Genomic DNA, 144179 nt, shown 5'->3' on the forward strand with positions numbered 1-144179 from the left:
ACGCACAGGCCCCCTCAAGTACCGATGCAAACCGTGATCGGTTGTTCAAAATAAGACCGCTAATAAATTCCCTGAATAATTTATTTCTGCAACTCTACACCCCTGAGCAGAATGTAAGTGTGGACGAATCCCTCCTCAACTTTCATGGCAGACTTAGCTTTCACCAATATCTACCTTCAAAAAGGGCAAGATATGGCGTTAAGCTCTACAAATTGTGTGAAAGCGGGTCAGGATATACCACCGCCTTCAGAATTTATGAAGGGCGGGACCGCTCAATAAATGTTCCTGGATGCCCCCCTGATCTTTCCACCAGCAGTAAGATCGTGTGGGAGATAATGCAGCCTCTGCTTCACAAGGGGTACCACCTGTACTGTGATAATTTTTATTCGAGTGTGCCCCTGTTTAGGCATTTGCATGCTGCAATGACAGGTGCATGTGGTACAATGCGCAAAAACCAAATTGGTTTTCCGCAGCAATTAGTGGGGAAGCGCATGGTAAAGGGGGACTCCTGTGCTTATGCATCTGAAGAATTGCTGGCGGTCAAGTTCAGGGATCGCAAAGATGTGTATGTGCTAAGCACGATTCATACCGCAGGAACAGTGGCAGTGAGGGAAAGAGGGGCAACATCGGACAAGCAAAAACCAGTGAGCGTGTCCGAATATAACAAGTACATGGGGGGGGGGTGGATTTAAGCGACCAGGTTTTACAGCCCTATTTAGTAAAACGCAAAACTAAAACCTGGTACAAAAAGGTGGCCATTTATTTGTTACAGGTGGCCATCCACAATTCATTTGTGCTCTACAAAAAAAACAGAGGCAGAGACACATACCTGGATTTCCAGGAGAAAATTATTGAAGGCCTCATTTTTGATATTCAGGACACCAGAGAACGCCCCCAGTCTGAGGATGTCACGTGACTGACTGAAAGACACTTCATCACTCGCATTCCCCCAACACCAACTAGAAGCAACCCCCGGAAAAAGTGCCGCGTCTGCAGAAAAGACGGGCACCGCAAAGATTCCCGATATTTCTGTCCATCATGTCCCTCGCAACCAGGCCTGTGCAGTGACCCATGTTTTAAAAAATACCACACTGCTCTGCATTATTAGATTTTAGTTAATTAGTTGAAAATATATTTGCCCTACATTACATTTTTATTTTCCCCCCGATTTTACTCCAAGGGTGAGGGAAGGAATGGGTGGGGGGGGGGGGGGGGGTGGATGTCATGTTTGCATATTTTCTAAAGTTCATCTGCTGGAGAGCACCATTTGCATAAACCTGCAATGTTTTATTTTAGAAAACCCCCACATTTTTTTTACCCCTAGATGAATATTTTGGGATCTCTGCTTCAAGAGCAGATATTTTGGAAGTGTTATAGAAACTCTGTTGAGTTTTGTAAAACCAGCTTTCAAAAAAGGCGATTTCTTGAAACCACTTGTCAGAGTCGGAGGGTCTGTTCATTTCCATTTATGTCGAATAACTGTTTTAGCAGCCTGAAGGAGATGTCTAGTTAGGGACCGTTCATATGTGGATAGCGGCATAGGGAACATAAATAATAGGGTTGCCTCAGGAGAATCGGGGATTGTAACCATGGCCGGCCTTAGGTACGTGCGACCAGTGCAGTCCTAGCAAACCATACATCCCTGGTCTAGTACTGAGCTGTGCCAATGTCGTGCTGTGCTGCATCCACGTCTGACCTGCTCCACCTCGCCTGACGTCCGCCTGCTACCTAGTCCCAGCTGAGCCTGCCCTGCTGCTGTCTAAGCTGCCACAGGTACCTAGAGACCTATAGACATTCACCTGCTCCCTGTTTGCCAGCTGCCTTACCGCCAAGGCTGTACGGCCCAGTGGGTCCACAGACCCTTCGTGACAGTCTGCAGGTAACACTACATTATCTGTACTCAGAGAGTTATCACTGTGTTATCTGTGGTGTTACATAGGACTGCAGGTGTGTGTGTATTTGTGGGTCTAAGTGCCTAGATATGTATCTGTATGTGTATATATTTTTGTGTGTGCATATACTACATTATCTGTACTCAGTTATCACTGTGTTATCTATGCTGTTACATAGGACTGCAGGTAACGTCTACTACATTATCTGTACTCAGTTATCACTGTTATATGTGGTATTACATAGGACTGCAAGTAACATCTACTGCATTATCTGTACTCAGAGAGTTATCACTGTGTTATCTGTGGTGTTACATAGGACTGCAGGTAACGTCTACTACATTATCTGTACTCAGTTATCACTGTTATATGTGGTGTTACATAGAACTGCAGGTAACATCTACTGCATTATCTGTACTCAGATAGTTATCACTGTGTTATCTGTGGTGTTACATAGGACTGCAGGTAACATCTACTACATTATCTGTACTCAGAGAGCTATCACTGTCTTATCTGTGGTGTTACATAGGACTGCAGGTTCTGTGTATATATGTGCCTGCGTGGGTATATTTGGGCCTGTATGTCCATATATTTACCTACATGTATCTGTATATGACCCATCATGTGTGTATACATGCCGTGTGTGTGTGTGTGTGTGTGTGTGTGTGTGTGTGTATATATATATATATATATATATATATATAAAATGTATGTATATTTGTCTGTATGTCTAAATATGTGCCTCTATGTATGTATATATAGTATATATGTTCCGGTATGTGTGTGTGTCTATATATATATATATATATATATATATATATATATATATATATATGTGGTTAATTTTTTTGGTTTGTGTAGGGCAGCAATAGAGAATCCCGCACAGGGCGCCATCCAACCTAAAGCCGGCCCTGATTGTAATCCCAGTGACCTCTGATATAATTTTAAGTACGGCATTCCAATAGTTCCACAGGGAGGGACAGCTCCATCAAATATGGGGCATGGATGCATTTACTTTTATATTTTAATGATTATAACCTGTCCCTCAAAGGTCAGAAAAGACCTTTAGGGCACTCTATTTTTTTTTCTGCTTTTACACCTTGTTTTTCCACTGTAACTGGGGCTGCAGTTACAGGGGAAATCATCTCTGTAACGGCTTGTCCACACATAATGGAATTGCTGAAAAGAATTGCAGTAGGCATTGACATGCTGCGGCACGAAATATATGCACCGCAGGTCAATTTCTGGTCGGAAATTTTACGCAACATATGGATGAGATTTGTTAAATCTCACCCACTTTGCTGCTACTATTTTTTGCTGCCTATTTTCCGTCCGCAATTCCGGAAGGAAAATATGCAGCAATTTCGCTACGTGTGGACAAGCCCTTAGGCCGGCTTCCCACGTAGCATAAACGCTGCAGAATTTCTGCAGCATTTACAGTATCAGCAAAGTGGGTGAGATTTAATAAATCTCATGCCCACGCTACAGAAAAAAATTCCAGTGTAAACGTTAATAAATTGACCTGCGGTGCGGAATTTAATTCCGCAGAATGTCAATTTATGCTGTGTTTTTGTTGATTTCCATTGTGGGTTTTCAATGGGGATGCAAAAACCGCAACAGAAAGCAAAGCGTTGCGACTTTTGTGGCATAATCATAGCGATTACGCCACAAAAATCGCAACTCCGGAAAAATAATCATACTTACCCAGAACGCCATCATTCTTCCCGCTGTCCATCCTCCTGGGATGACGTTTTATCCCATGTGGCCAATCACAGGCTGCAGTGTTACATGGCCTGCAACGTCATCGTAGGAGGCCGGAGCGGACGTCAAAGGAGGGAGGGGGTAAGTATAAGCGTTTTTTTTATGCAACGAAAACTCTGTCCAAAAAAAACGCACCAAAGTGTGGTGCAATTTTTCGGACGGAAGGAGTTGCGGGTTCCAGGTTGGATACGCTGCCTGGTTTTTACGCAGCGTATCTGACCCGTGGCAACCCGGCCTTAGGGTACCACACAAAGTGGTGAATTTGTTGCAGATTTTTACAAAGCAAACCCACAGCAAAATCCATGTGTTATGTGCGGATTTTGGTCTGCAGATTCACTACATTGAAAAGGGTGAACTCTGCTGTCAACATAGTTAGGGTATGTGCACACGATATTGACAATTACGGCTGAAATTACGGAGCTGATTTCAGGAGAAAACAGCTCCTGCATTTCAGACGTAATTGCTCGTACTCGCGTTTTGCGAGGTGTCAATTACGGCCGTAATTTGGAGCTGTTCTTCATTGAAGTCAATGAAAAGCGGCTCAAATTACGTCCCAAGAAGTGTCCTGCACTTCTTTGACGATGCTGTTATTTTACGCGCCGCCTTTTGACAGCGAAGCGTAAAACTACAGGTCGTCGGCACAGTACGTCGGCAAACCCATTGAAATGAATGGGCAGATGTTTGCCGACGTATTGGAGCTGTGTTTTCAGGCGTAATTCGAGGCGTAAAACGCCTAGTTTACGCCTGAAAATAGGTCGTGTGAACCCAGCCTTACTGTATTGACGGGGTAGGGAGACAGACAGGTGAGCCCTAATCTACCCGCCACTCAGTCCCTGCCTACTTGCATGGCCCATCCTAGGCGACGGCGTACAACTCGGCGACGGTCCCTACGCTCAATATGTGTACAACAGACAAACAGACAAGGGTACACAGAAGCTAAGGGAAATGGGGCAGTTGCCCACGGCAACACCGTGAGCAACAGGAGTAGTGAACGAGCCGAGTCAAACTAGGAGTGTACGAGGTACCAAACGCAGAGCAGGAGCGTAGTCAGTAAAGCCAGGGTCAAAATGAAGCAAGGTCAATAATAATAGCAGGAGCAGCAGAGCCAGGAAACAGGAAAGAATCACAGGCAAAGACAAGCAGAAAATGAAGGTATAAATAGGCCGAGGGCGGGAGCTAGAACCGTCTGGCCAGGCTGTGATAGATTCCCCCACTCCTGAGCCTACCAGCCTGAGTGGTAGCAGATCGAGTCACTCTATCAGACCTAGGAGCAGATGCAGACTGATTAACCACGGGCGTCGAGACAGAAGCTGTGTCTGGCAGATCCTTTACAGTTACATAGTTACATAGTTTGTACGGTTGAAAAAAGACACATGTCCATCAAGTTCAACCAAGGGACGGGAAAGGGGAATTAAAAAATGTCTACACATAGGAGCTAATATTTTTTTGTTCTAGGAAATGATCTGAGCCTTTTTTAAAGCCATCTACTGTCCCTGCTGTGACCAACTCATGCGGTGACTATTCCACAGAGTCACAGTTCTCACAGTAAAGAAGGCTTGTCGCCTCTGCAGGTTGAACCTTTCTTTTTCCAGACGGACGGAGTGCCCCCTTGTTTTTTGAGGGGGTTTTACATGGAACAGGATTTCACCATATTTTTTGTATGTGCCATTAATATATTTATATAAGTTAATCGTCTCTTTTCAAGGCTAAATAGGTTGAATTCCTTAAAATCTTTCCTCATAACTTAGATTCTCCATGCCCCATATTGGCTTAGTTGCTCTTCTTTGTATTTTTTCTAACTCCAGGGCATCCTTTCTATGAACCGGATACCAGAACTGAACTGCATATTCTAGATGAGGCCTCACTAATGCTTTGTAAAGTGGTAATATTACATCCCTGTCCCGCGAGTCCATGCCTCTTTTAATACACGACAATATCTTGCTGGCCTTTGAAGCAGCTGATTGACACTGCATGCTGTTATTTAGTATATGATTTACAAGTACACCCAGATCCTTCTCAACAATTGACTCCCCCAGTGTAGCTCCCCCTAGGACATATGATGCATGCAGGTTGTTCGTACCCACGTGCATAACTTTACATTTATCTACATTAAACTTCATCTGCCAAGTGGACGCCCAAACACTTAGTGTGTCCAAATCAGCTTGTAATTTATGAACATCTTCCATAGACTGAACATTACTACATAGCTTGGGGTCATCTGCAAAAATAGAAATAGTGCTATTAATCCCATCCTCTATATCATTAATAAATAAGTTGAATAATAGTGGTCCCAGCACGGAACCCTGGGGTACACCATTTATAAACGGGGACCATTCAGATTAGGAATCATTGACCACAACTCTCTGGATACGGTCCTTGAGCCAATTCCCAATCCAATTACAAACTATACTTTCTAAACCTATAGTCCTTAATTTACCCATTAGATGTCTATGAGGGACAGTGTCAAATGCCTTTGCAAAGTCCAAAAACACTATATCCACAGCGGCCCCTCTGTCTAGGCTTCTGCTCACCTCTTCATAAAAACAGATTAGGTTAGTTTGACAACTTCTGTCCTTAGTAAAACCGTGCTGGCTGTCACTTATAATACTATTTTTTGTCACATAATCCTGTATATAGCCCCTCAATAGCCCCTCAAACATTTTCCCCACAATGGATGTTAAGCTTACTGGTCTATAATTACCCGGGGAGGACCTAGAGCCCTTTTTGAAAATATGTATGGGAAGGCAAGGAAAAATGCAGTCTAATCACGGGCATCAGCGACAGGCTCAAAAAGATCAGGAACAGTCAGGTAAATATGATCAAGAAGATCTTTTATTCAGAGGACGACACGTGTCTTTACACCCCCTGCGACCGCAATCATTATGCCCATCAGTCTTTCTTACAGTACTTTTTAAAATGTAGAACAAAAATAACAGTTTTGAAATGTTGTGTCACATGCAGTTCTTTTACCACTAGAGGGCTCTCTAGAGACAGTAACAAGCCCAAAGTCAGGAGAAAATCAGAAGATTTATTTACATGATCATATTTATGAGGATACTGGACTACACTGAGACAACCAGAAGCAAGGTCAGGCTGTCTTGCTTATGTGTCAATGTGGCAATCATCAGTGTAAAGGTGGCTGTCAGATATTTTTCCTGTCTCCCCCATCAGCATAACTGAGAGGGAAATAAGCCGCTGCCAGACACCTCTGACAGCCGATCAGGGTTTCCAACCTCCACTTCAGTAATTTCTGGACAACTGAGCTAAAAATCACAAACAGACCAAAATTTGTATGGACACATTACAAAATCAAGAGTAAGGCCTCATACACATGGCCGTAGCCACGTGTACGGTCCGTGATTACGGGCTCCTACAGCTGTGGACTGTCACCCGCATTATGCGGGCCATGCTCCCATTATAGAGTATAGGAGCATGGTCCACAAATTAAAAAAAATAGGACATGTCCTATTTTTCGCGGGTCATTTCTGCAGCCCGGACACTTATCCGTAAATATACGGGAAGGTGTCCGTGGGCCATAGAAATTAATGGATCTGTATTTTGATCCCCAATTACGGATCCGTAAGTCAGACAGAAAGCCTTCACCCTTCCTCTTTGCACTGTGCCACTGCGCATGAAAATTGTGGCGCATAGTTACATAGTTACATAGTTTGTACGGTTGAAAAAAGACACATATCCATCAAGTTCAACCAAGGGACGGGAAAAGGGAAGGAAAATTTTTTTCTACACATAGGAGCTTATATTTTTTCGTTACGGAAATTATCTAAGCCTTTTCTATGAGGGACAGTGTCAAGTGCCTTTGCAAAGTCCAAAAATACTATATCCACAGCGGCCCCTCTGTCTAGGCTTGTGCTCACCTCTTCATAAAAACAGATCAGGTTGGTTTGACAACTTCTGTCCTTAGTAAAACCGTGCTGGCTGCCACTTATAATACAATTTTTTGTCACATAATCCTGTATATAGTCCCTCAATAGCCCCTCAAACATTTTCACCATGATGAATGTTAAGCTTACTGGTCTATAATTACCCGGAGAAGACCTAGAGCCCTTTTTGAAAATAGGCACCGCATTTGCCCTGCGCCAGTCCCTTGGCACTATACCAGTCACTAGAGAATCTCTGAATATTATGAAGAGGGGGACAGAAATAACTGAACTAAGCTCTTTAAGAACTCTAGGGTGTAACCAATCTGGTCCCGCAGCCTTGTCCACATTTATTTTATTTAACTTAGATTGGCATATCTACATTCAGCCAATTCAGTATATCAACTGATATATTAACAGCACTGGCATCGGCTACATCAGCTGCTCTTTCTTCTGTTGTATATACTGAGCTAAAGATCTCATTTAGTAACTCTGCCTTCTCTTGATCCCCTGTGACACACTCCCCATTGCCACTATCTAGGGGTCCTACATGTTCAGACCTTGGCTTTTTTGCATTTATAAACTTGAACAATTTTTGGGGATTTGTTTTACTATCCTTGGCCACCTGCCTTTTATTTTGTATTTTTGCTGATTTTATTACCATTTTACAGATTTTATTAAGCTCTTTATAATTTACAAAGGCTACAGCTGTACCCTCAAATTTGTATTTTCAAATGCCCTTTTATTGTCATATATTGCCCTTTTTACAGAAGGTGTAAGCCATGTGGGGTTTAATTTTAGTCGTTTATACTTGTTACCTATAGGAATAAATTTTGCACTATAATTACCCAAACTAGATTTTAAAATCTCCCATTTCTCATTTGTTCCATTATTTGACATTAGTTCTTCCCAGTCTATATCCTGAATTGAAGCCCCCATCCTGGGGAAATTGGCCTTCTTAAAATGAAGTGTTTTTGCCCTCCCAGCCTGTTTGTTTTTTACAGTATAGGTAAAATATAACTATATTGTTATCACTGTTACCGCTGCGAGCTCTGCATTATTGGAAATGACCAGATCCAACAGAGTTTCACCTCTCGTCGGGTCTTCTACAAACTGGCCCATAAAATTTTCCTGCAACAGGTTGAGGAAATTTCTTTCCTCTGCAGTCGAAGCCGAATCATGACCCCAATTAATATCCCGGTAATTAAAATCTCCCATTATCACTACAGTACCAGCCTGTGCATCCTGCTTCATTTGTTTATATATTTGACCATCTATATCAACAGTTATATTGGGGGGGTCTATAGATTACACCAAAAGTAATTTTTTAAGTGTTTACCATCCTTTGTAATTCCACCCACAAGGTTTCAATCTCCTCACAATCTTCACCCACTATTGTCTCTTTTACACTCGCCTTCATATAACTTCTCACATACAGACATACACCACCGCCTTCATATCACTTCTCACATACAGACAAATATTTGTCCTGTCTTTCTGAAATAGTGTAAAACCCTGTAGATTTACAGCCCAGTCATGTGAAGAATCTAGCCATGTTTCGGCAACATCAACTATATCTATATGTTCCTCCAGTACCAAGGCCTCCAGCTCCACCATTTTCCTTGCTAGACTTATGACATTTGTGAATATACACTTTAACTTGCCTTTAAATTTTTCACTTTCAGTTTCAGAAATGTGATTATTTGACATTATTTGGGCATTTTTATTTTCATTGCTGTTTTGTAACAAAAGGATCTCCTTATCCTGTTGTCTAGTCCTCTCCCTACATATAGTCTGTTTCTCCCCCACCAATATAGTCTCACCCCTCTCTAACCTAACTACCCCTTTTATCGGCCGTGTGATTAATGTTGGTCCATTTTCTTATGCATGTGTAGAATGCATATTTTCCTCTCAGGTGCTACCCACGGTCAGGCTGTGGAAGCTGTTGTACAAGATGGACTGGCAAGGACAGTTTGGAGTAGCTATTGATCTTTCTTCAGTGCCTGCTTTATCTTGATATTTTTGCCTCCTGTTCATCCTCCCACCAGTGGGGCGCTTGACAGGATATGCTCTTATAACTGTTATGACAAGCCTTTTAGAAGTTGATAATGTGAATAGGAGTGCCTATAGTGGCAGAGTGTCCTCTCTGCCTGTGCACTTTTAGTGCTTCTTTAAATATCCCCCCCACGATCACACTTTGTTTGTGAGGGTTATAGGTGTATGTGTATGGCTATATACGTATACCCCAGAATAATGCCCTCACTCCTCAGGCTGAGGCCTCATGCACACGAACGTATTTTTTCCCTCCCGTAAGTACAGGCGTAAATACGGGTCCGGTGTCAAACGTATTCGACCCGTTTTGCACCAGTATTTACGGACCCGTGCCTGTAAATACGGTTCTGGTGTCACCAGTATTCCACCCGTATTTACGGGCACGTTTTCGATGCAAAATTGTCTCTCTATCAGTGCAGGATAGAGAGAAGGGGCAGCCCTTTCCGAGGTAAAAGTAAAAGAAATTCATACTTACCCGGCCGTTGCCTTGATGACGCGTTCCTCTCTTGACATCCAGCCCGACATCCCTGGATGACGCGGCAGTCCATGTGACCGCTGCAGCATGTGATTGGCCTGTGATTGGCTGCAGCAGTCACATGGGCTGAAACGTCATCCAGGGATGTCGGGCCGGATGGAGGGAGACCGGACTGGAGGAAGAAGCAGGAAGTTCTCGGTAAGTATGAACGTCTTTTTTTTTTTTTACAGGTTGCTCTATATTGTGATCGGAATTCACTGTCCAGGGTGCTGAAAGAGTTACTGCTGATCAGTTAACTCTTTCAGCACCCTGGACAGTGACTATTTACTGACGTCGCCTAGCAACGCTGCCATAATGACGGGTGCACACATGTAGCCACCCGTCATTACGGGAGCTCCATAGACTTCTATGGGCTGACCGTGCCGTTATTACGGCCTGAAATAGGACATGTTCTATCTTTTACAACGGCACGGGCACCTTCCCGTAAGAAAACGGGAAGGTACCCGTGGCCAATAGAAGTCTATGAGCCCGTTATTACGGGTCGTAATTACGACCCGTAATAACGGGAGTTTTTACGGTCGTGTGCATGAGGCCTTACACATCTAATGTGTGGCCTTGTTGCATATTGTTTTTATATGCTGTTTATCTGTTGAGGTGGTGATGTCTTTCGTAATATGACTGGTACTAATACTTACATCTTTTTCTTTATGGATCAGGTACCCCTTGCTTTTACTTGTTTAAGATGGTGTTTAAAATTCTCTCCCTTAATAGCCAATATAAAATATCTCGTTTGTGGAAGGAAGCCTTACAATCAAAGAGTGACATTATCTGTATCCAAGAAACTCGCTTCAAACATTCTGCCCCGCCTAAATGTTCACATGCCCGGTTTCCTAATATTTTCACTGCAAATAATGAGAGTCAGAAATCTGGGGTGCTCTTAGCAATTAAGGATACACTGGCCTTTTCCTATAGGAATTCCTGGGTAGACGCACAAGGGAGATACTTGATTATCACCTGTGATATCAATAACAAAACATACACCTTAGTTGGGGTATATGCCCCCAATCAAAGACAAATCTCTTTTCTTAATAAGCTTCTTAAAGGGAATGTGTTGCCAGAAAAACATGTTGTTTTTTTTTTAATAAAACATTTAGTGTGTAGGTGATTAAACATTGTTCAAATTTTTTTTATTTTTTTCACGAGTCAGGAAATATTATAAATTAATTCTAATTTATAATATTTCCCATTGCTGGTCACTAGATGGAGCTATTCCCAAAATTGCAGCATTGCAAAATTGGGTAAAAAGCCCTCGCTCTAGTGAGCTCTCAGCACCCCCCCCCCCTCCTTTATCCTGGCTAGTGCCGGGATAAACGAGGGGTTTGAACGGTCTAACCTCCTACACTGTGTGTGTCGCCATTTTTTGAGCTAACACACAGTGTAGTAGGTTTACATACAGTAGTAAACGTACACAAACACGAAGATACATTGAAATCTCTTACCTGCTCCTGCCGCCGCGGCTCCCTCCGGCCCGTCCGCTCCGTCTGCTGCCGCTGGTCCAAGTGCACAAGTCCGGAAGCCGCGACCGGAAGTAGTAATATTACTGTCCGGCCGCGACTTCCGGTCCACAGGAAAATGGCGCCGGACGGCGCCAATTTCAAATTGGACTGTGTGGGAGCGGCGCATGCGCAGTTCCCACACAGACGGCGTACACAGAAGTGGATGGGACGGGACCCGTTCGCAGTCCCTATGGGACTGTGGCTGCCGTATTCCATGTCTGTATGTGTCGTTAATCGACACATACAGAAATGGAACAAAAAATGGCAGCCCCCATAGGGAAGAAAAAGTGTAAAAATAAGAAAAAGTAAAACACAAACACACAAATAAATATAAACGTTTTTAATAAAGCACTAACATCTTTAACATATTTAAAAAAAAATTGTGATGACACTGTTCCTTTAAGTTAGTACATAAGGTCAAACAGGGATCCCTTATAATTTGTAGAGATTTTAATATTACATCTTATCCTGACATGGACTCTACGAATGTGGTTGGTAGGGGCAAACCCTCCATAGCACAGTTACTGAAAGACGAACACTTGCATGATATATGGAGATACTTACACCCTGGGGAAAGAGATTACACTTACTTCTCCCATACCCATAATTCTTACATGAGAATAGACATGTTTATTATAGATAGTAAATTGGTGCAAGCAGTGGAATCAACTTCTATTGGACATATTACATGGTCTGATCACGCACCAGTTTTACTCAGTGTTTTAGAAAAATATAATTTCCAAAACCATAGACCATGGCGTATGAATACATATCTTCTGAATATGTCCAAACACAAGGAAACCTTAGCAGCAGCTATTCAAAGTTACTTTGAAATTAACTCATCCCCTGAAATTTCTGCATCCACACTTTGGTGCTGCTACAAAGCAGTTATACGTGGAGAATTTATTAAATTAGCGGCTTTCGAAAAGAAAGAGAGGGAGTCATGTAAACACTCCATACTGACTCAGTTATATCACCTGGAGCGCTTGAATAAGTTGAAGCCTAATGCCCAAATTGTGGGCCAGATTAGAAAACTTCATAAACAACTCCACTTATTGAAGTTGTACAAATACGAAATGGCTTTGAAACGGATGAAAGCGCATTTCTATGTAGCCGGAGATAAACCTGTGGCTACACTTATTAGGAGAGTTAAAAAATATCAGGCCAGGAGTACAATAGGTTTCATTGATCACCCTACAAAAGGCAAAGTTCATAATCCGGTAGATATTGCTGATGCATTCGTTGCATACTATGAGAAGTTATACAATTTAAACACAGATAAGACGGTTCCCCAGCCTACAGGCAAGCTGATTGAGGAGTTCCTTTGCGGACTAGATCTCCCAAAGCTAGATGACTTACAAACAGAATCTTTTAATGCTCCTGTATCAGTAGAAGACATAGGGAACGCTATTAAAACCTCGAAAGCCCCGGGTCCTGATGGGATTCCGGGAGAGTACTATAAAACTTTTCCTGACCTCTTATCAGAAACTTTGGCCCAAGTGTTTAATGTCTCAGTACAAGTGGGTTCCTTCCCTAAGGAAATGCTGGCAGCTACAATTATTGCCTTGCCAAAACCTGGGAAGCCACCATCGCCGGGTAATTTTAGACCAATATCTCTGTTGAATACGGATTTGAAATTGTTTGCAAAAATCTTGGCCCTTAGGTTGGACCCTCTCCTTCCCTCACTAATAAATGTAGACCAAGTTGGGTTTGTCAAGCACAGACAAACTACTGACGGTACTAGGAGAGTGATAGACTTAATTCATGAAAAAGAAAGAAAAAATCCAGCGCTGTGTTTGATTAAAAAGGAAAATTGTTCCCAATTTTATTGAAAAAATGGTTAAAAGTTGCACGGAGACGCAGTCTCAAGGTGTATATATAAAGCGGGCTGGATGACCTTGGCCTACGCGTTTCGAGCAAGCGTGTTGCTCTTAATCATGGCAAAAAGGATATTGCTCGAAACGCGTAGGCCAAGGTCATCCAGCCCGCTTTATATATACACCTTGAGACTGCGTCTCCGTGCAACTTTTAACCATTTTTTCAATAAAATTGGGAACAATTTTCCTTTTTAATCAAACACAGCGCTGGATTTTTTCTTTCTTTTTCCTGATATACCCACCGCTGGCCGTAGCGGGGATCCGTGCGAGGTGTCTGGAGACGCAACTACTGGTGAGCTGGAGGCTTCCTCCTTTCCAGACTTAATTCATATTGCTCAGTCTTCTTCTCTACCTGCGGTGTACCTCTCCTTGGACACCGAAAAGGCTTTTGACAGGGTTCACTGGGGCTTCCTGTCGCAGGTTCTTACTAAATTTGGGTTTATGGGGTGGATCCATAGAGCTATAATATCAATGTATACCTTACCTTCGGGACCTTTTGCTTGTCAAATGGTACCAGACAGGGGTGCCCCCTTTCACCGCTAGTCTTCATTTTGATAATGGAGTCATTTGCTTCGTCTATAAGATCTCACCAGAATGTCATAGGTATTTCCGTCGGTAATGTGCAGCATAAAATTGGACTGTATGCTGATGATGTGATCTTGACTGTAACCTCCCCAGTTCAATCTCCCCCTCATGTTCTGGCGAGTATAGTCGCCTTCAGTAAAGTATCTTATTATAAAATTAATGACTCCAAATCTGCAATGTTACCAATTCACGTTTCTAAATCTCTTAAAAAACATATTTCTAAACTAGTTCCATTCAGCTGGGCGGAAGGCCATATATCTTACCTAGGCATTAAGCTTATGGCTAAATCGGCGGATATGGTTGCCTTTAACTTTAAAGATCTCTTTTCCTCCATTAAGGCTCAAATTCAGCAGGTCTCTGATGTTATTATATCATGGGTGGGTAGGATAAACCTAGTAAAGATGTGGCTCATGCCGAAGATACTTTACTATTTGAGAACTATCCCTTTACAAATACCATTGAGGGTTATTACTGATTTACAATCCACACTTCTTAAATTTATATGGGCGAATAAAAGAGCTTGTATCTCTAAAGCTTTAATGACCACCCATGTGTCTAGAGGTGGCTTAGGTGTACCAAATATCTATCTGTATTACATGGCCGCTGCCCTGGCGGCGGTTAGGTATTGTTGGGACCCGAAGGTTGAAACTCAGTGGACACAAATAGAGAGTGTCCATACTTTTCGATCAGATATTAAAGCTGCCTTGCTGGGTGTTTTAGTGAGTTTGCGAACTGACGACTAGGCATATGATTCAGATGTGGAGCAAAGCGGTTACATAGTTACATAGTTACATAGTTACATAGTTAGTACGGCTGAAAAAAGACACATGTCCATCAAGTCCAACCAAGGGAAGGGAAAAGGGAAGGAAAAATTTCTACACATAGGAGCTAATATTTTTTTGTTCTAGGAAATTATCTAACCCTTTTTTAAAGCCATCTACTGTCCCTGCTGTGACCAGCTCCTGCGGTAGGCTATTCCATAAATTCACCGTTCTTACTGTAAAGAAGCCTTGTCGCCTCTGCAGCTTGAACCTTTTTTTCTCCAGACGGAGGGAGTGCCCCCTTGTTTTTTGAGGGGGTTTTACAAGGAACAGGATATCACCATATTTTTTGTATGTGCCATTAATATATTTATATAAGTTAATCATGTCCCCCCTTAGTCGTCTTTTTTCAAGGCTAAATAGGTTTAATTCTTTCAATCTTTTCTCATAACTTAAATTCTCCATGCCCCTTATTAGCTTCGTTGCTCTTCTTTGTATTTTTTCCAACTCCAGGGCATCCTTTCTATGAACTGGAGCCCAGAACTGAACTGCATATTCTAGATGGGGCCTCACTAATGCTTTGTAAAGTGGTAATATTACCTCCCTGTCCCGCGAGTCCATGCCTCTTTTGATACACGACAATATTTTGCTGGCCTTTGAAGCAGTTGATTGACACTGCATGCTGAAATTTAGTTTATGATTTACAAGTACACCCAGATCCTTCTCAACAAGTGAATCCGCCAGTGTAGCTCCCCCTAGGACATATGATGCATGCAGGTTGTTGGTACCCAGATGCATAACTTTACATTTATCTACATTAAACTTCATCTGCCAAGTGGACGCCCAAACACTTAGTTTGTTTAAATCTGCCTGTAATTCATGAACATCTTCCATAGTCTGAACTATATTACATAGCTTGGTGTCATCTGCAAAAATAGAAATAGTGCTATTAATCCCATCCTCTATATCATTAATAAATAAGTTGAATAATAGTGGTCCCAGCACTGAACCCTGGGGTACACCACTTATAACCGGTGACCATTCAGAGAAGGAATCATTGACCACAACTCTCTGGATACGGTCCTTGAGCCAATTCTCAATCCAATTACAAACTATATTTTCTAAACCTATAGTCCGTAATTTACCCATTAGGCGTCTATGGGGGACAGTGTCAAATGCCTTTGCAAAGTCCAAAAACACTAAATCCACAGCGGCCCCTCTGTCTAGACTTCTGCTTACCTCTTCATAAAAACAGATTAGGTTAGTTTGACAACTTCTGTCCTTAGTAAAACCATGCTGGCTGTCACTTATAATGCTATTTATTGTCACATAATCCTGTATATAGTCCCTCAATAGCCCCTCAAACATTTTCCCCACGATGGATGTTAAGCTTACTGGTCTATAATTACCCGGGGAAGACCTAGAGCCCTTTTTGAAAATAGGCACCACATTTGCCCTGCGCCAGTCCCTTGGCACTATACCAGTCACTAGAGATTCTCTGAATATTATGAAAAGGGGGACAGAAATAACTGAACTAAGCTCTTTAAGAATTCTAGGGTGTAACCCATCTGGTCCCGGGGCCTTGTGCACATTTATTTTATTTAATTTAGCTTGGACCATCTCTACATTCATCCAATTCAGTATATCAGCCGATATATTAACAGCACTGGCACCGGCTACATCAGCTGCTCTTTCTTCAGTTGTATATACAGAGCTAAAGAACCCATTTAGTAACTCTGCCTTCTCTTGATCCCCTGTGATCAACTCCCCATTACCATTATCTAGGGGTCCTACATGTTCAGACCTTGGCTTTTTTGCATTTATATGCTTGAAGAATTTTTTAGGATTTGTTTTACTATCCTTGGCCACCTGCCTTTCATTTTGTATTTTTGCTAATTTTATTACATTTTTACAGATTTTATTAAGCTCTTTATATTTTACAAAGGCTACAGCTGTACCCTCAGATTTGTATTTTTTAAATGCCCTTTTTTTGTCATGTATTGCCCCTTTCACAGAAGGTGTAAGCCATGTGGGGTTTAATTTGAGTCGTTTATACTTATTACCTGTAGGAATAAATTTTGCACTATAATAACTCAAAGTAGATTTGAAAATCTCCCATTTATCATTTGTTCCATTATTTGACATTAGTTCTTCCCAGTCCATATCCTGAATTGCAGCCCTCATCCTGGGGAAATTGGCTTTCTTAAAATTAAATGTTTTTGCCCTCCCAGCCTGCGTTTGTTTTTTACAGTATAGGTAAAATGTAACTATATTGTGATCACTGTTACCGAGGTTTTCACGAACATTGACATTCCCAACAAGATCTGCATTATTAGAAATGACCAGATCCAACAGAGCTTCACCTCTAGTCGGGTCTTCCACAAACTGGCCCATAAAATTTTCCTGCAACAGGTTGAGGAAATGTCTCCCCTTTGCAGTTGAAGCCGAACCATGACACCAATTAATATCCCGGAAATTAAAATCTCCCATTATCACTACAGTACCCGCCTGTGCAGCCCGCTCCATCTGTTTATATAGCTGAACTTCCATCTCCTCAGTTATATTGGGGGGTCTATAGATTACACCAAAAGTAATTTTTTCAGTGTTTACCTCCCTTTCTAGTTCCACCCACAAGGTTTCAACCTCCTCACAGTCTTCACCCACTATTGTCTCTTTCACACTCGCCTTCATATCACTTCTCACATACAGACATACACCACCACCTTTCCTATTTGTCCTGTCTTTACGAAAAAGTGTAAAACCCTGTAGATTTACAGCCCAGTCATGTGAAGAGTCCAGCCATGTTTCAGCAACACCAACTATATCTATATTTTCTTCCAGTATCAAGGCCTCCAGCTCCCCCATTTTACTTGCTAGACTTCTGGCATTTGTGAACATACACTTTAACTTGCCTTTAAATGTTTCACTTTCAGTATCAGAAATGTGATTTGACATTAATCGGTCCTTTTTATTTACACTGATGTTTTGTAACGAAAGGATCTCCTTATCCTGTTGTCTAGTCCTCTCCCCACATTCTGTTTCTCCCCCCACCAATATAGTCTGACCCCTCTCTAACCTGGCTACCCCTTTTTTTTCTACATTGACCTCCCTCCTCAGCCCTAGTTTAAATACTCCGCCACCCCAGCTAGAATTCTCTCCCCCAGCACAGCGGACCCCCTTCCATTTAGGTGCAAATCATCTGCAGAATACAGTTTGTACCCCAATGAAAAGTCAGCCCAGTGCTCTAGGAACCCAAATCCTTCTCCTCTACACCAAGACTTCAGCCATGCATTTAACTCCCTAAGCTCCCGCTGTCTTTCCTGTGATGCGCATGGCACAGGCAGTATTCCTGAGAATACAACCTTGGAGGTCCTTCCCTTCAGCTTGTAGCCTAGTTCTTTAAAATTATTCTTAAGGCTCCTCCACCTACCATTTATTCTGTCGTTGGTACCGACATGGACCACGACAGCTGGATCATCACCAGCCCCTCCCAGCAATTTGTCCACCCGTTCCACCACATGCCGAACCCTGGCACCAGGGAGACAGCAAACCATTCGGTTGAGGTGGTCTTGGCGACAAATAATTCTATCCGTCTTCCTGATTATAGAATCCCCTACGACTATCAATTGTCTTGGCTTACCTGCATTACCATCCCTCCGACTACTAGCTGGGCTGTTCTCCCGGCTGTTAGGGAGATCAGTATCCACTAGGGCTGCCATTTCTGAGACTGACACCCTCGCATCATCACCCAACTTGGCAATTTTGCCTGGAATGTCAGAAACCGGATCGGCCTTCCTTGTCTTTGACCCCTTTCTACTGCCCCTAACTACATTAACCCAGCTACTTACCTGATCCTGCTCACCCATGTCTTCACCCTCCAGTTGTAACCCACTAACTGCATGCTCTGTGAGCAGCAAGCTCCGTTCAAAATTGTCTATCCTCCTCAGTGTTGCATTCTGCTCCTCCAGATCTCTAATACGAGCTTCCAGGTGAACAACATGCTCACATCTGCCACAGAGATATTCACCCTGGAACTCCGGCTCCAGTCGTGCATACATATGGCAAACTGTGCACTGAAGAAAACCTCCAATCTTGCTGTCCATTATCCCAGTTACAAAAAAAACAGCGAACAGGTGTTAACCAAAAAGATAAAGAAGTAGAAGAGCACTTACTTGGGCTTTAACTCCTCTTTTGAACTCCGGTTTTTGGAACTCCACTTAATATACAAACCACTTGCTATTCAAGGCACAGGTATATAAAGTGTATCATTGTTCCCTAATGAAATGCCCATTCATATATCTTTCTCACTGGATACCTAATTTAGACCTCTCGGTGAGATGCCAAGCAGGCATACAGCAGATATCTGACCTGTTTGATGGGCTGCAATTAAGCTCGTTTGCGGACTTACAGGCTAAATTCCACTCACTTGTTTATGTTTCTGCAAATTAGGCACTTTATTCAGAGGGGTTCAGCAGCTCTCCAGGCCTCTTCTGTGTTTCAAAGATTCTTGGATTCGGATATTACATCGCTGAGAAGGTTTGGCCTCAGCTTACTTGTCCTTAAACACCCACCGCTCATTTCTCAAATTGAAATACATGTTTCAGTGGGAGACGGATATGGGTCGGGAGTTCTCGGAGGAGGACTGGAGGACTGCTTTACATCACTCACATAGGATATCCAAATGTGTCAATCATATAGAAGCCGTTAGGAAAATTCAGTTTCGTTGGTACCGCACACATATGCAAGCCGGGGCTTCTCCTTTGTATTGGAGGGAATGTGGTGCAAGGGGCACATTATTTAATCTATGGTGGACATATAAATCAGTCTACCCATTCTAGAAGCGTATCTTCCGCTACATATCAGAATTAGGGAGCAGAACTTTTACCTTCCCCTGCATTGGCTTTATTGGATATGCAGATGGATGAGATCCCTTTGGAATATAGGTGGCCAATAAGCCATATTCTTATAGCTTCCAGATTCCATATATAGCCAAGAGATGGAAAACAGCTGAGGCTCTGAATCTCTCGGAGGTGCCAAACAGGGTTTATCTTCACTTCTATTACGAATTGCACTTTGCTACATCTAAAGGTTATAGGCAGAAGTGTTTGTCTCAATGGGCCCCTTGGACGGAGTTACCCCATGTTCAACTTCTGCTCGGTAAGAACTCTGTCACTCTGTGAATGTATCTGTGCTAACTTATACATGGTTTTCGTGTCCTGTACCATCCTGTTCCTTTTTTACATCAAATATGTATAATTGCTTGTATTTATCACCACCACTCTTTGTATGTCTGTTTTTAAGTTTGTATGTCTGTTAATACGTCAGTATGTCAACATCCGAGGCAAGTTTCTGATATCTAAAGGTGCAAGCTTTTTCTGTGTTATGTATCCAACACTGTGAGACTGTATCATTGGGATGTTGTATACTTTTGTATTGTACTTTCGAAAAATAAAAACCAATTGTATTTCAAATAACAGTTTAACATCTATTTTCCGGGTTGTTACATTTTTGCCAATACCAGATATAAATAATTGATGTTATTTTTCTTATTTTGCACAATAAAAGAATTTTCAAATAGTTTTTGCATCGTCCCATTCCGAAGGCCATAACTTTTTATTTTTTCTGTTGATTTAGCTTTTTGGAGGCCTTGTTTTTTGCAGGACTAGTTATATTTATCAATAACACCATATTGGCATACATATAACTCATTGATTAACTTTTATTATTTTTTGTAATGGGGATTCATGGGAAAAAACAGCAGTATATTGCAGTGCATGTGGGTGCTTTACTGGCAGATGTCACGATTCTGGGGTTTGTGGACCCACTAGGCCGCTCCGGCGTAGCGGAGTAACAGCTGACCAAACAACAGTCAATGGAAAGTCTAAGTACAAGAGTACCTATATGAAAGTCCAGACCGACACGAGATGTAGCAGATGCCTTGGCAAAGGCGATTAGATGACACCGGACGTGGCAGATATCACCGGACGTGGCAGAACTCCAACACGGCTCCAACACTAGACTTTAGCTCAGGAACAAACACTGGATGCAGGATACGGGAAGAAGGATATGGGGAGACTGGGAACAGGACACAACTAAGGGACCATTTGCTTAACGAACATGCAGCCCTTTATATAGTCCAGGGTGTAAGAGGATAGGATGGGGAAGAATTTGCACGTGCTGGCCCTTTAAGGACGGGAACGAGTTGGCGTCTCCTGGGAGGGACATGCCGGCAAGCCTTCAGTGGGCACAACAGCAGGCAACTTATTAGGCTGTGGCTATGACACATACACATGGCACATACATAGCAGATGGCACATTCACATGGAAATACATTTGCACTTCATGAAAACACATCGATACTTCGCTGGGGTGCAGATTGGGTGACAAAGGAAGGGAAGCCCCTTCTCTCTGTTAAATTACTTAGCTGCCACAATCGCTATTGACTGCGGCATCTAATGGGTTAGAGTGGGATGTCATCTGTTTGTTACAGATGGCAGCCACTGGTGATGGTGTGGGCACACTTTGTGTGTGCGAGCGCTATTAGAATGACGTAATAATAGCACAGTTCACGAGAATGACCCGCTCACTGTGACATATTATTACGTCATGGGGCAGGAAGGGGTTAAATATGTTGTACAGTAGTTGAAAAAAAGTTGGGTGGGGGTGCTATCTACAAGGGGGCTGTGTGGCACTATCTGCAGAGGGCTGTTTGGCACTACCTACAAGAGGGCTGTGTGGCACTACCTACAAGGGGGCTGTGTGGGACTACCTACAGGGGAGCTGTGTGGCACTACCTACAAGGAGGCTATTTGGCACTACCTACAAGGGGGCTATTTGGCACTACTTACAAGGGGGCTGTGAGACACTACCTACAAGGGGCTGTGCGGCACTGCCTACAAGGGGGCTGTGTGGCACTACCTACAAGGGGGCTGTGTGGTACTCCCTACAAGGGGGCTGTGTGGTGCTACCTACAAGGGGGCTGTGTGGTACTACCTACAAGGGGGCTGTGAGACACTACCTACAAGGGGGCTGTGCGGCACTGCCTACAAGGGGGCAGTGTGGTACTACCTACAAGGGGGCTGTGTGGCACTACCTACAAGGGGGCTGTGTGGTACTACTTACAAGGGGGCTGTGTGGCACTATCTACAGGGCGCACTGGACGATCATGCTACCTTCCTGTGGGTGTTTTTAGTGAGTTGGGACAAAAAAAATTGACAAATGAAATTCATCCTTTTTAAAACAGACAGTGAAAACTAGATGCAAAAAGGGTCACAATCCGCCGCTAAAAAATGGAAAACATGGTTCCGAATAGAATCGGAACGGATGCAAAACGGCCAAGAAAAACTGACCAATACAGATGTTTTTCTTGGCCAACACCTGGACCCTGTCGTGTGCAACGATTCCCAACATTATTACCATAAGGAACCCCTAAAAATATTTGACTCCAGGAGAACCCATACTTATATTGCTACCTCAAAGAAGCTTGGTGTAGGGGCAGGTTACGCATTCTACAGTTCTTGCCCAGTGCTATAATTTGTTAGGAGGCTGAAATCAGTTTGCTATCTCAGGTGTAAGGCCCGGATACTATCTCCGGTGTAAGGCCCGGATACTATCTCCGGTGTAAGGCCCGGATACTATCTCCGGTGTAAGGCCCGGATACTATCTCCGGTGTAAGGCCCGGATACTATCTCCGGTGTAAGGCCCGGATACTATCTCCGGTGTAAGGCCCGGATACTATCTCAGTTGTAAGGCCCGGATACTATCTCAGGTGTAAGGCCCGGATACTATCTCAGTTGTAAGGCCCGGATACTATCTCAGGTGCAAGGCCCGGATACTATCTCAGGTGCAAGGCCCGGATACTATTTCAGGTGCAAGGCCCAGATAGTATCTCAAGTGTAAGGCCCGGATCACATACACACAGTTTTGGTGCAGTTTTTGGCTTTGATTTTTGAGTCAAAGCCAGAAGTCGATCCCAAAGGAAAGAGACGCATTACGAAAAGACTGATGCATGTCCTTTCTTTTGTGTCCACTCCTTTGTTTGGCTCAAAAACGGAGATAAAAACTGCTTCAAAAACTGCATTAAAACTGCATGTGTGATCCTAGCCTAAAAGTTACAAGTCTTGCTTCTGTTGTGGGGAACCCTGATTGAAAAACGCTGCCTTAGTGGGTAACTCGTGGGTAAAAAGTCATCTTGCCCACATAAGTTAGCATTCTGTGGCACACAAATTAAAAATAAAGTTAACATTTATACTATTTATGAACCAATTATGCCCATTTGTGCCAATCTATCAAAGGCTACGTATTTCATTGTCATACGAGTAGTAAGAAAGTGGCAATATGTTTATTAGATGATAAGCTAGACGGATTATATTTATTTACTTCACACACCAGAGTGTGGCATCCTGAAGAATATGGCACACAGACTGGCAGCAAAGGTGACCATATAACCAATGCATGACACATGAGAGACAATCCTTCTCTGCACCTTCATTCACACTAGTCAGATCTTAATGACATTTCAATGAAAAAGGGGAGGAAGCATCCACTGACTCCAAATAGGAGTCAATGTTTCCTAATTATATTTCCCAGCTGCTTAATGTAAACGACAACACAACAAACACCAATGTGTTTACTCTATTTAAATATCTTATTTTCTAGTTGCTATAGCATATGCTACACCTGCTCTTATTACAAAGAGTAATAGGATGTGTAAAGGGCGCCACCCCCTCCCCCGGTAATTGGTAGCGCCCAGATTGTAACAGTTTCTCTTTGTAGGTTTCCTGCTCAGTTTCTTTGCGAGATTGACTATGGCGGCTACTGAGATAGCTCGGCAGATGGTGAGTGGAGCCGGGGAGTGCGTGCATATGAGGGGGCTCCAGGCGGTGGTCGTGCATGCGTCTATATATATATATATATATATATATATATATATATATATATATATATATATATATATATATAAATAATGTATGTATGTATGTACCGTGTCGTCACGTGTGAGGAGTGGCGGCATCTTCTGCTCCTCTCTGTGGTACATCATAGCGTTTGTGGGGCGCAGCTTCTCCCCGTTATATACACAGTATAGCGGCTCTGCTGCACCAGCCCATCTGCCAGGCAGGGCGTTGGCAATGTACTGCATGGCACAAGGGGGGATTAAAAAAAAAAAAAAACCCATTCTGTATATATAGCAGGTGCAGCAGAGCTCATCCTGTGTGCTGCTGTGATGCCACCCTTCATTATATACAGGGATACTTCATGTAGAGGTTGTGTGGCTTCCTGAGGTGAAATAGTCCACAATTCATTGACATTGTATCTGACTTGTTAGTCTTTTGTATTTCCCTTTCTGTAATTTGGAGGGATTTTTTTCCCTACTGACCAATAATAACCGCTCACCAATTAATTTTATTCCGGTCGTACTCCCTTTGCGTGCCCATATATATATATATATAATATCTCCATACACTATACAGCCTATAATTATCCATCCTGTCTCATTGGTATTGGATAGTTATTGCCCAAAGCACTTATCATTGCATTGAATGAAAAATCACTTTGTGTAAATGTAAGATGTGTATAAATGGTGGTAATGAGGATTATTTGGATAGGGGGGTTATGAATTTCCAGTGCAGAACTGTGTATGTTGCCAAGCGTCAAAGATTTACGCAGGTAAAAGTAGAAGAGAAACACCCTTGCCCCTTCCTTGCCCTCATTTCAGTGGTAATCCGGCTTTGAGTTGAAAACCTGAATAGTCTGGGGCTGACTGGTTGCTATGAATGCCCGGCCTGGCAACCTCATTGAAAAGACTGGTTGTTAGGCAGTGTATACCTAGTAACCAGAATGTTTGTCTCATGAAGATAGCCCCTTTTTAAAAACAAAGCCAGCGAGATGATCAGCTTATTGCCATCATGGGTGTCTCTCCCCCCCCCCCCCCCCCCCTGTGACCGCCTGTGTAACGCTGGACTCCCCATGTCCGCCATATGGGACACCCCTCTCTGATGGCCTTATTCTCTAGTAGGGCATATGGAGGGGTGTCTTGTTGAGACAGCACCTGTTAAGGGGAACCTGTCAGCATCCTGCTGATATAGAAGTGAAGGGAATTTTAAACTTACCTTTTTTTTTATCCATCTTGCAAGATGCCCAACTGAGAAATTGATGTTTGATTTCCCCCGATGCAGCGGTTGCTGCTCTAGCGGCCAATGAGGAGACAGCTAGAGCTGTCACTCAGAGCAGAGGGGTGAGGAGTGCAGCGTGGAGTTCAGGAGCACTTTCACATCAAGTCCCACCTTAGTGGCACTTGTGATCGGCGCCATGGGGAATTAAACATGGTTTTCTCGGATATTCAACTTGCATGATTGAGAAAAAAGGTATGTTTACAATGCTCCCCGATATCGCTCTTCAGCAGTTTTGAGACCTCAAAAAAAACTGCTGACAGTTTCCATTACAAGGGATTGTCTGTTTTTAGAAAGCTAATTTTTGAATACTCTATGAGATTATAGGGGGGGGGGGGGTTCTTGTTAAGAACCCTCAGAGCGGAGAGTGTCTATGAAGAGCATCTTTGGCGTAGTTGTCATGTCTGTTTCATATGCGGACAGCTCATTGATTTCGGTAAGCACTGTATAATTTTAAATTTTTTTTCAGTAGTGCTGCAGGGCAAAGTTTTAACAGGACAGCCAGTGATCAACTTCTTGTCAGAGTGCGCTTTTAGAAAAAAGAGATTTGTCCAGACATTCATCCCTTCAAGGCTATGTTGACACAGAGGCAGAGAAAGCGTATTTCGTGGCGTTTTATGCCCGTGGCTCTCAATGGCCGCAGACTGAAAACGCAGCGAAAATCGGCGTGCAGGGAGAGGAAAATCTGCCTCAAACTTCCAAACGGAATTTTTAGGCAGAAATTCCGCCTGCAAAAAACTCTGAACATAGTTGGATTGGTACCATGCCAACAGCAAGGAAACGGCGGAGAAGCTTGGCAACACTGAAGCCGTATCGTTCCTAATCTCATGAGATTTTTTTTAAAAGAAAATGTTGGTGGAGAGTTTCTTCAATTTCCAGTTCAACTAGGGTTGCAGAGTTAGTTCTTTATTCTGTTTTTTTTTTTTTGTTTTTTTTTAGCCAAAAACAGAACTGTTTAGAGTAGAGGGAACAGTGTTTCTTTAAGGGCCAGTTCACGTGGATTTTTTTTGATGCGGAAACCGCCTCGAAAAACGTGACAAAAAACGGCAGAAAATTCCTCCCATTGATTTCAATGGGAGGCACAGTTTTTTTTTTTTCCCCACAAGCGGGAAAAAGAAGGGATATGCCCTATCTTCGGGCGTTTACACCTCTGACCTCCTATTGACATCAATGGGAGGCAGAGAAAGCGTATTTCGCGGCGTGGTATGCCCATGGCGCTCAATGGCCGTGGGCGAAAAAACGCTGCGAAAATCGGTGTGCAGGCACTGGAAAATCTGCCTCAAAATGCCAAACGGAATTTTGAGGCAGATTTTCCTCCTGCAAAAAACTCTGTGTGAACCTGGCCTAAGGATACTCTCAGGCTTTAGGAAAAGCTTTCGTTATTTCACAGGACAAGATCCAATCCAATCGTTGGCACGTAATACGCAAGTGTACATGGAGCCTAAGGCCTTATTCACACAAGCGTATTTCACGTCGGTGTGCTGTCCGTTTTTTGTCACGGACACCACACGGACTTATGAAAATCAATGGGGCTATTCAGACATGCTCTTTTTTTCACGCAGCATGTGTCCGTTACGTGAAACTCACTGCATGTCCTATTCAGGTGCGTTTTTGCGCACCAGGAAGCCCATTGAAGTCTATGGGTGCATTAAAAAAAACGGACAGCACACAGACGTCATTTGTGTGCTGTCCGTGATTCACGCAACAGTTGCTACATAAATGATGAGAAAACAAAAAAAAAAATTCTGTATTTTTTTGCTGACGGAACTGCAATGCAAGAAAAACACTGTTTTACTCGCACAAAACTGACACGTTTGTGTGAATAAGGCCTAAGGAAGAGCTTTGGGAATGTTTTCCTCGGTTCCTTTTTTTTCTAGGGTATGTCCTTGTTTTTGGATAAGATGAATAGAATGGCGAGCAGGTCCCTCGAGCACTAGTGAGAACGGAGCAGGACCTTGAGTTGTGCCAATATCTAGAGCCTGCTATAGGTTAACATGCGCCCCTGCTGTATATTCACCAAACAGTATAAGCCCGTCCTGATGTGCTGAGTGGCCTGCTAGTTTATTTCCAGCAGTAATGTCTTGTTAGGAAAGCTGGCAGTGGCTTGTGCAAAGGAATTGTGTAATGGAAAATAACCATGCTAAACGTAGCTGACAGCCATGCTCTGTGCTTCTGGTTTTGGATTGTGGAAATCAAATTTTCTGTCCTTTTTTTTATATGTATCACGTAATATAGTACTAGCGGTCGCGTGATGCAACCAGATTGGTTTAGTTATTTATCGTTAATGGAAGCTGCAGATTTGGAACCACTTGATATTTGAAATTGCAAGAAATTCCCTCATAATCTAATCAAAATGGATTTCTTAGGCTTCGTTCACATCCATGTCGACTACGCTATTCATTCCGTCAAAACGACGGAACCATTGCACAACTGAGACAAACGGAAACCATTTGCACCGCATCCGTCAACTTTGAAATCAATGGGGATGCAAAAGGAAACCTATGGTTTCCGTTTGTTTCAGTCAGTGCTCCGTTCTGATGGGAAACTTAGACGGAACACCAGAACGGAGCCCTGACGCAGTTTTGAGCGAAGCCTTAGATGGAACTAATTTTTATAATAACTCTGTTGATGACAGACGCCATTGCTTTTTGTAGTGCTCTGCTGACAGGTACGAGTGAACGTCCCAGCAGCCTCTATCGGCAGCTTGTTGACCGGATACAGGCTGCCTTAAATAACGCCTACATCTACGGGACCGTAATGAATAATTTTAATTCCCTGCTTCTGTCGGGTTAATATTGGAACCCTCCTGCTTGTAAATGGAGCAATTTTGAGAAGAACACATTACACTCCACACAAATGTATATTGGATTTTCTAGTCCAGCTTTTCAATGAACTCATGTTGAATAATAGCACATATTAAATAAGGTTGCAAATTGCTAAGAAGCCATCCCAATCCTGTTCAGCCATGAGGAGCGTGCTTTGTATTCTGAGATCTACCCCAGTTGCGAATATCCTGGTTTGGCTGTTGCACTGCAGCAGCGACCTTGCTGTCCTATTCAATTAGTTCAGGGAGGCGGACTTAGCAGTAAATAGTTGTATTGCCTTTGGGTAAAATATGGATTTTGCTAATCATTAGATCTGACGTGTAGAAATGGCTAGTGGTAAATGTATTTTACATATATATTAAAAAGTGCTAGATTCTCTATCATGTGCAGTTTTCCCTACAATAAAATGCATTGGAGTAAGTATGTTCTCAATTACAATTTGTATAGCATATACTAAGAGTAGAAATATAACCTGGCTCTATTGATGTGGTCTTGCGCATCCTGCTAGTGCTCAGCTCTGACCTCAACCATTACTAAAATTGAATTCTAAACTGCATTATAATTGGATTTAGTTAAGAGTCCTCCAGATAACGTGCAAGTGAACTTTGCAGCTCTTGTTTTCACATATTACATTTTTGCTGTGTGTTTTGCTTTAAAGGCAAAGCTCACTTTGGACAACCCCATTTCAGCTGTAAGGCTGGGTTCACACTGAGTTTTTTGCAGGAGGAAGATTTTCCTCTGCCTGCACGCCGATTTTCGCGGCGTTTTTAGCCTGCAGCCATTGAGAGCCGCGGGCATAAAACGCCCCGAAATACGCTTTCTCTGCCTCTGTCTTTCTCTGTCAGAGGCGTAAATGCCAGAGGATAGGGCATGTCCCTTTCTCCCGAAAGCCGTTTTCTCCGCTTGCGGGGAAAAAAACGTCTCCGCCTCCCATTGAAATCAATGGGAGGCATTTTCAGACGTTTTTTGTCGCGTTTTGCGGCGCGGTTTCCGTGTCAAAAAACTTTTCAAAGAAACTCTTTGTGAACTCCCCATAAAGCCCTGTTCACATGGAGTATTTGGACAAGTTTTTTGGCGCGGAAATCGCTCCGCAAAAACCGGCAAAAGATGCCTCCCATTTCAATGTGAGGCGGAGGCGGCTTTCTCCTGCGAGCGGTAAAACCGCCTCGCGGGAGAAAGGGACATGCCCTATCTTCACGCGTCTACGCCTCTGACCTCCCATTGACCTCAATGGGAGGCAGAGAAAGCGTATTTCGCAGAGTTTTTTGCCCGCAGCACTCAATGGCCGCGGGCGAAAAACGCTGCGAAATTCGCGGCAAACGACGTGCAGGAAGGTCAAAATCTGCCTCAAAATTCCAAACGGAATTTTGAGGTCGAATTTTCCACCTGCAAAAAACTGTGTAAACACAGACTAAAAGTGTTTTTCTTCAAAAAATACCTCTACTGATCTTGAGAATCGGGGTGCATTGTGCCCTCAATTCCAGCGGAGAAGTGGACGTGCATGTGCAGTCCATTCTCTCAAGGGCTATACACCTTCGAAAATATAAAAAGGTCCATGTGTTTCGTGCAACTTTATAATTCGTTTTTATTAATTATTTTTACTTTTTGAGATAGTTGCTCTGTATCTTGCACTGAATGCTGTAACCGTCAGGTTAGCGTGACTGACGGGTTCAGTGACGGCGGAGACACGCATGACCGAGCTGTTAACGATCACATCTAAGTTCATAACTTAGATGTAATTGATTATAGGTGGATACGGCATGTCAGAGACCCGCTGACACTGAACCAGTCCCTCCCGCTTACCGGACGGATTTAGGTCTTAGCGCAGGATACAGGTGCTCTGTATACAGACTACAGAACAACTGTATCTCAAAGTAAAAAATATTTTTAATAAAAGCTAATTATGAAGTTGCACAAAACACACAGACCTTTTTATTAACAAACGAAAAAAGCGCTTTCGTACATTGCATATTTGTAGTGACCGGTTACCTTTTAAAGGCTGTCTGATTTGTGCGCAGCATGTTATAGAGCAGGTGGAAATGGTGTTAGAATATATTCAGGAGGCAGGCACCAGGTACAATGCATTTGGAAAGTCTTCAGGCCCTTTCACTTCTTTCACATTTTGTTACGTTGAGGCCTGGTGCTAAAATAAAAAAATTCACGTCTTTTCCCCCATCATTCTGCACTCCATACCCCATAATTACAAAGTGAAAACAGAATGTTAGTAATGTTTGCTAATTTATTGCAGAGGAAAAACGAAAATATTGCATTGACATAAGTGTTCAGACCCTTTACTCAGTACTTAGTTGAAGCATCTTTGGCAGCGATAACAGCCTCCAGTCTTCTTGGGCATGATGCCACAAGGTTTGCACACCTGGGATTTGGGGATTTTCTGCCATCTTCTCAAGCTCTATCAGGTTGGATGGGGACCTTCGATGGACAGCCATTTTCAGGTCTCTCCAGAGATTTTCAATTGAGTTCAAGTCAGTGCTCTGGGTGTGCAAACCTTGTGGCATCATACCCAAGAAGACTGGAGGCTGTTATCACTGCCAAAGGTGCGTCAACTAAGTCCTGAGTAAAGGGTCTGAATACTTATGTCAATGCAATATTTTAGTTTTTCCTCTCCAATAAATTAGCAAACATTACTAACATTCTGTTTTCACTTTGTAATTATGGGGAAAAAAGACGTGACTTTTTGTTATGTTGAGACCTTGTGCTAAAATAAAAAAAGTGAAGGGGTCAAAACTTTCCAAATGCACTGTATGTTGACTATACATTTGCAATGTGTAGTTCAATTTTGACTGGAGGGTCGCTTTAATGTTTTTTTCTATTACAGGTCATCCTGAATCTTTCTATAAAACGATATATCAATCTGCTTCGCTCCTACTGCTCTATTACATGCTGCCTACAGATCAGGCAACTTTTCAACATGATCATTTCCTTTATTGTCTATGGTAGATCTGGTGAGTTCACTTAGAGGCTCTGTCACCGCATTATAAGTGGCCTATCTTGTACATGATGTGATTGGCGCTGTAATGTAGATTACAGCAGTGTTTTTTTATTTAGAAAAACAATCATTTTTGACGGAGTTATGTCCTATATTAGCTTTATGCTAATGAGTTTCTCAATGGACAACTGGGCATGTTTTACTATATGACCAAGTGGGTGTTGTGGAGAGAAGTGTATGACGCTGACCAATCAGTGACCAATCGGCGTCATACACTTCTCTCCATTCATTTACACTGCAGATAGCGATATAGCTATATCGCTATGTGCAGCCTCATACACACACACACTAATATTACTACAGTGTCCTGATAATGAATATAATTTACCTCCAGCCAGTACAAGATGTGTATTCATTCTCCTGACACTTCTGTAGCATCTCTGATTTACAGCACAGCGAGATCTCGCTGTGAATGACCGCTTACAGCGTAATCTCACGAGACTACACCTGCTATGCTGTAAGGGCGGATTTACGCGAACGTGATATACGTCCGTGCAACGCGCGTGATTTTCACGCGCCTCACACGGACCTATATTAGTCTATGGGGCCGTGCAGACAGTCCGTGATTTTTACGCAGCGGGTGCCCGCTGGGTAAAACAAGACATGTCCTATATTTCTGCGTTTCTCGCGCATCAGGAACCCGTGGGACGCACGTGATTCGCGCAACAGCAGTCAAAAGTATGATTGAAAACCGAAAAGCACCACATGCTTTTCTGTTTACAAACACACAAGCAGAGTGTCCTAATGATGGCGGCTGCGCGAAAATCACGCAGCCGCGCATCATATGGTGATGACACATGGAGCTGTTAAGCGCAAAACGCACACGCTCGTGTAAATCCGACCTAACTCACAGACGCTACAGAAGTGGTCAGGAGAATGAATACACATCACGTCCTGGCTGGAGGTAATGTATATTCATAATCGGGACACATGAGTAGTGTTATAGTGTGTTTATGTGACTGCACATAGCGATATAGCTATATCGCGATCTGTAGTGTAAATGAATGGAGAGAAGTGCATGATGCTGATTGGTTACTGTCATACACTCCTCTGTACAACGCCCACTTGGTCATATAGTACAACACTCCCAGTTGTCCATTGAGAAACTCATTAGCATACAGCTAATATAGGTCATAACTCAGTCAAAAATTATTGTTTTTCTAAATAAAAACATTGCTGTAATCTACGTTACAGCGCCGATCACATCATGTACAATATAGGCCACTTATAATGCGGTGACAGAGCCTCTTTAACTGTTTTCGGATGTCCCATATACTGTAATGGAGAATGACCAGTTTGCCGAGAGACTCCCTTTTTTTACTGTTCAGAATAGATTTTTAATGAAAAATGTGTAAAGGTAAGGCTCCTCAGAGCGGCATTGACCGGCCTGCGATGTATTTAAGCCGGTACACTGTTTAGCGAATTTGTCAAATTGCTTGTTAATGACTGCGTGGTGTAAAATTACTGTGAGGCCTCATGCACACGAATGTGTTTTTGCGACTGCAATTCACCTGCAAATCTGCAGGTGAGTTGCGGTCCCATTCATTTCTATGGGCCCATGCACACGACCTTGGTTTCCACGGTCCGTGTATTGCCCGGGAGCCTGGACCACAAAAAGATAGGACATGTCCTATATGGGAGGCATTTTGCAGTCCAGGCTCATTGAAATGAATGTGCACGGCCCATGATTTGCGGGTGGCCCGCAGATGACACTCCGCGGCCGTCCGAGCCGCAAATCACAGGCTGTCCGCACCACTACGGTAGTGTACATGAGGCCTAAACCTGCAAAATCGTGCAGCCATTAATGAACAGATCCTTATTATGGGCGCACAATTTTACAGGTAATCAGCAGTTTTACCCCCAACACTGTGCGGCCATTAAGCTATTTTACAACCATGCCGGAACGCTGTTTGGCGCGTTTGTCAAATTTCTTAATGGCCACACTGTCAATGCTGCTTTGTGGGACCTTTCCCTTAATTCCCCCAATGATAAGCTAATTTGGGGACAGGGGATGACACCCTAGCCAGTCAACTAAAGGGGTTGTCCACTTTGGTGAAATACATTTTGTTTGAAGGCTCCACCAATGATAAGCTGGTCACACGGTATTCGGCTGCTGGGAACCGAGCATTCAGCTGGGGAACTTAGCAGCAAGTATTCAATTCCACTTCAGCGCCAACACGAGGGAGACAAAGCATTACGCAGTTCCCATTAAAACAAATAGCTGTCCATGTAATGCACAAACATGCCGGGTCCTCCAGAGTGAGAGGTGCTCTTTTCTGGCCTGTCTCGCTCTGTACTTTTCTTCTTATCTTACCCAAAAGGTGCAAATTTCCTAAAACCATAAATGATACATGTTGTTTACTTTATGCTTTTCTGTTATATTGGAAACTGTCCATATTTGTAAATAAATAAATAAAAAAAACTCATGGACTTACACAATGACCTCTTAATAGGGCCAGTTCACACTGAGTTTTTTGAAGCGTAAATCGCGTCGGAAAATGCATCAAAAAAAGGCTGAAAATGGCTCCCATTGATTTCAATGGGAGGCGGAAGCGTTTTTCTCCCGCAAGCAGAAAAACCGTCTCACATGCCCTAGCTTCGGGCGTTTTCGTCTCTGACCTCCCATGACATCAATGGGAGGCAGAGAAAGCGTTTTTTTGCCAGTGGTACTCAATGGCCACTGGCGAAAAGCGGTGCAAAAAACGGTGTGCAGGCAGAGCAAAATCTGCCTCAAATTTCCAAACGGAATTTTGAGGCAGATTTTATACCTGCAAAAAAACTCTGTGTGAACCCAGCCATAGAGAGCACTCACATGTCGCATATTTCCCTTGTATTTCCGCATCTTAAAAATATGCCTATAGGAAAATATTCAGCAACTTAGATTTGTATACTTCTTACATTGCTGAATATTTTTTCCCATAGGCATATATTGTAAAGTTTTCTATGTTTAAACTGCAGAAATACAGAGCAAGTACACCATGTGTGAGTGCACCCATATTTTGTAACCTTAAGTAAGACATTTTCGTTGTCATCTGGTGGTGGGAACACTTTCCCCTTTGGAGAGCTAGCTCCAACGCACAGTCCGTTGCATGGTTGTCCCCATTATTTTCAGTGTACATCATTTAGGTAGTAGATGTTTCTGCGTGGCATTTTAGAGCACAAGTGACTTTAATATAATCTATTACAGATGTGAGGTGCAGCGAAACTGTCATAACCACAGTTCTCCATGTAGAACAAGAAATGGCTAGGTTAATGTCTGGATTATTTTTTTTTTCACTTGTCTTAAAAGGAAACATTTTATGAGATCTGGTTCTACATATTATGTAGCTGCTAGGGTCCGGCCCTTTGTTCCTGTTCACTTTCTCTCCGTTACTTTTTATGTCTGGCCACGTGCAGATTATCAATTTTTGGTATATTCTGACATGACCTAAATATTCAGAATGTTTAGGGATCAGTATTACTTAAGTTAGGAAAGAACAAAACACTTGGACTGCTTCTGGTGCCAATTCAACATTTTAGTGACCAAGCAGTAAAACTTGTGTAGACCTGGTATTAAAAGACGGACATTAGAAGTTATGCAATGCTTTGGCTGCAGTTCTGGTATGTTCCTGTAGAAGATTTTTGCATCCCTTCAAGTAGATGGCCTCATGCTCACTTCAGTTTTTTCAGTTGTTTTTAACTGATAGCACCCTGACACATTCATTTCAATGGGGCCATGTACACCGGTCCTACTCCTGCCCGTTTTTGATGGAACACTCTCTGCCTTTTCATAGATTTGGTCAGTTAAACAATGGACTGCACGCGGAAGCCATCCGTGTGCGGCCCGAGTTTCACGGAACAGTCATTAGCAGCCGTACAACGGCCAACGGAAGTGTGCATGCAGCCGTACAGTCTGAAAATGTGACCTTGAAAAATAGAAAAAACACACCGGTTTTGTAGTAGACAACTTCTAGGCTACATGCACACGTTGTGTAATTTGGTCCCGAAAATCTGATTCAAAACCGCAGGTAAAATCTGCACCCAAGGCCAGGTTCACGCGTAGCGTGAATAATGCTAATTTTCTGCAATGGATTTCATTGCGGAAAATTTGCAGCATATTACAGTAGCAGCAAAGTGGAACAAATCTTATCCGCACGCTGCATAAAAAAAACCTGCTGAAAAAATGTTTATAAATTGACCTGTGGTGCATTTTTTTTTTTTTTTTTAAAAAAAGGGGGTAAGAACTGGAAGATGAGGAGAATGGGTTATTGTTGTTTCCTTGTTTGGGATTCATTAAAAGTCCCACAAACCGGAGGAAGAACATATAATAAGGACAAAAAGATGTGAATTGGGCCCTCATGTACCAACATTAACCAACTTGGCACCCCACAATAGAACGGAAACTTTCATCACATTCAGATTTGTATGAGAATCTCGGTATGTGTCAGTGTTTTGGAAGTGAATCTACTCCTACCATTTGTTCATTTATCTGGTGGCTCTAGCTTGTGAGCTGTCAGATGTTTGTTTGTTTTTTTTGTATTGCTTTTATCTGTTTTCATTCATTTCAATAAGGCCAGGATCACACGCAGTTTTGATGCAGCTTTTGGCTCAGTTTTTTTTAACCAAACACAGAAGTGGACACACAAGAAAGGAGATGCATCGGTCTTTTCTATATACGTTTCCTCCCTTTGGATCCACTTGTGGCTTTGGCTCAAAACACTGAGCCAAAATATTCATCAAAAGTGTGTGTGTGTGTGTGTGTGTGTGTGTGTGTGTGTGTGTGTGTGTGTGTGTGTTGTTTTTCTCCTGGCCGAATGTTTGGAGATCAGGACCAGAGCCTTATTGATTTATTTATGGAACTAAATGAAATAAAAATTTGCCATTTACTTTTCTACCGTTCAGATTCTGTGCAAATGAAAGAAAAATCTTCAACCTTTTCCTGCTATATTGCGCTATCCTCTAATCTGCATTGTTTTCTAATCTGCTGCCAGGAAATGTATTGATTGGGAAGTTGGCTCTATATCGTGGGTGCTGGCATTAGCAATTTAAAAATCCATTAAAATAGAGAAACGGGTGACAGCAGGGTCATTCTTTGCCTAGATAAAAGAAGAGTTGATGACCAAAATTGTACTGATGGGACCATTATAACACCTGCCTCTAGGGCCTGATGTTGGGCCAATGTTTGGGGCGCAAATCAACTTCAATATGCATTTAGCCAGACTTGACATTTATTACCGTGACACTGTTTAACTACGTCTTTCTCTTCACATCTTAAAGTGTAGCTAAACGTTTGACAAACTTCTGACATGTCAGTGACATGTCAGAAGTTTGAATTGGTGGGGGTCCGAGCACTGAGACCCCCAAAAATCGCTAGAACGAAGCAGCTGAAGTGCTGGTGTGAGCGCTCAGCTGCTTCGTGTCTGTTCAGCTTTTTCCGGAAATAAATGTATCGGTGTATGGACTCAATAGAAAGTCTATGAGCCCGTACGTACTCCGATACATCGGCTTTCCCCAAAAAAACGAACAGATACAAAGCGGACGAGAGCTTCGTTCTAGTGATTGGTTGGGGTCTCAGTGCTCGGGGCCCCCACCAATCCCAAGTTCTGACATGTCACTATGACATGTCAGAAGTTTGTCAAATGTTTAGCTACACTTTTTTAAGTTATAATTTTACTCTACTCATAGTAAGGAATCTAATGCTACCTGTATCTACGTGTTCTGAAAATCCCAGCACATTAAGTCCTCTTTGAAGCCTCTCTTGCTTCAGGATCGTAGGCGGTGTCTTATTTTTCTCTTGTTCCCCCACTCGTTAAAGGCTAAGTGGGCATGAATACTGTCTCTTCTATTCAATGGTCGGGGAACATATGGGGGAATAATATTCTGTAGCTTGTCGATATCTATGGAACCTAACGGTGATTGTGCACACTGGCACTAGAAGGGACTGACGTCAGGACAGAGACAGCTGTAGTTCGTGTGTTTCTTTTCCATTGTCCTGCTCTGACATGTGCCTCTGTTTAGTTCCAGCGTGCTCAGACACTACCGTACATCATAATTCGATCCCAAAAAAAAACCCTGAAAAAAAGATGAAGACACCTGGATGTATGCCCTACTAGCTCAGCCTAAGGTTTATAGAACTTAATCAATGATGACTACAATATGAATAGTAAGGAGCATTTACCCCTGAAAAAAAAGATATACCAGAAAATATAAGTCTTGGATTTGTCGTCTGTCGATTTATTGAGAAAATTCTGTTCAGCCTTTTTATAGTCATATTTCTTACTGGAAAGTATGGATGACCATATCGGCAGGGGCAACTTTAGATCAAAGTAGACCTTGGACAAAAAATCTGACCATATTACTTGTATGTGCCAAATCTGTACTGGTACCCTTTTTTCAGTTGCCATGGTGTCCTCTTTACAATATTGGCAGCGCTGGTGCTCAGCTCTACCATTCTCCTGTATTGCTGCTAGTAGACCTTCAACACTGGGGGAATTTAAAGCACTGTTATTGATAAGACTCTCTGAATGCTTTGCCCATCACTGAGCAAAGCAATTGTTCGGCTGCCATCCACCCCCCCCCCCCATGTGTTCCCTACCGATTTTTGGGATTTTCGAAAACGACAGAGCAAAAAGTTGTGATACGTACCTTGTTGTTTGTGCACTATTTCTTCATGTTTGTAAGCTGTAGCAAATGACATAACCACACATGATCATGGTAGCCAATCAATTGGCCGCCACATGTGACGTCAGTGTGGGTGAAACATCAGTGATATCCATGTGACTTCGTGATCACAGTAGCCGTCACGTCATTGTGTACAACTCGACCAGCAGGTATTGGCAGCATTGGAATCTGGCACAATCCGTAAATGAAATATATAACAATTTATTTTGTTTTTTACCAATTTAGGCATATTAAAGCTTGTTTATTCCAGAAAGAAAACATTTAATTGCAGTTATTGGTTGTCACTAATACAAAGAGGTTTTGAAGGGGAAAAAAAAAAAAAATGGTGAAAAAATCTGACTACTTGACATCTCAGGGACTTGTAGTTAAAGAGGCTCTGTCACCAGATTTTGCAGCCCCTATCTGCTATTGCAGCAGATCGGCGCTGCAATGTAGATTACAGTAACGTTTTTATTTTTTAAAAACGAGCATTTTTGGCCAAGTTATGACCATTTTTGTAGTTATGCAAATTAGGCTTGCAAAAGTCCAAGTGGGCGTGTATTATGTGCGTACATCGGGGCGTTTTTTAATACTTTTACTAGCTGGGCGCTCTGACGAGAAGTATCATCCACTTCTCTTCACAACGCCCAGCTTCTGGCAGTGCAGATCTGTGACGTCACTCACAGGTCCTGCATCGTGTCGGACACATCGGCACCAGAGGCTTCAGTTGATTCTGCAGCAGCATCGGCGTTAGCAGGTAAGTCGATGTAGCTACTTACCTGCAAACACCGATGCTGCTGCAGAATCATCTGTAGCCTCTGGTGCCGATGTGTCCCCGCTCGTCTGACACGATGCAGGACCTGTGAGTGACGACACAGCGTGATCTCTCGAGAACACGGCTGTGTCTGCACTGCCAGAAGCTGGGCGTTCTGAAGAGAAGTGGATGATACTTCTCATCAGAACGCCCAGCTAGTAAAAGTATTAAAAACGCCCCGATGTACGCACATAATAGACGCCCACTTGGACTTTTACTTTTAAACACGCCCACTTGGACTTTTGCAAGCCTCATTTGCATAACTACAAAAATGGTCATAACTTGGCCAAAAATGCTCGTTTTTAAAAAATAAAAACGTTACTGTAATCTACATTGCAGCGCCTATCTGCTGCAATAGCAGATAGGGGCTGCAAAATCTGGTGACAGAGCCTCTTTAATGTGTGTTTTTTTTTTTTGTTCAGGTGGTAATACTCTTGGATGTAATTTAATTTATTTGCGTTTTGGCAAGTTTGATTCTTTTAAGTCCATTATTTGTATCTCTTTTGGCGTTCCTTCTATTGTTTACAGTGTTAACAGCTCTGTGTGCTATGTGGCTTTGGAGAGTAGCGGCATTGTGCAGTGTTCCAGATGTATCATCCCCAGCCGTCAGACAAGTATAAATAGTTTGTATAATAAACTTCTGTTATCTCCATGGAGAGTTCCTATTGGCACTTCCAATGTCTAAAGCTCACACTGAAGTCTTTTTATCTTCAGCCTCATGGATTCAGGATTTATTCTTTGTTGTAAACTGTATCTTTTTAGCAGCTAACATTTTACAGTAAGTTGACATATGAGGCTCTGGAATATTGAAAGTGTTCATCAACTAAAGAAACTGGTTACATCACTGAACAAAGGCATTTTTTGTTGTCATTTGGTGGAACAGAATATAGAATGAGTGTTTCTACATTTAAACCTTTTGAAATTAAAAGTTGTGTTCAAATGGTTTAACTGTAGTAAGATTAGTTCCTTTACTTACGTACTGTCTGTAGCTCAAATGTCTCTGTAAGCCAGTCTCACATAGCAGTCACATGACCAGCTCCTGGTGTTACCTCCTGCTTGTATGAACTTCCTTCCATACAGTGGTTATTTCCTCTTCCCTGTAGTAACATGACATCACATGCCTCTTACCTCCACTGCTTCTCCCTCCCTGTGTCTAGAGGGATCGTGTTTCACATGCTAAGCAAAAGATCATGCAGAGTCTAGCAGCAGAACACACAGCTGTGTCTCCGTGGCAGACAGTAATTACAGCACCTCCTTACACCTTTTATTAAAGGGGCATGCAGGAAGCTGTAAATATAAGCAATGTCTGTGAAAGAGGAAAGGAATAATGGGAACTGTAGTCCTTGGTAATCATGCCCACAGCAAGCCCTAACGTGAAAACTGTTCTGCACAGAGCTGGGCAACATATTTAAAATTAAAAAATTACTACTGAGCTATAATGATCAGACACATAAGCGTAAAAAACTCTACCCAGTTTGCACAAATGTGTTTTTATTATTACATCCTAATTCTGGTCTATTTACGGCAATCGTACGTAATGATGCACCCAGTGTATGGCATAGGAGCTGTGCCCATGCCATCCGCAGAAGGTACAGGCTGCAATATACAGCCGACATCCCACTGCAACGGCCTGGATCAGACTGGTCTTAAATCCCGGCCGTTTAACCCCTTAGATACCATGGTCAATTGTGACCGGCATCTGAACGGCTACAGAGGGAGGGGGCTCCTTCTGTCATCTCATTGGTACCCCGCGACACAATCACTGGGCACCGATGGGTTTCCATGGCAATATGCCAATGGCATGGCCTACGCTGGCAGGCAATAATACTTTGGTATACCAAAGCATTATAGATGCGATCAGAAGATTGCATTTTGAAGTCCCTAATTGGGACAGAAAAAAGTTATTCCTTGTTTAATAAAGAAAGTCTAAATAAAATGTAACTTTTGCTAAATAAAACCTTTTTATGGAAAAAAACAAAAAAAAACCTCACATACATGGTATTGCCATGAACGTAACGACCTGTAAGGCCTTATTCACACGAACATGAGGAAACTCGGACATGGAAAACAACCATTTTTCACGTCCGTTTCACTCCTGTGGGACCCGTTTTCGCGGAACAAAATAGGACATGTTCTGTTTTTCAACGGACCCTTCACACGGTCTGTTGAAACAACGGCCGTGTGAACGGCCCCGTTGAAATACATCCGTCCGTGTGACTACCATCGTTTTAACGGCCGTCACATGGACGTATTTAACATTCGTCTGAATTAAAGCCTAACACAGTATTTAAACCACACGATAAACAGCATAATAAAAAAAACAAATTGCAAAAAAAATACTGAGTTACTTTTTTTTCCCCAATCCCCCACACCAAAAAAAAGTCATAAAAGTTAATTATGTACTCCAAAATGGTTCTAGCTCCCGCAGAAAACAAGCTACATTGATGGAAAAAGAAGTTATGGCTCCTGGAAACCATTTTTCTTCCATGAATGTGCTGTTTTTGTGCACAAAAACCCCATAAATTGTAATATGGTATCGCCATAATTGAACCTACCATTAGAATAAAGGTAACGTCATAATTTTGCTGCATGATGAACAACTTAAAGAGGCTCTGTCACCACATTATAAGTGCCCTATCTCCTACATAAGGAGATCGGCGCTGTAATGTAGGTGACAGTAATGCTTTTTATTTAAAAAAACGATCTTCACAACGTTAGGAGCGATTTTGGTTTATGCTAATGAGTTGCTTAATGCCCAAGTGGGCGTATTTTTACTTTCGACCAAGTGGGCGTTGTACAGAGGAGTGTATGACGCTGACCAATCGGCATCATGCACTCCTCTCCATTCATTTAGACAGCAGAATCGCGTTCTTACTAGAACATGATCTGCAGCCACATACACAGCGATTCTGCTTGATTAACGTTACTGCAGTGTCCTGATAATGAATACACATGACCATCCAGCCTGGACGTCATGTGTATTCAGAATCCTGACACGTCTGAATCTTTTCTGTGAGATTTCCAGCACGGGAAACGAAATCTCGTTTATCTCCGTAATCTCGCGAGATTTCGTTTCCCATACTGGTGTCTGATCTGCAGTCACGTGTTACTCCCCCCCCCCCCCCCACATGTGTAACACGACTGCAGAATTAGATACTGGTTTGTTTGTATTCTGTAACCATGGAGATATATAGGTCTACATAGTGGCTGTAAACCTAAAATGTTTTTTTAGAAGACTATTTTGATTATTTGTAATTTTTTGGTAGAAGGCTATCTGGGTATGATGGTAGCTGTAGTTTTGCAACATTGGAGAGACAAGTTAGAGACAACTGGTGAAGATATTCTGATTTTCGTATTTTAAACCTCACCCTTTGGCTAGTTTCACACTTTTTACGGCCGCGGATCCTGGCCTGACTACTGCTCTAATGATCCGAATTATAGATTCCTATAATAAATAATTGAGAACTAGTGGAGGGCACGGTATTCTACAGTTACAGAAAGTAATTTGTTTAATAAAATCTTCCTAAATGTTTATTATAAATTGTACTGCAACATTTCCATGCTATTGTTTTATACTGCGGTTCTAGATACTTGAGCGTATCCTGTGCTTTCGAGTTGAAGTGCTCATTGTCTTACAGCTTTTGGACACTGGAGACTTTAGCAGCTCCCATGAATGATTCCTGCTGCTTTCTTAGTCTCTGTTTGTTCCAGCTCATGTCCCCCGAACAGTGAACACCTGTTTTGTATGCGGCACAAAGCACCTCTGTACATATCGGTCCCCTGAGCTGAATAACTAAACATCCTGTTTATTTCAGAATGTAATTGTAAGTGCCCGTGGCTCGTCACATGATTGCTATATAGGTATCATTTCGGTGTTGATGATTATTTGTGACGCTAGATTATGCCGTGTAAATAATATATGGAATTTTTATTTTTGTCTGTCTTGAATTATTTTAGGGTGAAGGGTGTCGTATTCTTCCTCTTTCTGGACATGTGGGGTTTGACAGCCTGCCGGATCAACTGGTTAACAAATCGGTCAATCATGGCTTTTGTTTCAATATCCTCTGTGTGGGTGAGTATTTACAGACACGCTTACAGACTTTGTTAGGAGAGGCAGTGATCCAATGGCTGTTGCATGAATAGCACAAGAGGAGTAAGATTTCTGTAACTGTGCTGAAAAAAATTAGAGCATTCAATGGACGGATACAGATGAATACAGTGTATTGTGTGTGTGACTTGCTTACCGCCAGCTACACAGTGCATTGTAACAAGTCAAACCAAAGCTTTGTCACAGCAGCTAGAACCATTGGAAAACGATATCATGTTTAAATAAAGTTTCAAGCACAGAAATACTGGTGGTTATAGTCGCACAGAAGAGCAGATTCATCAACCGTGTCGCACGCATGTTCTTGTTTTGGTGAAAGGTGCCAAGGTAATGTCTCAGAAGTGCCACTTGCACCTGTCTCGTTCTCTAACTCCCAGCCTTGATGGTGTTGCTGCTTCGAAGCTGAATAGTGTAAATCTGGGTTGGACTGCCAAATCACTCGCCTCTTTTGCTAATTGTAAAGTTTCAAGTTTGATGCTGGTGTAGCCCAAGTTAAATTCCTAAACATACTATTGACTTTATGAAAGAAACACCTTGGGATCCAAACTGGTGAGTTATGGAGGAGATACACTAGCCGTTCTATCCAATTGGTTTTGATCAGATTTGTTCTACCCTCCACCGATTTTAAACAAAAACAAAGGGGGATGTAAGCTACACTTAAAGTGTACCTCTACTTGTGATCTCCCATCCAATCTGACATTGGGCGCAGAGGGATACTCTTCAGATTAGAATTGGAGCCGTGCACAATACCCTCTGGGTGTCGTATGGTTGCCACAGCATCTCTCCGTGCCAATGTCGGGTCAGATGGGAGATCACAAGTGGAGGTGGACTTTAAATGGTAGTAAGTGGGGGGAGTTTACATTTTTTAAAAGGCACAAGACACATGGGTACGCGTACAAGAGGGGATTGGTCTTTGTCCAAAGTCAATTCTGCATTGTTCACAGGCATCGGCACCGTCTTGTTCCACTATGTTCCCTAAAAATAGCAGCATGTCATCTGCATAAAGTGCAAGTTTATCCTACAAGGACCTCTGCCAAAATCCGGTTACCACTGGGTAAAAATGAATGCTAGCTGCCAAGGCTCTACAGCCAGGGTGAAGAGGATTGGAGACAGTGGGCAGCCCTGTCTCGTTTCTTTGCCCAAGGCAAATGTTTGAGTAAGACGGACAAAAAACGGAACTCTTGCCTTTCTAGTTCTCTGTACAGTAACTTAACCCAGGAAACCAATGCCAGCCCAATGCACTTGTTTGTTTTTAGTGGCGTAGGAAGGTTATATTTCAATGTTGAGTAGCTTGAGTTTTTTTGTGGCTTAGTCCAAATGTTTTTAAGGTATATAATCCGCTTGGCAACTGAATATTGGGTTAGTATTTCTACAAACCTAATTTTCACTGGCCTCAAAATTACAGCAATTTATAAACTGGTAAAAGGAAATCTTAGCAATGTCTAGAGGTCTGGTACACCCCACTTTTTTTTTTTTTTTTTTTGAGAAAACCTGGTGACTGGCGCTGTTTTTGAAATTCTGATAGTCTATAAAATGTATTTAATGAGGGGGGGGGGGGTGTAAATCATAACTGTGCACACTGTGGGAAGTTAAGAAGACTGGCGTTTCATATTCCAATCTTAATCAAATGAAAGTTGGAGTAAGATGCGTTTTATTTATTAAGAAGGGGAACTGCTCTTAATAAATTAGGCACATCTCTAAATTGTCCGTGCGCTAGAAAATCAAATCTACACCCGCTATAATTTACACCAGCCTGGCCCCTCTTGGTAAGCCCCACCCACCCCAAATTTTTGTGTAAATAGCACGCTTTTGAGCAAATTGAGACTTTTCTGCGCCAGAAAACGGTCTTTCTATTTATGATTTCCCTTGGTCCTAGAAATAGGAAGTTAGTGGGTGAAAGTGCACACCCTGCCTACTATTAACATGCTTATTAGACTTGGGTGGGGGGAATTCAAAAGATCCCACCTGTTCCATTTATTTCCTACCTCAGAATGTCTGTCTTGATAGACAATAGACTGTCCATATATTCTGCATGCAACGATCTCCTGCTTTGCGGTAGGATTAGTGCAACTTTGTTCAACTTATTGCCCATGTAAATTGTCCCACTATCTTTTAGTATTCACCCACAATTGTGTACAATGGAAATAAAATAGGCCAGTGAAGCCTCTAAAAACTCATGTTTAGCATTCTCATAATTTGACATTCTAGAGTATTGGATGGAAAGATGAAAGAGGAGTGGCCCTTCTTGCAAATATCTCCTGATTTATTTATTTTTTTATTTTTTTTGCAATTTTGTTTAGAAAACTAGTGAAGGTGCAGTCCCATATAGAGGCGGCTGAAACCATGCCCACCTGCGGTGGCCACACTATTGTGCTGGTGATACCTGATAAAATCGTGCGGCCTTTGGCCTCTGCAAGCGACCTGGGCTGCAGCCGGATGCAGCAACCTGATATATGGGATTATACGCTAAGTACCGGACTGCTGTAATGCCAGACAGTTCGGTACCAGACTAACGGATATTTGCTGTAATGGTAAATTAAATCAGTAAGACTATTCCTAGTAACTGAATACAGCCGTACAATGATTTGCTTGAATTTTGATAGCAAAAATAGCACAGCATGCAGCACTATTCTTGCTGTCAGAATGATGGCACACTTGATGAACCCCATTAACTTTCGGATTTGTTGTACGTTACAGAGAAGCCGTAGCACAGATGTGAAGAGCTTCATATAGGTAATGCAGACTAAAGTGTGAATAAATGACTGCATATGTAAGACGTTTCTATTTTCTGGGGATCTCTGCTCTACTTGACACTTCTAGCTATTTTATGTGTTCTATGATTGGCCGAACATTCACACGACTCTGCTCCATTTGCTGTGTATGTTGTATTTTGTGAGCTGGTAATATTCCTGAGGGAACTGAAATGACTAAATATAGTTTTGGTAGTTTGGCTTTCTGGAATTTTTCTGCTGCAGTTAACCTGTGTAACATATGTTGTAAAATCCGCCCTTCTGAGAGGAAATGTGTTCTTTTCAGCCCCGATTTTTAGGTAATACTGATGTGATTTTATTTTGTCTGTTCGCAACTTGCCTGTGTGTACATAACACCATTCATCCTAGCTAACAATGACATTTACTTATGAGTATCACAAGTATTTGCTTAACGGACAGCGTATATAAATTTTCACGTGTTTTAGGCTTAAAAGAAATAGTTTAATTTTAAAAATAGAAAGCAGCAATTTAGAAAATGCTGATAATAAAGGGATTAATTACTTTCTGACACATCCACAGACTTGACCATTTTTTTCCCCTTGGGTGCATTCTGCTTAGGTACACTATATGGCCAAAAGTATATGAACTCCTGACCATCAGACCTACTTGAGCTTGTTGGACATCACATTCCAAAACCATGGGCATTAAAATGTAGTTGGGCCCCCTTTTGTAATTAGAACAGTCTCCACTCCTCCTCGAAGACCTTCCACAAGATTTGCAGTGTGTCTGTGGGAATTTGTGCCCATTCAACCAAGAGAGTATTTGTGAGTTCTGGCTCACAGTCTGTCTTTCAAAGGTGTTCAATGGCATTGAGGTCAGGGCCCTGTGAAGGCCACTCAAGTCCCTCCACATCAAATTTGTCACACCATGTCTTTCTGGAGCTCTCTTTGTGCACACTGGTACATGTTGGAACAGGACAGGGCCTCCCTCAAATAAGTTGGCCGCATACACTTGTCTAAAATTGTCTTTTGTAGGCTGTAGCACTACCTTTTACCATTCATTGAAAATAAAGTGCTTAGCCCAAAGCCCTGAAAAGTAGCCCCAGCACTATGCATTTCAGTAGGTTGTGTTGTAATGGCATCTGCTTCGGAGCTGAACTGTTACTCCTAGATTTTACATCTTCACAATAATAGCATTTGCATTTGACCAGGGCAGATCAGAAGTTTAATGAATTGAGCTGTCGCACCCTATATCCTTGCCACGTTTAAAGTCTCTGAACTCTTGAGTATGACCCATACTAAAAAATGTTTTTCTTTTGGAGATTACGTGGCTGTGCTTGATTTTATGCAACTGTTGGCAACAGATGTTGCTGAAACTCCTAAACTCCATAATTAGGAGGGATGTCCACGCAGCCACGCATCATACGCTGATGACACAGTGAGCTGCTAAGTGCCTTTTGCCCACGCAAAACGCCGCGTTTTTTGCGTGCGCAAAACGCACACGCTCGTGTAAACTCTGCCTAAGTGTCCGTAATTTAGATCTATCTGGTATGTTTTACATTTGCTAAAATTCCCTCATGTCTTTGTGCTTTGTTTTTAGGTGAAACGGGTCTTGGCAAATCCACTCTTATGGATACATTGTTTAACACAACATTTGAAGGGGAGCAAACTTCTCATTCCCACCCTGGGGTTCAGCTAAAATCCAGCTCCTACGATCTGACCGAAAGTAATGTTAGGCTGAAAATGACCATTGTCAGTTCTGCAGGCTTTGGAGATCAGATTAATAAAGAAGACAGGTGATACTAACTTCACTATTGTTTGACCAATATGTAAAACAATACATCGGTTTTGTTCTAATAATTGCTAGATTTGTCAACTCCAAGCTGCAGTATCGTGCAGTGCACCATATGTTTTTTGTTTTAATTCACGTATGCATAAGACAATGCATTGTAGCGTACTGAGTCAGTAATGTTTGACAGTGTTGCACATTGTGAATCTTGTGTGGAATTATTTAGTAAGATGTTGATACAATACAAAGAGGGTTTCTTTGATTCCAATAAGTATGTATTGTTTTAATTGTCTTTTATACTATATGTAAAACTTTGTAGCCTTTTTATTTATTTTTTATTGTATGTGTTTATCAACATTTCTCGAATAGACCTTTTATTAACCTCTTCACACGCTGCACCGCAATAGTACGTCGTAAGTGGGACTGGATTCCCACACTCTTGCGGCACAGACATAAACTGTCACAAGAAGTGACATATCGGCGATAGAACAGAGATGGCAGCTGTCATGGACAGCTGACTATCTCTGCCACCAGCCAGGGGACCGATCAGAACGGTCTCTTGCCGGCAAACGCTGTCCATTCCGACAGACCAATCACAGCACTTTAGTAAATAAAGAATAGTTAACTGTCCCTGCTAGTGATAAAATAGCAATAAGACCGTGATGGCGGTTGTCAGACAGCTTACCATCTGTCATCGGCCAGGGGACCAATCGGAGCGGTCCCTTGCCGGCAAACGCTGAGATTGGTCTGTCCGTTCTGAAAGACCAGTCGCAGTATTATTTAGAAAAAATAAACTGGCTGGCTACAGTAACCAGCTCTGATCTCCTCTGTGTGTGACAAATCTGAGGAGTTTAGAGCTGTTACCGGAAGAGCCTGTGACGAAAAACATAGTTATCCTATACTGTGTCCCATCCATTACCCTTTTTGTATCCCCCAGTGATCCCTCTCACATCCCCACTGGGATCCTTCCTTTTTTTGTTTGAGTAAAAAAAAAAAAATAATACAAAAAATATATTTTTAAGGTTAGTTCGTTTGTGATAGGGATTTTATAGAAAATACCCCCAAAAAAAGTTAATGTCTCGGAGCCTATATACTGCAGAGGAGGCGTATGTTATTGTCTGTTCGGATACAGACACAGACCGTGACGAGGAGTTCCATTTTATTTATTTTTTTCATCTTCCTCCACTGGTATTGAGGACCTTTCTCAAAGGCGCAGAAGAGGTGGTGTTTTTTCTTCTCAGTTAATTGATCTAATAGTTGCATAAACCAACTTCTACGCAACGCGGTTTCTTTCCACTTGTACCAACTACCATTTTGCCAGGACCTAGAGATGGGAACCTATTGATTCATTTGAAATTATGACATTCTGGGGGCTTTTGCTAAATATGGGCCCAATAAAGAAACCCACAATAAGGTCATATTGGACTACAGACATCCTCTATCATACCCCAATGTACCGGGCTGTAATGCCCAGGAAACGTTTTAAGGCCTCTAATAAATCCTTACATTATAGTGATGACTCCGTGTCCCCGTCCCCCCCAAAATGTCACTAACTTTGACCGGCTAAATAAAATAAGGCCACTAACAAATTTTCTAAAATAAAATAGAATAAAAATGTATAAACTCTGCAAAACGTATTCGGGATACACTCACTCTTTTAGAATATATGAGGTGAAAGATTTGCAAATTCCCCAGACTGCCCCCTTCTCTGGAAATAAATACACTAATTGTGTGGGACCTCATACATTCACTTTTAAATCAAGGATACAACTTTTACCTTGATAACGACTTCACGAGTATGCCACTTTTTATATGCCTCCAAGACAAAAACATGGTAGCCTGTGGCACAATTCACTGAAATCAGCAAGGCATCCCAAAACCATTTATAGCTGATAAATTGAGAGCCAGGGAATGCAGAGCATTGTGCAGCGACCTGATCGTGCTCATCAAATCTAGGGACAAAAAAAGACCACCTGATTCTGACCTCAATTCATGGCGATGACACCAGCCCTGTCCAAATACGTGGGGCGAGCACAACAACCTCCAAGCCTGTATGCATACAGGATTATAACAAGAACATGGGTGGAGTTGACCTCGCCGATCAAATGATCAAGCCATATAGTACCATGAGAAAAGCCAGATCATGGTACAAAAAACTAGCGGTCCATCTGCTTCAGATGGCCGTGTACAATTCTTTTGCACTTTTTAGAGTGCCGGCAATCAAGAAATCTTTTTTTCTTGGTTACCAAGAAAGTCATAAAATGCCTTATTTTTGGAGATCAGGAGGAAGTGGGGCCAAGTAGGGCTACTAGTGAGGCCACCAGGATCGTACCAGGGCAGGATTTCCCCAGTGAAGTACCTCCTCCTGCAAAAAAAAAGTAAACCCCAAAAGCAATGTCGTGTCTGTTCTAAGAGAGGGATCAAGAAGGGTACCATGTATCTGTGATACATGCCCTTCTAAGCCTGGCCTGTCTATGAGACAATGCTTTCAGATGTATCATACCTCCCTTGATTACTAATTTAAATTTATAATTATTTACTAGTATAGACTTTTTAACTATTTTGGCCATTAAAAATGTTATATATTTTTTAAAATTCTAAACTATTTCTATTATCAAAATGCCCACAAACTAAAAATTTTCATTATATGTAGATGAATACTTTGTGGATGTAGTTCTCTAATTAGTTTCTGGTGAATTCTTCTATGTTCTGACACCTGAGGGCTAATTAAAAATGAAAAAAGAAAGGAATTCCGGATTCTATCTCCAGTTTCATATTCATCTCTCAAAAAAAAAACAAAAAACACTGTAGGGTCAGCTTGATCACTACACCTCTTGATAAATACTTTGAGGAGTGTAGTTTGCAAAATCTGGTTACTACTTAAGGTTTTTTTTAATTTGACCTCCGAGCCTGTGCAATTGTGGGCCAATACTGTGCAAATCACAAAATTACACCTAAAAATGCACATGTTGCTCTTTCATTCCTGAGTCATGTCATATGTTCAAGCAAAAGAGGAAACGTTGTATGTCCAGGTACCTCAAAGACTGTGCGACATGTGCCCAAAAGCCATTTCATTTAAATCTGTGTCAAAAGAAAAATGGCGCCCCTTCCCTTATAAGCCCATCGTGTGTCCAAACAGCAGTTTATTACCACATATGGGGTATTGCTGTGCTCAGGAGACTTCCTTTACGAATGTTGAGGTTCTTTTTCTCCTTTATTGTGAAAATGATTTTTTTTTAGCTAAAACTGCATTTTATTGGAAATAATTTTCATTTTTCTAGGCCCAACTGCAATAAATTTAGCAAAACACCTGTGGGGTAAAAATGCTCACTATGCCCCTAGATGAATTTCTTGAGGGGTGTAGTTTCCTAAATGGGGTCACTTTGGGCGTTTTCCATGGTTTTGGTCCCTCAGGTGCTTTGCAAATGTGATATGGCCTCCGCAAACCATTCCAGCAAAACTTGATCTCAAAGTCAAATGGGGCTCCTTCCCTTGTGAGCCCTGCAGTGGGTCCAAGCAGCAGTTTATTACCACATATGGGGTATTGCCGTAATCGGTAGACATCGCTTAACAAATGTTGCAGTGCTTTTTCTCTATTCCTTGTAAAAATTAAAAAATTCTACTCTTCACAGACTAATTCCAATAAATTTAACAACAAACCTGTGGGGTCAAAATGCTAACTATACCTTCTATGCTACCATCAATTCCTTCTGGGGAGTAGATTCCAAAATGTGGTCACTTTTGAGAAGTTCCACTGTTTTGGCACCACAAGACCTCTTCGAACCTGACATGGTGCCTAAAATATATTCTAAAAAAAAAAGACTCCAAAATCCACTAGGTGCTCTTTTGATTCTAAGGCCTGTGCTTCAGTCAATTAGCATACTAGGGCCACATGTGGGGTATTTTTAAAAACTGCAGAATCTGGGAAATAAATATTGAGTGCATTTCTCTGGTAAAGTTTTCTGTGGTACAATTTTTTTTTTATTAAAGCTGAATTTTGGCAAAAAAAAAATGACATTTGTAAATTTCACCTCTACTTTGCTTTTATTTCTACGCCTAAAGGGTAAAGAAACTTTCTGATAGCTGTTTTGAATACCTCGAGGAATGCAGTTTTTAAAATGGGGTAATATATGGGGACTATCTAATATATAAGGCCCTCAAAGCCACTTAAGATCAGAAGTGGTCCTTGAAAAAATAACCTTTCAAAATTTTCTTGAAAATGTGAGAAATTGCTGCTGAAGTTCTGAGCCTCGTAACGTCCTAGAAAAATAAAAGGACGTTAAAAAAACTATGCCAAAATAGACATATGGTAAATGTTAACTAGTAACTATTTTGTGTGGTATTACGATCTGTCTTACAAGCAGATATATTTATTTAAATTTAGAAAAATGTTGCAAATTTTCTCAATTTTGGTGTTTTTCACAAATACTGAATTTATCAACCAATTTTTTTCACTAACAAAGTACAATATGTCACGAGAAAACAATTTTAGAATCACTTGGATAGGTAAAAGCATTGTTATTACCACATAAAGCAACGCATGTACGATTTGTTCAAAACAGGCTGGGCCCTTTAGAAAAATCTAAATTACATTTTTCCGCTGCAGCGTCTATGTATCCGTTTTATATAGAAGCTGCATAATGCTGCTGTAAGCCGAATCAATCAGTTTGGCATCCAGGGGCTCCTTCATGCATCAAACACACAATGTAACCCTAATACCAAACTAAATCTAAGTTCGTGGGTTATATTTGTATGTTCGAGGCACACAGAAGCCATTGTCAGTCCAGCTGACTGATGCATTCTGACTTCAGCGGCGTTATGCAGCTTTTATGTATTGTGGATACATAGATGCTGCAGCGCAAAAACTAAATGTCATCTTTAATGTCTAAAAAATATTTATAAAAACATACATTACTTTAAAAAAGATACAAAGGTTTACATAGCCTTTTAAACATTTTGTTTTTTGTTTTGTCTTAGTTACAAGCCCATTGTAGACTTCATTGACTCTCAGTTTGAGTCATACCTGCAAGAAGAACTCAAGATTAAGAGAGTTCTTCATACTTACCATGACTCTCGTATACATGCATGCCTCTACTTTATTGCCCCTACTGGACACTCCTTGAAATCTTTGGACCTGGTGACTATGAAGAAACTGGACAGTAAGGTTGGTTCCCTTAAATGTATTTTTAAAGTGCACAGCCATACCTCGTTTTAATGTGCACCATATTGTCAAATGTGAATATATTAACTGAGAAGTGCAATTTAACCAGAATGTAAGAAACGGATATTTATGTTGACTGTCCTCATAAGTAACTGCACTGTAGTAGATGAAAACATCCAATAGTTAACCAAGTGAGACAGGTATTTGATCTGTTGTTGAGCTGTCTGGTTGAAAATATTTCTGGTAATTATTTTTTTGTTACATAGTTCATGATCTGTCAGGACCTTTCATAGTCCGTTTGACATGTGATTAGTTAGTTGGAGAATGGTGTAATCTATATAGTAAGACAGGGCCACCATCAGGAATATCTGGGTCCTATACAGTCAAGGATTCTGCGCCCTCCCCATTACTTGGGGGGGGGGATATTAATGGAAAGAAGGGTAGGTTTGAGATGCAAACTGGCGAGGTCTTTGTGGAGGGGCAGGGGGGAGAGACTAGGTGGCAGGGCTCTGTGGGGTGGAGGGCTAAAAGTGACCGAGGCAGTAGTTTTAGAAGAACCCTGACAGGCTCTGAGGGAGGCCAAAAGGAAGACTGTAGGGTGGCACTAAAAATATATATATCTCTGAAGCTGCTGCTTCTGGCTCTTGCAGGCTCGAAGATCTTCCACCGCCACGCCTAGATAACGTTTCCACCTCCTCTGCCCCCATCACCTGCGTAGAGACCAGATGACAAAAATAATTCAGACCTCCAACCATACCCTTAAATTAATTCAGACCCTAAAATTATTCAGATCCCAGACCAAACCCTTAAAGGGTTATCCCACCATAAAAATGTATCCCTACCCACAGGATAGGTGATAAGTGTTTAAGCCACTGGGGGTTCCAAGTAGAGCTGTGCTCTATCTCTGGCAGATAGAGCAGTGGTTCTTAACCTGCAGTACTTGTACCTAAGGGGGTATGCTGCAGCCTTAGTGAAGCAGGGGGACCCGAGCGGGCTTCTTGAGCTGGGTGGGCTTTAAGAGCCGATGTGCATACTCTCTAATCACGTCGGCTCGCACGTCCGTGCTCTAGCAACCAGCAATTTAGATATTGCAGGACGTAAGGCAGTCTTACATTTTATTTTTTTTACTGCTCTTTGCCAACTGCATGCGGTAATAAGGGGGCCTCTGATTGGCTCAGAGGGCATAACACAGCTCTTACATCACATCAGGTAGAGTCTGCCCACTCATGGCGAAATATAATGCATACATACAAAATGTACAGAAACTAGTAGAGGGAAAGCCTAGGTGCGATCTCTACTACTCTCTTCATGGCAGTAGAAAGTACAGAAGTAATGTGTTATGCTGCTTTTCTATAGTCCGTCTTTTTTTTTTTTTTTTTTTACTGGCATGAATCAACCTAAACGTCCAATACATTTACTGATGAAGTGCGGTCGTATAAAGATTATGGGCAGGGTTATGTTTTTGCAAGAATGCATTCTAATTGCACAGATGGTTTTAATGCCCATGGATGCGTCTTAAATTTTAAATGTACTTTTGTGACCCTGAAAGGATTTCACTACTGTAATGTGCTTTGTAATATAGTTTTTTTTAATCGGTCAAAAAAAGAAAAAAAATTAGTCGTTTGTATATAATTGCCGATAACAAATAATATAGCAGACCGATACTCTGGTTGTCATTATCTATGTAAAACAAACTGGTTTGTTTACAATCCTCCCGCCCATTTATGCCTTTGCTTAGGAGTCCCTCTCTCCTTCCCTCGCCCATGTACAGTTCCCAATCACTATTCACTTTCCTGAATAACTTGAAATCATTTCATCCCAATGCTCTCACTCTTATACATCACTGAACCATTTTCAGACTCTCTCCATTCTCCTGCTATTCGCTGCAGGGGACATCTCTCCCAACCCTGGTCCTCCGTTTTCTTCTGCTAAGCTCAACCCCTTACCTGCCACACATGGAAACCCTGCAAATCTTAATATTCGTTATATTTCTTCTCCTGTCTCAACTGTGCTCTCTGGAATTCTCGGTCTGTGTGCAACAAACTCTCCCTTATTCACGACTTTCTAACTCTCTTAACCTCCTGACTACAGAAACATGGCTACAACTGTCTGACGCTGCTTCCCCTGCTGCTCTTTTTTTATTTTTTTATATGGTGGTCTCCACTTCTCTCATGCCCCCAGACCGGAGAACAGGCAGGGTGGAGGAGTAGGCATACTTCTATCCCCACACTGCACGTTCAAGGTCATGTCCCCTCACTCGCATTTCTCCTTTACCACTCTCTGATCACAACCGTCTCTCCTTTTACCATCAAAAATTCTCTGCTCCACCGGACATGCTTACGTATCAGACCTACAGAAGTCTACATTCCATTAACACTCAGTCTACAGTCCACATTGTCCCCTGTCTGAGTTGCTATCTCTTCCCTCTCCTGTCCCAATCTCCTCATAGATTGTAAGCTCTTGCGAGCAGGGTCCTCGCTCCTGTTTGAATTGCCAATTAGTTTTGTCTATGTATTGTCTGTACATTGTACCCCCTGAATTGTAAAGTTCTGCGGAATATGTTGGCCCTATATAAATAAAGATTATTATTATTATTATCATTATTATTGTTGTTAGTCCATGGTCCCAATTTTATGACAAGTTTTACATTCGTATTTTATGACCTGCATGCATGGGCTCACACTTACTAATATCTAATCCTAAACCGTTTTATTTGAATGATAATTTTGTTTTTTTCCTTTTGTGTAGGTTAATATTATTCCAATAATTGCAAAGTCAGATGCCATTTCAAAGAGTGAGCTGACAAAATTCAAGATTAAAATCACAAGTGAGCTGGTTAGTAATGGCGTGCAAATTTATCAATTCCCAACGGATGATGAAACCGTGGCAGAAATAAATGGAACAATGAATGTAAGCATTATTCATATATTACATTTGCTTTTACGCCACACAATTTCTGTAAAATGTTGGTGTTTGAGATTGTTTGTTCATTTTAAACATATCCCATCTCACTGCATTGCGTGAAGTTTGTGAAGTACAGATGATCTCCCATAGTAATTCCAGCTGTAACTGCAATTGTTGATCCACAAGATGGTTCAGATTCATGGATCATTGTGTAGTATGTGTGTTCCTGAGATTAGCTTTTAGGGACTAAATAACCACCGTAGATTAAATTGCAAGCTGTGTAATCTGTCAATTTCAAAATGTACAAAAATCTTAAAAACCCCTGTACTACTTTTGGGCTATAATGAGCCATTCTACATTTTCTTCGGCAGGCTCACTTACCATTTGCTGTTGTTGGAAGCACAGAGGAAACCAAAATAGGAAACAAAATGATGAAGGTTCGACAGTACCCGTGGGGAACTGTGCAAGGTATTTTCGTGTTTGTGTGCAATAACACTCCAAGCTACCACTAGCCGCTGGTGGTAGGAATATAATCCTACATATGCATGGCTCAGGTAACTCAAATAATAAACCGAAAAAAATACAAATATTTTTGGGTTACTTAAAAGCAACAAGCTTAACTTGTGTTTGTTACTTTAATAATAATTTTATATAGCACCATATATTCCACAGCACTTTAAAATTCAGAGGGAAAATGTACAAACAGAATCAAATGTTACAGAGTAACGAACTAACAAATCAAGTGCGGGCCCTGCTCGCAAGAGCTTACAATCCATAAAGAAATAGGGGTGACATAAGGTAAAAGTGCTTGTTCAGTACAATATTCGACTCCTCTTTTATACAAATTAGGATAGTGCACATAAAGCCTCATGCGCCGGTCACTAGCTGGTATTGGTGTATGCAGATATGAAGTGCATTACGGTGCATGGAGTGTGGGGGATTCTGCAGGTATTGAGGAATAATGGTGTGAAAATGAGGAGTCAATTTATGGAATGTGTTAGGCTTGGCTAAAAAAAAATGCGCTTTTAGGGCACATTTAAAACTGTGGATGTTGGGAATTAAACGCATTGTCCGGAGTAAGGTATTTCAGAGGACTGGTGCACCACAATAAAAATCTTGGACGGGAGTGGGAGGTCCAAATTATGGAGGGTGTTAGCCTTAGATTATTGGTAGAACTTAAAGCACGGGTAGGGTGGTAGACAGAGATGATGGAGGAGATGTAGAGGTGCAGCGCTGTGGAGAGCTTTGGACGAGACTAATACGTTTTAAATGAGACTAATAAAGTGAATGGGCAACTAGTGTAGTGATTGGCAGACGGTAGAGCCATTGGTGAGATGGTTGGCAAAAAGACAAGCCTGGCTGCTGCATTCAGGGTAGATTTGAGAGGGGTGAGTTTAGTGAGGGGAAGGCCGATCAGTAATGAGTTACAGTAGCCAAACAAGGATGAATAGGAGCAACAATAAGGGTTTCACCTGTTTCCACAGTAAGAAAAGGGTGGATTCTGGAGATGTTTTTGGAGTGCAGGTGATCTGAGTGTATAAGTGATTGAATATAGGATGTAAAGGAAAGATCCGAGTCAGATATAACCCCAAGACCACTCCGGTTTAGGTTGGTTAGTAGATGGTAAAAACGAGAGGAGCTCGGTTTTTGAAAGATTAGCAGTAGATTCTCTTTTAAATGGGTGTCTGCTTGGTACATATGGTACTAAAAGCTAAATCTGCTGATAGTTTGCCCAATAGGGGCTGTGTAAAGAGAGGAGTGGACCTAGGACTGATCCCTGAGGAACCCCAAAATCAAGGGGAAGAGTATTCGAAGTAGAGCCAGCAAATAATACGTTGAACAAGTAGTTGGAAAGGTAGGAAGAAAACAGAGATAGCATTGTCCTTTAATACTAACGGAGTGGAGCATACTGAGTAGGAATTGGTCTACAGTGTCACTGCAGAGTGATCCAGAAGAATCAATAGAGCACATTTGCTATTCGATTTAGCAGTCAGGTCATTTGAGACTTTAGCAGGGGCAGTTTCTGTAGACTGTAGAGTAAATAAACCAGATTGTAAGGAGTCCAGAAGAGAGTTAGAGAGAGCTCATTAGGCGAGAATAGACCAAGCGTTCCAGGAGTTTAGGGATGAAGGGGAGATTAGAGACAGGTTGGTCAAGATATATATATATATATATATATATATATTTAGATTTTTCCGCAATGGGGTTATAACTGCATTTTTGAAAAATGACAGAGATACCAAGTGACAGCCAAGGAGAGACTGGATGAGGTGCCTGGGAATAAGATCACTAATGCAGGTTGTAGGACTAGGAGAGGAGCCTGGAGACCCTTTCTGTCATTGGGTCAAATGCTGAAAGTGAAGAAAAGGGAGTGTGGGAGGGAAGGGGCTTGATGCTACTTGGCGACTGGGAGATAATTTAATGCTGGATGTTAAAATTAATTTTGAAAAGAGTCTTTGTCTGCAGCACTGAGATCTGTGATAGGCGTCTGCAATTTAGGAGTAAGGAGGGAATAAAAAGTATCAGTTTTGGATTATTAGATAGTTTGAGATGAGAGAGGTGAGTGAGGCGTTTTTGCCATTTAAGGACAGTGGTGTTAGTTTTGAGTATGAGCTTGTAATGGAGGAAGTCCTGCAGATAAGTGATTTTCTCCATAGGCATACCTAGAGCACCGCTAAAGAAAACTCGTTTGAGACTTGTGCCAAGATTGCCACCTACTTTGCCATAGAGACCCCAATGCAGATAGATAACTTTGACTGGTTTCCTGACACTGTTTTTAGATTGTAACAACAACCTCTCTTTGTTCTAGTTGAGAATGAGACGCATTGCGATTTTGTCAAGTTGAGAGAAATGCTTATACGGGTGAACATGGAAGATCTGCGGGAGCAAACACACACACATCATTATGAGCTATACCGAAGGTGCAAGCTAGAGGAAATGGGGTTCAAAGACACTGACCCTGACTGCAAACCGTTTAGGTAATGGTTCCTTGTAAGATAGGTTTGCATCCTAATTGTTTTATGCACATCATTGAAGTCCCCTGCATTTCTTTTCAAAAGGCGTATTCACACGTTGTAGTCAAATTGCAATGTTGTTTTTTTCACAATTGCGGAAAACGCAATAGTTTTGCAACGAGTTTGCAAAAATTTAATAAAAAAAACCATGTTCTGACCACTATGTGTAAATAGACCCGAATAGTTGTGGTTATTAGAAAATTGGTTGCTGCAGTTTAAATCCCATTTATATGGGCCAATGTTTGGCTAAACAAGCGGTCTTCCGAACACTCGTTCCAGAATATTGTCCCGCATAAACAAGGCAGCCATCAGCCAACAAAGGAGCAAACACGAGAACCGAGCCTTAAAGGCTATGTACACCTTTTAAAAGGATTTTTTGTTGTAATGAATTTATGTTTTATGTGTTCTTAAAAGACTTTCAAACTGACTTTTTTATAAAAAAAAAAAAAAGTTTACAATTTTTTTATTTTTTATGATCAGACTTTTTTGTATCCTATATACATAGAAGCTGTATCGTTCTGTCTCGGCCGATTCTGGCGGTTCAGCTAAACTGATGCTTGGCGGAGATCATGTCCTGCGCATCTGACACACAGGATCTGGCTTATGTGATCGTTATTAGTTGGATCCTGTGTGTCAAAGACCTGCTTTCAGCCAAGCTATCAGTTTAGCTGAACTGCCAGAATCGGCTGAGGCAGAACGATACAGCTTCTTTGTATACAGGATACAAAGAAGTCGTACCGTAAAAAAGGTACATTTTTATTTTTTATAAAAGTCCGTTTTGAAAGCTGCTTAACCCCTTCCCCCTGCTTGCATTCTGGGCCCTAATGTCCAAGCCATTTTTTAAATTTTTCCATTGTCACATTCGAAGAGCTGTAACTTTTTTATTTTTGCTTCGGCATAGCTGTATAAGGTTTTGTTTTTTTGCGGGACGACTTGCAGTTTTTATTGGTACCATTTGAGAGTAGATGCGACTTTTTGATCACTTTTTATCACATTTTTTTTAAGTCAGGATTAACAGAAAACAGCAATTTTTCCATTGTTTTTTATTTTATTTTTTACGGCGTTCACAGTGCGGGTTAAATAATGTAACAGCTTTATAGTCGGGGTCGTTACGGACGCAGCGATACCAAATATGTGTAACTTTTTTGCTTTATTGTAGTTTTTTTTAATAGTAAAGCATTTTGTAAGGGGAAAAAGTGGGTTTTTCACTTTTTTTTTTAAATTAACTTTTATTAAACTTTTTTACTTTTTTACTAGTCCCACTAGGGGACTTCACTATCCTCCGATCGCTATTATAATACACTGCAATACTTTTGTATTGCAGTGTATTACTGCCTGTTCGTTTAAAACGGACAGGCATCTACTAGGTCATGCCTGCGGCATGATCTAGCAGGCATTCGCTCCAGGCAGACCTGGGGGTCTTTATTAGACCCCCGGCTGCCATAGAAGACACAGACACTCGGCGATTTTATCGCCGGGTGTCAGTGAGATGAGAGGGAGCTCCCTCCCTCTCTCCAAAACCATTCAGATGCGGTGCTCGCTATTGTGCACCGCATCTGAAGGGTTAAACGGGTGAGATCGATACTAATATCGATCTCACCCAGCAGAGCAGGGACGCCCCCAGCCCTCAGCTGCCTCTGAGAGCAGGGAGATTTCACGGCTCCCTGCTCTGTTTACTTTATTCTACAGCAGCGACGTAGAATGGCGGCGCTCTAGAATAAAGCCCACTAATGACCGCCGTAAAAAGGCTTATCGGCGGTCATTAAGGGGTTAAAAACACACAAAATATTGATATATTACAATAAATCAATAAATTATTTAAAGGGATCCGGTCACCAGCATTTCACCTATTGAACACTACTCACTGGCCGCTGCTGTCAAAAGTTCATTGCCGTTCTCCCCTCTCCTAAACATCTCCTCCAACCGTAAATAATGGTCTGCAAACATTTTGCACCTTTTTATGGTAAAAATCAGTCAGTGCCTGCCCACTGCCAAAAATTGACCTGCCCTGAATTCCGAAATCTTGTCAGAGCACACGCATGCGCCCGTTATGTATGGTCCGTCATGTGAAGCCCTGGTTCGTCCGGGCCTTAAATTTAGTAACCACGCATGCGTCGCTATGGTGTCCGTTGTGCACAAGCACAGAACATCGAGGATTTCATGTGTGCTGGGGGAGGTGAGGAGCTGCAAATGGAGGTGGGGTTACCTCTGATAGACTTGAGGGATGAAGATATTACTCTTTTATGCTCATTAGCATACAGCACGGGAACACACAAAAAAAAAACCCTGAATACTAAAGGTACAGCGTCTACTTAGAAGATAATTATAGGTTACATAATAATGATTTTTCACCCACTACAACCAGGTATTGCTGGTTTAATAGGTGAAATGCTGGGGACAGGTTCCCTTTAACCTAAACATAAGCTACAGAAAGAAATTATCCCAATTCCTGATTAAGAAGTTTCAGCCAGTTCTTTTGGTGTTTTCATAGCGTTTATGGGTTTATATCGAACTCTGCATGCTCCAATGTATGGTGTTTTTTGTTTTGTTTTTTTCTGGTGTCTTTCTAAATAGTCTTCTCTATAGAACTTTAAAAACATCATGAAAAACATGTACAAAATGCCACTAAATTTATTTAAAAAAAAATTAAACTATATAAACCGGTTGAAATGCAATGCATTTTTAAAAGGGTTTTGAAACTCCCAAAATATTGTGTGTGGGCTTAAAGCTGTATTCCCATCTGCGATATCTGTTGGCATATCCATAGGCTATACCATAAATGTCTGATAGATTCACCACTCTAGAGAGGAGGAGATGGGGTGAGAGATGGCGGCTCTCTCCATTGTACTTTATGGGAGTTGTGAAATGCTCAGCATGTACAGCCACCTCATATCCTCTTCTATGGAGTGGCTTGCAGGAGACCCTCATTCTCACTAAAGGTGGGAGCCCCAGAAGAGAATTCCCCCCCCCCCCTCCAACTATTAGAGATTTACAGCATATAATGTCAATATACCAAAATAGTTTGAGATGGGAATAACCCTTGAGGTTTTAATGGGGCCCTTGGGAGCGGCAGAATTTGACAAATGTGGCCCTCGGAGCAAAAAAGTTTGTGTTCTCCTATCTTAGTTCAACCAGTAGGTATGTAACCAAACAAATCATTCTTACTGCTGTATTTAGCTTGCAGGAGACGTATGAAGCAAAAAGGAATGAATTTCTGGGAGATCTGCAGAAGAAAGAGGAAGAAATGAGACAGATGTTTGTACAAAGGGTAAAAGAGAAGGAGGCAGAGCTAAAGGAGGCCGAAAAAGAGGTGCACTATTTTATTTTATTCTTTTTGTTTTTTTTTCATGTTTTGGAACTTTCTACATCTTCTACTGCTCTTTGTACCTAAAATATTTAGTTGACAACTTCACAGCACACCTAAGATGCTGTGTGTTCTGGATTTCTGCTACTACTAAACAACACAGATTTGTTTAGATCACGCTTCGTTGGCACAAGATGTTCTCCGATATCAGATGTGCCCTTATCTCATTTTGGGTGTATGTTTTGGCTTTGATTTTTTTTTGTTCTTTTAGGATTGCATTTGTTTGTGTGGACTAAGAAGAAAAAAATCTTTAAGTTCCCACAATGTCCTGGAACCTTCTTAACTCCCACTATGCTTCTGATAGGTTTCTCTTGTCTACATGAATGAGTATAAATCAAGTGTTTTTGTTTTTATAAGCGAGAGAGTCTATTTTCATGTCCGGTTCTTGTACGTGATTATTGGCACTTTCAAGTATTTTTATCAAAATTTTACCTGTTCCTCATTGTGATCCGAAAGTATAGTAGGAGCTGACGTATTTGCTATATAGCTGTATAAATACATCTGGATTTCATTGAGACCATAAATCCTTTTGATGGTCTCCTTTATTTTCCAACAGTGAGCAGTCATTGAACCCTTCTCCCACCAAACCTAAAACTCCACCGTTATCAGTATCACCCCAATTAAATGGCAGATTTAGGAACTATATTCCATAAGACCCCATATGTAGAAATAACTAGCAAATTGTGTTTACTAGTGCTTGTTATAACCTCATTCATGTATCTCACGAAGACGTAGAGGATAAATTATCCTGAAAGAAATGCTTACGTTGTCTGATAAATATGCGGCCTTTCTCTTTATTGAAGCTTCATGAGAAGTTTGACCGTTTGAAAAAACTACATCAAGATGAGAAGAAAAAGCTAGAAGACAAAAAGAAAAGTCTGGAAGATGAACTGAATGAATTTAAGAAGCGGAAGACGGCAACAGAATTGCTCCAGTCCCAGGCACAACAAGCAGGTGGATCACAGACCCTAAAACGAGAAAAGGAGAGAAAAAAGTAAGTAAAGCAACCACCGTGGAGCACAAAGTGCACAGCGCATTCTACTACTATCTAATGTGTATACAGTACATTACATGTCGGAACTGAATTTGCCATTTGATTCCTGCATTGTTTGTATATTGTGATGAATCTTTCTATATTGCAGTAGTTTTACCTCCATTCCTATGCTTAACCACACATAACCTATCACGATGATCTCTGTCAAATGGCAAACTCAACCCTGCTACATCTGTGATTCTACATACACATAAAGTATATAAGTTTTGACTTACAAGAATATTTCTTTCTGCGTTCTACACATATACTTTGGAGGAGCGTTATGTACTTTATAGCCTGTATTGTGATGTGTGATATTACAGCGGTTATTTGCTGTCAGTGTTACTAGATCACTATGCAGAATATGCACCCACTATAGTCTTTAGAATTAGCAACTCCATTAATATTGGAAGGAATACAGGGCAAGAGTATATACTTTGTTGTAATGAAATGGCAAATACACTCGTCGCTATGGAAATAATCCGGAGTCTGGCTCCTTGACCTGGAGACCTACCGATCCTACAAGTAAGTGACTGACCGTCCTTTTCTATATCCGCATAACTGAATAAAGTAGCTAGTCGTAGTTCACAGCAGTGGTTTGCATTGTCCTTTCAAGTATTTAGAGAATGTATTACACAGTTAATACATAGTCTACTATGGTATTCATCCCGTCCAAACGACGGAACCCTTACACGATGGAGACCAACTGAAACCATTGGCACTGGATCAGTCACCATTGAAATCAATGATGATGGAAACGGAAACCTTGGGTTTCAGTTTGTGTCAGTAAGGGCTCCGTTCCGACTGAAAGCTCAGACGGAACGTTGGAACGGAGCCCTGACGCAGATGTGAACGTAGCCTTACATGACCACTAAAGATGATAAAGCTAGTCCTATTCACTAATAAAAATGTAGTTTTATCTTCAACTAAAATCATTAGCATCACATTTTTTGCTGGCTTTAATTGGATTTTTTTTATTTATGTATTTTTGAGGCTTATTGTAAAAGTTTCATGGGTGCCTCCATTTTACGTTTCTAATTGCTGCACTTAAAGAGTAATTGTACTTTTAGAAAACTTAGGTCGCTATGACATATTATCAGAAGTTCTGATTGGTGGGGGTCCAAGTGCTGAAAACTCCCTATCGCTGAGACAAAGCTGCATAAGCGCTTAGCTGAGGGCTGTGGTTGTCTCTCCGTCAGGGTATGTTTACACAGCTTGTTTTCAGCCGCTTTTCGGACTGCAAATGCCCCGAAAAAGGCTGAGAAAAACGGAAACTGAATTCCTCCAAACGTCTGCCAACTGATCTCAATGGGAAAAACTGCATTTTGTGCTGACTGTACGTAAAAAAAATAGCCCTGTAAAAAGTGCATGTCACTACTTGAGCCATTTTTGGGGTGTGTTAATTGTCAATAGAAAACCCGCTCCAAAAAACAGGCACAAAAAAACGCATCAAAAATGTTTTGATGCTTAAAAAAACGGCTGAAAATCAGAGGCTGTTTTCCCTTGAAAAACGGCTGTAAAATACGGAGCTGTTTTCGTTTTGTGTGTGAACATACCCTTTGGCAGAAAACCGGTTTTATAGTTGTTCTATTTGAGCTGTATTCTGACTGACCAGGATAATCTATCACAGCTGAAGGTGCAGAGCACTCATCTGAGCACTTATGCCCCTCCGTTTCAGCGATGGTGGGGGTCACGGCACCCAGACCCCCTCCAATCAAAACTTCTGATGTTGCTAGGACATATCAAAAGTTCTCTGAAAGCATAGTCACTCTTTTATTGCTGTGCTACATACTAGTCCTTCTCAATTAATTAGAATATCATCAAAAAGTTAATTTTATTTCAGTAATTCAATTCAAAAAGTGAAACTCCTATATTCTGTAGATTCATTACACACAGAGTGATCTATTTCCAGCATTGTTTTCTTTTAATGCTGATGATTATGGTAACCGTTAATGAAAACCCAAAATTTTGTATCTCAGAAAATTAGAATATTATATAAGCCCAATTTCAAAAATGATTTTTAATACCGAAATGTTGGCCTACTGAAAAGTATGTAAAGTATATGCCCTCAATACTTGGTCGGGGCTCCTTTGGCATGAATTACTGTATCAATGCGACGTGGCATGGAGGTGATCAGCCTGTGGCACTGCTGAGGTGTTATGAAAGCCCAGGTTGCTTTGATTGCGGCCTTCAGCTCGACTGCATTGTTGGGTCTGGTGCCTCATCTTCCTCTTGACAAAATTCTCCTATGGGGTTTAGTTCAGGTGAGTTTTCTGGCCAATCAAGCTGTGATACTGAGGTTATTAAACTCCATAAAGCTTGTCAGCAGAGGGAAGCATGAAGTGCTCTAAAATTTCCTGGTAGACGCTGCGTTGACTCTGGACTTGATGTAACACCGTGGACCAACACTGCTGCTCAGTGTCCAAAGTCCTGTTTTCAGATGAAAAGTCAATTTTGCATTTAATTTGGAAATAAAGGTCCCAGAGTCTGGAGGAAGAGTGGAGAGGCATCAATCCAAATTGCTTGCGGTCCAGTGTGAAGTTTCCACAGTCGGGGATGGTTTGGGGAGCCACGTCAATCTGCTGGTGTTGGTCCACTGTATTATATCAAGTCCAGAGTCAGCGCAGCGTCTACCAGGAAATGTTAGAGCACTTCATGCTTCCCTCTGCTGACAAGCTGTATGGAGTTTAATGGATAATAACCACAGTATCTCTGTGCTTGATTGGCCAGCAAACTGGTCTGACCTAAACCCCATAGAGAATCTATGGAGTATTGTCAAGAGGAAGATGCGACACCAGACCCAACAATGCAGACGAGCTGAAAGCCGCTATCAAAGCAGCCTGGGCTTCCATAACACCTCAGCAGTGCCACAGGCTGATCGCCTCCATGCCACGCCGCATTGATGCAGTAATTCATGCAAAAGGAGCCCCGACCAAGTATTGAGGGCAGATACTGGACATACTTTTCAGTAGGCCAACATTTCGGTATTAAAAATAATTTTAGAAATTGGGCTAATTTAATATTCTAATTTTCTGAGACACTAAGTTTTTGGTTTTCATTAATGGTTAGCCATAATCAACATTGAAAGAAAAAAATGCTGGAAATAGATCACTCTGTGTGTAATGAATCTATATAATATGAGTTTCTCTTTTTGAATTGAATTACTGAAATTAACTTTTTGATATTCTAATTCATTGAGGACTAGTGCACACTCACACACTCACACATTTAGTACTATGTCACAGAGTACTGACATATTAAGACTGCTATAAACCAACTGCAAACTGCTCGCAAAAACTAATTCTAAGCGGCAGCTATCGCACCATCCGTGATCTGATCCTCCAAGTGTTCATGTTAATATTGATGTGGGATGAATAGGGAGGGACAACTCCCAGATGGAAAAAAAAATTAGAAAAGCCCACTTATTCACATTGGTCACTGGTTCTACAAGATCTGACGAGTTTGATTATATGATAACCGCATAATTAATAGTGACTACACACCTTATGAAACTGTTAGACCTTTTTGTATTGCATGTATTGGTTACAAATTATATATACAGATGCAATGTATTATAGGGGGGTTGGGGGTTGTCATGATTTACATAATCCATTCTTGTTTCTTTTGTTACATGTTAACATACAGCGTTACTTTTGGCTTGAGCACGCAGCATATGCTGAGGGTCGTTCACTTCAGAGTTGCAGCATAGATCAGTACAGCTTTTTAGGGCAGGAAACATTATAATTTTCTCTGTACAGAATTAATGATGTCAATGACTGGAAGAAAACGGTCAGTGAAAAGATTGACAAAGTACTTGGGCTCTTTACATTGTAGAAAATGTTATACTATCCTTAGACATGCGGTTATTGAAGGCTGAAAGATCTTCCTAACTCATCATTAACATGCATACTCCACTCCGCTAATTATGGGTATTAATATATATGGAGACGTGAGTGTTTATTAGCTCCCCGTATGTCTGAGGGAAGCCATAGAGCCAGCCAAGAAAACTTCAAGCTGTCGGAGGACAGATATCCAAGTGTATCTGACAACCCCTTCAGATGTTAACTTGTCTCTCCTTTTCACAGCAGTGTGACTGCCGGTAGATGTGTCTATACAGAAAAGTTTCATCTGCCCACAATAGTTTTAGCAAAAAGACAATGGACACTGCCAATTTTCAAAATCTACTTCTTTCCACCGCTCTCCTGTAAATGACCCTCAGTTGTAATTGTTTAGTGCATGCTATTGTCTATTTTGTTTTATTCATATGACTAGTTTCTTTTCCTAACATTTCACACTTCCATTTGTTACCTGTGTGCTGTTTTTACAGTTAATTCTGCTGTTTGCTGCATGACACATGGCTCTGGTAAGCTACTGTAAAACAAATAAAGGTGGGGGATTATTTGTGCCATCCTATTACTTTATAATCCGCAACTACGGTCATCGTATGTTCCAAGACAATTCATATTGAGAGTGATTTAAGATCTATATATTTTTTTCACAATGAGATTAAGCAAGAAGTCTAAAAGTTGGTGTGAATAAATTTTCTTAATAAACCTCTCAAATTTTTTGGTAAAGCGCTTATGAACTACGCCTCCGGTGCTGTTGGACTGATGGAATAGAGAAAAATGAATGGTCTGTCAGTGCCCGCTAAGGCCCCCTTCATGTCACGTTTATTGCACTAAGATTGATGTAAACGCCCTGTAAAAGCTCCTGGCGTATAGGCTAGACGCAGGCTGTGACAGATGCCCTAACCGTGGCATCTGTCCCCAAAGACTTTAATGGTATCCATTAAACGGATACATTATGAACTGGGGACATTAAAGTTCATGATGTGTCCGTTAAACATATACCATTATAGTCTATGGGTGACGGATGCCACTGTAAGGGCATCTGTTTAACGTATACATCATGAAAAGCTATTAAAAAGCTCATGACATTCATGTTTAAAATAAAAAATAAAATGCATGGTATTCGTATTTAAATTATTTGTATGGAATATCCTAATCTACTTCGCTATTCCATATTTAGAAAAAAATACCAGCCTGAGGCCAAAAGAACACTTGTTTCACCTCTTTTGGGATAATGGAGCCCTATGTACACCTTTTAGTGTGTAAGCCAGAAGCTTTCCCAATGTGCACGCTAAATGTGAATAAACATGAAGTGAAGGGGGCCTAAAATTTTTTTACAAAGAGAATGTTACTTGTAAGCGTGTAACGATATTAAAATCTGCTGCAGCTCAGGTACCAAAGCCGGTAGCGTGAAACTGTACCGCAATGAATGATAAAAGCAGGTTTAAAACAACGGGACATAGATAGTGAGCGCTTCCGACAACTGTAGAAAGGGTGAATAAGTAAAATAAATAACGCATGCATTATTTGCAGGCTACGCGTTTCGACACAGTACCTGTGTTTTCATCAGGCCCATAAAAAAGAGCAGGTAAAACAAAGCTTATCTACACAGCGAGACAAATTCAATGGGAAGAGAACCGCCAAAAAACAGCAAAACGCAACACATAACGTTATGCAAAAAAAGTTTGATAGGTGATGGACAGACCGGGGAAGCCAATAGGGAGTGATAAGTAAACTGGTATAGCGACAGATAAAAGTAATATGTACGAGGAAAAATAAATACGGTGTAACACTAAGCCAACAAAGAAACCATAATGAAACAATGAGCAACAGATAACAAACTGTAAATATAGAAAGGCAAAAACGAATTATAATGAACTCCATAGTTAGGTAGTGCGATCTCATGAGTAGTTTTGAAATCTATCATTAGGACAGGGAGGTGCTGAAGAGCAGAGACCAAGAGGTCACGGAACAGCATCAAGAATGTCGGCGTCATCTTTGCTAAAGCAACAAAGCGAAGTGCGGAGGCCGACCGGGCTCAAAAAGGGAATGGTATAGCGAAAGAAAGCATAGTAGAGTTAGGAGTGCAGCAATGACCAGACAAACGTAAGCTGTAGTGAGAACAGTAGCCAATATTATAGAGGAGATATAACTGAAGAAACCATAAAATAGTGCAAGATATAGTACTATAAGATATATCAGAAGAAGTAAATCTGAACGAATGAATTGCAGGCGCACGGTCTATGAAATAAACATGGATGAATAAATATGCCTGGTACAGAAATACTAAATAAATGAGGATGCTAAATATGTACATATTTTTTAAAAAGTTAGGTAAATATGTATCAATTAAAAAACATAAGTCCTAAATAAGATCATTCTGAAATGGAGTAAATTTAATAGAAATATAAAAATATATATAGATACACATGTATGTAAATAAATACATATATTCAGATATTTTTACATGTGTTATTTTATAAGTGTTAAAAGTAATCTCGTAGGCTGTATGAAAGTAAGGGACATTAAAAGATATACACAAATTAATTTAAAGAGGTTTCTGTGACATCATGAAGACAACCTGGCTGTAAACACGATAATTTATAGATCCAAAAATTCTCTTAGATTCAATAGATTAAAACAATCCGCTTTGTTGGGAGGAATGTCTTCAATGGGGGTGACTGTTATATTCCTGAAATGGCACTTATGTACTTCAGTGCAATGTCTGGAAACACGGTTTAAAAAAAACAAAAAAAAAAACAACACTATTTACATTAGAGCAGTGTGTTTTTGATCCTGCTACGTAGTTGCTGTTTGGTTCTCCCTACATATATTGCAAGTTACAAGGGCATTTCAAAAGGTAGATTATGTACTCACTACTTCAATTCATAAGCCTTAAGTGGGAAAGTAGCCCGTTACATTTGACGTGAAGGTATTGATCTTGTGTGTAATTTGAGTACAACATAAACATCTGGGATGCCCACATCTATAGGAGCCAAGAATGGTTGGAAGACCATTCATAGTTTTAGGATTACGTAATCGGCTAGGTGCTAAAATATTACCAAGTTTGGGCTCTCCTATACGTGATTATAGGTTTATTCAGGAGAATGCTTTTGAGATAAGGATGTTTGTTATGGATCTTTACAGTGGTTTTGCTGCCTGAATTGAAGGTGGTGATAAAATGATGACCAAATTTTGTTTAATCAACTTTCCTGGCAACCGGGAAGATACTTGCTTCTTTAGTAAGCCTGGAAGCTTTTTTCACAGCTCCATTGATGATGCTGTGAGGGAAATGTTTATCATGGAAACGTTTCTTGAGTGCTAGATTTTAAATGACATTTGTCTTTTATTGGAACAATTTTTCCTAATATGCCTAAACTGGCCAAAGGGAACATTCCTTAGCCAGGGGGGATAATGTGCACTATTAAAACCTAAATAACTATTCACATCAACCTTTTTGAAATGTGTGCTGGTAACCAAATGTCCATTGCAATCTTTACCGACGGTGAGATCTAAAAAATCAAAACTAGTGGTAGAAAAATTGATGAAATGTAAGAACAAAATCATTATTGTTTAAAAATTCGATAAATTGTGAATCTTCGAAAGCATCTTTTCAAATTATTTTTCACTTCATATTAGTTCTGTCAAAACGCGTAGCCTGCAAACAAATACATTCTTATTTACTTTACTTATTAGTCCATTCTACCATTGATGTCAGCAACGCTCACTATATATACCCCGTTGTTTTAAACCTGCTTTTATCATCCATTTTTTCTAAGCAGATTGATAGCTTTGCCATATAGTTTCCATATTCAGTGTCCAGTTAGGGGATGGAAACATTTTATATTCTTTTCATCCTGTTACTGCTTCTTTTCAACCTTGTCACAGTTTTTGTGTGTTATCTTGTCCTAATGGTGTCATTATTGGCAAGAAACTTATCAGCAGTTGGACAAAAAAACACACAAAAAACATTAACTCTATATTTTTGTTGTCCTGTAATCCACGTTACTATTGCGATGTGTAAACCAGGTTGTGCCTAGTAATGTGTTCAGTCTTGTTGTTTTTTTTTTGTTTTTTTTTCCAATAGTTGGAATAAATGTAAAGCTTTACTTTGACAGTTTGCAGTATTTTTCTTATGCATTGTATGGGTGAACACTTAAAGGGAACCGGTCACCAGCATTTCACCTATTAAACCAGCACTACCTGGTGGAAGTGGGTGAAAATTTCTATATAACCTATAATTGTCTTCTTAGTCGGCTCTGTAGCTTTAGTATTGCGTTTTTTAGTGTTCCCACACGTATGCTAATGAGCATAAAAGAATCATCTTCGTTTGAAAAGTCTTTTCATTCCTCAAGTCTTTCCGGGTTAACCCCGCCTCCTTACTTTTGATTGACAGCTCCTAGACTTCCCCCAGCACACAAAATCCTGCGCTTGTACATTGATGTCCTCTTCTGGGGTGTGCGCACAAAGGGACACTGGATTATTACGATAAAAGGCGCAAAATGATTGCAGACTGTTAACTACAGTCGGAGGAGGAGTTTAGGAGAGGAGATAACGGCAATGGACTTTTGATAGCAGCGGCCAGCGAGGGATAATTAAAGTTCAATAGGTGAAATGCTGGTGACAGGTTCCCTTTAAATCTACTTTTCCCGATTACAATATGTTGTGCTTCGTTATAGTTGAGAAGTTGGGGTAGTCGTGTACTAAAGCCTTGCGTGACGTATGTTTTTAATACTAGTCCCTAGTGATGTTTTTTGAATATCTAGCTGTATGTCGTCTAATCTCTGATCTGCTCAGTACAGTTTGTAACTTTAAATATTGGGGCTCTTTTTTCTTATGGGCTTATAGAGAGGAGATTCATAAAAATTGTTGCCCGGACCAACCAATCACATCAAAGCTTTCATTACTTATAGTGCTCTGGAAAAATGAAATCTGTCCTGTGATTGGTTGCTATGGGCAACAAAAGACCGTTTTCCCGTTAGACCATTTTCACAAATCTCACTCAATGTCCTTTGTCAAAAAGCTAAAAAAAATCCGTGCATTGCATTCATTATAGGGCCGAACTACAACTTTACATCACATCTTCCGTCAGTCCTCACTGTGGGGAATGACACATTATGTGACTGGTAGCATACTTGCCAACCTTTGAATTCCAAATTATGGAACATTTTAAACTCTACCTCAAACGACACAAACGTCCCTTTTTAATACAAATTAACAAACTCTCCTTTTAATGCTACGGTTAGCGGGACTGTCCCCCAAAACTTTTCTAGACTGTTGACTACGAAAATACAGGTATTAGTAAGCTGCATGTCCTCTGAATCGCAGAGGAGATAAAATGCTAAACTATCCAACGGCCGAATAAGTGTAATCTTTATAAAAACGTAGGTTTCCTTAAAGGGGTTTTACATCGGGCGATTATTGGGCAGACGAGCGTTCATATAACAATGATCTAGCAAACGCTCAATCATCTGCTGGTTGTATCATTTTAAAAATGTAAGATTATCGTTGTCGGCAGCACATCTCCCTGTGTAAACGGAGAGGCGCTGCTCACATAATAATGGATGGGGACGAGCGATCGGAGGAACGACCGCTCGTCCCCATCCATAGCTCTGTGTGACCGGAGCAAACGAGCGCCGATCAACGATGTATCGTTTTATAGGCGCTCGCTGCACTAGCCGCTTATCAGCCAATGTAAAAGGGCCTTTACTCTTACTTCCAGTTCAGGGAGGCCACATTCAATTGATGGAGTGAATAGTGTCAATAGTACACAGTCCCAGGTTGCATTGTAGTATTATTATTACCCATTGACGCTTAGTAATCACAATATTATAGCGTCTCCTTTTTCGTTTTTCTTTTGCTTCTGCAAAAGTTTATTTTTTTTCCTTTTCACCAGATGCATATACATGGTTTTTGTTTTTTCCCCCCTGCAGAATGTACTTTCCAAGAAGGCTACAGTAAGGGCTGAATGGCTATGTAAAGCTTCCTCTAACTGCTTGTTATGGAAATGTCTAGGGAACAATCCACTATTGTCCCAAGCAAACAGAGGAAGGAAATAAAAAAAGAAAAGAAAATAAGCTTTAAGTGAAACAAAACGGCATATTATGGGAAATTAGAAAATGTTTATTAGGGACGGGCCCGTAGCTTGCATTCATATTTTCTTAGCGTGGATTTTTCCTGTGAGTGTAGTGTAGTTTTTTTTGCAGTCTATCCGTTGCTTGAAGGGGTGTTCAGGACATTGGCCACATATGTTGTACATGCTTATATGTAGCCATTACTGTGTTTGACCCTGTTTGGAGTCAAATAGTTCTAGAGAAAAAGTGACAAAAAAAAAAAAACAGCCTGTCCCTCACAAAATGCAGTATACTTTCCAAAATAGGAGCTCTTAGCATCAAGTCGGATGTACATTTACATTGCAGGTACTGGTGGGCGAAAATGGGAGAAACATCCAGATTGCTTCAGTTTTCAGCCTCTAAAAACCTCAAAGTTTAACAGGAATATTAAATTTACTAATACTGTTTTTTCATTTAGACCGCTTAGAATTAGACTAGATGTGCCAAATTTATCACAGTGACTTATGCTGGATGATAGATTTGACGCATCTTCAGACACTTCCGTCTAACTTTATACCACCTCTTGGCTCTACCTGTGGGAGTTGTTCCCGGTGCACACTGACACTCCACTGTTGCCGGCCAGCGGTCCTGTGCCGCCGATTTTGGCAATTAACAAATTTGGGGTTTGCCAATGGTCGGCATGGCAACCGGAGGCCAACAATTGGCCTCCGGGTCTACCATGTACAGGAAGCCTGAGTTGTTCCCGATGCACACTGTCGGCGACCGTGCACCGGGCTTCGGGATGTCAGGAAGTTCCACTGTTGCCGGCCAGCAGTCCTTTGCCGCTGATTTTGGCAATTCACTCCTTAAAGAAAAGGTGTCATGAAATGTATTAAATTTTTTTTATTCATTTGTGGTTTTATGTAATAAAATATATTTACTTTATTTATGCGCGTGTGCCCCATATTTGGGCTGCACCCAGGGGCATAACTAGGAAAGACTGGGCCCCACAGCAAACTTTTGACTGGGCCCCCCCTCCTCTGGGTGCCACACAACCCCGCTTGTAGATGGTGCCCCCTGTAGGTAGTGCCATGCAGCCCCCTCCCTGTAGGTAGTGCCATGCAGCCCCCTCCTTGTAGGTAGCGCCATACAGCCCCAACCCCCCCACCAAAGAAAACTGCCTGTAGCCTATGGTTTGTCCCACAAAAGACATGTATCCCCTATCCATAGGATAGGGGATACATGTGTGATCGCTGGGACCCCCAGCGATAAGGAGAATGGGGGACCTAAAGTCCCCCGAAGTTCGCCATGAGAAACCTGACTGCCGGGGTCTGCATCCGGCAGCTCAATAAAAATGAAATAGCACAAACGTGACCGGTGCTCCATTTCTATGGAGCTGCCGACACGGACCCCGGAAGTCTGAGGTTTCTAATGGAGAACTTCGGGGGAATTTCGGTCCCCCGTTCTCCTTATCGCTGGGCGTCCCAGCGATTATACATGTATCCCCTATCCTTCTCCTGTGGTTAGGGGATACATGTGTTTTAGAGGAACAACCCCTTTAATGGCAGAGCGGGGAGATATGCGCCGCCCCCTCATGTTGCGGGCCCCATAGCATCCGCTATGGTATTCGCCACTGGCTGCACCCCCACCGACCTGTCGCGGGCCCCTCTGCAGACCTGTTAGGCCTCATTCACACGGCAGGGTTTCCCGGCCGTTCATAAATCGGCCGGCACCCGGCTGCATTAGGAATAATAGACCCCTAATGGGGCTATTCACACGACCGATTTTTTGACGGCCGGGAAAACCGGCCGTCAAAAAATAGGACATGCTCTATCTTCGCCCGGGTACCCGGCCGCCCGGCTCCCATAGAAGTCTATGGGGCCAGGTAATACACGGCCATCACCGGGATGTGTCCCGAGTGATGGCCGGGTTTTCCGGAGCTTGCGCTCGATCTCCTCCTCCTCACAGCGCAGAGTGCATGTGAGGAGGAGGAGGAGTTGATGCCATTCTGACGAATGGCATCGCTGTACACTGTGTGGCAGGGTCGGGGTGTACAGCAGGTGGAAGGAAGCGCTGCGCTGGCTCCCTTCCCCTGCTTGAAAAGCACCCTGGCCCGGCGACACCTTCGATGGCGCCGCTAGCAGCTGCAGCTGCTGCTGCGGCTGCTACTACTGTAGCGATGCCAATATAGCAGAGCGGGGAGGTATCTCCCCGCTCTGCTATGTGCTAGCCGCACTTTAGCTCCTTGAAGGAGCGGAATCCCCGTGTGTTCGGGGATTCCGCTCCTGGACAGAGCGCTTGATGTCTCTGTCCATATCTGGGCAGTGACATCAGGGGAAACTCCTGAAGCGGAATCCCCGAACACATGGGCATTCCCCTTCAGGAGTTGCCGCTGATGTCACTGTCCGGATCTGCCCGGCCCGGCACGGATGCAAAACTTAATGCAAACCGGCCGGGCAAAATGGCCGATTTTACCGGCCGACACTCGGGCTCGGGAACGACCCGGTCGTGTGAATCCCGCCTTATAACTTCTCCCTCTCCTGGCAGGCTGTCAGGAGAGGGAGAGCAGTAATAATAAAACATGTGTTCACACAGAATTTTGGCGCCGATAAAATCTCCGAAATTGCCCCATATTGATTTCAATGTCATACAGGGTCGTCTTATTCCTGGGCAGACGTGGCCGCTCGCGGGAAAAAAAAGCAGTGTGTACTTTCTTGGCAAAACTTCCGCCTCTGACCGCCTCTTGAAATTAAACACAGTGCTGTTTTCCCGCGTGGCTGAAAAGTACATAAAAAAAAAAAATGCGTTTTTACGCCAATCTTTTTAATGCGGTTTTCAGCCGCACGGTGAAAACGTGGCAAATCCCCACTGTGTGAATACACTGTTACAATTTTTTTTTATTGAAATCTCCCCCACACAACCCACGGTAACCATTTTATTTTAAAACAAAAATCGTGGATCGACTTTGGGTATGTTCACACGGCCTATTTTCGGCTGTTTTTCGGACCAAAAACGGCCGAAAAATCGGAAGCAGAATGCCTCCAAACATCTGCCCATTGATTACAATGGGAAAAACGGCATTCTGTACCGATGGGCCTTTTTTTTTCTTTTTTTTTTTTCTTTACGCGGCTGTTTTTCAAAACGGCCGCGTAAAAAAACATCCCCGAAAAAGAAGTGCAGGTCACTTCTTGGGACGTTTTTGGAGCCGTTTTTCATAGACTCTATTGAAAACCGCTCAAAAAAACGCCCGTAAAAAATGCAACAAAAATCGCAAGTGGCTTAAAAAACGTCTGAAAATCAGGAGCTGTTTTCCCTTGAAAACAGCTCCGTATTTTCAGACGTTTTTGACTCCGCGTGTGAACATACCCTTAGTCCAAACAGTCCAACGGAACCTGCAAAAAAAAAAAAAATTAAGTTCATAACATGAAAAATAAAAAAACTTGCCTACAGCAGTCTTCTGTCTTCTGCCTTTTTAAAATACAGGCCTTTTTTTGCGTGTTTTGTGCGCACCTTTTTTTTTTTCACGTTTTTTGGCGCATAATTAGGACTCCCACTGACTAGGGGAACATTTTGGTACGTTTTACGCACCAAAGAATTGACCCGACGTCTTTTTTCTTTTTTTACGCAATGCGCTTTTTAACAACGCTTGCGTAAAAAAGCGCGTTGTATGTACTAACGGTGCACTTTATCATTGATGTAAATGCTATACCATTGATGGAAGCTTAATCAAGTGTTTTTTGGAGCATAAAATGCGCCACAGGGTTTTCCCTCTTGACTTTCATCGTTCTTAGGCTACATTCACACGAGCATATCAGATTTACACTCGTGAAATACGCACGCAAATCTGGTCAGTGTACGTTGCGTTATTGCATTCGTGCTTTCCGAGGGGTATGTGTTTTTTCATGCACTCACAAAGCACTTTTTTTTTTTTTTAAAATGGAATCCGTGTGCTGTGCCCGATTTTCACGCCCCCAATGACGTCAATGGGCGCATAGGTGTGTGAAAAACGCACCAATATAGGACATGCAGTGCGTTTCACGCAACGGACGCACACTGCGTGAAAACTCCTGCATGTGTGAATGGCCCCATTAATAGGTCAGTGTGCTGTTCGTGATTTTCACCTATAGCACACGGACTAGTTTTACGATAGTCTGAATGAGCCCTTAGGCTTTTGGTGTGTTCTAGAGCTTCTGCCAGCTGCCATTGTACAATCTCTTAAAAAATGGGAGCTCGACAATGCTTAGCAATTTGAAGACTGACTTGTAGCCAAAAATAGGGAGGGGGTGATTCTCCCTTCCACATTCACCTTCCTGTAATTCTTGGAAGTGCTCCCTCTGGTGACCACAGGAAACATAGGAAAACCTGTAAAATTATAATATAATATTTTAATTCTTTCCAAAAAAAAACAAAAATATATAATAAAAATAAGTACGGTAACTTGCTTGTTTTTTTTTTTTTTTTTGTTTTTTTTTTACATAAGTGACACATTCCCCTTAAATGCAGCAATTGACGCATTTAAGAGGTTTGTAGCACATCGGCAGCCCCATGCAATCGTGGGGCTTGCCGATGGTTGTCATGGCAACCAGAGGCCAGTAAACGCCCACAGGGTCTGCCATGTACGGAAGCCTATGAAGACCAGTCCTCTGGTTGGTCCTCATAGGCTTACTGTCATTTACTGTCATGTCACAATAACAGTTGGAATACATTACACTATGTACTCTAGCAGCAATAAGTGCTGTAGGCCAAACCGTGTGACCAGTAAAAAAGAAAAAAAAAGTTTCATGTTTTAGAAGTTGTTAAAAAAATAAAATAAATGCTTATATATAGATATAAACTTTAAAAGCACACATTTTTGGGTTGTTACGAATGCGGTGATACCAAACTATAATCTTATTTTTCCCGCAAAATGAACACCGCAAAAAAACAAACAATACCAGAATCGCTATTTATTGGTCACCACCTCTTTAAAAATATAGAATAAAAAGTGATTTACCCCAAAATAGTAACAACAAAAACTACAACCTGTCCGGCAAAAAACAAGCCCTTAGGCTTCGTTCCCATATCAGTTAGGGCACTATTCTGACATTCCGTCTGAGCTTTCAGTCAGAACGGAGCCCTGACTGAAATGGAAACCTATGGTTTTCCGTTTGTTTCAATCACCATTGATTTCAATGGTGACTGATCCGGTGCCAATGGTTTCCGTTTGTCTCCGTTGTGCAAGGGTTCCGTAGTTTTGACGGAATCCATACCGTAGTCTACTACGTAGTCGAAACCTATGGTTTGTGTCAGTCAGGGCTCCGTTCCGACGGAAGGCTGCATTGGAACGGAGCCCTGACGCACTCAGGAACACAGCCTTGGCCCGCTTTTTGACTGAAAAATAAAGTTATGGCTCTCAGAATATGATGACACAAAACATTTATTTTATAAAAGTGATTTTATTGTGCAAACGCTGCTAAACCTAAAACTATATATATATAGTATCGCCGTGATCGTATCGGCCCGCAGAATAAAGTAAAATGTAATTTATTGCGCACGGGGAGCACTGTAAAAAAATAAAGAATGTTAAACGCCCGAATCGCTGTTTTGTGGTCACCTTCGCTCCAAAATAAAATTGAATAAAAAGTGATGAAAAAGTTATGTACCAAAAAATTGTATCAATAAAAACTACAGCTCGTGTCGCCAAAAATAAGCCCTCACACCGCTCAATCGACCAAAAAATAAAGTTATGGCTCTCAGAAATTGGTGATTCAAAACAATATTATTTTTTTTAACAAATAGTTTTTTCTTTAAAAAAGTAGCAAAATATAAAAAAGCCTATATAAATTTAATATCACCGTAATCGTATTGAGCCGTAGAATAAATTAACGTTTTTACTGCACGGTGAAAGCCATAAAAGCGAAACCTCAAAAACAATGGAGGAATCAGTTTTTTTTCCAATTTCAGCCCACAAAGCATTTTATTTTCAGTTTCCCAGTACGTTAAATGGTACTTTTTATGGTGTCAATAGAAACCACAACTCCTCCCGCAAGAAATAAGCCCTCACACTACTCTATGGACGGTAAAATTAAAAAGTTATGGCTCTTCGAAGGCGGGGAGTGAAAAACATGAATGAAAAAGCCAAAAAAAGGATCAGTCCTGAAAGGGTTAATTTTCTAGTAAACATTTATGACCACATGGGGTATTGCTGTACTCGGGAGAAATTGCTTTACAAATGTTGGGGTGCTTTTTCTCCTTTTATCCCTTGTGAAAATGAGAAAATGCAACATTTTAGGCCTCATGCACACAACCGTAGTGGTGTGCACGGACCGGGATTTGCGGCTTGGACGGCCGTAGTGTCACCCATTGCCACCCGGGCCAAATCACGGGCCATGCACATGGCCGTTGTGCATTTATTTCAACAAGCCTGGACCCCAAAATGCGGCCGTAATAAGACATGTTCTTTCTTTTTGTGAGCAAAAAAGAAGAAAAAAAGACCACAAAAGGCGCTGCTAATGATTGGCCTGATGAAGACGCCTGTCCTGCGTTGAAACGCGTAGCCTGTCGACTTATATTTCTATTAAAATTATGAACATCGTTCATTTTAGATTTCCCTTTTATTAGCAGTGCCTTTTTTTTTTTGTTTTTTTGTGTTTTTTTTTTTTTTTTTTTTTCTTTTTTGCTTATGTATTTGCAACAACTTGAATTGGTGCTTTTATGGACCAGGCAGCAGCTTTTATCCCCGTAGTTACCTGCAAATTCCTAGTGTTGTACCTGACAGTACGAACACTACAAGGTGAGCACATTTTATGTTCTCTTCTGCTCTCTGCAATTCTCCCGGGTAATGTGCACTATGTGATGCCGTGTTTTGTTTCCTCTCTTTTAGTCTATCTATTTGTGGTCCAGGCTCCCGGGCAATGCACGGACTGTGGAAACCACGGTCGTGTGCATGGGCCCATTGAAATGAATGAGGCCGCAATTCACCCGCAGATTTGCGGGTGAATTGCAGCGGAAAAGATAAGTTCATGTGCATGGGGCCTAAGTGGACAAAAATGTTGATATTCATTTTCACGGCCCAATTCCCCTAAATTCTGCAAAAAACCCATGGTCAAAATGCTGTCGTTTTCAAAATGGGTCACTTTTGGGGTGTTTGCAACGCCCTGGAGTGACCAAAACTGTGGAAACGCGACATGGCTCTGAAAACCATTCCAGCAAAATCTGCGCTCCAAAAAGTGGTGCTCTTTCCCTCCTGAGCCCTACCGTGGGTCCAAACAGCAGTTTATTACCACATATGGGGTATTGCCGTAATCGGGAGAAGATTTTATACAAATTTTAGGGTGCTTTTTATTCTTTGTAAAAATTAAAAAGGTCTACGTTTTTCAGAATAAAAGTCGATTTTAATTTTCACCGACTAATTCCAATAAATTTAGCAAAAAAACTGTGGGGTCAAAATGCTAACTATACCCGTAGATAAAGTCCTTAAGGGGTTTAGTTTGCAAAATGGGGGTCACTTTTGGGGGGTTTCCACTGTTTTGGCACCAAAAGACCTCTTCAAACCTGACATCGTGCCTAAAATATCGTCTAAAAAAGGAGGCCCCAAAATCCCCTAGATGCTCCTTTGCTTCTGAGGCCTGTGCTTTAGTCCATTAGCACACTAGTGTCACATGTGGGATATTTCTAAAAACTACAGAATCAGGGCAATAAATATTGAATTGCGTTTCTCTGGTAAAACCTTCTGTGTTACAGAAAAAATTATATTACAAATGAATTTTGATAAAAAAAATTAAATGTGTAAATTTCCCCTCTACTTTGCTTTATTACCTGTGAAATGCCTAAACGGTTAAACATTGTGAATTCTGTGTTTAATACTTTGAGGGGTGCAGTTTTTAAAATGGGGTGATTTATCGGGACTTTCTAATATATAAGGCCCTCAAAGCCACTTCAGAACTGAACTGGTCCCTGAAAAAATGGCCTTTCTAAATTTTCTTGAAAATATGAGAAATTGCTGCTAAAGTTCTAAGCCTTGTAACGTCCTAGAAAAATAAAAGTACGTTCAAAAAACGATGCAAACATAAAGTAGACATATGGGAAATGTTAACTAGTAACTATTGTGTGGTATTACTATCTGTTTTACACGCAGATACATTTAAATTAGAAAAATGCAAATTTTTGCAAATTTTCTCAATTTTGGGGTTTTTCACAAATAAATATTGAATTTATCGTCCACATTTTTTCACTAACATAAAGTACAATATGTCACGAGAAAACAATCTCCGAATCGCTTGGATAGGTAAAAGCATTTCAAAGTTATTACCACATAAAGGGACACATGTCAGATTTGAAAAAATCCTCTGTCCACAAGGCCAAAACAGGCTGTGTCCTAAAGGGGTTAATGCATATGGCCATAGTGGTTTTGCAGGCCACAAAACCACGGATCTGTTGCGGTCCATTTGTCTGCAAAAACTTTACGTAGTGTATCCAAATAAATTAGTATACACAGAGTTTTTGTAGCCTTTATTTGCAGCCCCCACACTGATCCGTGGCCATGTGCATTGCTCCATAGAAATAAATGGGTCTGTGTGCTATCCACAAAATTGCAGATAGCACAAAGAGAAAAAAACAACACTACGGTCGTGTGCATGAGGCCTTAGTGCATCTTAAGCCATGCCTGTTTCCACTTGGTCACGCCCCTTTTCTGCTAAGCCACACCCCCATGTCGGATGAGGTGCAAAAAGTGTCAACGCTTTTTATAAGTGTGCTCAATTTGAGCAAGAGTTCTGGCGCATTTTTTAGTAGTAATACTGCCCAATAGTGTCCTAAAAAAAGAAAAAAGTGCCATACAGCTGAAAAATACAAATCTTAGCCTCTGCAATGAGTAGTGATAATGTCGAACAATTGGTTTGGTGCAGAAGCTCAAATTTTCCTACATCTTTAAAGAGAATGTGTCATGGAGACATTACTGAGGAGCACTTCAGTGCCAGGATCACCAAGCTGTCGGCTGCAGGCAAACGATGGCACCACTGCAAAAGTTGTGCCTAAATGTGTGAGTATAGTGACTGTGAAGACCAGGAGCTTTGCAGTGATGCCACCATCATTTGCCTACAGTGTGAGAAAATATCCAGAGCTTGTTATGTATTTTAGACTATGGTGACATCACGTGTGACATAAGGTCGGCTAATTCATTGTGGACGACTAAGCTTTAAATACAAGGGCATACCACAAAAAAAAAAATATATACATTTCTATATAATGTAAATTGATGGCAGACTTCTGCAACTGTATAGGCATATGTTACCGGCACTTTTCAGATGTGGATGTAAGACTCAAGCGTGGTGTGAACAGAGCCTTGTATCTATATGTGACCTGTAGAGTTGTGTTCATATTTAAAGAGAACCTGCCACCTGCCAGAAAAACTTCAGCTGACATCTGAGTTGGATTACAGGCGCCTCACCGATTCTGACTCTTTTTATTATTTTCTTGTAGCCCCCCCACCGTTACTGAGATATCAGTGGTGCTAGTTTTGGTGCCAGATATTCAAATAAGGCCTCTGACTGTCAAGCGGGCGGGTAGCACCTGTCACCTGATAAGGGGTAACCGCCCACTTGACAGACTAAGGCCTCATTTGCATATCGGACTCCATAACTAATGGCCCCAATATCTCAGGAACGGTGGGGGCTAGAAGAAAAAAATAAAGCATCAGAATCTGTGAGGCGCATGCAATATAACTGAGACGTCAACTGCATTTTTTTTTAGACTGTACAAATCCAATTCAGAATTTTCTTGTAAAACCTCCTTACATTGCATGCTTTCTGTGCTAACTTCACAATTAGGATTTGTTTTGCTCATGACATCGTTAATCCATTTTATTATTTCTGTTTTGTTCACAGTTCTGGTTTCCTGTAATTCACATCATTTTGGCACGTTGCATTGATTCCCCATGTTTTTGTTTTTGTTTTTTACCATATCATCTGCTTCCAACCCATCACTGTTTATTCCTTTGCATGAAAGCCTGAATTTTTGGCAGCTTGTAGAAGACGTCATGAGTTGTACAAAGACTGGCACTGATGCAGATTTTATATTCCCTCATTTTGCTTTTTTGCATGTACTGCTAATAAATCCACTTTAATTATTCTCCACTGACATCAAGACTTTGAGGACCTCTCCTGTCTGTGTTAATGGTCTACCATAAAAGGATGGACCCATGCTGGTTCATTATTCTACACTGGTCCCAAATAGATATGTGCTGTGTTTTTCTCATTTAAATGGTCACTCCGTTTTCAACAAGCTTTGTATAAATCAATAGTATAAGCAAATATAAGAAACTTTGTAATATATATTATTAGAAAAAAAATGCATCTTCACTTATCGGGTTCCTCTGCTCCCCCCCTGTTAACTGTTCACTCAGGGTATGTTCACACGCTTAACAAAAAAACATCTGAAAATACGGAGCTGATTTCAGAGAAAACAGCCTCTGATGTTCAGGTGTTTTTGAAGCTGAAAATGAAATTTGGAGCTTCTTTTCAGACGTTTTTTGAGGCGTTTTTCTTAGGCGTTTTTCAGTGTTCAATGGAGAATCACCTCCAAAAAACGCCTCAGGAAGTGACATGCTACCTCTTTTTACGGAGCGTCTATTTATGCTCTGTTTTTTGACAGTGACGCGTAAAATAAAGGCTCGTGGGAACAGCACATCGTAATTCCCATTGAAAGCAATGGACAGATGTTTATAGGCGTATTAGGGGTGTTTTTTCAGGCTTTTATTTAATATTTATTGCATATCAGGGCTGCAGAAGTGACTCCCAGCAACCACTGTAGGAAGCTTTCATTAATGAGGCTGCTCTTAGACTTTTCTAACAATTCAATTTCAATATCCATCCTGACGAAAATTAAAAGGGGACTAAACTTTTTTAAAAAACGTATGTCCTGTCATAGGTTTTGATCAGTGGGGGTTCGAGCCGATCACTAAAACGAAGCCGCAGAAGTGTTCGGGTGAGCACTGAGCCACTTAGTTTCTGATCAGCTTTCCGCAAAGCCAAGCGAGCGGTGTACGGTTTCGATAGAAAGTCTATAGGTCCGTAATACCACTTGCTCAGCTTTTCATTTTAGTGATCGAAGGGGGGTCTCAGTGCTCGGACCCCCATAGATCAAAACTTCACATGTCACTAAGACATGTCAAAGGATTTTTAAAGGGGTTTGCACATCTGCGACATTTATGACCTATTCACAGGATATGTCAAATGTCAGATAGATGCGGGTCTCACCTCTCAGGCCCCCACCTATCTCTAGAACGGGGCCCCCTTAACCCTGCTCTACCCTATTCTCGCTGAACTACGTGGTTTTCGGAACTCCCATAGTAGTGAATGGCAGTTACGGAAGCAGCGTAGCATGAGAGCTATGCTGTTTCCGTAACTACCATTTAGTTCTATGGGACTTACGGAAAAATTTTCATAGTCCCGACTATATGGTCAGGAAGTGGCCAGGATGCAGCTGCAGCAGAAAAAGGTAGAATGGGATTTAGGGGGCCCCGTTCTAGAGAGAGGTGTGGGTCCCGGAGGTGGGACCCGCATCTATCTGACATTTATGGCATATCCTGTGGATATGTCATAAATGTCCCTGATGGGAATGCCCCTTTAAATAGTTTGTTACCCTTTTTTTTTTTTTTGCTAATAGGAGAACATCCCATAGATCTAGTTATTACGGCCATTTACATGTAGTGATGATTTCTACAATTGAGACCAATAATATCTGTGCGATGAAACCCACCCTATAATATGTAAAATGTTCCAAGCATTACTCTGGGTAGGCACTAACACCCAATCCGTTCTCTTTGAGAAGACCACCCCTGATCTAGACCACATTTGTCTGTGACTGATATCCTATGTATATTGGCCCTCTTCTTTGAAATGACCACCGCTTTAAGGGAAAGTTGTTTTTTTTTGTTTTTTACTGCAATTTTGGGTGCTAGTCTCGAAGTAATTTTAAGGATACCATGATGTTTTACATTTACTCTGCATGGGAAATGTCTGGCTGCAGAATCCCAAGCGATAATAGCTTTCTTCCATACTTGCCATTGCTGTGTTGTGCCCGGTGTTTAAAAGCTCAGCAGCTGAATGTTGGTGGGCTTGCAGTGTGATTGATCAGGGTTAGAAAATAGTATTTTTTGTGTTTTTTGTTCTTTGTTTGGATTTTACTCTTAGAATTGTGTTCTATATAATTAATTTAATTTTACATTTGTTTTTTTCTTTCCAGTAACCCTTGGCTGTGCACTGAGTAATATTACTACTCTGATGGAAGATACCTTCCTAAAATTGCACCTATTTCTTATGAATCTCATTCATATTAGTATGCTTAAAGGCCATTAATTGTCAATTTTCATGCAGAAATTGTTAATGCTTAACTAGTTCTGTTTGAGGTGAAGTAGTCTTGTAATGGGTTATCCAGTTTTTAATATTTTCTGATGTGTGATTTGAACATGTCCGAAAATTGCACTACTATGGATGACCAAAGATTGCTAAAATCATGAGCTGTGGAAATGCCCAAGTCACAATACAATCAAATAAAAAGAAGTGCAGTTTTTTAGTCTTGCACCGATGTAATTTTCTGACATGTAAGAAAATGTTCAAATTGGAGAACCCCTGTAAGCAGTATGTATTTTGGCACTTCATTTGAAGAAACTTTAAATTTATATATTTGTTAAGATTGTAAATGTTTTTTTAACTCTAATGTTGGTATTTAACTGGTGTATAAATATTGTGTAAGTTTTTTCACTTTTTATATCCAATGAAAGCAACTACATTTTTGTTTAAGGGGCTGCCTGATTAAGTCCTCCACTGGGCTCGCTTCAGAAACGCCCAGCGATCAGCTTTTATTGCCAGGGAAAGCTATGGCCAGCCAGATCCTTCCGCTGAAGGAGAAATGTAGTGTAACATGCAGCCATTCAAACATTTGTAGGCCGCTTTCGGCTCTAGCTCGTAGATGGCGATCCCGAGAGAGACACCTCTGCTTCCCACATGATTTCCATATGCCTTAATAGGTTATATTGAGAGTGGTTGTCTAAGTGAGAACAAACCCTTTAATCCCAAGTCAGAAAAGGGCAGTCTTCAATTTGGTTGAGGAAAAGAAACACGCATATACATGAGACCTATTCTATGATATATTCTGTTTTTCCATGACTAGTTTTTATCCCTCTTTGTTAACGAGTACACAGCCAGTTGATGCTTATTTGTAAGGCGTAACTAGGATTTATGTTTAGTCATTAGCTGTTTTGCTGGTGTTACTAGTTAAGGAGCTTTATATTAAAAACAAACAAACATACATGCAAAGTGGTGCTGTCATACAGTCTTTTTATAGAAGTGTATTTGTATCTATTGTATGTCATGTATGTCATTGTTATTGTCTGAGCATTCTGAAAAATAAAATGTATGTTACGACCAATGAGGTTGGGTTATTCCCATTATTACTTACAGAATGCTGAATGTTAATGTTTTAAAAATGAAATGGGTTGGTGCCAACAGTGGTGAAAAGTCACATAAGTAATTACATTGAAATAAAATTTGAAGAATGCCTCCCAGAAAAATGGCAGACATTTCCTTTTAGTTTAAATAGAATAACCGTAGAAGATCACCATATCAAAATTTAGTATCTGCTGCACCCTGTTCACATAGGCTTAATCGGCCTCCGCTAAAAGTATTTATAATGAATGTCCCCCTTTTACCATAAATTTACTTTAGGTAGAAAATTCTATGCTGATTAATATTTTAAAATATATCTTAATAGCGGTGGGAGCTACAGAGCTCAAAATACCCTGCATGGATAGAAATGTTAGAATAATTTAACTGCCTACAGCCACCACTAGAGGGAGCTTACTGCATACGGTTATTGATATTAATGTAAGTTTACTCTAGCGGTGGCTGCAAGTTGACGGAATGTTTTTTTTAAAATCTGAGACTAAGCAGGGGATTTGGAGCTTTGTACTGGAAAAACAAAGCTCCTATCGACATAACACTATTTTCTGAAATTAATTCGCAATGGTGTACACTCACTTTAAACCAGGTAGGTGTGCACAAACAGAGTTCAAGTACCCGGATTCGGTTCTATTTAGTTGCTTATAGAATATAAGTTCAAGTAACTGTTTATCAGAATAGTTCTCTCTGTGCCGATTCTGTCAGTTTAGCTGCACTGGTGGAAGCTGTATGGTTCTCTCAGCCGATTCCATGTATACAGGATACAGTAAATTAAAGTGCTTAGAATAAAAGAATAAATTCCATTCAAAGTTTTCCATAGCCTTTAAGGGATAGTTCACCAAGCTTCTATGTACACAAGATGCATGGAAGCTATCGGAAGAAGTAAAACATTATTATTTTTTTTTAATAATCAAAGTGCTTGTTAATTATTATTAGGATTTCACAAGATTGATTTGGCTAAGAACCGAAATGTACTCTTGAAGGGGTTGTCCAGTCACATATATTTTTTTTAATATTTTTTTTACAAAGAGCTTAGAATGCTATAAAATAACAAAATAAGTTTATACTCTCCTTACCAATCCTCTGGGGCTCCTGTAAGGACGCTTCCCGTGTCCCCTGACAGTTTCTGTACTTCCTGCTCCAGCGATGACAGTGATTGGCTGTAGTGGTCACGTGTTGTGTTGACATGTCATCGCTAGAGAAGGAAGAACAGAGAACGGCGAGGGATGGGAAAGTGCGAGTATTACAATGCTATGAAATAACAAAATTTGTAAGTTCTTGGTAAAAAAAAATATTGTAACTGGTCAACCCCTTTAACTGTTGCTTCCCCTGGAACAAGCAGCGGATCACAGGGGCTTCGAGCAGTGAAAACCATCCATGTTATTAAGGGATCTGCTATCTGAAAAATGTTTTTCCAGACCATTCCAGTTCCAAACCTTAAAAAGGGATTGATCACACAAACCCTACTTCCCTGAAAGTGTACCTCCAGTGATCCACTTAAAATCCTCTTAGGATATGCACCCAGTGTGTAAATTCACATTTATAATCTAGAATTTAAAATGGAGTGCTCTATGCTGTCCGCTTTATTTAAAGGAGTATTCCGGTAATGGCAAATTGTCACCTATTAACTGGATAAGTGGTAACTGCCCATCAATCTCCAGAACAGTTTCCTCAAGAACACTGCCCTAAGGAGTTGAATAGACGGGCAGTCGAGCGTGCGCCCTGCCGCTCCATTTTGTACTTTAGACCTCTCCTTCCTAATTCACTGATAAACCGCTGAGCTTAGAATGGACAGGCTTTATAAAGGTGCTGTACATGAGAATCTAGGCGCACCATCAAGCTATAATTTTTCACTCAAGGTACACTTTAAGTAGAGGGCAAATTCTTTGAGAATTTTACTATTCACATATTTTGAAAGGTCCTACTGCCATTCTAATACTTTACATATCCTCTTTAAATTCCTATTAACACTAATTATATTTTCTTTGGTATTTTCTTATCACTTTCTTGATGATAATTACACCTTATTTCTCTCCTTTTCTCCCTCTAGCTTCTTTTAATCTATTTCTGCATCTGTCTAAAGGAGAAGACTACTCTTTGTAGAAGATATAGAGGTCGTATTTTATCTGGAAATGGGAAAGGAAAAATAGTTTATAAAAACCAATAATAACCCTAACCATTGCGGTCAATAATTTGAACAGTGTTCTTCTGTAACTTGCATGGTATACATTGAGATATTAGAAAACCATTTAACATTTGAAGGTTTTACAATGTATGACTAACACAACTCCATATTAACGGCCATCAGTAACAACAGTATGTGTGTATATATATATATATATATATATATATACACACACACACCCTATTTTTGCTTTTTTTTGCTATAGAGACTGGCTCATGTATATTGTTTACCCACAGAGCTATGCTCAGGTTAATGTTAAAGCCATTTTTAACAGTTCTGGGTTTGTTAATACCCTCTAAAAAATTAAAGGAACATGTCTAGTTTTATTGTACCTTCTATTGTGACCAAGAGCAAGTTCGTCTTTTGAACCCTTTTTTTTTTTTTTTTTTTTTAAAACTTTGCAAATCTATAGCTTGACTTCCCTTTTGATTTTGAAATAATACAGTAAATTTGAGTCTGCACTTAGAATTGTGCAAACTGCAAGCTAACCTCTCCTTTCTGGTTCAGTGTGTGTACAGTGCATGCTAGTCTGAGGGTATGTTCACGCGCTAAATGAAAAACGGCTGTAAGATACCGAGTGGTTTTCGAGGGAAAACTGCCTCTGATTTTCAGCTGTCTTTTAAGCATCAAACGTTTTTGTTTTTATGCGTTTTTTGGAGCGTTTTTCTTTTGACACAATTAAAAACTTCTCCAAAACGGGCTCAAGAAGTGACATGCACTTTTTACAGGGCGTTTTTCTATGCGACGTTTTTTCAAACTGTGTTTTTTCCATTGAAATCAATGGGTAGAGGTTTGGAGGTGTTCCGCTTCCATTTTTTTCGGGATGTTTACGGCTTGAAAAATGGCTGAAAATAAGCAGTGTGAACATGCCCTCAAAGGGTTTGTCTCAGGATACATATTGGAGGCTTACATCTAGATCTACACTAGAACAAAGTGGCAGTACCAGAAAAGTGTTGTGCCTCTCTACTCCGCATTCCAAATGATTATGCAAATATTATTTTTTGCTGATTTTCCTAAATAGTCGATGCAAATGACAGTCAGTATAATCTTCACGCCATCAACCGTTTGAGTATAATGCATATTTTATTGAACAAATCTCCTAATGACAGATTTTTATTTTTTTTTAGAAGTAAAATAACTCAAAATGCACTGTTTCAAATTATTATGCACAGCAGAGATCAAAACATTTTAAAGGTGGTAAAGAGAACTAAAATGGTAATTTGTTGAATTTGCAGCATCAGAAGGTCATATTTACAGAAATCAAAAGCTCTTTCAATCAAAAAAAAACTTAACAGGCCAAGTTACATGTTAACATAGGACCCCTTCTTTGCTATCACCTTCACAATTCTTGCATCCATTGAATTTGTGAGTATTTGGACAGTTTCTGCTTGAATATCTTTGTAGGATGTCAGAATAGCCTCCCAGAGCTTCTGTTTTGATGTGAATTGCCTCCCACCCTCATAGATATCTTACTTGAGGATGCTCCAAAGTTCTCAATAGGGTTGAGGTCAGGGGAACATGGGGGCCACACCATGAGTTTCTCTCCTTTTATGCCCATAGCAGCCAATGACACAGGTATTCTTTGCAGCATGAGATGGTGCATTGTCATGCATGAAGATAATTTTGCTACGAAAGGCACGGTTCTTCTTTTTGTACCACGGAAGAAAGTGGTCAGTCAAACTCTATGTACTTTGCAGAGGTCATTGTTACACAGTCAGGGACCGCCTTGCTGACGTCACAGCCTTGTTGGGACATGGTGGCCATTCAACTACTCCATCCATCTGGAGCATCCAGGGTTGCACGGCACTCATCAGTAAACAACACGGTTTGAAAATTAGTCTTCATGCATTTCTGAGCCCACTGCAACCGTTTCTGCTTGTGAGCATTGTTTAGGGGTGGCTGAATAATAGCTTTATGCACACTTGCAAACCTCTGGAGGATCCTACACCTTGAGGTTCGTGGGACTCCAGAGGTACCAGCGGCTTCAGATACCTGTTTTCTGCTTTGCAATGGCATTTTAGAAGCTGCTCTCCTAATCCTATTAATTTGTCTGGCAGAAACCTTCCTCATTATGCCTTTATCTGAACGAACCCGTCTGTGCTCGGAATCAGCCACAAATCTTTTCACAGTACGATGATCACGTTTAAGTTTTCTTGAAATATCCGATGTTTTCATACCTTATCCAAGGTATTGCACTATTTCACGCTTTTCGGCAGCAGAGAGATCCTTTTTCTTTCCCATATTGCTTGAAACCTGTGGCCTGCTTAATAATGTGGAACGTCCTTCTTAAGTGGTTTTCCTTTGATTGGGCACACCTGGAAAACTAATTATCACAGGTGTCTGAGATTGAAAGAGCCCTAAGACACAATACCATCCATGAGTTTAATTGAAAAACTAATAATTAAATGTTTGACACTTAAATCCAATGTGCATAATAATTTGGAACACAGTGTATTTCCTGTTGGCTATGCATGTTCAGCCAAATATGGTTAGTGGACGACCATGCAGCCACTTTGAAAAAGCCGTCATGCCCTAAACTGATTGAACATGGTAGTATGTCCTAGAAATATACCTCCAATTTGTATCCAGAGACAACCCTTTTTAATATCCGAACATTACATAATAGGCACTCAGCTAAGCTAATAAGCATTTGTCATTATGCTTTTGACTGGTTCCAATACCAACCAGCATAAATCAGAATGTAGAGCTAAGCTATATAGCAGACTGCTCCTTTATCAATATAACAAACAATAAAACAGGGTATCTGCAAAGTTGCGGGTAGATTATATCTAGAAGTGATCTGTAAAATGGTGTCCGAAGAACCTATTCTTTAATCTTGTATTAAAGTGCCACTGTCAAGGAACAGAAGCACTTCAATCGAGAGCTTTTATAAGACGCACAGAAAGGGCAAGTTCACACATAGCGTAAATACTGCAGGATTTATGTAAAGTATTTCCCTTTGGAAAACCCGCAGCATAATACAGTAACGGCAGAGTGGATGACATTTGAACAAATCACATCCATGCGCTGCGTAAATAAGCGGAAAAAAAACACTCAAATTGACATGTGGTGCGTTTTTTAATCCGCACGATGTCCGTTGTTTTTGCTGTTTTTTTGTTGCAGGTTTTCCCCATTGAATTCAATGGGGAGGTAAAACCCGCAAACAAATAGCAGATGTTGCGATTTTTGCGGTGGTTCTGCTGGAAAAGTCACAACTCCACAAAAAAAAAAATCTTGTACTTACCCAGACTTCTCTGCTTCTTCGTCCAGACTAGCCTCCTGGGATGAAACGTTATCCTAGGAGGCCGGCAGAACTTCAGAGGGTAAGTTTAGACGTCGTTTTTCCTTTTCTGGTTTCCACAGCGGACATTCCAGCCACAATTTGGCGCGGTTTTTCGGCCGAAATTCCCTGCAACAGCCAGGGCCATTTGTTGTGTACCTTTTACGCAGCGTATCTGGCCTGTGTGAACTTACTCAAAGGGTTAACCTAGTGGGTGCTAATAGCTCTCAGAACTGGCGCTTTGTAGCGTGCCCGTCATCTAGCTGAAACGAGCATTTGAGAGGAACTGTAAACGGCCTCTTAACACCCACTACTTTTAACCCTTTATAGAGCTCTTGTAAAGTTTGAAGTGCCTCTGTGTCACAACAGTGGCAAATTAATTGAAAGCACACACTTCTTTACATTCAATATTTGGCACAAAAATGCATTATTTACAAAATGATCATCTTGAAAATTTTATTTTGAGTTTGTTCCTTTTCTGCTAATCCAAAAGAAGAGCCTTTCAGCTCCGTATAACATCCGCTTCAACTGTCGCTGGAAGACATCTTGAATAAGACGTACTGTAAATCTTTTGGAACAATCCTAAACACTTTGTTGTTTTGGTTTGTTTTACTGATTAGATTTTGTTAGAAGCCACTTTGATATGGTTGCTTATCAAATACACACTGCACTGGAAAATTTTAACCAAAAATACCTCATAAGTGAGCAAAAGCTTCCGATCCCTTCCAGAAGTCTAGTTCACATCACGTTTTGGCTCTATGTTTAGTGTGTACATTGGGAAAGCTCCCAGCATACACTCTAAACGTGTCCATAAGGATCCATTAACCTGACGGAGGCCAAAAAAGTGTTTCCTTTCAGCCTCTGTCGGGCTGGTATATGTTGCTATACTGTTTTTTTATTTTATTGGATGGTATGGAATAGCGTAATATACCACGTGGTATATTTTTTTTATTTTATAGAACATGGGAGCCCATGGGCGACATATGCCACTATGTCATACATCACAGGCATCCGTCCAACGCATACGTCATGGGCTTTTCAATCGCTTTTCATGACGTATATGTTAAAAGGATACTATATTAGTCTATGGATGACGGATGCCTAATAGTGGCATCCATCACCAATCGGCTATAATGGTGTCCGTTTAAAAGATGCCATGAACTTTCATGATCCTAGTTCATGATGTATCCGTTTAACATATACCATTATAGTCTATGGTGATGGATGCTACTGTTAGGCATCTATCACCGCCTACGTTTGACGTATGCACAGTGAAAATATATGTTAAACGTAGGTAAAAAATGTGATGTGAACTAGGCTTGATAGGTATATAATGGAGATATGCTTTACACTTTATTTTTTTCCTTCTGCTTGGGATCCATGGCCCTAGGAAAAAAAAAGGAAGTGGAAACGGATACACAGGGCGGAATTTATTAAAACATTTTGGCATAGAAACAAGTTGCGCAAAAGTTTTTTTTTAATTTTGACGCCGCCTCCACCACTTTCACAAAGTGGGCAGGGCTTAGTGTGTGTGTGGGGGTGGCATCTGTAGCCCGACCAATTCACTATAATTGGTTAGTGCATAGTTTGTATAGTTGGCCAGAGATGCGCTTAATTTATTAAGACTGGTGTATAAGTGTTAGATCTAAGTCTATACACACATTGGGAATGAACTTTCCTACTGCTGGGGAAACGTAATTAGACGTTACCAGCTTTCTAGGATAGTTGCTCCATGTAATTTTAAAGCCCACAAACGATATATTTATTTGTCCTAATATGATCAGACCTCTGATGAGGTTTTCCAACAGTGTTTATGCTGCTCCTCTTGTCTGGTCCCTCCTAAGTCCAGGCTGGAAATTTTGGCTCGCCTGCTATTGTTGAACTACTATTCTTCGCATCCAGTACTTCCAGTCAGCCCAGTATGCTCTGTATGAAAATGTGTGGATGGTAATGCATTGTATACATATTTACTTTTGGAACAACACTATCTCACTTTCTGTACATTTTCAATAAAATCAATTAAGTTTCTGTCTTTTTAGCTTCTTTTATCCACCCATATAAACTGTGCAAGGTTGCAGGCATAGCAGAGCATGCTTTGGGGCCCAAAATGGGCCATGGGCCATGTGCCATGTTTTAACAGATGCCATATTACAAAAATATATATATTTTTTCCTACTTCTAGAGGTGAATACCTCCATCTTACAATGTAATATATGGAGGCATGCAAATGGAAAGCGACACAAAAAATAAATAATTGGAGGCGTACAGAGGTTAAGAAGAGGCCTCATGCACCACTATGGAAGCCCTAGTACTGATCCGTATAAAATGGATTTCCAATACAGCTGTGTGCAGGCGCACACCCGATTGTCAATTTATTCATATATTTACAGGAGGAATAACAGAGAAATGACACAATTCAGAGTTCTATGTAGCATAAAAATTCACCAAGAATCTGTGGTACATACACAACAAAAGCTGCGTGTTAGGCTTCGTTCACATCTGCGTCGAGACTCCGTTTATGGGTTCCGTCGGACCTTTCCGTCTGGGAATCCATGAACGGAGTCCAAACAAACGGAAACCATAGGTTTCCGTTTGCATCAGCATTGATTTCAATGGTGACTGATCCGATGCATATGGTTTCCGGTTGTCATCGTTTGGTATTGATTCTGTCAAAACGATGGAACCCTTACACGAGTCGACTGCGCTATGCATTCCATCAAAACGACGGAACCCTTGCACAACGGTGACAAATGGAAACCATTTGCACCAGATCTGTCACCGTTGAAATCAATGGTGATGCAAACAGAAACCAATGGTTTCCGTTTGCTTCAGTTTGGATTCCGTTCGCAGGTTCCCCTGACCGAAAGGTCAGACGGAACCCATGAGCAGAGTCCTGAAGCAGATGTGAATAAAGCCTTGCTAATGCAGATTTCACCCCTCTGATTAAAAGGAGTGAAATGACATGCTGTGGATTTTAAAAACATCAATTTCCGTGCAGAAAATATTGGCAGCATGTCCATGAGGTTTAATGAAATCTCATCTACATTGTTAGTACTGTATTCCACTGCAGATTATCCCATTTTCAGGGGGCCTGAGAAAAGATGCTCCAGCATTGTTATTTCATGAGGAATACAAGTATTTAGTAAAAGTGACGTATCGGGAGAGCTGACGGGTCTTTAATAATTGGCAACAATGGATTTGGTCTTTATGTCCTATTGAATATAATCATTTTAACATACAGAATTATCAGTGACACCTTGGTGAGTAACTGGAATTTGAAGGAGAAAATACAATGAGGGTGGTAGGTACATGCGTATCTGCGTGGTTTTTAAATGATTGTTAATGTCTGCACATTTTGCAAAAATGCATGGACCATTAACAATTATTTAAAGGGAGTCTGTCAGGACTTTTGTCCTCCACACACCGCTACCGCCACGAGATAGGTGTAGGGATAGACAAGTTTAGGCATACCTGTCAGTGTTGTGGCAGAAACCAACACCCTGGAAAATGCGTTTTAATCTTCATACGCTGAATAGAAAGTGTCCGGCTCCTAGCTCCCCTACCCCTCCGCTGTTGAGTGATCACACACGCTGTATGAGCAGGGGCGTAACTAGGAAAGACTGGGCCCCATAGCAAACTTTTAACAGGGTCCCCCCCCCCCTCCGCTGGGTGCCACACACAGCCTTCTTTGTAGATAGTGCCCCCTGTAGATTCTGCCATACAGCCCCCTATGTAGATTGTGCCTTACAGCCCTGCTGTGGTCAGTGCTATACAGCCCCACCTGTAGATAGTAGCACAACCCCCTTGTAGATAGTGCCCCCTCCCCCTCGAAGACATGCAGCCCCTTCTTTTAGATAATGCCCCCGCCTCCCCTTGTAGACAGTGCCATACAGCTCCCTTGTAGATAGTGCCATACGGTGCCCCTGTAGATAGCTCCATTCAGCGCCCCCCTATAGATATGTTCCCCACTTCCCCTTGTAGATAGTGCCAAACGGCCCCCCTGTAGATAGCGGCCCCCAAACAAATAAAACCTCGTTCCCGCGACGTACATAGCATCAACGCTGATCGGATCCTGTGACGTCATCATGCCGGCCTGTGCAGGAATCCCGCCCCTGCGCCTGACAGGTTGCATGCCGTGGCCTGTAGCCTAGTAAATAACAGAGCAGGGAGATACATCCCTGCTCTGTCAGTGTTCAATAGTATCTGCGTCCTAAGGACGCAGATACTACTGAATGTGGCATTGCTGCCGCTGTAGCAGACATAGCGACGCCATCGGGTATGGAGGGGCCCGTGAATGCGGGCAGCATGGGCCCCCCCATGCCGCTAGTCCCAAAGCAGCCACTGGCTGCTAAAGCGGTAGTTACGCCACTGTTTATGAGGCTGAGGACCAGTAGAGCGACAGGTATGCCTAAACTTGTCTCCCCTGCACCTATCTAGTGGCAATAGAGGTGTGGGTGGGACAAAAGTCCTCAAAAGACTCTTTAAAAACTGCCGATTTGCGGCTAAACCGCATGGCTGCTCTGGGTTTGGCCACACAACAACCGTAACATGTGTCCCTACCCTAATAGCAAATATTATGAGGTCAGACCCAGTGCAGATTCTAGAGGACTATATAAAGCTCATAAGTGAGAGTGGTAAACAAGTTATTTTACCTATTAAAATTATTAATTTAAAGTAAAAAAGCTGGACAAAAACTGAAAAAATTAGCGCTCTTCATCACCATAAATGTTACTGAACCAAAATCGCAGTTCCAGAGAATTCTGCTGGATTTTATGCGCACCAGCCATGACTCCTGAGTGACAAAGTAATGGGCTTTACAGGAAAATTACTGGCCTATCCGCAGGATTATATCTGATCGGTTCGGTTCTAACTCTCGGCCCCCTGCCAATCAGACGTCTGAAGGGGCTGTGGCGCTTCCCCTTCATTGCGTACACAACATTCATATTGGCTGTGCACAGAATTACAGCTTCCTCCCATTCAAGTGAATAGACGAAGCTGTAATACTGTGCACAGCTGCTACGAATGTGATGGTTTTGTGCAATACAAAGTTGTGTAATCGACGAAAGGGAAGCAGCGCTTACCAGAGCGCAGCAACCCCTTCAAACAGCTGCTTGCTGAGGGTGCCGAGAGTCGGACTCCCACTGATAAAATATTTATGGCCTATTCTGAGGATAAGCCATCAATTTTACATCATCTTAAACTGGTAAACCCCTTTCATACTACATTTGCTGCTTAGGGCTAAGAGAGTATTTCCCATGCAGACTTCTGGATGGTTTAGAGCCACTCAAAAATGACAGTCTACACACAGGCCATAAATGCAGCCTATAGGAGATATCCTCTGGCCTTCAGGTAAGTGATTTTGAAGCAAGGGGGGGGGGGTGTATACAAGGGCATAGCTGTAAGCAAAAGTTAACTTCTGATTCAGGTTTTGCCTAATCCGTGTGCTACGAGAATGTAGAGAAGGTCGGTCCGGGGCTGAGCAACTCTTATATAATCTCATAAACAGGCATGATCATCAAGCCACTGCTAATGGGATTTGTGTAGAAACTTGTTAGATGTTTTATTTATCTACTGAGTCAATAAGGAAAAGGCGCTGGTCATGATTTTATGAGGTGGGATAAATTTACTTGTTGACCCACAAGAAGATGTTTGAAGAGCGTCATGAAACAGTCAAGAGCCCAAGAGCGCCATGAGGATGAACTTCATGGAGAACATAGAAGCTGAGCTGCTACCTTACCAACAGGACCCTAAGAGCAGTCCAGTAAACTTTAGGTATGTTGTCTGTACTTTCTTGAAGCAGTTTATATACATTTTCAAAGCATTATGTCTGTTTAGCCTGAAATGTATTATTTATTTATTTATTTATTTTTAAATGGTTATTAAGAAAGCATTGTGGAACCTGGAAAATTTGCAAAGGCTCACTCTGAGATTATGTCTCTATTTCACATCTTGTCAGTGCAGATGTCGAAGAAATTTTCCGTGTGGATTCTGTTGCAAAAAATAAAATAAGTGACATAGTGGCGGATTTCCACAAGTGGATTCGCTCCATTGAATGGGGCTACTCCTTGTGCAGGATCCACGGCAAATTAAACTAGAAATCCACATCAAAAAAGCGGATTTTTTAATACGATTTCCTAAAAAAACAACAAACATCCGAAATTAAGACCTTTGTGACCATACCCTGTGTTTTTCTTCACACCTGGTAAATTCTTGCACCTGTCCTATACATCTGAACGGGGATGCCGCACATACAATAGAGGCAGAACATGCGGCAGCTACTGGAATACAACCCCTATTATATGTGTGGTGTGAACCTGTGACTGGATCCCTTCTCTACATCTACAAAAAGACGTGTGTGGATTTAAGCCAAGGATTATGGAAAAGAGAGGAAAACAAGCACCAACTCCTGTCTCAGGTGGTTAGGGGTGTCCTAGTGTTAACCAGCACCAGAAAGGGGGTTCTATTTCAATCTTTGCTTTTGGGGGCCTACTGGGAAACTTTGATTCTTGGTTGATGGCTGTTATTAAATCATGGTATCATACTTGGCTGAGAATTTCCTACTAATAGCAGTTAACGTGTTAAATCATAATGGTAAAATAATTGTTATTGTGGCGAAATATCTGCTATAAAGAGGCCCCTCAGATAGTCCCTAAATGTTTGTAGCTAATGCCTCCTCCAGGCATAGTATTGTAGTACCCTGGAGGTAAGAACGCTAGGTGTCGCTGTGCGACACAGGCGGTCTCTATGGTTCCTATCGTCTACACGCTGTGCATCTCTATGGTTCCTACACACCGTCGCATGAGACGTCAGAGCTCGGTAATTCGTTTAATCAATCGCCGTGTGGTTTTCTGTGAAGATTGGGGCCTGTCCGGGGACCTCGGCGGCGGCGGCCCGTCTGTATAGAGCCCTCATTCCGCTTTGTAACACTAGTATACTGGTGCGGAGTACACGTATCTGAAGCTCAGGCCATGGATCCTGGCGGTAAGGCGGCCTCCGGTAAGGGGATGCCAGTGTCACTGGAAGATTTCCGTCAATTCCACGAAAATGACAAGCAATGGGCCGCCCGCAAGGAGTTCCTGGCACGTCACATTCACGTGTACCCCGGCCGCAAGGTGGACCAGCTAATCGCCCTGTCTGTGGTGTGGAGCAACATCGTCTTCATAGGGAGCCGGTGAGTGCAGTGCGTGTATGGAGGCGGCCGGCGGTCCTCCTGCAGACACTAATGATCGGGGCTCCATAGCTTTGTATGGAGATGACTATAAGGGCTTGTCCACACGTAATGGAATTTCTGCAGCAATTCCGTTGAAAGTAACAGACAATCGGGAAAAAACGCATCATTTCCTGCAATTTGTTTTACTGCAAAAAATGGTTTTGCTGCGTTCGTTATTCTCTGGAAAATGCAGCAATTCAGTCCACTTTCCGCAGTAGGAATTTACACGCTGCGGTACAAAAAATACGCACCGCAGGTCAATTTCTGCTTGGTCATTTCACATTTTAAATTTTGTTAAATCTCACCCACTTTGCTGCTATTGTATTCTGCTGCGTATCTTCCGCCCGCAGTTCTGGACGGGAAATACGCAGCAATTCCGTTACGTGTGGACGAGCCCTCAGGCTACACGCACACCTTGCATATTTTTCTTCGCAAAATACACAGCAAAACCGCAAGAAATTCACAGGAAAGAAAATGCACCTGAAGGTTTTGTTTTTTTTATGCATTTTTTCAGTGTGGTTTTTACATTTTGCTGCGTAAATTTCAGCATTTTCATGCTGCGGGTTTTGCTGTGTATTTCTTTAGAACTACAGGGATCGAATTTGCAAGCAAGAATATGCACCGCCATCATTATGACACTGTATGTTTGTAAACAGAAAAGCATGTGGTGCTTTTCTGTTTTCATTTATAGTTTTTACTGCTGTTGCGCGAATCACGCGCGTCCCACAGAAGTGCTTCCGTGTGCTGCGCGTGATTTTCAATGGGTGTGTGATGCGCAAAAAACGCACTAATATAGGACATGTTGTGAGATTTACGCAGCGGACACACGGTGCGTGAAACTCACGGACTGTCTGCACGACCCCATAGACTAACATAGGTCCGTGTGAGGCGCGTGAAAATCACACGCGTTGCATGGACGTATATCACGTTCGTCTGAATAAGCCCTTAGTCGCAGGGGGTGATAAGATGTGCAACTACTCAACTTCTCACCCCTGTAGTGGGAAGAAAAACCAAATACTCCCTAAATGAGACAGATATCATCTCGGATAGGTAAGGGGGTGATAACATGGAGAGTTTCTGCATCCCCCTGGGGTTATGGGAAGGCTGTACAGGAGGAGAGTGCAGTAAAGGGATGTTCTCTCTTCTTGCTACAGAGAAGAGACCGCGGCACTCAAAGTAGCAAAAAATGTTGTTTTTCTTTAATTCAATGACAACATGGACATGCAACGTTTCAACCCTGTCATTGTCTTTTTCAGGGTCTTTTTTTTTTTTTTAAATCTTTCCTCTTGCTGTCACTTTCAGCTTCCCCTCTCCCTTAGGCCTTATTTACATGGGTGCGCATCTCGGACGTGACAAACGGCAGTTTTTCAAGTCCGAGGTGCATCCGTGGTCTGCGCTGCGGGACGCGATGCGATCCCCCCATAGATGAGTCTATGGAGGGAAGTGTGAAAAAATATGACATGTCCTATTTTCTCACAGACCCTTCACACGGTCCGTTGAAACAACGACTGTGTGACCGGCCACATTGAATTACAAAGGTCCGTGGGACGGCCATTGAAACAACATTTAACACGCTCGTGTGAATTAGGCCTTAGGCTGTGTTTCCATCATAGGATCAGGTGAATGGAATTGACGAGTGCAGGATTTGTCATAAAAACGGACACCAACAGCGCTTGGTGGATCCCATTGACTTTTAATAGGGTCCATTGGGTATCATTGAAGTCTGTTGTTTTACCAAAAAGTTCTGTGCCCTGAATATTGCTCTGGGAGTTATGAGCGTAACGTACATAGCTGGTAAGGAGTAGGATTGTTGAGAGGACCTGTGTCAAGGGAAACCATGGTAATAGATTGTCTTAAGCCATTTTTATATACAGCCAGGCTGAGTGTCTGATGCCTATGTACTGTATACAACTAGAGCGGTAGGTATGTTTGGTAAAATAAATGAGCCCATAAATGTATTTGAGGTCCCAATGTTTATTCTCTTAGGTATGGCGAGCAGTTAACACAAAAAGTCCACCAGTTGGCTGAAGGAATCGACATTGGTGAAATTCGTTCATATGAGCTTGTGCCTGGCGCCAAGGCAACAAAGGGACCTACCACTTCTGATGCCGGTAAGTCTTCAAGAATAAATCTCACGTTGTCTGTATGGTAAGACATAAATTCTTTTTTTTAAATCATTAGAGAGTAGGCAGAAAAGAATCCCGTACAAATTGTGGGGCAAAGAAAAGATTTCATCCAATAAACGGCAAAACATGAATCCACAAAGTCTAGGAACAATTTATTGTATTTAATCACAATATTTCTAGCAGGACTCAAGATTGTCTGGAAGCTAAGGGTCAGTTCACACAGAGTTTTTTTGAAGCGGAAAATGCGCCAAAAAAAGCCTCTCATTGATTTCAATGGGAGGCGGAGGCGTTTTTTTCCCACGAGCGGAAAAAGAAGGGACATGCCCTTTCTTCGGGCATTTACGTCTCTGACCTCCCATTGACATCAATGGGAGGCAGAGAAAGCGTATTTCGCTGCGTTTGTTTTCCCATGGCGCTCAATGGCCGCGGGCGAAAAGCGCAGCGAAAATCAACCAATGGAATGCCTGCAAAAAACTCTGTCAACCCAGTCTACGGCTATGTTCACACGGAGTATTTTGCAGGAGGAATTCCGTTTGGAAGTTTGAGGCAGATTTTACTCTCCCTGCACGCCGATTTTCGCTGCGTTTTTCGCCCGCGGCCATTGAGAGCCGCGGGCATAAAACACAGCGAAATACGCTCTCTCTGCCTCCCATTGAAGTCAATGGGAGGTCAGAGGCGGAAGCGCCCGAAGATAGGGCATGTCGCTTCTTTCTCCCGCGAGGCAGTTTTACTGCTCGCGGGAAAAAGACGCCGACGCCTCCCATTGAAATCAATGGGAGGCATTTTCGGGCCGTTTTTGCCAAGTTTTGCGACGCGGTTTCCGCGTCAAAAAACTTGGCAAAATACTCCGTGTGAACATAGCCTAAGGCTTTGTAGACTTTAGAGACCATATTTGCGATCGTTATGAATGACAAGTTGTAAGCAAAGTCTCCGATATGAAAAGATACAATTTTATTTTATCTACAGAGAGGTGACCTATTGGGACATTTTGGCACAAGTAAAGGGATTTTCCCAACTCGGTAATCAAAATAATATGCCATCACTTGCTGATCATCCCCCCGATGTACTCAACCAATCACCAGAATGAAGCAACCAAAGTCTCTGCAGCATTTTCTCTACACAGCACTGTGTCTGATAGACCTACATAGAGCGGTGCTGCCCCCTTTGTCCCACTGGTCAACGCTACACTGATCAGCAAGTTATGGCATATATGAGATCACTTTCTGAGTTGGGAAAACACTTTTAAATAAGCAAGAACTTCCTCACTCACCCTTAATGACTGTGGTCTTTGGTTTCTATCACATATAAAGCTCCTTTGCTTGGACGTAGTCGGCATGGAAATGGATTATGATGTTGGACGTGCCGGAATATTGCTATACTATCCATATTTACTTATAGCTGGGCACAATAGGTTTGGGATTTAACAGTTTATCAAGTGTCCAAGGCGGGGAACACAAAAAGTTCTTACCAGACCGAGCCCCTGGCATGCCAACGTAGCTGCTGTGGTCCTCCTCGTCGCTGTTTGTTGACAGGGCTGCAGCGATAACGTGCCCCTATACCCACCTGGTCGCTGCACCTAATCAGCGGTCCTGTGCCGTATACCAACAGAGGCCAGTGATTGACGGCAGCAATCACGTCATGTCCGCTAATGGCAGCGGCAGGACTGGAGCAGCTACGGGGGAACGCTGGGGATGTCCGTGAGTAATGCTTTTTTATTATTATTACATTTCGCCAACCTTGGACACTTTTATTTATTTATTTTTAACTCCCTTGGGAAACCGCTTATACATAGTAAATAAATATATATTTTTTCACTTGCAGCCGGTGGACAACCAGGAAAAAAGAAGTTCGGCCCAAGGCCACGTTTTGAACCAGTACATTTTGTAGTGAGCACAGTGGAGGATGACAAGCAGTTTATGATGACTAAGAAAACAAAACTTGACACAAGCAGTGAGAGCATAACAACCACACCTCATACATCTAATGCATCAGCCGCTGTCAACGTCCACACAGAAGCGGAAAAACACTCAGAAAAGGAGGTGAATTACAGCCCTTATGTATATGATCCTAATATTGTTGATGAGCAAAGCAAAAGTGACTGCAGTAACTACATGACCAAAACGGAGCAGGATTACTCTGCCAAGTTCGAGTCTCATTCTTCAAATGTGTCTAAAGATTTCCGTTCAAATGTGCTCGATACATGGCAGGACGTAAACAAACAAGGGAGAAAAGGCATTGGTTTTGTAAAACCACCCAAAAAACCTGGCAAGTTTGGAAAGGACATGGACATTGCGTCAAGTTCCCGGGGTCGCACAATTCAGATTCCGAATAAAGCCAGTGTTATCAAGAAACTTTCTGGTAATGTGAAACAAATTATGGGAAATCCTGAAGTGACCTCTGGTAGCACGCGTATTGGCTATACCCACATATTAACGCAGTCTGTTCAGGCATGTAAAACAAATCCAGAATATATTTATGTTCCTATTAAGGAAATACCTCCAAGCAATCTCCCTAGACTTAAGAAAATCCACCCAGACGGCTATGCTTGTGAAGTCCGGTGCCAAGATGTTTATTTAGCTACAGGTTATTCATGGACCAAAATTGGGTCTCGTGACAAAGCAGCGGAGCTGGCCATACAGCTTCTATTAAAGCCAATGGTGAAAGTGATAGCTGTGAAGCGGAGGTGTGGCCAAGGTTATCGTGAAGACCTGGTGGCATGCTCGAGTGACTCGCCAAGTAATGAATTCCCACCCATTCTGAAACAAGAAGATGGCCCTGTGAATGAAAGTCTCCCAGCAGGCCAACAGAGTACCGATAGTCCAAAATCCTGGTCAACATTTGTTCTCACAGAAAACGCATCTGATGCCATAAGTATTTTGTACAAATCTGCCGCCTTAAACAAAATGACAGTAGAATATAAATATGACCGTATGCCCAATAACGCAAGGCGATGCAGTGTATATGTGCAAGGCCATTGTGTAGCTGAAGCATGTGGAAATAAGAAGAAAAGCAAGTATGCTGCCGCTGAGCAGGCTGTCGAGTTCTTGAGGGGTTTGCAGCATAACCAGCAGAAGTCCGACACGACCTTGGGCAATGGTGCCATAACCTCCTTAAAAGACATCGTGATTTGTGAGAATATTGGGAGTGATATCGGCATTCTGAATAGCACTGCGCAGTTTAACAAGGTGCCCATAGAATATGTTATTGAGAGAACGTCTGGCGTGAAGTGGCAGTGTAAAGTCTTCATCATGCAACAGCTTGTAGCAGAAGCCATTGACGTTCGAAAAAATGTAAAGCATGAGGCTGCAAAGGCGGCGGTGTTGGCTTTAAAGAAGACCCAACCAGTGATCATTAACAATTCAACAAAGGGCCCTGCAAAAGATGCCATTTCTCGAAATCAGATCCGCGGTGTGTCAAATGTTGAGGCATACAAACAGGAAATCAAGGAGGACAATATTGGAAACCAACTTCTAAGGAAGATGGGGTGGACTGGTGGAGGCTTGGGCAAGGAAGGGGGAGGAATTGCAGAGCCAATTTCCGTCAAGGAGCAGTTTAGTCGTGAAGGCTTTGGTTTAGCCACAACCAACCAACAGATGGCCAAGAGAGACATTGATAAAATGATCAGGAATTATGCGTCGTCTGGCAATCCGGACGACCTAACGTTTTCTATAGAACTGAACAATGAAGAACGGAAATACATACATCTACTTTCGAAGAGATTTGGACTTAAGAGCAAGTCTTATGGACAAGGCACTAAAAGGTTTTTGGTAGTAAGCAGAAAAAGGAAGGTAGAGGATCTTCTACATCAGCTCCGACAAGAAGGGCAGGTTGGCTCCTACGCTCTAATTCTGCCCAACCAGTAACAAGTTGACAGGCGTCTTGTTTGTTGTTTAAAAAAAAAAAAGGTTATTCGCAACACTGTTTTACGTTGTACATTTGTGTAACTATTAAATAAATGTTGGTTTTACCCTAGTTTACTGTTGTAAACCGAAGCAGAGTATATCTTTTTATTTATGGAAAATGTTAAATTTTAATGGCTAGTGTTAACCTAGTGCAGTTGCACACGACCGAGTGCCACTTGGGCTGTTTTTCACAGCATCCGAGTGGCACCATTCACTTTAGCAGGTGAATTGGGTCCGTGAAAACCGACCCGATTCTCCAATCCATGGAAAGATACGACATGTCCTATCTTTCCACGGATCACTGACTGGACCCGGCCGGCACACAAGGTCGTGTGCGTGAGACGTTAGATGAACTTCTGTAAGTATTTAACCTAGGAACACTTTGGTTTTATGTTTAGTCATTTCTTACCGATGTTGCGAACAATTGTTTTCCCAGGTGCCAGTTTTTTGGGTGACTGTATCGTGATCACGGGGTGGTAATCTGAACCATGATTCATAAAAACGTTGAATGTGATTTTTTTTTATTTGATTTTTTTTCTCTCCCCATCCTGTATTATTTCTTAGTAAAATTGATACTTTTACCAGTTAACTTTTTTGGGTTCCTTTTTCTACATTCATATTCTGAATAAACCTGTAAGATGATCTCTCTAGCCAGGACAGTAGAATCTGCTTTATTTTAAGGCCTCGTACACCGCATATTATGGCTGTATACCACCTCTGGGTTATACAGAGCTGTAATAAGTCACCCATAGAGTTCTTTGGGGCCCTGCTCTACCAACGTATGCCTTTATAATTTTAGAAGGATACATACAGAGGTTTTTTTTCTTTGATTCCAAACGGCAATAAACCACACACACGTGCCAGCTAGAGGTCTTCTCCTATGTAGTACAGGTTCTGTCATACTACTTCCTATAATAGAGGTGACGTTAGATACTGAATGTGTATATTGTAAAGAGAACCAGTCAGATTTTTGGCTAAATGTATGTATTTTTAAATGGGCTTGTGTTTTTTTTTTTTATTGATATAATTTTTTCAGTTACTCTATGTAATTTTTCTTCCTGCCTGTGTACATTGTTAGTAGGACGGAGAAGATCATTTAACACTCCCTGGCTAACCAGCGGTTCGACCAGAGAGGTGTCAGGGGTGGTCTCTATTAGAGCACCCCTCACCTACTATGTCTGGTGGCCACATACTGTATGCCTTCCTATCAATTATGGCCAGTATTCTGTGACCTGTTACACTGCATTTCTGGGGACTCGCATGTACTTGAGCCCCAGAGGTGAAGTGTAAAGGCCTTATTACATGGGCCAATTATCAGGCAAGCGAGCGATAGTCGGCTGACCTGATCTTTAATGCAGAATTAAAAAATCTTCGTTGTCTGCAGCACATCTCTATGTAATCAGGGAGATGCGCTGCCGACATGATGAAAATATATGGGGATAAGCGATTGTGGTAACGAGTGCTCGTCCCTATACATATCCAATCATTGCTCCATGTGATAGGCGATCAACTAGCTGTCTTGTTGATCGGTGCTCGTTTACATGGCTTATGTTGGGCAGTGTAATAGTGCCCTAAGAAACAATACCCCGTGAGACACCCTAGCTGCCCCGGCCCCCCTTCTGAATGATCCCGGCAGCTAAGGCTGGGATCTTTTGTCCGTGGTTTAGATACTTTTCTTTTTTTTGTACAAAATGAAGTGTGTTTGCCACAATATACGTCAAAAAACCATCTAAACCATGATGAGATCCCAACCTCTGCGGCCACAACTCTCGTGCAAAATTTTCAAATACTGTCCAGATGACTGCAGCGAGCCAGACTGAATCCAGAGCCCCTGTATCTAAGCCTATTGTGTGATACAGTCTGCTGAGTTGATGTATCTAATCCTATCGTGTGATGCTGAGCTGCTGTATCTATTCCAATCATGTGATATGGTCTGCTGTGCAGCTGTATCTAAGCCTATCAGGTGTGGCACTGCCTGATGAGATTCTTTATCTAAGCAATGTATCTAATCTTATCCAGTGTATCTCTATCTTTCTTATCCAGAGCACACTCATCTCTGCTATAGACTCGACTCCTCTACATCTGACATATTCATTGCTACGACATCTGACAAGACACACCGCTATGCTGCATTTGAAAACTGAGCACGGAGTGCGTGTTTTGTCAGATTATTATTTTTTTTGTTTTTATTGTAAACATTTTTTTTTTCCTATTTCTGTACATGATTATGGCGGCAGCTATTTTGCCTGAGCTGCTGTTTACGCCATTAATCCCTTAAGGACTGAGCCATTTTTATTTCTTTAAATTTTCGTTTTTCACTCCCCGCCTTTCAAAAGCAATAACTTTTTGATTTTTTTTTCCCGTCAATAGAGCAATGTGAGGGCTTATTTCTTGCGGGAGGAGTTGTAGTTTCTAGTGGCACCATTTAAAATGCCATATAACGTACTGGGAAACTGAAAAAAATTGCTTGCGGGCTTAAATTGGAAACAACTGCGATTCATACATTATTTCTTTGTCGTTTTTACGGCTTACGTGCATTGAAAACGACAACTTAACGTTTATTCTGGGGCTCAATAAGATTACGGTGATACCAAATTTTATATTTATATATATATATATATATATATATATATATATTTTTAATATTTTTTTTACTAGTTTTACAAAGAAAAACTGTTGTTTCACCACATTCTGAGAGCCATAATTTTATTTAACTTTTCTCGTTGATTGAGTGGTATGAGGGCTTATTTTTTGCGGGAAGAGTTGTAGTTTTTATTGGTACAATTTTTTTTAGTACATACAACTTCTTGATCACTTTTTATTACCTTTTTATATTTTTAGAGCTAAGGTGACCAAAAAACAGCGATTTTGACGGTATAAAATTTTTCTTGCGAGTTAAATGTTGTAATAGTTCGGACTCTTACGAATGCAGCAATACCAATTTTGATCATTTTTTATTATTATTATTATTATATTTGACGTTACTTTAGCGGGAAAAGGTTTTTGTTTTTTTTAACTTTCTAATTTTTTTTTCACTGCTAAAAACTTTATTCAACTTTTTTCTTTTTACACAGTTTAGAAGTCCCCCTAGGGGACTTGAACCAGCGATCGTTAGATCTTATGTATTACTAATGTATTGTAGCGTATAGTCATTTTTACAGGTTACTGTTAAGCAGAGCCAGAGGCAGACAGAAGGCAGACCTGGGGTGCCTTCATTAGGCCCCTGTTCTGTCATGACAAACATCGGCACCCCCCAATTTCATTGCGGGGTTGCCGATGAGCTGTCGAAGGTGGCCACCCTCTCACGCCTGAGATTCTGCGGTTGCGATTGCATCGTTTGAGGGATTAAATGGCCAGGAACAGCGCTTCCGCTGTAAAATAGTGCACTCCATACTTCCCTATAACGCTTATGTACATGATGGTGCGTTCACATATATCGGTTGCATCCGCATCCAGTTTTTTTTTCCTCTCAAGTGATTAATTACAACTGATGCAAAAAATGCCATCTGTCTTTTTCAGTTTTTACTACAAACCATCAGTTATCAGTTTTTACCACAATGGTCCACCAAAAAGGTAGTCTAGGGTCTGAAAATGTCACATTTACTTGATGCCATGTCTAGTCATATTCAGTTATCCTGTGGATTCATTACACAGGACTAGTCTGTGGGCTGTACCATTCTACTGTGACAGGGGCCTCATGCACTATAAGAAAGGTATGTGCTAAGTCTGAAACATCCCTAATGAACAAATGCTACTATCTGCTTTCCTCTACGTTTGCCTGCAGTGAAGTGATTGGGAAGGTTCGCTCACGGTGATCAACTGCGATCTGGGAGATCTGTCACAGTAGGAAGGAGCCCCCGTGACTGAAAAAGCAGCCGCATCAAAGCTAATTTTGTTGACAATGATGAGTACAACTTTTGTCAGAAACAAAGTTAGAAAGTCGAGTGCAATTGGCTCTGGTGTAAAGTGGAGGACAGCACCTAAGAATTGAGGAGCACAGTCACGTTGTTACTTTGGCACCCTTTAAAATGGTTATTTCAAAAATTACATAGATCACCAGGATAGTGATAAATGTATGATCGATGGTGTCCCAAACCACTGGGGCCTCCACCAATCTCTAGCCTGGGGGCGTGGTCTAGCCGCTGATGTGATCGGATGCTTGAGCTGAGAACTCATGTGAGCATCCTGTAACTTATCCTTAACCTGCAGGAAAATTGCTGATATTTTACTGCCCTGTTTGTCCTATGATCACCCGGTCACAAGCTGTGCCTGGCTGTTGATTTAAAAACTAGGCACTGTAATTTTGACACTCCAAAATAAATCAGAATTGAGACCAAGATCATGCGGAAACCTCAGCATGGGATAACCATTACGCCGAGCTGCAGAGAGAAGTAGCTGGCAGACTGGAGCAGTTTGCACACTTTCTACTGGCCTCTGTCTGAGACTGAGGTACATGCTGGCAATGAGGTAGGCAGCCTTCACCTGCATGTGGATGCCGCTGGGACTGAGCAGAGTGAGCATGGGTCTGCTCTAGCTGCTGCCTCTAAGGGTATGTTCACACGGCAGCGTCCGTAACGGCTTAAATTACGGGGCTGTTTTCAGGAGAAATCCGCTCCGTAATTTCAGCCGTAATGGCATGTTGAGGCGCTTTATCGCTGCGTCCATTACGGACGTAATTGGAGCTGCTTTTCCATCGAGTCAATGGAAAACTGCTCCAATTACGTCTGAAGAAGTGACAGGCACTTCTTTGACATGGGCGTCTTTTTTTACGCGCCACTTTTTGACAGTGGCGCGTAAAAAAAATGACCGTGTGCACAGAACATCGTAAGACCCATTCTAATGAATGGGCAGATGTTTGCCAACGCTATCGAGGCGCATTTTCGGACGTAAATCAAGGCGTAAAACGCCCGAATTACGTCCGTAAATAAGCCGTGTGAACATACCCTAACTCTTAGGCTGAGTTCATACGGGGCAGATCCACCCTGTCTGCTGCAGGGAATTCTGGGCGAAAAAGCGAACCAAACCGTGGTGCACTTTTTCGCCTTGAATGTCCGCTGCGAAAAACTGCAGCACTAAAGCTGGCCTGCTAGCAGGCCGGCCTCCTTGGATGACATCTCATCCCAGGAGACCGCTGCAGCCTGTGATTGGCTCCAGCGGTGGTCACATGGGATGAAGCGTCGTCCCAGGAGGATGAAACTCAGACTCCAAGGTAAGGGCCTGTTCACATCACTGTTCACTTTCCGTTCCGGGGTTCCGTAGGAGGTTTCCGGCGGGTGAACCCCCGGAAAGTGAAAGCACAGCTTCCGTTTCAGTCACCATTGATATCAATGGTGACGGAAACATCGGTAATGGTTTCCGTTCGTCACCATTCCGGCAGGTTTCCGGTTTTCCGACGGAATCAATAGCGCAGTCGACTCCGCTATTGATTCCGTAGTTAAAACAAAAACCTGCCGGAATGGTGACGAACGGAAACCATTAGCGATGTTTCCGTCACCATTGATATCAATGGTGACTGAAACGGAAGCTGCGGGGTTCACATGACGGAAACCTCTGACGGAACCCCGGAACGGGAAGCAAACGGTGATGTGAACAGGCCCTAAGTTTATTTTTTGTTTTCTATGTTCCGTTTTTTGTGGCGGGATCGCTGCGAATCTGCAGCAAAAAAACGTAACAACTGCTATTTGATGTGGGATTTACATCCCCCTTGAATTCAATGGGGAAATCCTGCAACATATAAGCAGTGTTTACGTAAAGACAATTGACATGCTGCGTAATGAAACTGCACTGCAGGTCAATTTCTGAGCGGTACTTCCTCTCAGTATTTACACAGCGTGTGGATGAGATTTGTTTTACCTCATCCACTTTGCTGCTACAGTATTTGCTGCGGATTTTCCGCAACAAATTCCGTTGCAGAAAATCTGCAGTATTTACGCAACGTGTGAACGGGCCCTTACTGCTCAACAGGAGAGTCTGCCCGAACCTATCCTGAGAGATGTCCTTTCTAGCAGTTAAACAATGCAATACCACCCTTTCTGCCCTCAAATTGTCAATGGGGTGGGGTCTTAAGTCCATTTCCATTATCAGGAGCGTCTGTCTGGGAGCAGTTGGGTGAATGTTTCCAACACAATATAGATACGGTTTTCTCAATAGTTATTTGGACAGTACTAAAAGCATTCTTAAAGGATATGTACACCCTTGAAAGTGTTGTTTTTTAATATTAATAATAAAAAGGTATGTTTGTGTGTTTGGTACAACTTTATAATTAGTTTTTATTAAAAAATAATTATTTTTTGAGATACAGCTGCTCTGTGTCCTGCATCTGTATCTTCCACTAAGACCAGAATCTGTCAGTCCTGCAGACCTGATAGGTTGCTTGTCTGACAGGCAGGATCCACCTGTAATCTATCACATCTAAGTTATGAGCCCGCTGACACTGAATCAGTCAGTCCCGTGGACCTGACAGGAACAGAATTTAGCGAACGATACAGCTGGTCTTTATACAGGATACAGAGCAGTAAAAATAATTTGTAATAAAAACGAATTATAAAGTTGCACCAATCACACTGATAGGGATTTTTTTTTTAAATACAAAATGTCATTCAGGCCTCATTTACACGAGCATAATAAACGCGCGTGCTTTTCATGCGTGTCGTACGCGCCTATATTACTCTATGGGGCAGTGCAGACAGTGCGTGAATGCGTTGCGTAAAACTCACGACATGTCCTATAATTGTGCGTTTTTTCGCACATCACGCACCCATTGAAGTCAATGGGAGCCAACTGCTCCTCGTCTGGCGAGTCTCTTAATTCTACACATCTTTCGCTTGCATGGCTTGCCTCTTCAATTCGTGTCAGATCGGGGTGTTCAGTTTACGTCAAAGTTCTGGAGAGCCCTCTGTAAACTCCTGGATGTGAGTTTGGACTTTTCCTCAGCCTATCACCCCCAGTCCAATGGGCAAGTTGAAAGGATCAACCAGATCATGGAGAATTATCTCTGCCACTTCATCTCTTCACAGCACAATAACTGGGTACAGCTTCTTCCATGGGCTGAGTTTTCATACAACAACCACACAAGTAAGTCCACCACTTCCACTCCGTTTCACATCGTGTACAGTCAACATCCCAGAGTCCCTCTTCCTGTATCAACTTCATCTCAGGTACCCGCTGCTGACCCGGTCCTCTATTTTGCTGGCGGTAGATCGCATGAAGCGAAAGGCGGATACTAGGAGAAGAGAGCCGCCTCAGTATCTTCCAGGGACTAAAGTTTGGCTGTCCTCTCTGAACATTCGCTTGAGGGTGCCTTCATACAAGTTTGCTCCCAGGTTCCTTGGTCCTTTCGAGATCCTGCAACAGATAAACCCTGTCTCCTATAAGCTGCGGCTGCCTCCTACCCTCAGAATCCCTAACTCCTTCCATGTGTCCCTCCTGAAACCAGTGGTCCTGAACCGCTACAGCAAGACTTCTAGTTCCACAGTTGCCCCCAGCGGTCCTTCTGATGTATTCGAGGTAAAAGAGATCCTGGACTGCAAAAGGGTAGGAGGAAGGACTTTCTATTTGGTGGACTGGAGAGGGTTTGGTCCTGAGGAGAGGTCCTGGGAGCCAGAAGAGAACCTCAGCGCTCCTGCTCTTATTAAAAAATTCCTCTCTCGCTCTGGCCCCAAGAAGAGGGGGAGTAAGAGGAGGGATACTGTAGCGTCCATGGCCGCGTGCCGTCAGGTTCACTCGCCTCCCGACGCCCGCAGCCATGGATCCGTGAGCGCTGGTCCCCGTCTCCCTCCTAGGAGACGCCAGCGCTGACTTCCGCTCCATTCGGCTGTGTCCCGTAGGGTGCGCGCGCACGCTCGCGCCCGGCCTTAAAGGGCCAGCGCGCGCAAATAGGAAGTCATCATCATCAACTGCCATGATTTCCTGGTCTATAAGAAGGCCCCAGGTCTTCTAATCCTTGCCTGAGCGTTGTTCGTTTTCCCAGTCTGTCTTGCAAATGGTCCCTTAGTGTTTCCCGTTCCAATTGTTACCCGTACATTATTACCCGTTCCTGTTTCCCGTTCTGTGCCTTAGTATCGAGTCGTGCCACGTCCTGTGTCTTCTGCCACGTCCGGAGGAATCCGCCACGTCCTGTGTCATCTGCCACGTCCGGAGGAATCCGCCACGTACTGTGCCTTCTGCCACGTCCGGAGGAGTCCGCCACGTCTGGCGCAACTTGCGGCTCCTGTGTCATCCGCCACGTTTGGCGCCATCTGCTGCACCCATCTCATCTGTGCCAGAGCTGCGGCCACCATCTGGACTATTCAGGTACCCTTGTGCGGGACATTGTATTTCTGGGGTGTCCTGTTGTTTGGCCAGCTGCCTCCCCGCTGCGGCGGTACGGCCTAGTGGATCCACTAACCCGCTCCGTGACAGGCGGAGGGCAGGGATATTACTGAAAAAATAGTCCAGGCGAGTATGGGTGTTTTGAGTGTGTGAGAAGGTGTAGGACCTGTGGCCTGTATGATCCACTCGCCACAGGTCGTAAAGGTGGTGCTCTCTAATCAGCTGCCTGAAGCAAGTAGAAAGTCCTGCGAGGGCAGAGGATGGGCAACCGGGTGGGAGAGAAACTCTGTCCATGCACGTGGAAAATGGGACATTGAAATCTCCACCTATATGCCACGACCCTCGAGAGAGGTTGTGTAGTTTGGAGAGGACCCTGCATAGAAAGGCAAGTTGGGGAGTAAACATTACAGAGGACAATAGGTTGGCCAGATAAAGTCACTTCCAAGATAATATATCTACCATATGTGTCAAGGTGTGATGTATGGACCAGGAGAGGACACGTACAGGATATTAGAGTGGTGACCCCTGCCCTCTTACGGCCTTAGGTGGTATAGTATACAACAGGATAATTCAGGGGAGGAGAATAAGTAATGGTGAGAATACAGGTGCATACAGCTTACGGTTACGTAGAGGCGGACCACTGTCAGGTTTCGTAGTCAGCAGATCTCCACGATACTCGTCTTCTAATGGCGTCCTTATGATAAATAAAGTAATCTTGTCCATTAGTGCGGAAGGTGGTTTAAAGAGGGGGGGGGGGTGGCACAGCGAGAGACAGACTGGGGAAGCCAAATATATCAGTAACATGAAAAACACAAAATCAATACGCATCAAGTATATAACGAAAATTACTACCAGGTAAAATTAGCCACCCTGGGGTGGGTGATAATGAGGCAGGTCAGAGAAGCTTGTAATTCAAAATTACACTTTGCGACTCTCTGGGAGCAGAGGGAGAGCTGCAAAAAATGTACCCAAGTTAAGGGGTAGTCGGGCAACAGTAGTCAAACGACTGCAGCTAAGGAACTGTTAGAGAACACAGCTTACAGGTAGGGACAGGTGAACTAAATTACCTATCCTACCCTGCCACAATCTACTTAAAGAAGAGAAAAGAAAACAAGAAATATAAGTTAGCCTAAACATTTCAATATTTTGAGGAGATGCCAGTCAGTGGACTTTCGGAATCCCTCACAGAAGTCTTATAGGTGCCAGCGAGTGATTGTGTCCCTCATGGCGGAGCAGATCTTGGGGAGTGTCGGTGCGGTGAACGCCTAGAAGGAGAGTCTCCTTTTGTTGCGGACGGATTGACAGACCGGCGGTGGAGGGGAGGGTGGTAGAGGAATCTCCCAGTTCTGCAATTTGGGGGAAGATATACTAAGCGTATCGCAAAAGTGAAGTAGATCCCCCGGCGATTTCAATGTTGCAGAGGCACCATCTCGTCGGGCAGTAAAAGAGAACGGGAATCCCCATCTATAGTTGATGTTGTGGTCCTGTAGTGTAGTGAGGCGAGTACGAAGCAGTCTCCTTTTCTGGAGAGTAATCCAAGAGAGGTCTGAAAACAATTGAATTGTTTACCCCTAATCCTGATATTGCGTCGACATCCTCTGTTGTCCAGCTCCTCAAATATAAATGCATGTCTCTAAGGGTATGTTCACATGGGCTATTTTCGGAAGGCAGAACACCTACAAGCATCTGCCCATTGGTTTCAATGGGAAAAACGGCGTTCTGTTCCAACGGGGCCTTTTTTACGCGGCCGTTTTTAAGAATGGCCGCGTAAAAAAAAAAAGTACATGTCACTTCTTGAGCCGTTTTTGTAGCCGTTTTTCATTGACTCAATGGAAAAACAGCTCCAAAAACGGTCGCAAAGAATGCAAGTTAATTAACAAACGGCTGAAAACCAGGAGCTGTTTTCCCTTGAAAACAGCTCCGTATTTTCAGACATTTTTTTATCAACCGCGTGAACATACCCTCATAGAGGCGACTTGAGTGGACACCGCAGCTTGAAGGGCAGAGACATGGTGTCTGGTGGTGTCGTGTTGGCCCTCAAGTCTCCACGTAGGGAGAAGCATTCCCGCCATATTCTCAGCATGTTAGATGGCAGCATATTGGAGTCGTCATGATCAGAGTCTTATGCTGATACTGGTGGAAACTGTGATAGGGGGATAGAGATGGGGCTATCACCTAGATCAGGGGTCTCAAGCCCGCGGGCCGCATGCGGCCCCTGGGGCTGTCGTCTGTGGCCCGCGGGACACAGCCGCTAGTATCGGCTCTGCTCCGAGACTCTGGAATTCCCTGACATCACTGTCCACATATTAAGGGTATGTTCACACGGCGGGGGTCCGTAACGGCTGAAATTACGGGGATGTTTCAGCCTGAAAACATCCCCGTAATTTCAGCCGTACCGGCATGTGCAGGCGCTTGAACGCCGCGTCAATTACGGCCGTAATTAGCGCTGCTATTCATTGGAGTCAATGAATAACGGCTCCAATTACGGCCAAAGAAGTGACAGGTCACTTCTTTGACGCGGGCGTCTATTTACGCGCCGTCATTTGACAGCGGCGCGTAAATATACGCCTCGTGTGAACAGACAAACGTCTGCCCATTGCTTTCAATGGGCAGATGTTTGTCAGCGCTATTGAGGCGCTATTTTCAGACGTAATTCGGGGCAAAAACGCCCGATTTACGTCTGTAAATAGGCCGTGTGAACATACCCTAACAGCGATCAGCTAGGAAAGACTGGGCCCCATAGCAAACTTTTGACTGGGGCCCCCCCTCCCCTGGGTGTCACACAACCCCCCCCCCCTTGTAGATAGTGCCTTTTTTACAGCCCCCCCTGTAGATAATGCCATACAGCCCCCCCTCTGTAGAGAACGCCATACAGCCCCCCTGTAGATAACGCCATACAGCCCCCCCCTGTAGGGAACGCCATACAGCTCCCCCCTGTAGGGAACGCCATACAGCTCCCCCCTGTAGGGAACGCCATACAGCTCCCCCTGTAGGGAACGCCATACAGCTCCCCCCCCTGTAGGGAACGCCATACAGCAACCCCCCTGTAGGCAACGCCATACAGCGTCCCCCCTGTAGGGAACGCCATACAGCGTTCCCCCCCCCCTGTAGGGAACGCCATACAGCGTCCCCCCTCCCAAAAAAATGCGACCTACAGTGTGTCCTACAAAATACATGTATCCCCTATCCACAGGATCTCCACAGGATAGGGGATGCATGAGTGATCGCTGGCAGCGATAGGGAGAACGGGGGACTGAAAGTCCCCATAACTTCTCCATGACTAACCTCTGACTTCCGCCGTCTGCGCAGCTCAATAAAAATGAAAGGAGCGCTGGTCACACAAGCGCGACCGGCGCTCCATTCATTTCTACGGAGCTGCCGACACAGACCCCGGAAGTCCGAGGTTTGTGATGGAGAACTTCAGTGGACTTTCAGTCCCCCGTTCTCCCTATCAATGCCAGCGATCACACATGTATCCCCTGTCCTGTGAGATCAAGTGGAGATCCTGTGGAGAGGGGATATATGTCCTGTGGAGAGGGGATACATGTCCTGTGGAGAGGGGATACATGTCCTGTGGAGAGGGGATACATGTCCTGTGGAGAGGGGATACATGTCCTGTGGAGAGGGGATACATGTCCTGTGGAGAGGGGGATACATGTCCTGTGGATAACCTGTGGAGAGGGGATACATGTCCTGTGGAGAGGGGGGGGGGGGGTACATGTCTTTTGCTCTATTTTGCGCCTTCAGGACCAGACACCGTTTAGCCCTTTTTAGCACGTGTTAGTTAAATGGCTATAACTTTTTTATTTGTTGGGCAAACGACAAGATTTTTGCAACGTTTTTTCCGTAGACAATGCAGGTTTCATTTTTTATCGTTTTTATAAACACCTTTTTTGCTATTTTAGAATTTTTATTCATAAAGTTTGAAAATAATAGTAAAAAAATAAGCTTTTTTACGTTTCAGCTATATTTTTGGGTAATAACATAGTTTTACCCTAAAATAGACCTTTTATTTGTGATCGTCATTGTCTACCGTAAATTTTTATATATTACATGTCTATATTAGAGTAATTGGGTCAGCGCTAGCGTTACAACAATGATTGGCGGGGGGAATGTTTTTTTTTTTGGGGTGGGTATTTTATGTGTATTTATAATTTTAATTTTTTTTGCACTTTACGTTACTATTTTTTTATTACTATGGTCTGTCCCCCAAAGGTCAAAGAAGACCTTTGGGGAACTTTATATATTTTTTTCCTCTCTTTTACACCATGTTTTTTCACTGTAACTGGAGCTGCACAGCAGCCCCAGTTACAGGGGAAATCAGCCCTCTCATAGTGACGATTGTCACTAATAGGGCTGTGCTGGGTCTAGTAAGACCCAGCAGCAGCCTGCCACTAACGGCACCCGGCGATCATGTGACCAGTCACATGATCACCGGGAGGAATAGAGACAGCGCCGCTGCTGCTGCTGTCTCTATTCCTGTACACAGCGCGCATTCAGCGCTGTGTACAAGTGATCGGAGAAGACAGAAGCAGCGAAAGCTGCTTCTATCCTCTCCTCAGGGTCCCCGGCAGTCACTGACAGCCGGAGACCCGGCATTCAGCTGCCCGATCGCGCGGGCAGCAAGTTAAAACCCGAGCCGTAGAAAGTCTAGGGCTCGGGTTTTAAGGACCCTGACCGCTGGCCGTAAAAATACAGCCAGCGGTCGGGAACCAGTTAATGGCAGAGCGGGGAGATACCTCCCTGCTCTGCCGTACTGTTCAGTGGCGTCCCGCTGTAGCAGCCATAGCAGCTGCTAGCGGAGCCTCCGGCCATGGTGGGGGCCCGTGCCGGCGGGCGACACGGGCCCCCTCATGCCACAGATCCCGTAGCAGCCGCTACGGCGGTAGTTACGCCACTGACAGCGATGTCTGGGGCTTCCCCAGAGCCGGAGTCCCGGGCAGAGCGCTAGTACAGGCTCTGCTCCGGGACTCTGTGGAATTCCCTGACATCGCTGTCCATACATCGACAATGATGTCAGGGGCTTCCCCAGAACAGGAGTCCCAGTGATGTCAGGAGGGCACTGCGGCAGCGTCTGCGGAGGGCACTGCGGCAGCGTCTGCGGAGGGCACTGCGGCAGCGTCTGCGGAGGGCACTGCGGCAGCGTCTGCGGAGGGCACTGCGGCAGCGTCTGCGGAGGGCACTGCGGCAGCGTCTGCGGAGGGCACTGCGGCAGCGTCTGCGGAGGGCACTGCGGCAGCGTCTGCGGAGGGCTCTGCGGCAGCGTCTGCGGAGGACTCTGCGGCAGCGTCTGCGGAGGACTCTGCGGCAGCGTCTGCGGAGGACTCTGCGGCAGCGTCTGCGGAGGACTCTGCGGCTGCGTCTGCGGAGGACGCTGCGTCTGCGGAGGACTCTGCGGCTGCGTCTGCGGAGGACTCTGCGGCAACATCTGCATTTAGCGACATAAACTAGAAAGCTGGATTGTTAAAATAAGCACGTGGAGAAATATCTCAAATTTTAAACCTAGCGGTATTATTATAGTAATGTAGTATTATTATTATTATTATAGTAATAGTGTTATAGTAGTTCAAATAACTAATTGATTAACAATAATTTTGTATTGTATCAAATTTGAAAGTAATGCAGCCCGTCAACTTCCCATTTTTTCTATATGCGGCCCACTTACCCGGCCGAGTTTGAGACCCCTGACCTAGATCATCCTCTGTGGTGGATTGCCCAGAGGAGTTGTAGGAGGAACCAGGTAGAGAGCACATATTATTCAGCGGAGGGCTTTGGAGTTTAGGAGACGCAGTCGGGTGAGAGGTTACAGAGTCCATCGTCTGCATTAACGCAGGGTCAAGCTAGGAGTGTGCAGGGTCCACCCTTGAGCCCGCTGCCACGTGTGTCATGGCAGCCGCCGCCTCTTCTAAATGTGGCCGCTCCATTCTCAATGTGTTGAATGGGGTGGATGCCGGCATGAGAGGGCTTAGCGCGTCAGTAGGAGCCAGCAAGCTCTGTGGCTTACCCTTATGTTGGGGAGCCGTGTCGTTTGTCGGCCGTACCAGGGTCTCCGGCTGTTGGAGCGAGGTGGCCGAAGATTGCGGCTGATGCAGCGTGGCGAGTGGTGTATGCGGCCTCCGGAAAAAGTAGCCGTCCAGTGTTGGTGTGGCAGGAGCGACAGGAGGAATCAATGCAAGGGTGAGTCTAGACCCTTGGGATCTCTTCTTACCCATAGATAAACATCTGTAAGTGCAGCAAGGCACAGAGCTCCAGCGCCATGAGCTGCAGGCCACGTCCCCTTCCACTTGTGTATTTTGTATTAGCCAAAGCCAGGAATCAGTCCAGATCACAGAAGAGCATATTTTCCCAATAATACTTTTTCTCGGTTTCTAAGCCAGAAACAGGAGAACAAATACTGATGTAAAATGTGCAAGTGTGAATGAGGCCTTACCTGGTCTTTTTCTGACTGATTATTTAGTTGGTTTCACTGCCTCCCCGCAGGACTACCGTCCCAAATCAAAAACATGATTACAGTATGGGACAGTATTCCTGCAGGGAGGTGGGGAGACCTAGCATCATACATAACTATGATGCTAGGAGTACGGCTCCCTGAAGTTCAGTCCGGGAAATGTGGCCGACTTACAGTCCATATCTCACGGACCGAACACGGCTGTAGGAATGAGGCCTTACTTGAATCCGACCCTCCTGCTACCATGCGCCTGTGGGATCTCACTACCCGTGGAGCTGTTTTGGCGATTGCTTTCTCTCTGCTAGATAAAAGGTAATGTTATGTTATATATAGGTTTCCATACTGCCACATACCACTGTATGTTTGCACTGGGGGGGGGGGGGCTCACGTTCCATGCGCTGCTGTATAAAAAAAAAAATATTCTGTGCCAATTTTCCACATAGAAATAAATGTATACTGAAAAACCACATCCGCATATACCAGAGGTGCACAACTTTTTTTTTTCTATGTCTGAGGGTCAAATTGTATAACTCCAAAGGGCCTCAATAAAAGCTAAAAGATTATTTCAGTCGGACATTAATGGCATGAGAATCCGCAGCAGAAATCTAAGGGTATGTTCACACGCTTAACCAAAAACGTCTGAAAATACAGAACTGTTTTCAATGGATTTCAGCTCCTGATTTTCAGATTTTTTTTATTTAGCAACTCACATTTTTCGCTGCGTTTTTTTACGCCCGTTTTTTGGAGCATTTTCCTATAGTCAATGAAAAACGGCTCCAAAACTGTCCCAAGATGTGACATGCACTTCTTTTTTGCAGGCGTGTTTTTACATGCTGTTTTTTTATGGCGTTTCTGCTTCCGATTTTTCAGCCATTTTTTCGGACATTTACGGCCCAAAAAAATGGCTGAAAACACTACGTGTGAACATACCCTAAGGTTGAACCACCGATTTCTGCTCTGTTCACACGTTTTTTTGGTGCCGATTTTGACGCGTAAGCTGCATCGGCATCAGCACCAAAAAACGGGCAAAATCACTTCTCATCGATAGCAATGAGAAGCAGAGTCGTGTTTTTTTTTGCCAGGCAGCTTTTGGCCACTCGCAGGAAAAAAAAAAAAAGCAGCATGTCAAAAGGAGTGCTGTCATGGAGGATTCGTAGAAACCGTATTACAGGTAAGACTAAAGGCCTCATGCACACGATCATAGTGGTATGCACAGGTCGATTTGTGGCTCGGACGGCCGTAGAGTGTCAGCCGCAAATCACAGGCCTTGCAAATGCATAAAATGCAGCCGTAATAAGACATGTCCTATCTTTTTGCGGTCCAGGCTCCTGGGCAATGCATGGGCCCATTGAAATGAATGGGGCAGCAATTTACCCGCAGATTTGCAGGTGAATTGTGGCCGCAGAAATACATTCATGTGTATGAGGCCTCATTCTACTTTTCTCCCTTCACCTCCATGACACCACAGGAGAATACCAAATTAATTGCTTTAGGGAGGGACAACCCCTCCCAAAAGCCAGTTTAGAGTTTGAACTTCAGTCGATGGGCTACTGTTTTGTGAAAGATTTGTTCAGGTAGCAGCTCTGCAGATCTGTTCTATCAAAGCGTTAGCTTTCTGCCTAGGAAACTTATATTGATCAGGTAGAGTGAGTTCTTAAGTGTGGTGTGCGGACAGTGTCAGGGCGGCTTGCGCGGTGTTCCCTCCCGCAAGAACACACACAGGCTGGCGGTTCTGCAGAGAGCGCTCCCTCAGTCTGTGTGTGCTCACGGGAGGGAACACAGCGCAAGTCGCACTGACACTGTCCGTAGCTGATTGGACAGTGTCAGAGCGAAGAGATGACACCCCCTTGCCATCCTTGTATCTGGAAGCTTGACATATCGTACGAGCGCTACACCCCCTTCAAAACAGCTGATCGGCTGGGCTCCCAGAAGTCTAACGCACGACCCACCAGCTATTGATGGCCTATCCAGAGGGTTTTCCTCTCCCTATTAGGATCAATAGGCAACTCCTGTGGTGGTGTCAAGGAGGTGAAGGGAGAAAAAAACCCAAGAGAGCGGCACTAGTTTCCAAGCGGTTTTTGAATTAGCATCAATGGCAGCAAACGAAAAATGCAGAAAAAAGAAAAGTACAGGCTGCTCAAAGTCTGCCTCAAAATTCCTGAAGGAATTCGGAGGCAGTTTTTTTTTCTCCTTGCAAAGAACTCCGTGTGAACAGGGCCTTAAAATGCCGATAATCTGCGGGAGGTTTTTTTTCAGGTCAAGAAGTGACTTGTCACTTATTTGGACAACACAGTTTCCAATACCGTGCGCGCAAAATTTGGCCACGTATAAACAAGGCGGTTTCTAATTAAAGTCAGTGGGACACTTTTTGTAATCTGTTTTCACGTGTAAAAATCTGCTCACGAGCATTTTTCCGGACATGATCTGGTTTCAGGGTAGAGAACACAGCTGCAGTCTAATAACAAAATTCCTCACTGTCTGGTAAGGAAAATACATCAGAACTCATTACCTGTACAGAACACCATATGGAAACATGCATTTAAGCATACAGTACTAATACAGAACATCACAAGCAGTTTTTGCATCCATCACATGCATGAGGCCTAATATATCATACTCGGCAGTTTTAACACTATGTGCCAAATTTTTCTGCATTTCATTTTAGACTAATTGAAGAGCAGATGTCTGAAGTCTAGAACAGGGGACTTCGCTTAAAGAAAAAAAAAGGCACCAAAGTGCACCAAACACAAACTAAGCCAACCAAGAAGCGCAAAATTTATCATATAGCACGCACCAGTGATACATTTGGCACATCTTCAGCCTAGGGTTGCACGATGCATAGAACGATCGATACATGAATTTAGTCACTGGCATAATGAGATGCATCCGGCACCGCTGGACCTAAAGACAGAGCATGGCGTGCGCACTGCAAAGCGCTCCCATGTTTTCAGTGCCTGCCACTCATTAGTACAGCGCTGGCAGAGTCACATTATGCTGATCCTACGGGCAGAGCATGTGTGACTGCACGATCAGCAATGACTAATACACAGCCACACTAAAATGGCGGAGATCGGAGAACTATCTCATCTCCGCCTTTATTCATATGAATGACGCGATCAAAGCGGACTGCGGTATTCAAAGTGATAATGAGAAGGGAACCCCCTTTTGATTAAGTCACACGCAGTACCTGTTACCCCATCAAGGGACAGACAGCCCAGAGTTCATTGAAGGCTTTATTTCATGTTAGTACGCAGGCAGTTGTTGGGGCCAACTTTGGTACACCCTATCAGTACACAGGCTAATGTACTGGCATATAGATATATGCTAGTACATACATTTTTTTTTTTACTATAAACATTCAAATATAAGCCCCAATACATACCATACACATATTTGGTATCATCGCAAGTGTAATAACCTGCACAACAATTTGAAAGTGTCATTTATGATGATCAGTGTATAGCTACGTTGAGCAGAAAAAAAAATGTTAAGGCGCAGTATGCAAAGAGGAAAAAATAAAAAATAATATTTTGTCCTCAAGGCCAAAATTGGCCAGGTCCCTAATGGGTAAACCCCAAATGTTGCCATTATGTGAAGGAAATAATGGGGTCACTTATAAATGGGAGTCACATGGTGTTATGAATTTTTTAAATCCTTGTGACTCGCATTAACCCAACGTTACCCATTCTGACCGAAGTACCCGATGAGGTTAATTACCATTAGGGTCAGCTCACACGTTGTGCAAATACTGCAGATTTTCCAGACTAACAGTCCAAACCAAGCTTTTTTTTTTTTTGCATGTGGGGGGGGGGCAATTAAGATCACCTTTGTTTTCCCTAACTTCATCTTTTGTAAGGTCTTTGGCATTAGTGGAATTGGAGAAAAAGCATAGACAAGTTGTAACTTCCACTTGTGAACCAACGCGTCTACTCCAAGACCCTTTTCTCTTGGGTTTAGAGGAAAGAATAGTGTAGTCTAAGATTTTTCTGGCTTGCATATAGATCCACTTCCGGAAGTCCCCACTTCTGAGTTATTTGGAAATAGACTTCCTGTTTTAGGCACCACTCGGTTGGAACGAAATCCTTCCAACTTAAGAAATCTGCCTGAATGTTGGAAGGTCCTTTGAGATGGAGGGCTGAGAGGTTACCCAACAGTCTGGGTTCTGCCTAAGAAAATATTTGGCCTGCTAGGATCTGCAGGTTTTTCTGTCTGGTACCTCCCTGATGTTTTAGGTATGAAATGGTCATCATATTGTCTGAGTAAATTCTCACGAGAGTTTTGGATAAGATGTTCTGTTACTTTTAGAGACTCCAGGACTGCTCTTAATGCTCTGAAATTTGACGAATCATAACCTATTTGCTATGGCCAAATCCCTTGAAAGGATCTTTGCTCCAGTGTTGCTCACCAACCTCTTTTGCTTGCTTCCATAGTTCTCTTGTGGGGGTTGAAAAGCAACAATCTAAAAAAAGGGAATCCATAGTCACCCATATCCAGTAAGATCAATATCAGGTCCTGTAAATCTCTGGCCTGAGCTCGAGACCAGGCCACAGCGTGGATACAAGACATCGTGGACCCTAGGACTGACATAGCCATTCTCATGGATACCTGCCTTTGTAGTAGTAGAAAATGTATTTTGTTTTAACAAAATTATCTTCTCCTGTGGTAGAAAAGACATTTGTGGGATTCTAGGAGAATCCAAGGAAGTTTTTCTAGCTTTGAAGGAGACAGATCTGATTTTTTTTAGATTTATAATCCAGCCCAGATCTTGTAGGGTCTGTTGTGCCTGAATGATTGTTTTTTTTAGACAAGCAGCATCTGGCACTACTAAGAGAATGTCGTCTAAATAAGGAATGATGGGAATACCTTGAAGTCTGAGGAGAGACACTATCTCCACCATCACCTTTGAGAATATTTTTGGTGCTGATCATATTCCAAATGGTATTGAACGGATAATGCACTACTTTTTGCTCTTCCAATATGGCAAATCTTAGGAACTTTTGATATCTCTGATGGATAGGGATGTGGTAGTATGCCTCCTGTAGGTCTATTGTAGCCATCATAAAATCTTGCCCGATCAGTGGAATTGTAGATTTTATCGATTCCATTTTGAATTTGTAAGTATATGGGTGGTAAGCTATAAATCTGTTTAGGGGTTTTAGGTTTAGGATTATCCTGTAGGAGTTTTTTTTTTTGACTAGAAAGAGCTGAGAGTAGTGACCTAATCTTTCCATCAGAGGGACTGAAGAAATAACTTTTCCTAGGCATGGGAGGGGGCTGCGAGGAGAAATAAGCCTGAGAAAAAGAGGCCAAAGAAGATTGAATCTCCTGCTTGACCATCCCTTTAATCTCCTCCATATATGACGGTCGTTCATGCCCGAGATTATTATCTGTGCAGGAATGGCATAGGGTTTTTTTTCGTTAACAAATGATTACTTTGTGTCATATAGCACATTTGTGATGGGAGTTCATCTAGGCTTCCTAGATGTCTCACACTAAAACAACGACGGAAACAGTTCAGTAACTAACCCGCATAACCAGAATACTTACTGGGTTGGGAAACACGCTAGGCTCCAACACACCAGGTTTGGCAGCAGATCTCAGAATCAGACATGGTACCGGCAAGATAGGAATGATACAACAGTCAGTTCAGGGAGACCCGGAGCCGGCAGTTTTTTCACCTCAGCTTTACCCGAAGGCGCAGGAGAGGTGAACAGATTCCCAAATTCAGGAGGAGATGGGAGCAGTGTTTGCGGGGAGGTGAGGCTCGACTACTCACCGCCTGTTGATTTATTTTTGATGTAAGCTAACCGACCGACACCAGCCCAGCCGTCAGCAACCTCTTGATGCCCAATAGGGACAGGAAAAAACACTTAGGAGGGAGGCGGGAAGGGTCTATTTAACCTAGTGTTGTTTCCTGTCCCAATTAGAGGCAGAGCCCTATCCTCCGGTGGTGCTGTCATGGAGGGTAAGTGAGAAAAGAGTCATGAGAGTTCATGACATGGCTTTAAATGGATAGCATTATAATCTATGGGTGACGGATGCCACTCTTAGGGTATGTGCACACACACTAATTACGTCCGTAATTTACGGACGTATTTCGGCCGCAAGTACCGGACCGAACACACTGCAGGGAGCCGGGCTCCTAGCATCATACTTATGTACGATGCTAGGAGTCCCTGCCTCGCTGCAGGACAACTGTCACGTACTGAAAACATGATTACAGTACGGGACAGTTGTCCGGCAGCGAGGCAGGGACTCCTAGCGTCGTACATAACTATGATGCTAGGAGCCCGGCTCCCTGCACTGAGTTCGGTCCGGAACTTGCGGCCGAAATACGTCCGTAAATTACGGACGTAATTAGTGTGTGTGCACATACCCTTAGGCACTCATCACAGCCTCCAATTAAACATTGACGAATATGTTAGACAGGGGCTGTGACCGATTCATAAAAATGGCATCCGTCACCAATCAATTATAATGGTGTTTGTTTAATGCATATGTCATGAACTCTCATGACACATACATTAAACGGATACGATTATAGTCCATGGGTGATGGATGCCACTGTTAGACATCAAGTCAAAGGCCCCGTTTAACACTTACACCAGGAGCTTCTCCCGGCATATATATCAAATGGGTACCATTAAACAGTGTGAAAAGCGCCTACACTGTGCATGAAAATGACAAACCACCCAAATGACATATTGGTATAAACAGGTAACAACGCGCCAACGATCTGCCACTTCCTGGTAACCGCTCAAATACAACAACATGGAAGATCCCATTTCTAGGAGGAGGAGTATAGGAAACACAGGTAGGTTACCATTTTTTTTTTATTTACAAGTTTAGGATGTACAGTTTTACATGGGTTACTTGCGTAAAGTGAAAACGCATCAGAATTGCTATTTTAGTAGAACTAAGCAAACTTATTAATTACGATTAGAAAACAAAATTGAGGAACTGAAATCCCATTTTATGGAATCTAAATATTCTCATCACACTCCAAACCATCTGTGAATCTTGAGGCTCTATTATGTTTTAGGGCTCCCACACACGAGCATCGTCTACTAACACTAAGGAAAGTAGACCCTACATTTCAACATTAAGATATTGCTCACAAATTTCTCCACTTTGCATGGACTGATACTTCTCCACGTTGGGAAAACTTAGCAATGTTATAACTGGAAACATTACATGCAAAAACACATTGGAGATTAACTCACTAGTATAAGAGAAGGAGCAGTTGTCCAATCAGATTCCAGATCTCATTATTCAGGTTCTATGTACTAGTGTGATAAATCTCCTCCATTAAGATCAACGTCCATGCCCTTTTGTAGGAGAGCCACAAGACAGCAACTCCCCAGACACTACAAAAGAATGGAAGTTTTTGCAGAAGTAGGGGGAAAAAAAATAATAATTCACTAATTGGAAGAGTAAGAACAAACAAGCCTGTCGTTCTGATATTGAAAGCGGACGAAATAGAGGAACAACCCGGAATTAAATTAAGAACAATGTTTTACCCAACCTGCAAACCAGGAAGTAAAGAAGGTCATTTAAAATATAAAGCAAGATAAAACCGAAAGTAAAAAAAGACTGAGCGTGCACACGAGCAGTGTCACTAGCCCAATGTCCTTGTCTGTAGTCAGACATCAGTCCATATTCAGCAGAGACAGACGGTGGTTGATGCTCTTGTAAAAGCTACAACAGTGAATGACTGGATCAGAAAAGAGAAGAGTAACCTTTTGCAAGTAACCCATGGTACATTTGTTTTCAACACGAATGCTCTCAGGTGTCCGAGGGGAGGGAGAAAAGCATCAGCTGGGGCTAAGGAAGTCAGTGACAGCACAACAGCCATTTTGCAGTTGATGTAAATGTAAAGATTCTAGCAAGAGGAAGATCACTCAAACACTTCATATATATATATATTATTCCTCCTGATCAGAGTGTTCATATACATGGGCCAGTGTCAACAGTCGCGCCAACTCTGTTCCACTATTGCGGAAACCCTTTTTTCATATTCGCGCTTGTTTTCTTGGTACAGCTGAGCTGCCTGGCTGTTTGCCGGACTGTTTGGATTTGGCTCATCCAGCAGGGACTACAAAGGGACGAGATAGAAAAAAAGCAAAATGTCACATTTTGTGCCACAGCATCAGCATACAAGGTATGCCATCTATAGCAACTGCACCTACCTGTATAGAGGTTAAAATTGAGGATACATCATATGTTGGACTCCAACGATTCTGAAGAATGTCCAAACATATACTGCCGTCAGCATATACTGAGGGGAAAAAGTAGACGCGTACATTTGTAAGTTATGCAGTTATATCTTGTACACAAAGTTTTGTTTTTTTCTAGCAAATTCTAAGCCTGTAACTATGAGGGTATGTGCACACGGTAGCAGGCTTTTACGTCTGAAAAGACACTGTTTTCAGGAGAAAACAGCTGCCTCGTTTCAGACGTAAATGCTCCTCCTCTCATTTTGCGAGGCTTCTCTGACAGCCGTAAATTTTGAGCTGTGCTTCATTGAGTTCAATGAAGAACGGCTCAAATTACGTCTGAAAGAATTGACCTGCATATAATGTATATAAGTGTCCTGCACTTCTTTGACGAGGCTGTATTTTTACGCGTCGTCGTTTGACAGCTGTCAAACGACCGCGACACGTAAATGACAGGTTGTCTGCACAGTACGTCGGAAAAAGCATTCAAATGAATGGGCAGATGTTTGCCGACGTATTGTAGCCCTATTTTCAGATGTAAAACGAGGCATAATACGCCTCGTTTACATCTGAAAATAGGTAGTGTGAACCCAGCCTGAATGTAGAAATGAATCAGGAAGGAAAATTTAAATATAATATTGTCCTGTTAAAGTAGCAACAAATTCAACAACTGCCCCATATAATCTAATTCCTCACATTACCAAATCATGGTGCCCTATTTAAAACTAGTGATCAGTGACTTTTTTTGCACATTTTGGAAAAGGGATTTTCTAAAATCCTATCTAATAAAATAGCATATCGGCCCCTGCGGTCATAAAATCAGCAGAGGGAGAACGCCGCGTATGAGTGTATTTATATAAAGTTGAAATTGTACGTGTTCATTGTTTGCGGTGGAGACAGCTTTGTCCCTCCACCACTGATGGTACTAAAAGGACATGTCCTTGTTTTACCCACCAGTATATAATTTAGCATATAATTAAATCATGGTCGGCCAGCCCCACAGGCATTATTTATTGTAGGATGTGCCAACAAACTCACAACTAATGTCTATGGGCAGATTATAGTATATCGGTTATAGCATATGGCAGTGGTCAATATCACATACTCCCACCACTTGGCGAGCTAGGCAGCGCATAGAGACGTTGTCAGTTACAAAATGTATAAAGGGGAAAATAACCACCTAGCGGTGACTCACCATTCGGATGAAACATTTTTGATACAAATCGAACTGTAGGTGGTTTATTTGGATATTCTTCTGTGAATTCTATTGTGAGTTTAAATGTTCCTACAAAAGAACAAAAAGAAGAAAATTTAAACATTTTGCTTCAAAGAGGAAAAAAACAATTTTTACACACACACACACACACACACACACACACACACACACGCACACGCGCACAGGCGTTCCTGCAAGACCTGTTTGCCCCCGCTTGCTTCATTCTAGCAGGAGCCATCTGATGTAGACTATAGGCAACGTCGTAATGCAACGAAACCACTTATTTGCCTTGTCTGTATACGCAGCCAGTACTTTGGGTTGGAGTGTGCCCTTCGTGAATTGCTGCTGACACATTCACTATGGATTATGCACACACATCAGGCCACAATGGACATTTGTGTTCCATTTTTTACTGCAGCAGTCACATGTAATGTTACAAAATACAAGTTTATGGAGAATGCAACACCAACATCCCCATGTGCTTATACAGCAGCTTGAGAGCATAATGCATTTACGCCCAAAGTGCTGTAGACTTGGAGCTTCTTTCTGCTGACTTCACTGTTCACTCAGTAAAGTATTGTACAGAGCTGTGTGAACAATGTCTGAAGAGAATTTCCACTTAAAATATAAATGTGATAGAACAGTTCTTCGTCGCACCACTATTGCGCCTGTTCACCCACGTGTAAATGAAGCCTACATGAATGATACTGTACAGCAAAATTAACCCCTCCGAGGATAGTACTGGGCCTGGAAGAGATGGGAGAACTGCCCATCTGTATGTAAAGGGATTGCAATTTGGGTTACACTTCAACCTTGAAAAAAAAAAATGGTCTACTTAAAAATCAACCTCAAAGAGGACAAGAGAAAAGATATTCAGAGGATTCTGCCCCTATATAAAACACACTGCAGCCAGACATTCAATACTCAGTAAGAATCTGATATTAGAATAAATAGGAACATTACTGCAAGGCTGCCGTGTGAAGAGCTTTAAGCAATTCTTAGTCTAAAAATACATTGGGCTAAACCAGGGGTCTCAAACTAAGTGGGCCACATATAGAAAAAAATGGGAAGTTGACGGGCCGCATTACTTTCAAATTTGATACAATACAAAATTATTGTTAATCAATTCGTTATTTGAACTACTATAACACTATATTACTATAATAATACCACTAGGTTTAAAATTTGAGATATTTCTCCACGTGCTTATTTCAACAATCCAGTTTTCCAGTTTAAGTGTCGCCAAATGCAGTCCGGCGGCTCAGTTAGCAGTGTTTGGCAGATACACGTCAAGATTGGGCAGCCACTTTTTAGATAGTGCCATCGTGCCCTCTGTAGATAATGCAACACACCCCTAGATAATGCCAGTGCCCTCCGCAGATGCTGCCACAGTGCCCTCCGCAGATGCTGCCACACACACCCCAAGTAGATAGCTCCATTGGGGCTCCCTCTAGGAGTGGAATCCCCAGCCAGAGCGTTGCCGATGCTTTGGATAGGGATTCCTCTACTGTTGGAGCCCCTGACGTCACTGTCCATACACAGTGACGTCAGGGGATTCTCCTGGATCGGAATAATATATCAGGGGCAACCCCAAAAAAGGAGTCCCGGAGCAGAGCACTAGTATAGGCTCTGCGCCGGAACTCTGGGGAAGCCATTAACATCAGTGTCCATATATGGACAGTGATGTCAGGTGCTTGCCCAGAGCTGGAGTCCCGGAGCAGTGCCGCTTCTAGCACTCTGCCTGGGATTCCAGCTCTGCTCCTGACATCACTGTCCATATATGAGCTGGAGTCCTAGGCAGAGCGCTAGTAGGCTCTTCCTGGGACTCCAGCTGTGCTCCCGACATCACTGGGACTACTGCTCTGGGGAAGCCGCTTACATCAGTGTCGATGTATGGACAGCAATGTCAGAGGCTTCCCCAGAGTCCCAGAGCAGAGACTATACTAGCACTCTGCCCGGGACTCCAGCTATGGGGAAGCCCCAGACATTGCTGTCCATATGTAGACAGCGATGTCAGAAGATTCCACAGAATCCCGGAGCAGAGTATACTAGCGCTCTGCCCGGAGCTCCGCTCTGGGGAAGACCCTGACAAACTGTCCTTATATTGACACCGATGTGAGGGAATTCCAGAGTCCCGGAGCAGAGCCTGTACTAGCGCTCTGCCCGAGACTCCGCTCTGGGGAAGCCCCAGACATAGTGTGTCCAAACACGGACACAGATGTCTCCACAGAGTCCCGGAGCAGAGCCGATACTAGCGCTCTGCTCGAGACTCCGCTCTGGGGGAAGACCCTGAAACACTGTCCATATATCGACAGCGATGTCAGGGAATTCCAGAGTCTCGGAGCAGAGCCGATACTAGCGCTCTGCACGGTACGCCGGCTCTGGAGAAGCCCCAGACATCGCTGTTCATATGTGGACAGCGATGTCAGGGAATTCCAGAGTCTTTGAGTAGGGCCGATACTAGCGGCTCTGTGTCCCGCGGGCCGTAGATGACAGCCCCAGGGGCCGCATGCTTGAGACCCCTGGGCTAAACTGACCTGCTATTCTCAGGTATCTATTATATGAAAACCTTATGGCCATAGACCGCAGCAGACAGGTCAAAAATTAACTGAAGGCACAAACGTCTGAAACATTATCTGTTAAAGCCATTCATTCTGTGCCTACACAGTAAAGATTGTCAGCTTGTAACTGTTTAATGTACAATTGTCCACTACAACAATGAATTACATGGCACAGAACTATTTGTACACGTTACCTAACCAGTTCCTGTAATTGCCAGAACAAATATCCAACATGCTGCAGTGTGTTTCACGTTTAGTATTGACACTTCACATTCATGGAACTTTTCACTATTCATTATACAACCTCCCTGGAGTAACTGCGCAATAAAAAGTAGTCACCCAGAATCACCATACCCTGAACACTTAGGCCGGGTCAGCAGAATCCAGGGCAATTTTGTTGCGGATTTACTGTTATATAATAAAGGGGTGAAATCCAAGGCGATAATCCAAGATGGAATAAACATGTTGCAGTTTTGAAAATCCACAGCATGCTGTTTTTTCCGCTACATGTAAATATGGCGCTCAAAACCCCATCTACATGCATGTGCTGCGGATTTTCAGTGTGGAATCTTCACTAACATTTGCAGGGTATTAACTCACCCATAAGAACAGCCTCCTGCATAAACAAAATGTACAGCATAGGCTCATGAGATCACTTCTTTCATTTTCGCACGTACTCTGGAACAATTAAAACCAGAATCTAATGGATCGCTGTGAGTAACTGCCCTACTTTTTATGTACTCATTCTTTTACTTGAGCGCTTTCGGATCAGTGACTTCTAATGTCAGACAGCAATCAAAGAGGCGATCTGATAACAGACGTTGATGGCATGTCTAGCACAGAGGTCCACAAACTTTTAGGCAACATTCCACATTGAACTAGTTAAATGGTTCAGTTTGAAACTTGACACACTGGTATTACACCATCCAAACTGGCACTTTTCTGGGGATATGATCTCTCTAATATAGTAGCAAACACATATGGTTATAACTCAGAGCACCTACGTTGAGCCACACTGAGGGTATGTTCACACAAGGTGGATATGATGCGTAAAAGCACACACCGTATCCACCCTGGTCACCGCAGGGAATTCTGGCCGAAACTAAATCCATTGGAGAAAATCCGCAATATTTACGCTACGTGCGAACCCGGCCTGAGGAGTCGCGAGACACAATGAACGGCCATTATAGTCCATGGCCATCCATGCATCTTTCCAAAAAAAGCTAACTTGACAGAAGACGAACTAGCACGGTGCATTTCTAGTGCTGCTGCCACAGCGTTCTAGCAATTGTCAGGGGTCACAGCGGTCAAACATGCCATCAATGTCTGATGAGACAACCTCTAAGTGCTCTCGCTCTGTGTTGTATCAAAGATTACTAAATTATGGATTTCCCTGAGCAACGGATTGCTGTAGCCATAGAACCAGCTTGTCAAATAAATGTGTGGCACTGTAATGTGGAGCATAGAATACATAAGAGGGATGAACTTTAACTTGGTTATAACCCATCTAAAATGCAGAGACCCCTAAGTGAAACTTTTATTGATACATTGCCATTCATGTTTTTTACATTAAATAGGATCTGTCACTAGTTTAATTCCCCATCTCCTCACTAATCTAATAGGCGCTATGATGCTGATAACTAGTGATTTTTATTCTACCAAAAAATACTTGCAAAGTTATGAGCATTTTTCTAAATATGCTAATTTGGCTATACTCTTTCACTCTGGGCAGAGTAATGTTTTCTGTAGGACGCTGTCCAATAGTCATACAGCTTCTCCCCCTTCACTAACCAGCAACACAGTGTGATCTTAAAGTATATAGCTTCTATTCCCAACTGGTTTCATCTGGTGATACCTCCGGTTGTCTCACAGCTAGAATCTCATCTGTCATATGCCACCAGACCCACTGTTCTAGGTGGTCCACAGCCGGAGATACAGCTGTTTGAAGTGACCCACCCTCCAGCCTCAGTCTCTCACACTGTGTGAAGCAGCTTCATGCTGATAGGACAGCGTCAGAGGCTGTGAGGCGGCTCCACCTCAAGAGAATCGCTGCGGTTACCTCCCACTTGTCTAGTATAGCCTCATTTGCATATTTAGAAAAAAATGCTCATAACTTTTAAGATACTATGTGGGACACTATCATAATCAGTGTGACCGTGCCTATTAGATTAGCTTGGAAATAGGGCATTACTAAACTAGTGAGAGCCTCTTTAAACCTCTGACATTTCTTTTGTAGTAAATTATATTACCCATAATATAACTATTCTGGAGCATCTTTTCTTAGAACTCTACTGTGCTATGCCTCCTAGACATTTATGAATAAATTGACGACAGGTTGTTACCAGTTGGAGGAGGGGGGGGGGTCCCTACTCTGATAGCACTGATTGGACATAGTCATACTGTAGGGAAACAGTCCTTTGACAAAAAGGAATGGTAACACCCAGTGGTCAATTTTCATACATTTCTAGGAGGAACAACAGAGGAACAGCACAATACAGAGTTCTAAGAAAAACGTTCCAGAATTGTTATTTCATGGGGAAAACAAGTATTAACTAAAATAGACATGTCAGGAGAGGTAACGTGTTGACCATAGCAGGACAGCACTGTCTACAGGCCCCTCAACTGCTTCATCCACAAACACCGTACGTCCCGTGCAGTAAAAAACAAAACTGTTATATGCCATGTTAAACTACATGCAGATACTGAATACAGGCTTGTGTAACAAATATAGGGCTATACAAATTTACAATAAAGATTTAACAAGGGGGGCTTTATTCACTCACCATCTTCAAATGGCGTTCCTTCTGGTCTGTAAGAAAAAAAAAACAAATCAAGATTTTAGAAAGAGAAATGTAGCTAGAGCTCCAAAATAATCCCCTTGCCATCTATTAGGACCCTATATAAGTATAACTTTGAGGAATGGGCGATCAATGAAAGTTTCTACCAAATACTGAACCATCAATAATGGGTGTAATTTTCTTTAAAAAGTACTGCAGTCCTTCTAACCCCCCTTATGCAACGATGACTAAAACTGTTTTTTGTAGGCAAAGTATGTAGCTTGATGGCTAAGGCTGTATTCACACATTGCAGATATATGAACCCAACCTAAAAGCTAGGTTCACACGAGCCTATGAAATGGTGTGAACCGGATAAGGAAATATAATTGCCATTAGACAGCCAAAAGCATTCTGTTCAGTGCATGGACAGCTGCACATTGCATAGATAAGGAGAAGTAGGGGGTGGGGCAGGAACGGACAACTAATAGACATTTCACCCTCCCCACATGACCGTCACTTGTTACTGCAGATCTGAAGGAACAAGCAGAGATTTTAAGGATTTTTCACTTTTTAAAAACGTAAGCTGGACCTTTGTTCAGTAAGAGATTCCCCAATAACATTCAGTGTGGCTCGGCATTGTATGTGAGGTCTCCGCTCAATGTGTTCTAGGATAGCAGGACAGGAGCAGAGGCCCTAATGAATATTTATTAGAATCAGTTTGAGGGCTTGTTCACATCTGCGCTATATTGTCCAGCAAAACATCTGACACCCAACGGAACCCATTAAAGTCAATGGAACGAAACCCAGCAGCTCCAGTTGTGAACAGCATCACAAATAGATCAATTCTGAATGCGCAGTCACAAAAAAAAAAAGTTACAGCGGTATAACCTACCCTGATCGGTTCTAATGACAAGAACTAGCCACGTTATCATAATGTTGCACTTCATATTACATATTTAAAGCAGCAGCAATATCTTTTAGTGTCCCAGAACTAGGTTTAAAAAATATAAAAATGGCTTGCTTTATATTGTCGACTTTTAGAACTTTCACATTTTATAATTATTTTTCCTGGAAAACTCGAGCCAAGCAAGGATAATAAAGATCCGAGTTTCAGGCCGCTAATTATTTGGGAGACCCTTTAATAGGTGATCTGCTTAGCAGTGCTTGAATACGTTCAGACTGTTGCCTAGAGACAAGCACCACAGAAAACATTCCCAGCACAGTCACCTACTACAGCTGCGTGTAATAATGATGTACTACAAGGCTACAGGCACATGTAGAATAAGATGCGGAAAATCCACAGGTAAAATCCATTACAACCGGGCTGTATGCTACGAATACGCTGCGTAAAAACTATCCGGTCTCCCTGGATGACGCTACAGCCCATGTGACTGAAACAGCCTGTGATTGACTGCAGCAGACACATGGAATGAAACGTCATCCCAGGAGGCCAGACTGCAGAAGAAGCAGGGAGTTTTGGGTAAGTAGGAGTTTGTTGTGACTTTTGCAGAAGAAAAAAACAGTTTGCTTTTTTGTCACGGGTTTTGCATCCCCATTGAATTCAATGGGGAAAACCTGCAACAAAAAAAAAACTGCATAAATTGTGCAAGGGTTCTGTCGTTTTGACGGAATCAATAGCCTAGTCGACTTGTAGATTTCACCCCCACCCCCCCCCCCCCCTTATGGATCACACCGCTGTAGCTCCCACTAGGAGCTGAATCCGTGGCCTAAGCGTCGGCAACCTCTGGCCTGGGATTCAGCTCCTAGTGGCAGTTACAGCAGCGCGATCTACAAGGGAGGAGTGCTGCGATTTACAAGGGGTGGTGGTGCGCTCTACATGTGGGGGTGCTATCTACAAGGGAGGGGGAGATAGCACGATTTACATGGTGGGGTACAAACCACGTGGGGGTGCTATCTGCAAGGGGGTATGGCACTGTCACTACATGTGGGCACTATCTACCCTGACAAATGAAATCCATCCTCTTTTATTTTTGTTTAAACGGCTATGAAAGACAAACTGGAAATGTATGAGAATTTGGGGAGACATGCAAAATGGACATAAAATCCTGACCATTGATCAGTTTTTAATGGCAATTTTTTTTTTCACGTGCGAGTGCAGCCTAAGTGACTGATGCCGGGAGTCCCATTCACATGTACTGTGGTCGGGCCGCGAAATCCGGCTGAGAGACAGGCCATTTTTCACGGCCCAATCACGGTCACGTGAATCCGGCAGTGTCGGAGACTGGCTGAGTTGGTGACGGGCAGAGGGGGATGTTAGTTGATTATAGATTGTTAACCTGTTCCCTGCCGGGGAACACAGAAGTTATAATCAATTAGATAGACATTTTTCCAATTGTATTTATGACAAAATTTGCAGAGGTTAAAAGTTGTGACGTTATGTACAATTATTATAGCAATATATGTTAAAAAGTTATTTATATAAAGAAAATTATTAAATTATCTCTTGGTATTACTGTTAAATAAACAGAAAAAAAAAAAAGGAGAAACAAATAGAGATTCAAATCAAAATACCACCCACAATGCTGAAAAAAAATCTACATTTTATTTTTTCCAAAATCGCCCGGCCCTAGAACAAAGCCTAACAAAGTTGCAAAAGCATTGGCATTATTACACTGTTAAACCCCAAAATGTCAGCAAGTGTCCTAGCTTGTCAGATACATAAAATGCTAGAACTATTGAGTATCCGATTACAAGAGGTGCTGGAAATACTAATGTAACATCTTCAAATTTGGTCAACTACATGTGTAACCGACTACTAGCTGACCCCCAGCAGTGACGATCGGCAAGCGAAAATCTAACTTGAGAAGTCATAATGTAGCATCTGTGGAGACTGACAAAGTGCGCTCGGAAATTCTTCAGACCTTTCACATTTTATGTTGAGGCCTTGCGCTAAAATAAAAAATCACGTTTTTCCCCATCGTTATGCACGCCATAGTGACAAAGTGAAAACAGAATTTTATCAATTTTTGTAAATTAAAAACTCAAATATCACATGGACATAAGTATTCGGACCCTTTGCTAGGACACTTGAAATTTAGCTCTGGGGCCTCCCATTGCTCTAGATCTTTGAAATGTATCTACACCTTGATTGGAGTGCACCTGTGGTAAATTAATTTGACATGATTTGGAAAGACTCACCCTGTCTATATAAGGTCTCACAGCTGACAATGTATATCAGAGCAAAAACCAAGCCATGAGGAGGAAAGAACTGCCTGTAGAGCTCCAACAGGATTGTGTTGTCTGCTGCATAAAGTTCCCAAGAGCACAGTGGCACCGATAATTCTTAAATGGATGACGTTTGGAACAACCAGGACACTCCCTAGAGCCGGCCACCGCGCCAAACTAAGTAATCGGGTGGGAAAAGGGCCTTGGAAAGAGGTGACCAAGAACCCAATGGTCACGCTGGCTGCGCGCCAAAGATCCTTGTGTGCACATGGGAGAAACTTCCAGAAGGTCAACCATCACTGCAGCACTCCCACCAATCTGAGCTTTATAGCAGAGTGGCCAGAAAGTAATCTGCCTGGAGTTTGCAAAAAAGCACCTAAAGGACGGACTGTGGGAAACAAGATTGTGGTCGGATGAAACCAAGATTAAACTTTCTGGCCTTAAAGAGACTCTGTCACCAGTTTATAAGTGCCCTACCGCCTACATAACGTGATCGGCGCTGTAATGTAGACAAGTGGTTTTTAGTTTGAAAAACTGTCATTTTTTAGCAAGCTATGAACAATTTTAGATTTATGCTAATTAGCTCTTATTGACCAACTGGGCGTTTTTTTTTTTTTACCAAGTGGGCTTTGTAAAGAGAAGTGTATGACGCTGACCAATCAGCGTCATACACTTCTCTTCATTCATGCCCAGCTTGTTTCACTGCAGAGCATGATCTCGCGAGATCACGCGGTGATGGGACTTCCTCCCACAGATTCTTCATCGGAGCCATGGAAGACGGAACAGAAAAATCGCCTCCAGCCACTGCAGATTCGGATAAACGTCCTGGCACAGCTGGAGACGATGTCTGTTGACTCTGCCATCACTCCGGTGAAGAACCTGTGGGAAGTCATCCTGATCTCGCAAGATCACGCTGTGCAGGGAAACATGCTGGGCTGGAATGAAGAGAAGTGTATGACGCTGATTGATCAGCATCATACACACCTCTTTACAACGCCCACTTGGTAAAAAGTTTAAAAAAAAAAAACGAAAAAAAAAAAAAAACACCCAGTTTGTCATTAACTAATTAGCATAAATCTAAATGTGTTCATAACGTGCTAAAAAATTATCGTTTTTTTAAGATAAAAAACACTTATCTACATTACAGCACCTATCAGATTAGGTAGGAGATAGGGCACTTATAAACTGGTGACAGAGCCTCTTTAATTCTAAGTGGCATGTCTGGAGGAAACCAGGCACTGCTCATAACCTGCCCAATACCATCCCTACAATGAAGCATAATGGTGTGAGCATCATGCTGTGGGGGTGTTTTTCAGCGGCTGGGACAGGGAGACTGGTCAGGGTTGAGGGAAAGATGAATGTAGCAAAATACAGAGATATTTTTCATGAAAACCTGATCCAGAGTGCTATGGACCTCAGACTGGGCCGAAGGTTCACCCTCCAACAAGACAATGATCCTAAGCTCACAGCCAAGACAACACAGGAGAGGCTTAGGGACAACTCTGAATGTCCTTGAGTGGCCCAGCCAGGGCCCTGACTTGAACCCAAACAAACATCCCTGAAAATGGCTGTTCACAGAAGGTCCCCATCCAACCTGACAGAACATGAGGTTCTACAGAAAAGAATGGCAGAAAATCCCCAAGTCCAGCTGTGCAAACGTTGTGGCATCATACCCAAGGAGACTGGAGGCTGTTATCGATGCCAAAGGTGCTTCAAATAAGTCCTGAGTAAAGGGTCTGAACACTTATGTAACAATATTTTCATTTTTCCTTTTCAATAAATTAGCAAAGATTACTAACATTCTGTTTTCATTTCGTCATTATGGGGTATTGAGTGCAGAATGATGAGGAAAACAAAATGTGAAAAACTTCAACGGGTCTGAAGACTTTCCGAATGCATTTAAAATCCCCACCGACTACAGAAACGTGCACATTACAGATGCATTGAAGAAATTCTAGAAGAACATGAGAACACTACTTTATAATACACAACAGCATTCGTTTGCACTCTATTCACACTAAAATTGTGTGAGTGCCGCAACCATAACGCTTCTCTATAAGAAACAAGGATAGGAGCCAAAAAAAATAAAAAATTCTTACCACGTTGGTCTTTTGTGACTGCAAAGACTTAAACACAAAATTATGTGACTTATTTTCTTAAGCTATGTTCACAAAACGTTATGTAGCCATAGGCCACTGTTCACCTGATGGAGGCAATAAGCGTGTCCATTTGGCCTCCGCCAGCATACTATACACTGTATATATAAGTGCAACAGGCTGCGCTTTCCTACGCAGTAGGCGACTGCAAAAAAACATACTGCGCAGCATACCTTTGACATTGAGGCCAATATATGCCATTATATGGCTATACTGTGGCCCGCATCAGTCTTACAGCAGAGGTATACGTCAGAGAATACTACCGGCAAATTGCTCTAATTTGAACAAAGCTTAACTTACTCTGATCATCCTGAATTTCATGCGTATTTTCTCTCATGTACACACATTCTGGAGCAGTTGACACAGAATACAGAATTCAGCAGCATCCTCAGTCCTTAAACTATGAGGCCGCCCCCCCCCCCCCCCAATTGTTAGTGAGGCGTAGCACAGTAGGCAGTTTTGGAAGTGGAGATTTTATGCTTCACAGCCTTCAGCAATCTCTGATTTAGTAACAGAATTTACTCCTTTCGTGCTCATTTTTATTCTGAAAACAGGAGACAAATTGAGACATTTTGCACAAACTGCAACCAATAGGGAGGCCCAGGCATTACTATGTTGTGGCTAGTGGGGCCCCAGTAGAAAAAGTTTGAGGAGTCTGGCTGTACTTGCTGGCTGGTCATGTCAGTGTTAGGGAGGATTTACACGAGCTTGTGCGTTTTTGCGCGCGCAAGAGGTACTATTTGACAGCTCCGTGTGTCATGATCATATGGTGTGCGGCTGCGTGCTTTTCGCGCAGCCGCCATCATTATGACACTGTATGTTTGTAAACAGATTGCCTGTTGCGCGAATCACGCACGTCCCACGGAGGTGCCTCCGTGTGGCATGCGTGATTTTCACGCACCCATTGACTTCAATGGGTGCGTGATGCGCGAGAAACGCAGAAATATAGAACCTGTTGTGAGTTTTACGCAGCGGACTCGCGCTGCGCAAAAATCACTGACAGTCTGCACTGCCCCATAGACTAACATAGGCCCCTGCCAGGCGCTTTAAAAGCACGCGCGTTGCACGGACCTATTACACGTTCGTGTAAATCCTCCCTTACGGATCCATGTATGACCCTAAAATTTGATCCAGTCATGGGAAAGCAAAAAAAAAAAAACAAAAACAAACAAACATTGGAAAACATTCAGCAGTCTCCTGACCAAATTCCATTTTTGGATAAACACTTGAAGCCATAATACGACCCTGTAAATAAGGCCTAAAGGACCTTTTACACTGGGCGATTATCGTGCAGGCGAGCGTTCATATAACACTCGTTCCCGATAATTGCCCTGTGTAAACAAGCAAACTGGGAGCTCGATCATCTGCTGGTCGTATCGGTTTCAAAAACTAAAACATTATCGCTGTCGGCAGCACATCTCCCGGTTTAAAAAGGGAGATGCGCTGCCGACATGATAATAATGGATGGGAACAAACGATCGGAGCTCCATGTTACAGGAGCAAACGAGTGCTGATCAACGATGTCTCGATTCACGCTCGCTGAACCGGCCTATGTAAAAGGCCCTTATGTCTTGTTCACACCCAAGTAAAATTTCTCAAGCACAACAGGAAACAAATAAGAATATATAAGCGGACATTGTTCATAACTCAAAACTACAGCTCTTTTAAAAAGGGATTTAGACTAAAGTACAAAGTGTGACACATACCATTGCACAAGGCACAATGAATAACAGATGACCATATAAATAAGAACTTACTTTTTTCTTAGTCATAAATTCCAACAATATGGGGAATTATAATAGTTGTGAATATATGCGAGTAGGGATAGTATTGGTTTTAGTAGATGTAAACAAATTCATAATAGGTACGATGGGTACAGCTTCATTAGCAGGAATCTGACAATGGTGCGTAGTTTGTTTGCAGCAGTTTCTTCCTTTTTATGACAGATCATAAATCAAGGAACGGTAAGACATGTATGTAAATTTAAAGAGACCATAGACTTTCAGCAACTTCTTAGGCTATGTTCACACAGAGTTTTTTGAAGGCGGAATTTCTGCCTCAAACTTCTATCTTTCCTCTCCCTGCACGCCGATTTTCGCAGCGTTTTTCGCCGCGGGCATAAAACGCCTCGAAATACGCTTTCTCTGCCTCCCATTGAAGTCAATGGGAGGTCAGAGGCGTAAACGCCCGAAGATAGGGCATTTCGCCTCTTTTTCCCGCGAGGTGGTTTTACTGCTCGCTGGGAAAAAGACGCCTCCGCCTCCCATCGAAATCAATGGGAGGAATTTTCGGGCCGTTTTTGACGAGTTTTTTGACACGGTTTCCGTGTCAAAAAACTTGTCAGAAAACTCTGTGTGAACATAGCCTTACTCAGTTTTTTGCAGGAGGAAAATTCTGACTCAAAATTCTGTTTGGGATTTTGAGGCAGATTTTGACCTTCCTGCACCTCGTTTGCAGCGAAATACGCTTTCTCTGCCTCCCATTAATGTCAATGGGAGGTCAGAGGCGTAAACACGCGAAGATAGGGCATGTCCCTACTTTCTCCCGCGAGGCGGTTTTACTGCTCGCGGGAGAAAACCGCCTGCCATTAAAGTCAATGGGAGGCATTTTCTGCCGGTTTTTGCGGAGCGGTTTCCGCGCCAAAAAACGTGTCAAAATACTCCGTACGAACAGGGCCTAACACATGGGTCCTTCCTTGGATGCATCCTGCACAGACACGTAAGGGTATGTTCACACACATAACCAGAAACGTTTAAAAATACTGAGTTTTTTACGGCCGTTTTTGGAACCGTTTCTCTATAGAGTCTATGAAAAACAACTCCAAAAATGTCTCAAGAAGTGGGGCAGGGCCTCCAGCCAATACATCTATGATGGCATGTCATCCATCAGGAGCGGAACTACCTCTGGGGCCCAGAGAACCCTGGAGTAGAAATGAATAATTTTAGGGTTCTGGGTCTGAATTTTAGGGACCTGATGGAGTCTGAATGAGTTTAGTTTGGTTCTCCAACAAAAAACAAAACCAAAAGTTCAACAAAGTCTGCGAAACTTTAACAGACATCTTTGCTGATGTGAAGCTCGGAAATTCCCCTGACGGCAGACCAAGGTAAGCAGACCTTTACTAAAACTAGTTGGAGTACCCCTGTTCTAGATGGAATTACCAACAGTTTACTGGCTTTAAAACGCTAAGGCCGCACACCATATAAACACTGCAGAATATCCGGCCGGATTTTCTGCAATGACATGCTGCAGATTGAAATCATGCACTGCAAGTCAATTTCCGCACTTTTCACTTGCGGCTGTAATTCGCTACAGATTTTACACAACAAAATCCATTAGGGAAAAACAACAGCTAATCTGCCCGTGAGCACATACCCTAAATTATACATTTTTGTGTTCATTAAGTTAAAAAAGGATCTGTCACCTCTCCTGACATGGTCTATTTCTGTAAATAATTGTGTAATACTTGTATTCCCCATGAAATAACATGTCAGGAGAGGTAACAGGTACTATTTAAAGGCTAGTGGTGAAGGATAATTTTGGCCATAGAAATTTAGAAGTGCTCTGCTGAAAATGACCTACCATGTACTGTCGACAGACACCACAATTGGCCCAATTACTACGTAAAGCTAAACATAAATTACTTTTCACGGCAGACCATGGCGATTTTGGGGGGCTGACAATCTCGTCTATGTAACAGACAGATCAGAGAGGATTGATTTCAGGCCATCTGATCCTCTTATTCCATCGTAGATAATCTGACAAAGGCTGCTTGTTTCTGCTCTCACAATAAGGCCCTGTTCACACAGTGCAGATTTTCCATGCATTTTTTTTAAGCCAAAACCAGAATTGGAACCAGGAGAGCAGACCTATAAAGCCTTCCTTTATATAGTTAGGTTATGGACCTGGTTTAGACCTAAAAAAAAATACATACAAAATCTGCGGCAAATCTACACTGTGTGAACAAGGCATGGAAAAGCCCAATCTAACACAGACAGACATGTTGATGGTGGAGTCCCAGTCCCATTTCTACAACTAGTTTAAAAGCATTGTCCATTCGCACACGTCACCTAAATAAACTGGACCTGTCAAAATAAATCGTAAAATGAAAAATAAAAAATAATTGTAATAAGCAATGAAACGTCTGCCCCAGCCCTGCGCCGCTGTGGATTCTGGTCCCATTTATGGACTAGGCTTCAGTTATATTGTATACATAGTTTTTTCTTTACTATTTTTTACAGGTCCAACCTGTTAGGGGAATTGGTCTACATTTTTCACAAGCCCTTTAATGGCTATGACCAACTAAAAAAACCTTGTATATGGATATTTAAAAACAGGCAAAACCTAACTAAATGCCGGTCATGTCACGGATTGCCATACGAGTCTGGAGAGTCACCCCGGCTGGTCACCCGGTCAAGGTTTTAATAAGACAGGCAGCAGCCGGAGGGGTCTTGACACGTGTTAATGAGCTATATGGCTGACATACGTCACTGAGCAAGTTCTACCCGTTTCTAAAATGTCATGTACATCAGAGATTTATTTGGAGATTTTAACTTTTTTTTTGTGGATTAACATAATTAAAGGAGCACTCCACCATAAACACACAGAACCTCTTCTAATTTCCATCACAGTGGCTAGTGAACGGGACCGACTGACACAAATGGAAACCAAAAAGATTTCCGTTTCCATCACCATTTGTTTCAATGGTGACGGATCCGCTGCCAGTGGTTTCCGTTTGTCTCAGTTGCGAAAGGGTTCAGTCATTTTCACGGCATCAATATCTTACCCTTGCGCAACGGAGACAAACGGAAACCATTGGCACTGGATCCATCACCATTGAAATCAATGGTGATGGAAACAAACCTTTGGTTTTCAATGATGCCAGTCAGGGTCCCGTTCTAGCG

The 144179-nt window shown here is 42.4% G+C and overlaps 3 protein-coding genes across 7 annotated transcripts in view; 2 read left to right on the forward strand and 1 right to left on the reverse strand.

The window, feature by feature from the left end:
- Window positions 1–23585: 23585 nt before the first annotated feature.
- Window positions 23586–93198, forward strand: SEPTIN6 (septin 6). Of its 5 annotated transcripts, none has more exons than XM_075835853.1 (11): window positions 23586–23671; window positions 42246–42360; window positions 46704–46899; window positions 51870–52056; window positions 54802–54963; window positions 55329–55425; window positions 57767–57935; window positions 61149–61281; window positions 62139–62329; window positions 66696–66731; window positions 84492–85676. In XM_075835853.1, exons 1-10 carry the CDS (start codon window positions 23642–23644, stop codon window positions 66697–66699), a joined length of 1284 nt encoding a protein of 427 aa, XP_075691968.1. In that variant the 5' UTR covers window positions 23586–23641; the 3' UTR covers window positions 66700–66731; window positions 84492–85676. The 5 variants fall into 5 exon arrangements, with proteins under 5 accessions (XP_075691968.1, XP_075691967.1, XP_075691966.1 ...); XM_075835852.1 differs by lacking the exon at window positions 84492–85676 and adding an exon at window positions 82133–83472; XM_075835851.1 differs by lacking the exons at window positions 66696–66731; window positions 84492–85676 and adding an exon at window positions 87756–93198.
- A 4727-nt stretch (window positions 93199–97925) lies between these two features.
- On the forward strand, window positions 97926–104498 carry NKRF (NFKB repressing factor). The gene is made up of 3 exons (XM_075835855.1): window positions 97926–98341; window positions 100367–100491; window positions 102328–104498. The coding sequence occupies exons 1-3, from the start codon at window positions 98139–98141 to the stop codon at window positions 104367–104369; spliced, it is 2370 nt and encodes a 789-aa protein (XP_075691970.1). The 5' UTR covers window positions 97926–98138; the 3' UTR covers window positions 104370–104498.
- A 21483-nt stretch (window positions 104499–125981) lies between these two features.
- The window catches only part of UBE2A (ubiquitin conjugating enzyme E2 A), an 18839-nt gene continuing 641 nt past the window's right edge, over window positions 125982–144179 (reverse strand). Inside the window, exons 3-6 of the mRNA XM_075835856.1 lie at window positions 133943–133968; window positions 128578–128667; window positions 127356–127444; window positions 125982–127261 (exon numbers count right to left, since the gene is read on the reverse strand). Of these exons, the coding sequence (XP_075691971.1) occupies window positions 127133–127261; window positions 127356–127444; window positions 128578–128667; window positions 133943–133968 (334 nt within the window). The 3' untranslated portion in view covers window positions 125982–127132. The remainder of the gene's footprint in view (window positions 127262–127355; window positions 127445–128577; window positions 128668–133942; window positions 133969–144179) is intronic.

Source organism: Rhinoderma darwinii, chromosome 8 (genome assembly GCF_050947455.1).
Source record: "Rhinoderma darwinii isolate aRhiDar2 chromosome 8, aRhiDar2.hap1, whole genome shotgun sequence".
Lineage (NCBI taxonomy): Eukaryota > Metazoa > Chordata > Amphibia > Anura > Rhinodermatidae > Rhinoderma > Rhinoderma darwinii.

Excerpts from the sequence above, each read along its gene's own strand:
- SEPTIN6 (XM_075835849.1), top strand. The coding sequence starts at position 23,642 with ATGGCGGCTACTGAGATAGCTCGGCAGATG. Across the intron at positions 52,057-54,801 it reads TGAAGAAACTGGACAGTAAG|GTTAATATTATTCCAATAAT; the intron begins GTTGGTTCCCTT and ends CCTTTTGTGTAG. Across the intron at positions 54,964-55,328 it reads AAATAAATGGAACAATGAAT|GCTCACTTACCATTTGCTGT; the intron begins GTAAGCATTATT and ends TTTCTTCGGCAG.
- NKRF (XM_075835855.1), top strand. The coding sequence starts at position 98,139 with ATGGATCCTGGCGGTAAGGCGGCCTCCGGTAAGGGGATGCCAGTGTCA. Across the intron at positions 98,342-100,366 it reads ATCGTCTTCATAGGGAGCCG|GTATGGCGAGCAGTTAACAC; the intron begins GTGAGTGCAGTG and ends TTATTCTCTTAG. Across the intron at positions 100,492-102,327 it reads ACCTACCACTTCTGATGCCG|CCGGTGGACAACCAGGAAAA; the intron begins GTAAGTCTTCAA and ends TTTCACTTGCAG.